At 36.4% G+C, this 144,179-nt stretch overlaps 2 protein-coding genes, 3 long non-coding RNA genes and 3 other non-coding genes across 29 annotated transcripts; all 8 read left to right on the top strand.

Annotated features, from left to right (window-relative positions):
• Positions 1-53,334: 53,334 nt before the first annotated feature.
• On the top strand, positions 53,335-55,247 carry LOC147557000 (uncharacterized). Its single transcript, XR_015234997.1, has 3 exons — positions 53,335-53,452; positions 54,199-54,267; positions 54,975-55,247. It is a non-coding gene; the product is annotated as an uncharacterized LOC147557000 (long non-coding RNA).
• Positions 55,248-56,748: 1,501 nt separating this feature from the next.
• On the top strand, positions 56,749-56,825 carry LOC147556999 (small nucleolar RNA R12). The gene has a single exon (XR_015235467.1). It is a non-coding gene; the product is annotated as a small nucleolar RNA R12 (small nucleolar RNA).
• A 254-nt stretch (positions 56,826-57,079) lies between these two features.
• LOC147556998 (small nucleolar RNA SNORD24) lies at positions 57,080-57,170 on the top strand. The gene has a single exon (XR_015235470.1). It is a non-coding gene; the product is annotated as a small nucleolar RNA SNORD24 (small nucleolar RNA).
• Positions 57,171-57,452: 282 nt separating this feature from the next.
• Positions 57,453-57,525, top strand: LOC147556997 (small nucleolar RNA R12). Its single transcript, XR_015235543.1, has one exon. It is a non-coding gene; the product is annotated as a small nucleolar RNA R12 (small nucleolar RNA).
• A 3,722-nt stretch (positions 57,526-61,247) lies between these two features.
• Positions 61,248-70,539, top strand: LOC147556996 (uncharacterized). Of its 22 annotated transcripts, XR_015233750.1 has the most exons (11): positions 61,279-61,595; positions 62,271-64,578; positions 64,828-64,897; positions 65,031-65,096; positions 65,644-65,735; positions 66,348-66,400; positions 68,111-68,179; positions 68,873-68,921; positions 69,053-69,170; positions 69,399-69,537; positions 70,291-70,539. It is a non-coding gene; the product is annotated as an uncharacterized LOC147556996 (long non-coding RNA). The 22 variants fall into 22 exon arrangements; XR_015233751.1 differs by having other exon boundaries at positions 64,828-64,889; positions 69,053-69,537; XR_015233745.1 differs by having other exon boundaries at positions 61,280-61,595; positions 69,053-70,539.
• A 315-nt stretch (positions 70,540-70,854) lies between these two features.
• Positions 70,855-99,934, top strand: LOC147556995 (uncharacterized). Its single transcript, XM_086658034.1, has 25 exons — positions 70,855-72,158; positions 72,236-73,188; positions 74,725-74,844; positions 74,986-75,759; positions 75,869-76,076; positions 76,648-78,893; positions 79,043-79,511; positions 80,424-80,501; positions 81,672-81,729; positions 81,813-82,034; positions 82,119-82,162; positions 84,447-84,533; positions 86,643-86,740; positions 86,870-88,587; positions 88,766-91,550; positions 91,683-91,731; positions 92,380-92,431; positions 93,064-93,388; positions 93,905-93,984; positions 94,086-94,805; positions 94,913-94,972; positions 97,663-97,699; positions 98,395-98,582; positions 99,082-99,135; positions 99,229-99,934. Exons 20-24 carry the CDS (start codon positions 94,800-94,802, stop codon positions 99,103-99,105), a joined length of 315 nt encoding a protein of 104 aa, XP_086514160.1. The 5' UTR covers positions 70,855-72,158; positions 72,236-73,188; positions 74,725-74,844; positions 74,986-75,759; positions 75,869-76,076; positions 76,648-78,893; positions 79,043-79,511; positions 80,424-80,501; positions 81,672-81,729; positions 81,813-82,034; positions 82,119-82,162; positions 84,447-84,533; positions 86,643-86,740; positions 86,870-88,587; positions 88,766-91,550; positions 91,683-91,731; positions 92,380-92,431; positions 93,064-93,388; positions 93,905-93,984; positions 94,086-94,799; the 3' UTR covers positions 99,106-99,135; positions 99,229-99,934.
• A 6,849-nt stretch (positions 99,935-106,783) lies between these two features.
• On the top strand, positions 106,784-107,299 carry LOC147556994 (uncharacterized). Its single transcript, XR_015233735.1, has 2 exons — positions 106,784-106,986; positions 107,112-107,299. It is a non-coding gene; the product is annotated as an uncharacterized LOC147556994 (long non-coding RNA).
• A 6,693-nt stretch (positions 107,300-113,992) lies between these two features.
• On the top strand, positions 113,993-143,303 carry LOC147556993 (uncharacterized). Its single transcript, XM_086658033.1, has 20 exons — positions 113,993-114,684; positions 115,548-118,851; positions 119,016-119,110; positions 119,807-119,908; positions 120,009-121,164; positions 122,020-122,859; positions 122,958-123,011; positions 123,120-123,156; positions 123,288-123,349; positions 123,541-125,161; positions 125,789-126,407; positions 127,233-127,358; positions 127,439-130,891; positions 132,413-133,844; positions 134,034-135,540; positions 136,043-136,164; positions 136,429-136,520; positions 137,940-138,193; positions 141,209-142,994; positions 143,118-143,303. The coding sequence occupies exons 6-9, from the start codon at positions 122,641-122,643 to the stop codon at positions 123,305-123,307; spliced, it is 330 nt and encodes a 109-aa protein (XP_086514159.1). The 5' UTR covers positions 113,993-114,684; positions 115,548-118,851; positions 119,016-119,110; positions 119,807-119,908; positions 120,009-121,164; positions 122,020-122,640; the 3' UTR covers positions 123,308-123,349; positions 123,541-125,161; positions 125,789-126,407; positions 127,233-127,358; positions 127,439-130,891; positions 132,413-133,844; positions 134,034-135,540; positions 136,043-136,164; positions 136,429-136,520; positions 137,940-138,193; positions 141,209-142,994; positions 143,118-143,303.
• The last annotated feature ends 876 nt before the right edge of the window (positions 143,304-144,179 follow it).

Here is a 144,179-nt window from a genome sequence, read left to right as displayed (position 1 = left end):
TGGAGCGAAAATATAACCAGTTTCAGGGAAAAAAGCCTCGTTAGTACTAGTCCTTTTAAATTGCAAGGGCTTGTTGTTAAAAATTTTGACTTGTTTGTGTAGACTTCTTTTTGTTCATTTTTTATAGCTGTAAGATAAGGTAGATCAGATAACTTACCTTGTCAGATTTGCAGTTGCTCGTAAGTAATAAAGGGAAGATTGTTATGCGCATGTGCATTTTTCTTCATGTTCGTGATGAATAAATAACTGGCATGTGTATAAAACTACAATTACATGTTATCCAGAATATAAGTGTCGAAGTGCTTGATACCTCTATACTGAGGTGATGGCTTCAAAGGATGGATATTGTGGAAAATAATCAAATGGGAATTCTCTGTTGCCGATTTTGTGCGTATTCATCATGTCTCTCTATTTTTTTTCATTTGATCTTGTATATTGAACTCAGTTTATATTACTATCGTTAATCTACGCTATCTAGAACGACATTTTTTAATAAAAATGTCTATACCTGGTGATTTAATTGATAAATTTTCCTTCTGTAATTACTTTAAGTTTTAACAATGCAATAAATACTTTCATCGTGATAAAAAATTGTATATGACAGGATAATGTAGATTTTATCGACACTTTTAAGAAAACTATTTCAGGTTCGTGGACAAAGGGAGCAAGGGGTTGGATATGAAATAAAGTCATTGTTAAGCCTAATGAAGAAGACTTAGATAAAACCTCTCTCTTTGTGAAGATTTTTCAACAATTCCCTTCCCTTTGTTTGGTGTCGTAATCAACAATGCCTCACCAAAAATTCTCTGTCTAAAAACTTGGGTGTCGATGATGAAGAAGAAGTAGTAGAAGAAGAAGACCAAACTTAGAGTTTATGTAAAAAAGAAGGAGGAGTTAAAATAAAGGGATATTTAGTGTTTGAGTCAAAGAAAAGTACCGACATTAGCAATTGGGTCAAAAGTTTTCCCGTTATAGATTCTAGGTCACAGACTAACCACTGACCCAGTTGACTAAAGACAGTCGTTAACAACCGTTAGTTTGCGACCCAAATACTAATGTTGGTACTTTACGTTGACCCTAACACTAAATTTTTCAAAGTAAATTGTAATGTCAAAATAAAAACGTGTTGATCAATCTATCAAAAGTATAATGTAATTCAAAAAAATAAAGGTTCATTGCACTTAATATGCCGATCTTATCGGGAACATATTTTATTCTGCATTTAATGTATGTCATCAATTCGTTGCGTCTTTCTGGTGCAAAAATCGTTGTACCTTTGTCTCGAAATATGAGATTCTTTTCCATACCAACTTTCTAGATCATTTTCTCTTTGTTCTCCTGACACTTATCTTTCGTATCGTGGAACTCCCTATACTTTCCAAAATATTTTTACAAATATCAAATGGACTTAATTTTCTTCCCGAGTGTTTAATACAGTTGTCCTCTAGGAATCTCATCGGTCTTATGACTATTTGCTTGATACACTGAAGGGGTTTATGCTAATCAGTAGATCCGAGTGACCGTTGTTAACACCCATGAAACCCACCTATGTTTCACTAATTTCTCTTAAGAACGTCCATGTTAACTTCCATTGATTAAAAGGTAAAGTTAACGTTAGGGTCAATGAAAAAGTACCGTCATTAGCATTTGGGTCACAAACTAACGGTGGTTAACGACCATCTCTAGTCAACTGGGTCAACGGTTAGTCTATGACCCAAACCCTATAACGGATAAACTCTTGACCCAAATACTAGTGTCGCTACTTTTTTTTACCCTAACGCTAAATATCCCTAAAATAAAACATCTAAATCTAAGAGGACTTGAGTGAAAACAGTAGAGAGTTGTCCCCTTAAAAATTGTTGTCCATATAAATTTTTTATTTTTTCTAGTTATCCACATAAAATAGTTGTCCATATAAGAAAAACAGTTGCCCACGTATGGGCCACCTTCTTTTTTTTCCTCTCTTTATGTTTCCCGCTTCATCTTAATTTGTCACTGTGTTTTTTTTCTCTCACTGATTTTATCTCACTCGCTTATCTCTATCTCATTCGCCTACCTCTATCTCACCATTTCCCCTCTCTCATACGATTCCGGAACCCCCTTCATTTGAGGCGAAGGGGACCTCGAGGAGGAGAAACAATCCTCGAGTGATTTGTGGTGACCAGCAACAAAAAAAATTCATGGCCGACCATCCACAAAGTGTTTCGTGGTCGTTAGACCACGAATTTTTTTTTAGCGGCCCGACCTCAAAAGTTTCCTAGTCAATCAACCACGAAACCGTCGAGGAAGGTTTTGCCAGAAGCCTTCCTAGAGGACTGGTTCCGGCGAGGGGAACACTTCTGTTTACCGAAATTGTGAGCTGAAAAGAGGGGGAGAAAGAGATAGACAGATAGAGATCGAAAGAGAAACATTGGGGATTGACAGAGAGTAGAAGAACGAGAAAGAGAGATATAATCGAAAGAGGAACATTAGGAGATTAAAGGAAAACAGTGAGAGATTGGGAGAGAGTAGAAGAACGAGAAAGAGACAATGAGGAGTCGAGAGAGAAAGAGAGAATGAAAGAGAGAGAGAGAGAGAGAGAGAGAGAGATGAAAATTAAGGACACAGTTTGACAAGTAAATTTTCCGACTAAAAGAAAATATATCCCATAAATGAATGCAAAAAAGAAGTAGAAAAAAAGGTCCGTGTTTCAGGGGAATAAAAAATATTCTGGGAAAAAAGGTGGAAAGCTAAAAAGACAAGTCACCAAACGCACCTTATCTCCCTCTTCTCTCCCTTCATTGTCTTTATCTTCTCACTCTCTTTCTAAGTTTTGACAAAGGGAATGGTCTTTTCGCTGGAACCATGAAAAAAAAGAATAGAAAGAAAGAGGAGAAAAAAGAGGGATAAAGAGAGGGAGAGAGAGATGAAGAAAGAGAGCGCGAGAGATGATCGAAGTTGTTGTCGCGGGAATTAATGGTTGTCGGAATTGATGGTGGTAAGAAGGAAGACGGAGGAAGAAGAAAATAATAACATAAATAGTGGGTAGTGCTTGGAGGAAATAAAAAAATGTGTTTCCATAAAAAAAAAAATTCCTAGAAAATATTCTTATTTCCCCAAAACTTCCACAAAAAAAAGGTCCTATGGTGATTAGGTGTGAGCAACGGTCAGTTTTTTCGGTTTTGGTTCGAGCCAAAGCCGAACCAATAAGTGGCGGTCTGGCTAAATGGTCGGTCGAAGTCGAGCCGAATGATCGGCCGACCGACATAATTTGACTCGGTTGAGTTCGGTTGATCGGTTTAACCGAACATAATTTAGATACAATTGTTAAGTAATGTTATTCTTTTCATTGCATATACTGAAAATAAAAATTAAGAATCTATCGTACTTTTCCACCATTGCATATACCGAAAATAAAAATTAAAAATTCATCGTACTTTTCTACCATGACAGAAAAAAGAACTAGAAGTTCTAATGAAATGACTACAATTTTAAGTTACTAACTAAGAATAGGTTGTAGTAGATAGAAAACCTTTCAATCAAGTTGAATAGGTTGTGGTTGATGATGCCGACAACAACAACTAAGAAAGAGGACAGACAATTATATGGAAGACTTTGATTAGGGATTTTCTAAATTTTTTTCTTTTTTAGTTTAACATTTTCTAACTTTATAAAATTATTATTAACTTTACAAAATTATTATTCATTTTTCCTTAGGGTTCGGTTGGTTTGTGCGGTTTTTAGAAACTCAAGTCGAGGCCAAACCAGACAGATTTGGGTTGTTCAGTTTTGTGGCCGGACCAAGTCGAACGATGATGGGCTCGACCCAAAAATTGATCGATGCGGTTCGACTTGGTTTGGTTGGGCCAATTCGATTTTTGCTCACCCCTAATAGTAATTATCCTTGGGATTTTTGAGTCAACAGTCCAAAATCTGGGGGGTAAACCCAAAAAAAATCCACTCTTGCCAAAAAATTAGTTGCAGGTCCAAATGTCAGTTTTTTTTTTTATTCCCCTCTTGCCCTTGGACGGGACATGCTGACGTTTTCCTGGAAAAAAAAACTGACTGGTAAATAAAATAATTTACCAGTACACGAAAAATTCAAAGTTTCAAAATTTTTTGAAAATTCAAAATTTTTTGAAAATTTGAAACGAAATTTCAAATTCCCGCCCATCAAATTATCTCTTCCCGGTAAATAAAATAATTTCCCGTACAAAAAAAAATTCCAATTTTCAAATTTTTTTGAAAATTTTAAATTCTCGCCCATCAAAACTGTCTAGTACAGAAAAAAATTTCCAGTAAATAAAATAATTTCCCGGTCACAAATTTTTTTTTTCGAAGTTTTGAAATTTTCAAACGAAATTTCAAATTCCTGCCCAAATTTTCAATTTTTTTTACGAAATTTCAAATTCCCTCCCAGCAAAAATGTCTAGTACAGAAAAAAATTTCCAGTAAATAAAATAATTTCCCGAAAAAAATTTCGTTTCTCGGGAATTTTTCGGTGGCAGTTCCGTAAATTTCTGAACAGTACAGATTCTGATGGACGGGTTGTCAGATTACTTTTCAGAAAAAAATCATTTCCCGAGAATTTTCGATGGCAAATTTGTAATTTTTCGATGGCATGAACGGTAAATACTTTATTTTCTAAGGGCCCTTTACGTAATTTTGACCCCGAAACTGACACATTGGACCTCCCTTTCAGTTTTAGGCAACTTTGGGTGGGATTTTCATTTTGGCCCCCTTTTTGGACCAATGGCCCAACCCCTCTTATCCTTCTTGTGTCCCATATATCATTACATCTTTCAGTCCACCGCTTCATCAGATTCGTCTAAAATTATAGCCGTTGAAGTGCCTTTGCGTTCTAATCTCCCCCTCTCTTGATTAACAATCACTTCTAACCCTCGAAATGGAGAACGGATATCGAACATTCCTCAGTCCTTTCTTGAAGAGATTGATTAGGTTTGTAAGTTTTGCTTTCTCGATTAGAGATTTGACGATTCATGGCTTCGATTTTGTGGTAATCTAGGGTTTGCTGATTCGCTCGAAATGGAGAATGGATATCGAGCATTCCTTGTTTGCCAGTGAGAAGAAGAAAAGGGATGGACTTCCTCAGTCCTTTCTTGAAGAGATCGATTAGGTTTGTAAGTTTTGCTTTCGATTAGATTTGACGATTCATGGCTTCGATTTTGTAGGGTTTGCTGATTCAGTGGTGTCTGAAAGCTATTGAGTTTGTGGTAATCTAGGGTTTCGTTACCTCTGGTTTGTTTTTCTTTTTCGTCTCAAGCATCTAAAACCCTAGATTTAGATGCTTCTACAGATTTAATTCCATGATTATTTTGATTTGGTTCTCAATTGGATTCTTTGATCAGTCATTGCATAATAGGGTTGGATTTTTTTGTCTTTTTAGTAGTTTTATGAAGTTATTTTGCTTTTATTGTTTGGGGAAGTTAGGTCTTTTTAGATCTTCAGTCCAGTCTTTTTAGATTTAGATCTTCAGTCCCCCATTTCTTCATATTAGTCAAAACTAAAACCCTTAGCCCTCACAAATAAAATGAATCTTACCTTATATATCCTTGGCCCCCTCTCTCACTCTCCCCTTAACTGATCTGTCTAGGGTTGTGTTCTTCCTGATTTTTTGGTATGTGTTGCAGGCTTCTTTCAAGTTATTAACCATTATTTGATTAGATGGTTCCTCACTGTTTGTGTTTATATTAATATAGGTTGTCTGGTTAGTTTTATTTTGTATTTCTTGGTTTATGTTTTTAAGCATCTATCAGTTTCCTTTCAGTTTGGTTATTGAGGCCTGACGTTTCGTGAAACGAGGGTTCAATATGTGTTCTTGATGGAATGCTTTCTGCAGATTTGATGTCTATGCAATTTAGGAAATTGAGATTGTCATTTTCAATTCCTAATGCGTTGTTCATCTTGGGAGGGTTTTTTTGGTCCTTTACCCCACTTCTTTGATTTTTATCTTTTTTGTGAAACTCTGAATGAATTGTAATATTTTTTACTTTTTGATTTTTATCCTGTTAGACGAAGTTTAGTTGAGGGGGTCCTAATTTATTGGTAGTATTTTTAAAGGCTTTAGAGATACTGCTGGCGATCTTATTATGTATATGTGAATGACTTGATGCACATCTGAATGGTTTTGCTGATGCTTTAGATCACCAAAGTTTTTATTAATCTGATTACTCTTTGGGGAGTCCACATATTCATAATCTCGCAGTTCAACCCTGTTGTTCTTAGAGCGTTGAGGGAAACATGAACATCAATCTGTTGCAACTGTGAATTTGACGCTATAGAAACTATACATAATAAAATATTTAACTTCTTTGTTTGTAACAAGATACTTGAACCAAAAGTTTAATCGTAGAACTGTTTTGAATTGACTGTTGTTCTCTGAAGTTGGTGTGAGGACTAAAGTTCTGAATTTGGTATGCACAGTTCCATGTTGTTTGGTGATTGGGGGTGTGCCTGAAACGTATTTGCGTTTGAAACAATGTTGATTTCGTGATCTAACTGGTTTGTTTGGTATTTATTTGCATCTCGAGCATCTAGAAGTTTTGGTTCTGATTTGGCTCTTAATTTTGTTCTTTGATTTGGGACTCAGGGTTGGATTTCCATCTTCATCGGTTTATTGATCCAGTTGTTGTGTAGGGAAAACACACTTTGTAATTCTTCCCATTGAGCAGCTCCTATTTGTGTTCTCCAATAAAGTTTCGGGGAAAAGGTAAGATCACTTTGTGATGTATCAGATATGTTGCTAGTGGATCTCTGGACATGATTATGGTTTTTTGTTACTATTAATGTGGAATCTATTCTCTCATTGCGGCTTTCCTCAAAAGCTTAGTATCCTAATTGATTTTTTTAGGTTTATTCGGTAAAGTTGTTATTGTTGCGTAACTGTCGGACATCATCTTGGTCAAGGTTAACCTTTCGAATTTATCAAAATTGGTGATGAGAAAAACTTTTCTTCTTTCTAGCAGTAATTCTTTTATTGATGAGATTTCAACCAAGAGTAGAAAACTTTGACAACAGTTTTGTATAGATTGTTGTCATCTCCACTTGGTAGCAAGCTTCTTCTTGATGGGATTTCAGGTTGTTCAAATGTTCTCATTGGTTAGTTCTTGACCAAAAAAGTAAATCTTTAAGTGAAGGGAGTTTATATTAAACTGCACTATTGATTTTATTTAGTTTTGCGTTACTAATGGTTGATATGCAATTGAAATGTTTTTATGATGTTGTAGAGAAGTCACTGTCTTTGCAAGGGAAATTGGGGTTTCTTGGTTGATACGCAATTGAAATGTTTTTATGATGTTGTAAAGAAGTCACTGTCTTTGTAAGGGAAATTGGGGTTTCTTGTTTTGACTGAAGGAGTTGTCTAGGTTAGCGTTTTCTTTTGGTTTATTGCATGGCATGATTTAAGAATCTTTCTATACCTTTTCATTTCCTTAGTCGTCTGGTCCTCATATGCATTATTTAGTAGTTTTTAGGACGACTGGTGTCTTCTGGAAACATCTTCTTAGAAATGATTTCTGCTTGGAGGTGCACTACAAACCTCTAATAGTCTTCTTTTCTATTAGTTATGACTTCATCTGGTAAAGGCGTTTTCTATCTTTTAACTTGCTACCTCCATTAATTTCCTTATTAGAGGAGTAACAATTAAAGTAAGCATTATTTTGATTTTTGTAGGGATCTTTGAATTGGACTTACTTTAAGGAGATGTGATTTGGTTCTAACTTGTGGGGGTTTTCCTATTTTAGTATTTTACATAGAATCCTTTTCATAAAAAAAAAACATAGAATCCACAATTCGTCCCTATTGTCTTATTACTTTACATGAAAATATAGTATCCATAGATCAACTATCTTAGTTTTTCTCATACCCATCAGACAAAAACAGAACTATTAAATTTCATTTCTGGTTCCAAGTGTGCCATATTTTATGATTCGTGTTGTATCCACCGTAACTTATGCGCTTCTTTTGTAATTCCTTCACTCTGTTGTAGGGATTAGAGTTACATTACGGGGGGTAGTTGTCTTGAAGTACTCTTCAGAAGTTCATTGTAATCCCTTCGTGTTAGGATGTGGACTATGGAAGTGTTTTTTAAATTTCTTAGTGTTTTGGGACCTTATTTTTTGGCTTTGCTTTTTGTTTTTCCCAGGGACTCTTGTGGTTGAAGATTTATCGGCTTCAGAGACTATTTAAGATGTCTGTGATCTGATTTGGCTCATGTACAGCGAGAGTGAACCACTTCTCTCAACTCGCAGTGTTTGGTTGGTGGCTTTATTATAAGTTCCCCTAAATGGTTTCTCGTTGGGCATTTTTGATTTTCCCTTCTTCAATATTGACTATTGAGTTTTATGCTAATAGTAGGTTTACACTCTATCTAGGTTTTCTGTTTGCTTATTTGCTCTGAATTGTTACAGTGTGCATGGTGATTTTGTTGTTCCTCTACTTAGGCATTATTCCTTATAGATTCAGCAGAATGTGCTGCTAATTTATTTAACCAAAAATAAGTATTCACTTGGCTGTGTGCACGAAGATGTGATTTGGTTCTCTCTTTTGGGGGTTTTACAATTTTATGGAGATACCATAATGTTCCCTTTTGTCTCAATCCTTTCCATGAAAATGTAGTATCTATAGATCAACTGTCCTAGTTTTTCTCATGCCAGGTCAGACAAATACAGAACCATTAAATTTCTTTTCTGGTTCCGATTGTGCCATATTTTAAGATTCTTGTTGTATCCATCCTAACATGTGCGCTTCTTCTTTTGTAATTCCTTCACTTTTTTGTAGGGATGCTTGCAAGCGTATTTGCTCTTTGACTAATCTAGGGTTTAGATCTATATCCAAATGAAACTTGCCCCCATGGATCTCCATTATCTCACCATTATCTCATGGATCAGCACTCTAGCATACCATAAGTTGTTGAAGTTCCTAGTATCTTCATGGATCTCCATTATCTCACCAGCACTCTAGCGTATTTTCTCTTGTACTCTCTGTTAGAGTTTTTGTTGTTCCCCTTTCGTTTTATCTTTCTACTCTCTCCGTTTCTTCCTTCCTCTGTTAGGGTTTTTTTGTTCCTTATTTTTCCATTTTCGTTGCAGGAACTTTCGCTGTCCAGGCGATGCTTGCAAGCGTATTTGCTCTTTGACTAATCTAGGGTTTCGTGGTTAATTTGGTTTCGTTGTTTTCTGTTTGCGTTTCCAACATCTAGATTTCATTCTTTTATCGTTTCTCTGATTAGGGTAGTAGAATATGGGTTGAATTTCGTTCTTGATCATTTGATTGCTTCTGCAGATTCCATAGTTATTCAATTTTGGAGATTTCCATTGTCAATTGGATTCAACTACGAAAGGGATTCAAGTTTGTATTTGATATAAAAGGGGGTTATTTTTTCATGAATAGTTAGTTTTTAATGGCTTTAGAGAATGATTCTGATGCCAATCTTTTCATGTCTATGGTGGTGGTTTCACATTAGAATCACCTTCAATACCTGCTCTAGTGGTGGTTTCAACCAATAACAGTTTATTGATTTGATTGCTCTTCCAATTGAGCCCAGTTGCATAGGTTGGGAGGAAGCTTTCGGCAAACAGTAAGATCAGCTGTGTTAATGTATTTGGATATGTCAGGTATACAAACATAAACATAATCTACTTTTTCTGGTACTGTTAATCTGAGAACTTTATTTGCTTTGAATTATTCTTTACAAAAGTTTAGGTATCTGTTTCTGTTACTTTGGTTTCCATAGGTTGCATAAAGCTCTCCCATATCGTTGGTTGATCCTTCTGCATCAGGGTTCACCTATTTATGTTAATAACTTTTAATCTATTGATTGGTCCAGCTGTCCATGTGTTTCTCATGCCCCACGGGAAAACGTTACTAATATATATTCTTGGTTTTTTCTATTGAGCCATTATTTTTTAATCTTGCAACACTTTTCCACTCCGTGCAGTCTTCCATTATGTTATTTTTTGGTTTGGAGGACGAGTTGGTGTTTTCTTAACTTGCTTCTTTGATTTTTATCCATGTTAAAGGAATAATAATTTGTGCATGCGAAATTCATTTAATTTTCCAAGGGAAATCTACAAATTGATTTGGATGTCCCCTAGGGGGTTTTCTGTTTTCATCATTAAGGGAACCAAATACCCAAAGACCCAACTATCCGTGTTTTTCTCAAGCCCCTTAGGGAAACAGTGAACTATTAAGTTTTACTTTCATTCCTTAACATGTGATGAGCTCCTTTTCTTTTTCAATTTGAGGAATATTGGTGTTTAGAGGAGACGATAATTTCTTTTCTTTGAATTTCCGTTCAAATTTGCCTCTTTGGGTTCCCTCCTTTCCAATTACTAATGCATTTTTATTTGGAAGGGGGTTTCGTCAATTGCCTTTTCAAACTTTTCCTTGTAAGAGGGGTAGTTATATAAGCATGAAAAGTTCATTTGTTATATAAGCAAGGACACATTACGTTGTTATATAAGCAAGGACATTTCCTCGAACAGTTTGATGCAATTTCTCTAACGGTATGTTGTAAAGATACCGCGGCAATACAAAAATTCAATGCACTTAAAGATAAAAAAGACAAAGAAAACAAAAGTTTTCAGACCAATTTTAAGGAAGAAATTTGAGCACCACACTTTTTATGATGAGAACACTTCCATGCCGCAACAGTCGCCAAATCCTAAAAGTAAGGTGAAGGGATTTTAATACGCTAGCAAAGATGGACGAATTATAAACTAAGCTTTCACAAAAGCAAAAAGTAGAAAACCCCCTTACGATTAAACAACCTCAGCTTAAATCCGGGTCCTAGAATATCAAATGCCAGTGGTCATCTGAACGATCATAAACCAAAAACAAAAACTTACTCCGAAGGAACAAGGACAAAACTGCCTTCTTCAAAAGAAGAACCTTACCAGTTCTCCAAGAGTTAAATCCTAATCACCGTGGGAATATGAGGAAGGGAGGTTTAGAAGAGGAAGGAAACTGAAAGTAATGAAAAGAAATTAAGCTTTTAGGGGGTCAATCAAAACATTACTGCTGACAAAATTGGCGTGACCAGGTACGGAATGCTAAAACCTCCAACGGAGTCCCTAGAATAAGGCGAAAGAAATTGCATGTACTCAATAGTCAAATAAAGAACCTATGAACTAAAGAACCAAGTTAGCACATAAAACCTTCTTTACAACAACAAATCGCTTCTCCAAGTAGATCCCATCATCTGTAAATAAGTAATACAGCTCAGAGATCAAAATTAATTTATCCCCTCGAAATGTGGAAAAAGTAACTAGACTGAGCGGAAGAAAAGAGAAACTGATAAGACAATATTTATACAACCAATCAAAAAAGTAAGCAGATTTTAGGGTGAGAGTTAAAGTATTACTCTTTCCTACATCAGCACATCGTCGGGTTTTGACAAACTAACACTCCATAACGTTTGTCCCTGTAATAAGGTGAAGATATACCTACACAAAAAGATATACCCATTCAAATAATCAACTTGATAGAGAAAAACCCTTCAGACTCTAGAAGTATTCAATCCATACAATCCACCAAGATGAAGCAAGACCAAGACACTTAAAGAAAACACACCTAATAACTACAACACATAAAAGTTAAGGGTATACCCAAATGAAACTTCGGAAGCAAACTTTATGCAAAAAAAAACTTCAGAAACAAACCTGTTACCTGAATGAAACTTGAGACAAAACTGATTTCTCTCCATAAACCTCAGTTTACCTAAAATACCAGCAATTAAGAGAAGGGTCTGGACACAACATGTTAGGGAATGAAAATAGAGCAAATTTGTCAATATATGCAAGCTAGAAACTAAAAAGCAAAAAATGTAAGTGATATTGTACGACACAAGAGGATGAAGGGAATCAGATTTTTGAATATGACAGATTCCTGAAAGTATTTGGATCGGTGAAGGTACTAACACCCTAAGAGAAGAATTTATTATAAAAAAATATTTGTATTTGAATCCAATGGCAATCGAAATATCAAAAACTGAAGATTATTTGCAGAAGCAATCAACTTATCAAGAACGAAAATCCAAGCCGTATTATACTACGACTAATCAGACAAAGATTAAAGAATCAAATCTAGATGTTTAAAACGCAAAGAAAAAACAACAACACAAAATTAACTACGAAACCCTAGATTAGTCGAAAACAAAAACCATGGAAGAACGCCCATATAGTACAGGAAGCATATAATAGATATCGCTCACTGGAAGGTAATTTCAATTGAAACATCCAAGTAAACAAGAAAACCACTCACCAAACATTATAATGTCCTCTTGGAATGAACTTCCATGCTTCTACAGTTAAATGATAGTGTTTTGCCTAGGCACAAGAGGAAGACAAGAACCAGATTTTTAAATATGACAGACACCTAAAAATATTAGGGTAGGTAATTAGGTTATAACACTCTCAACACCCTTGAGAGGAAACCAGATTGTGTCTCGTTGCATATCCCTAGAGATGTCAAGTGATATGGCATGTGTTAACTAATACTTCTCCAACATGGATAAAAATTCAAAGAAGCAAGTTCAAAACCCCCTTCATATAACTTGACAATGTTAACCACAATCTTCCTAGCAAACCAATAGACTATGGCAGAATAGGACTAACAATTCCATCAAGAAGATCCCTGATAAAAAGAAAGAAAATAAATTATTTATGTCAATTCAAGAGACCACCTAATGAATAAACCGAAAGAGGAAAGTTCAATGAAAAAGACTCAGTTAACAGAAAACAAAAGCACCCAGTTCTCAAATAGAACACCATAACGACTTCACTGAAATGAATTCACTGGTTTCACCGTTTCTATGCGTTGATTAGGATTTAGCACTTGACGATTTGGTATGGTTCTTCTTCTGAAGGGAGTTTTCTATCCTTGGTTTTTTTTTTGTTTTGAATTGTTCAGCGTGTGCCTCGAACCCTTGACCTCTAAGGTGGAAGATTATACCTCTTACCACTCTAACCAAGGGTTGTTGCCTTTCTATCCTTGGTTGCTCCATGGGAGTAAGTTTTTGTTGTTTCATTATGTTAGTTCCGCAACTACTAGGTGCCGTTGGATGTAACGGTGCTATTTGTGTGACTTTGCGAGATTCAGATGATCACTGGTGTTTGGTATTCAAGGAGTTGGATTTAAGTTGAGTCTGCTAAATAGTAAGGGGCTTTCTACTGGAGTTGCTTTTCTGAAAGTTTAGTTTGAAATGCGTCCATTTTTGCTACCGTATTCAAAATTCCTTCACGTTACTTTTAGGATTTGGCTCCTATAGCGGGACAAAAGTGTTGTCCTGATAAAAAGTTTAGTTGTAACATTGCTTCCTTAACTTGTGTTTCAAGCTTTTATTTCCTTCTCAATTGATGTTTTCCAGGGACTTGCAACTTGGCCCAACTCCAATAAAACGCGATCTAGTTTCCTATGAAGGGGTTTGTCCTGATTTATCATGTCTATCGTGTAAACAGTACGCTATTAAGTTTTCTCTTCGGTTTCTAGCATGCTTTATTTTCAGCATATTTCTCCATATTTGCATTCCTTAACATGTGATGAACTTCTTTTCATTTTCAATTTGAGAATGATTGGACTTCAGAGGAGGTTTTCTTTTGTTAGAAGAGATCTTCGTGACGAGTTCCATTTCAAATTTGCATCTTCAGGTTTCGTCCTTCCCAATTACTAATTGGTTGTTTATTGAAGGGTGTTTCTGTCTCTTACCTTGATTTTTCTTCAGGTAAAGCACATTCATATTCATCCTATTGAGCCTTTCCGGTATGGTCTCCAAGGTAGATACCAGGGAAACCGCACGCTCACTTTGTTGATGTATTTGGATGTCGCTATAGAAACTTTTGAAATTGATTAGTTCTTCTGTAACTGTAAATCTAGAATTTGTTATCGCCTTCGGTTTTTCTTCACTGATTTGTAGGTATCCTCTCCGGATTTGTTCGTATTAGTCGATATAGTTGCTTTGGCATAAACTTAGAACATCATTTTGGTGATTGGAAGGATAATTCCTTTTGTTTGATATCTTTATAATGATCTATAACCACCAAATTCTGATTAATAGGTTGCTGTTTTGGGTATAGTTGCTTTGGCATTACTTTAAGCCATCATTTTGGTCATTGGAAGGTTAAGTTTCGATTTGCTAATATCCATAGCAAACAGTTATAGATACTCGGATTAAGGGCTTAACTTTGAGAATGGTTTGAATTGATTGTTGTTTTCTTCTGTTTGTGTCCTACTTCTTGTTAATAAGATATCAGGTTGTTGCTTTTCTTTTTCTTGGGAGGCTTGCGGGACCAAAATGAAAATCTTTACGTGTATAATAGCTTATGCAATGCATTCCAATTTCCTTAGGTCATTGTTACTAATCTAATATGCATTTTTAAAAGTTTTATGATGTTATACAGGGAAGTTGGTGTCTTCGTGAGGAAGTTGAGCTCTCTGCTTAACGATGATTTCTTCTAATAAAAAATCGGTAACTGTGTTTCCATTTTCTTTCGCATGCCTCTTTGTGATGCAATAGTTATTCCTCTTCATCCTGTTTTTCCATGGACGGTGGCTTTTTAATCTACCTGCTTTCTTTCTTTTTGTGGCCTTTATTGTCCCCTTATAAGTAATTATTTCACTTTATTGTTTGGTAGGAGGAAGGGCCGCAGAGGTCAGCTATGAGGATATAACTGGGATGTAGCCGAAGGGGTGTTTCTTAACTTGCTTCTTTAAGTTTTGTCCTTGTTGGCAGGGCCGGCCCTGAGGCCAAAGCAGGCAAAGCCTCGCTTCGAGCCCCAGGGGTCAAAGGGCCTCCCGAGAAGTTGCAAAATTGGAGGAAAGGGGGCCCTCGACTTTGTTTATATATTTAGATAAAAATTCTAGAAGTAACAAATATTCTACTTTAGCTTAGTTGGTTGATGAAAATTTTGACTTTCTTTTAAAGTGTTAATAGTTTTGAATCTAAAGTTTTCTCCTCTTTAAGACCATACCACCATTACCCACCCCTCCCCCGCACTATAACTAAACAACCACCACTACCCCACCGTCACGATTACTAAACATACACCACCACTGCCACCACACCTTTTCACGATTACTAAACATACCCCAATCGACATTATCACCTTCAGCCATCAGATTACTACACCACCAAAATGAAAGAAAGAAGAAGGCGGAAATTTTTTGCTCTCTAACTTCATCTACTTTAAGAACCATTACTTGTTAGTTTTATTTTCTAATTTCTGATATTTTTGTTCAAGAAAAAAGAAACCAACCATACTCATTGAGTTGCTCACTTGCTCGTGGAACCACTGAATCGAACATTCGACTAAGGACAGACTGGTGCTTTCTCCCAACCTGAGTCAATTTTCGAGTCGCTCGGTCAGATCGAACATAAATGCATAGTTATGGACATAAGTTCCATGCTTAAACCCCACATTAAGTGTAAGAAAAATGTAGAATATTCTGGCGTAGGGAAAAATTGCGAACCGCATGTGGGCCACATTCTCAAAAACTCGCTTTGGGCCTCTGAAATCTCAGGACCGACCCTGCTTGTTGGAGGAAATGAGGAATAATAGTTGCCACATGCAATTTGATTCTGGAAGAGGGATTTCCCTCTCTCTCTCTCTCTCCCCCTCCCTCTTTGTGTTTTCAATTTTTATTCTTGTTAGAGATGTTTTTGTAGAAGCATGACAAGTTCATTTCTTTTTTCCCAGCAATGTGAGAGTTGTACTTATTTCAAGGAAATGCAGGTTTTCCTATCCTCTACTGTCGTGTACAAGTCTTCTTCCTAATTGTTGCTTTATGAAGGTGTTAGTTATGTTAGTCTTCTTCCTTATTGTGTTTTTCTTTTTCTCAGGCAACTTTGTCATGGGACGTCTAGTCTTATTCTGCCATGTTGATGTTAGATCTTTCCATACTAGGGTATTTCTTATTAGTTATAAGTATTGATTTAATTTTATTCGGTTGCTAGGATGATTGGTGTCAACTTTGCCATGTTAATTGTGTGAAGGGGGCTTTCTGAACTTGCTTCTTTGATTTTTGTCCTTGTTAGAGAAACTATAATAAACAGAAGCAAAATCAATTTATATTTTCCAGGGATTTGCAACTTGGACCAACTCAAGATGACGCGGTATAGTTTCCTCTGAAGGGTTTTTCCTTATTTATCTTGTTGCATATGTATTCGTTGTATGAGGGTGTCAATATACCTAATTACCTATCTAAATAGTTTTCAGGAATATGTGATATTCAAAAATCTAGTTTCCATCTTTCACCTATGGCCTTCTTCGGTGGTATAACAGTACTAAATTTCTTTTGTTCTCTTGTAGTTTGTAGTTAGCATAAACATTGAGGAATATTCTCTAACAGATTGTTCCTAACATGCCACATGGACCCTTTCTTTATTGTCTTCTCTAGGAACAAGTTGGTGTACTCGTGTATGTAGGAGTTAATTTATCTTCTTAAATGGGGTTCCCGTCTCAAGTTCAATGCGGACGAAAGGAGTTCATTGTCTTAACTTCCATCTGGAGAATACTTCTAAATTTTTTCTGTCCTGTAGTTGCTTAGTTTGTGTACATGTCTTGGACTTCATCTTGGTCGTTGCTTTATAGGGTTTGGATACATGTGCAGAATTCTTGGTTCTCTGAAGAGGGTTTTGAATTTGTAGTTGATTATTGAGAGGTGTATTTGTTTTGTGTAGGCTTTTTACTGGTTCTGGCAATTGGGATTCTTCCGCATATCAGCATGACAGCATTATGGTGTGTTAGCTAATAAAAATCGGCTAATCTCCTGGTGCAAACTAGTAACTCTTGAACTCCCTCCCTAAATTATGTTTTCTTGTTTAATTGGTTTTTTAGATGAAAGTTAACTTCTTGTGGGGGATATTTGTTCTATGCTTCCTGTGCTATGACAGCGCCATTCCATTGTTAAATCTAGGGTTTCGTAGTTAATTTAGTTTTGTTGTTTTTGGTGCGTGTTTTGAACATCTAGATTTGATTCTTTTATTGTTTCTCTGATTAGGTGTAGTTTAATATTGGTTGGATTTTCGTTCTTGGTCAGTTGATTACTTTTGCGAATTCCATAGTCATTCAATTTTGGGAATTTTGAGTGTTACTGGATTCAATCACAATTAGGGTTCAAGTTTGTATCTGATAATGAAGGGGTTATTGGAGACAATTGCTTTTTAATGACCTTATAAATTGATCCCGACGTGGATCTTTTTATCTCTTTGTGTGTGATAACATCAAAGGATTACTTTCAGTGCTTGCTGTGATGGTAGTCATGATTCATATTTTTTCAATTTAGCCCCAGCTGCTTTGATTTTCATCCTTTTGTGATTTTTATACAAACAAGAATAAAATCATTTGATGCCCCTAGGGATTTGCAACGCGGTCTATTTTTCTTTTTAGAGGGTTCTCTTAATTTACATTGTTTTGTAAAATTCTTCCTTTAGGGTGTTGAGGGTGTTATTACCTAAACTTTAGTAACCTTGCACATTCGAGCATTAATTTAGAATATGCTCTTCTTGCCTTGGGGTTTTCTTGACGGGTACATAGGTCTCCTCTCTGGATTTGTTTGGGTTAACCGGTATAGCTGCTTGTCATAACTCTAGAACATCATCTTTGTCAGCAGATTGTTTATCTTCTCGTTTGGTGTCTTTCTAGTGATCTATAACCACCACATTCCCTTAAAGCCTGCTGATTTTATAAAAAAAACATTCTGATTAATGGATTGCTTTTATGGGTATAAACGCGTTGGCATAACTTTAAAAACATCAGCTTGGTCATTTGAAGGATTATTTGTAACAAACAATGATTTATCGATGAGATACTTTAATCTAGGGTTGAACTTTGAGAATGGTTTGAATTGATTGTTGTTTTCTCCAGTTGGAATCCTGCTTTTTGTCAATAAGATCTTAGTTTGTTGATTTTCTTTTTCGAGGTATCATTGAATCGGACCTGCTCCAACGAGTTGTCATCCAGGCTTATCAGGGATTTGTTTTTGATGGAATGCTTGGTCCTATTCAGCCATAGTCTATTGGTTTGCTTGGAGGATTGTGGTTAACACTGCCAAGTTAACTGCATTAAGGGGGCTTCGAAACTTGCTACTTTGATTTTTATCCATGTTGGAAACGTTATAATTTATGCACCCTTAATAAGTGGAAACCCCCTGGGGGTCACAAGTTTGCAACGAGACTTGACATGGTTTCCTCTCTAGAGTGTTGAGACTTGAGAGTATTATTACCTAATTACCTACCCTAATATTTTCAGGAATTTGTCATATTCAAAAATCTTGTTCTTGTGCCTAGGAAAAATGCTATCATTTAGATTTCTCTTCTTTAGCTATGTTTATAACTAGGAAACTTCAAATGAAGAGATTATTTCAAGTTTAACCTATCTTGTTCTTGTGCCTAGGAAAAATGCTATCTTGTTCTTGTGGCCTTTATTGTCCCCTTAATCTACCTGCGTGAAATCTCTAAAAGTTGAGATCTCTCTTCTTTAGCTATGTGTATAACTAGAAAACTTCATTTGAATTGCATATTTGGCGAGTCAAGAGGGTTAGATTATTGTCATGAGTCGAGGGAAAAAGCATGAGATTTTGATAGACGCATCATGGCAGGCTTTATTCTAGAATCAGACTTCTTTTAAGATGGTTATTTGTTATCGTTCATGTCTATAGGTAAGAAACTTAGATTGGCAATAAAGGGTTGAGCATTTAAGTAAAAATGTTCACCCCTGCTTCAAAATACCTTGTTTTCTTTTATGACTTTGATTTGTGTATTGAGGCAAGTGGTTTGCAGCAGATTTACTGATTACCATGTTGAAGAGATCATTTCAAGTTTAAGCTTTCGTGAAGATGTTACATAGTCTCTTTGGTTTGTCCTTTAACAACTGATATTAGATTGCTTGTTTTTAAGGTTGTTTTGTCACAGAATTTGAACGATATCCTACTCAAGGATTTCATTTCTTTTTCTTGTTTAGCGTGTTTATATTCCATATATATGATGAATATGAGGCTTCTGAAAAATGCCATTTGGGTATTGTGTTTGTGGAACTGACTTTCTCATTGTTTACAAATGTAAACAACAAATGAGTTAGTTAGCTAAATCCACGATGAACTCAATTTTTGTATAATAGGGTAGTTTTACATCTTGTAGGTTCGTGAATTATGGTGAGTTCCGAGTTAGTTTCGGTATTTCTTCCTTATTAAGTTTCAGTCTCCTGAGCGAAGTAGTACATGTATCTGTTCACGATGAAGCCCACCAACATATATGGCGGCAGGTGCATGCATGTTACTGTACTTGTTTGTATGTTTCCTTGTAATTGTTCTTGGATGAGGTGCATGCATGTGTGTATTGTTGCACTGCTTGTTTGTGTATTTTCTCGCCGATATGACCATTACAAATGTTTGGCTGCCTCCAACATTTGTTCTTAATTTTTTTTGTTGTTGTATAGACTCACTCCATTATTTTTTTCGTTCAAACATGAGTTCTTTCACTCATACATGCAATCAAAAGTCTGTTGCCTTTCCTAATCGTAAAATCCTACAAGGAAATTGATTGGACTGCGTAGCTTTGAAATCATCTTTTAGTGATTTACTGTGTAGCACAGTAGCATTGGAATCCCCTTATGTTGATCGACCGCATGAATTTGACATCCAATTGATTTTTATTGTTATTCGTATTCTTTAAGCATGTTAACGAATCTGAATGTCATCTTTTATTGATTTCATATTGGGAACTGAAATCTGTTTTTTCACTTTTTTCTTGAAGCGTGTATGTGTTGTTATTGAATGTCACTGGTTGTATAAACTTTTCACACTGCCTTCGTTGTTATGGAAACTAAGAACATGTTATTTTATTCATGTAACTAAAAATTTGCCGAATCCTATCCTACAACTTCTCTAAAGTGAGTTATTTATGTATGTGTAACCAGTGTTCTCTTACTAATGTAAATGTAAACTCACGCACTCAACGCTTACAAGAAAGTCGCAGAAACTGTGGTTTGATTGATCGTGACTACTGATTGGAAAGGTAAAAGAGTTGTTTTTGTGCTTACATCTCGCTTTTTCCTTGTCCCGTCGAATCATTAACAACTCGTGTGTTTGTTGTCTGGGGCTTGTGACAGGGTGATACTAATGGAATCTCGATTGGAAGGTTTGCGAGAACCACCAGTAGGCACTTGTGAAGGTAACTAAGAGATATCTGTTAAGGAGATTCTTTTCATGTTTCGTTAAGATTGAACATGTTATTCTAGCATTGTATTCTAATAATTGACATTAGAATATGTTGGGAAGAATATGTGCTTGTATCTATATTTCTTGATATGGATTTTTCTAATTTTAAATGTCACTTTCTCATCAAAAGCCTTAACTCGCGCATCAAGATTTAATGTACAAAAAGTTAGTCTGACCAGGTATGCTTCTAGATTTACTCCAGTTTATTATTTGCATTTTTCTCGTCTGCTTGCTAATATCACATCCTTACTTTTTATTTTCTTTGTCTCGTGTGAAAATGGGTACATTGGTGGTTGCTTGAGGGTACGGTTGAGCTATTTAAAGGTAAGTAGGAAAGTATAAAGTATAAACCATGACCTTGTGAACCTTCAGTGTGAGAACAACTGCCTATATGGCAGTAGTTATTTTCCATTTATTCTATATCAAAATTTCCTTAATTCAGGATAAAACTAGCACACGTTGCTCCCATATTGCCTAATTATCCATGTTTGATGATGATCAACAAATTGTTATCATATTACCTATATGAGAAACTGAAAATATTACGAGTGCTACTTTTATTCCTCGAGGTACATAAAATTCATGCGGATTTTGTTCGCCAGATGCACCTTTTGTCAAAAGTACGCGAAAACATAATTTATTAAATTTGAAGTAGTTCCATCGACATTGAAGCACTAATTATTGAGTTATTGGTTGTGGGTGTGAGGAAGATGTTCTGTTTGATGAAGAAAACTTGGATAGCAAGTACAATGATATAATCCTAGATAATGCAGTTGTCTTGAGGTATCCTTATTTGATCCCTGAAACCTTATGTTTTCCATTTTAGGGTTCAAACTTCTTCCATTATGCTTTCTTATGGACTCCTAAGGACCCAAACTCACTTGCTTTTTCAGCTCCCGGACCTTCCATACTTGTACAATGCTAAGGATACGATATGGTAAAAAATAAATCTCTTTGTTTGGAATTGAAACTAAAGCTTAATTTCTGTGAACTTTTCCGTAGTCCGTACTTTATCTTCATATTTGCATTTTAACTTAATATATAAGGACAAGTAGAGGAGAAAGTGATGAAATTGAAGAAGCAGTTTTATGTTCACTTTCAAAACGACATCAACTTCTCATCTAATGATTTTCTCCGATCTTTAGTAAATTCAAGCATTCCGCAGGTATGTGGCTTCTTTTGTTGGTGACTCTTTATGAGTTCCAATCTTTATGATTTTTTCGACTCTCCACGTGGGCTTTCTGCTTTTGTACTGTCGATCTTGATGTTAGTTCTCTCCAAACCAGAATGGTCCACTTTTGGATAAGTGAGAGAGCAAAGCAGAATGGGCCAAGTTTCCAAATCTATATAACAAATGACATAGGTTTTGGTGCCATGTCATAACTTTGGTTTATAAATCTCAGTCGTCCAATTTTCTTTGGTAAATCATGACCCTTCTTTTAAAGAGTCTTTGAAAAGATAGATATTAAACCGTCAAAATAACTACCCACTCCCTATAAACTCTCTGACTATTTTTTTTTCTTTCCTCTTTTCTCCCTTCAAACAACTCACTATAATCTCGGTCATTATTTTTAATATATTTTTATTACTTCAATATTTGTATAAGACCAAAATATTTGATAATTTTGTATAACATAAATATAGAAATTTCCGTGCCCTACGGGCACGAACTATACCCTAGTAAATGTATAAGTAGTGTGGATTAAGTAGACAAGATTAGCTGTAAAAAGGTGGTTAATGTAATTAAGTATTACATTTAGTTATAGGCAAGAAACGGAGAGCAACTCGGTTATCATGGACGAAATTTGGTGAGCAAAGCTTAAAGATTGCAACAGACTCCTCATTAGGAGTCTTTATTTTGATGAATGCAGATAACACACCTCCTTGGCACCTTAACCGGATAGTATGAGAGATCCGAGCACTATGGATACCTTTCGAAAATGAAACCAGCTTCGGGTTTTATTGAGTTGCTACCAAATTCACTTCCCGCTGAACTTCCAGTGATTGTGCGAGATGATAAGAGAGGGCTAATTAGAGTAAAACATAACTAAATAGAACGTAAAATTTCCTTTTGTTAGCTTTGCATTACTTTTTGAATTTATTAGATTTTTTGTAATGCGCCGGGCCCTTTAAACCGTTCACAAATTCAAATGAAAAGGATGAGGAGGCGTCAAGAATCTGCAACGTACACCTCAAAATTTATGATGTTAGAGGGAAATAGGCTAAGGTCATTTCCACAGGCACTCTATTGGCTTGAGTTGCTCTTTATCTTTGTGTTTTGTAGCTTTTCTAATGTTTTATAGTAACTGCAACGACGAGTAATAAGGAAATTAAGTTGTGGAGCAAAGGAGGATGCGCATTAAGTAACTTTCTCTGGCCGAGGACGGGAACCAGGTATGTAGCGAGTGTATCTGGACTTCTTTTAAGATGGTCATCTATTGTGCTTTTGGAGGTAAGAAACTTATATTGTTTTTTTTAAATAAGATTCCATTAAAGCATAATTGTTCAGACATACAAAGTAAGGAACAACTACATTGAAAAGCATAGGGGCACTATTATAGCAAATAGTCAAAAGTGGGGGACAAATTCCGACTGAGCCAAATAATAATGAGCCACCAGATTGCAACTTCTAGGGCAGTATTTGACCGACACGTTAAATGATCGCAGCCGTTCTCGTAAGTTGTTTAATGTTGTTGATATGCACCAGGGTATGGAAGCATCGACCTGTGTGATGTATCCCACCATGAGATCTGAGTCTCCCTCTAAGATAAATCTTTCCAACCCTCAATCTGCTGCCAAACTCACTCCCATTTGAAAGGCCAAAGGACTCCTCCACATGCAGGTAGACCAAAGGACTCCTACCCCATTTGAAGTTCACTGTAAATAGGGGAAACGGCTTCAATCTTGTCTGATTTCGACCCTATAACTCTCCCATATGATTACGAGCTACAGCAGCTGTCGATAGATTGCATCAAGTGGAGGAGGAGTCCTTTGGTCTACCTGCATGTGGAGGTTAGAAGTAGATAGTAATGGAGCTTGAGTAAGATTTACCTCATTTTGAATTAGCCACCAACACCTATTCAGATCGATTGCAGTTTGGTTGAAAATGAGATCATTTCTGGTCTTCACCACCTCCAAAGCAGATGAGTATAAATAACCCAAATATTATCCATTTAATTCATATGATTGAACATGTTATCTAGGTTAACTATTGGATTCAGGTCAAAATCGATTATAGTTTGAAATAGGTGATAGGTGGACTCCGACTCCCCAGAGTTGCACATTTTACAAACTTGTTGAACAGAATCATTGTGTTTTCCTAAATTCTCTAAAATGGGGAGACCATTATGAATCAATTTCCAGATGAACAAAATAGCCCTAGGGTTCATGGTGGACTGCTTCCAAAGTTTTGACCACTGGAAATCACTTATACTCTGGTTAAGTCTGACTCTAATAGACGTTAAAACGATTTAGGGGAAACCCCGATTCAATTGGTGTCCAGATGAGTCTGTCAGAAGAAAGGTAAGTAGGTAAAATTATGTTCTGAATTGCCCTACATGTTTCAGGAGTACAAAGACTATGAATGAATGGGATGTTCCAAGTCTGTTGGTTTGGAAGGAGGAGGTTGGAGGTTGCCCTACTGAAGTTGACTAGTTGCCTTGAAAAAGAACAGTAACTATTCATAATATTATGGATAGCTTGGAGGTTGTCTTGAGTGGCTTTTCCAAACAGAATGAGGTCGTCAGCGAACAGCAAATGCGAGATTGTGGGACTAACATTGTTGATCTAGTAACCTTTGTAAGAACCCTGTAACTCATCATAAGAAATAAGGAGAGATAAAGCTTGTGTGACTAGGAGAAAAAGGTAGGGTGACAGTGGACACCCTTGCCTTAGACTCCGAGTCGCCGCAAAATCCCCGTAGAGACTACCGTTGATCTGAATGTTATAGTCAGGGGTAGTAATACATGAAAGAATGAGCTCTAACAAAGGGCTGAAAAACTTGTGGCGATCAGGACTTGTTTTAGGAAGTCCTAATTAACTCGGTCGTAGGTTTTGGCCATGTCGATTTTTAAAGAGAAAGTCTCCTTTCGGGCTGTAGCTTGTTTCATAGAATGTAGAAGTTCCTGAGTAATTACAATATTGTCTAGGATTTGTCTACTCAGGACGAATGCATTTTGGGACCAATCTTCTAGGTAGGGACAAATTGTGTTCGCAACTATTTTAGTGATAAATTTTATAAATCGAGTTGCAAAGGGCAATAGGCCGAAATTTTGAGGTCGTGTTAAGAGGTCTCACCTTAGGGATCAATGCAATGGTGGTCAAGTTGATATATAGTAGGGTAAATAGTACCTGTATGGAAAGCGGATTGAATATACCTGATTAGGTCTGGGCTAATTGTTTCCCAATTATGTTGGTAGAAGAAACATGGGAGTCCATCCGGGCCCGGACTTTTGATCGATCCCATCTCCATAACCACTTCTTTAATCTCCTCTCTTGTGGGGATCCTAAACATATGACCTGGATTATCAGTTGAAATCACTTTATGAATAGGATCACTTATATTCTGGTTTAAAATAAGTCTAACTCTAATAGACGTTAAAAAGATTTAAGGAAAATTTCCCCGAATCAATTGATGTCCATATGAGTCTGTCAAAAGAAAGATAAGTAAGTAAAATTATGTTCTGAATTGCTCTAGGAGTAAAGAGACTATGAATCAATGGGATGTTCCAAGGCTGTTAGTTTGGAAGGAGGATGTCTCTAATGAAGTCGTTAACCCCTTTGACTCTATTGTAGAAGGATCCTTGAGTGTCATTCCATTTATTTTGTAATACCGTATGGTATTGATCATGTTTTGACCAGAACACTTCGAATTTGTTAATCGTTTGCACTGTGTGTCCTTCTGTCTTTAGTTTAAGCAATATCAGAGAATGATCCCTATTATATCTTGGGAGGTGGAAAAGACCAGCATCAAGAAATTGTAGAATCTAGGAATAATTGCACAAGGCTTTGTCCAGTATTTCTCTTGTTAAGTGATCGTATGATCTGTAGTTGGTCCATGTATAAGCAGTACTATTGAACCCAAATCCATCAATCCCGCCTTGTGTAATTATTCCATGTTAGCAAAAGGTATAGATATAGAACGACCCCATTTTCCATGTTAGATGTAACGTTATTTAGGTCTCCTATACAGCAAATCGGATTAGTAATAGCGTTAATCACGGTAAATAAATTGGGCCGGAAAATTGCCCTCTCTCTGATTCTAGGAGGACCGTAAATATATAAAAGGTCCCATTCTCGGGAACCATCAGGAACTTTAACAGGTACATGAATAAGATTACTGGAAGAAAAGTTAATAGTAATATTAAAATCTGAGTTCTATAAAAGTAAAACCCCACCACTTCTCCCTTACATGTGTCGGACATAACTCGAAAATAATATAAGATCTATTTAATATTACCATTAGACAGTTACAAGAGATATTCTGAATATATTATACTAAATATTATAGATCTTCACATATCTTGAAATATTTTGAATTCTTTTTTATCGTCGGATCTCGTCTTTCTATCTGTTACGTGCATACATGTGTTACACACGTATACTATGTCTGGAACTCATCTTGACTGCTGGATTTCTTATTCTTGATCCGTCTTATATTACGTATCCCATTACTACTGCTAGTTGTTGGCCACCCCCTCCTTCTTTTACTATAAAATCCTAAAATGATCTTCTTCAATTTTCTCTAGCCACCTTCATATACTCTCTTCAATTTCTTTTTATTTGTAATTTCTAAATCTACATTCTATTTCTATCATATTTTCTTCTCCCATTTCTTTTCTACAACGTATTTATCTTCATTTTCATTGGTGGGCAATACGCTGACAACCGTTTTTCTTATATGGACAACTATTTTCGGGCTCGATGCGAGTCGACTATGCTTGACTTAGTTGACTTTGATTTAATAAGGGGACAACTCCATAAAGTCTTAAATACTAATAATTAGTAACTTGTGGACTACTAACAAAAATAATTGTTAAAGATTCAAAACCTAAACTATCTTCTTCTTCATCTTCTTCCTTCTTCTTAGACTTATTCTTCTTTCTTCACTTCTACTAAAAGTAAACTGTAGTTTCTACCATTTTTTTTTATCAAACCCTAGATGGATGAAGAAGACAAAATCTCTTCTTAGTCTTATTCTTCTTTCTTCACTTCTACTAAAAGTAAACTGTAGTTTCTACCATATTTTTTTATCAAACCCTAAATCGATGAAGAAGAGAAAACCCTCAATCTGCACCTGAAGAAGTTTTTCCGGACGTTTCTATAATAGGTATTAATGACATGGATGAGGTAAAACAGAACATAACTTGCGACGAAAATCTGGCAAAATCAGACAATTTTTCCAGATTTTCGTAGCAACTTAGCTTCTGTTATGCCATATTTTCGCAGAAAACCGACGAAAATATTGCATAACAGAAGCTAAGTTGCGACAAAAATCTGACAAGTTTTCTGATTATGCCAGATTTTCTTCGCAAGCGATGTTTTGTTATGCCATATATTTGCACAACCCCAATTACCATATTCATCTTCCTTTTCACCATCGTTTTCAGAGTCGGAACCAACAGATCCATCTTCGTCTTCCACATCTTCTCTGATTTTCTCTCCCATCAGTACCATCTTCTTCTTCATGGTTGATTTTAGAGTTTTAGGGTTCTAATCTTCGTCTTTGGGAAGATTCTATAACAACTCCCTTGCCTTTGTGTGACGCCATAACCGCCAATGCTTCTCCAAGGAATTTCTCTCTCTAGAAATTTGGGTGATGATGAAGAACAAGTAATAGAAGAGATGAGGGCTAACTCACCTAGGATTTATGGAGAAAGAGGGAGGTCATCAAATAATACATCTGATTCTAAGAGGACTTGAGTGAAAATAATAGAGAGTTGTCCCCTTATAAACTGATGTCCATATAAAAATTTAATTTTTTTGCGTTGTCCATATAAGATAGTTGTCCATATAAGAAAAACAGTTATCCGCGTATTGACCACCTTTTCTTTTTTAATCTACTTTCTCTCATTAACCAAAGATCTAACACTTGAAATTTGAACCATAATTTAGATTATACTTGGAGAACATTTGGGCAAGGATTTCTTTTCTTTGTCTCATTTATTTCCATGTATTTTGTTTTATCAATATGTCTTAAAATTCAAGAGTTATTTTTTTTTTGCCCGCTACTTTGTGACCAGCTTACTTTTTAGCCCCTTATTTTTCGTAAATTCAAAATTGGCCCCTGATATTAACTCTCTTATACTTGGTAGCGTAACATTCCATTGTTACCTCTCTTATACTTTTAGGTGTTGCTTGTGTTTGTTTCAAAAGAAAACAAACAGTTGCCATTGGCATTTCTCCATTTCTAAACATAACTGTAAATCCTGAGAAGAAGTATTTCATAGTTTAACATCAAATGATAATGAGATTTGAGTTGGAATTTCAAGCTCAAGTTGATCCCCTTTTTTAATAATGCTTACCTTTATTTTTCTTATAAACCCAATCTCAAACAAGTTTTTTTCTTTTTCTTATTTTCTTTTTCAACCTAATCAAGGGGTTTTAGATCCTGCCATTAATTTTCAGTATGATAATATATTATTCATGGTGGTTTAACCTCCATGGGTTTTAAGAACTGCCTATATTTGTGAAATTAGATGGACTTCTAAAGGAGATGAAAATGTGACCTTCTAAAGGAGATAAAGAAATAGGGTTTTATTTTTTGGAAAAAGAAGAAATGATTAATAGGTGGTTGATTTAGCAACCTTGAAAAGAGAAGTAGTGCACGCTGACCCACGTAAGGGTAATTTTGGAAGAGAACTATTGACTCTAACAGAAACTGGACGGAGTTAGAAAAATGGGGGCCAATTTTGAATTTACAAAAAATAGGGGGCCAAAAAGGAAGCTGGTCACAAACTAGGGGGGCTAAAAAGGAAATAACTTAAAATTCAATGAGTATCTAATCTTGTATCTAAGGTTGTAAACGAAACCCATACTTGGTCTTATTGGAATATGTTATTAATTAATTAAATCCTTTTATTGAGCTTTAGTGTCTATTAATTGTCATTCAATGTATATTTTATGATCTTGTCATTGTCCATGCTTCATAATTAGATATCTTATGCTTTCGCTAAGTTGTTATATGGAATATGGTTGTTAGATGGTGAATGATAGTTAAAAGAGTATATAGTCTTTAAATGTTAGTCAATTAGAAATACATGATTATGAAATGTGTTAATCAAGAATATCTTCCAAAATCTAAATAGTTCATAATGTTAGATTTTGAGTTTTATGGAAGAAAAAAATGATTACTTAATTAAGTGCATTTTTAGGAAGTCTATTTATGTGGTGGAATAAAAAACCTTAGATTTCTTTCCTATCTTAATTTCATCCTTCATTAATTTATTATTGTTTTCTTATTAAATTATTTTCCAAACAAAACCAAAATTAATAAATGGGGTGTTAATTTGAGATTTAAAGATCCCGTATACTTGCGAGAATAGACCCATTTTGGGCCTATCACCAACAGTCACCCTACATTGATCATTCTTTATAAATTTGTAGCTTTTTTTCATACTGATAAAGTAATGACCAAGAGCCTCTCAAGGCTTGAACCCCACCCTCAAGAGGCTTGAACCCCACCCTCAAACTCTTGACCGACGTGGGTGAAAACTAGACCCCGTGCAGATGCCTTCGTTACTTTTCATTTAAGGTAACAACTATAAGTCCAGTGTTACTTCACTCACATTCAGCATCATCATCAATGGTAATTTGGTAAACAATATGGGGAGTTCAAATCATCTAGAGATTTAAGATAAGGGTGTCCACTGTCACCTTATCTCTACATTTTGGTCTCTCAGTCTCTTTGTTTATTGATTGAAAAGTTGCGAGATTATATTACAAATGTTTAATATTTTATTTACCTAATTTAAGCAACTTCAAAAGTATGTTATATATAAGAATGTTGTTGGAGTAAAAAAAATTTATATATAATTATGGCTTACACACTTCTCTAATTTCTTACAGATTTTAACAATCAAATCAACTAATGAATTACAAAGCAATCCCTCTGTATTGATCATCATTATCAACAACACCTTACACACCAAAAAAAAAGTACAATGTCTTTGCAGTATCATCATCCTCTTCATACACACAAAACTTTAGATCGATCTTCCCAATATCATCATATACACAAAAAAGAAAATAAAAATTTTATTAGATCGATCTAGTACAAAAAATTTTAGATATAACAACGATGATCTGTAAGATAGAGAAATGTAGAAACAAAAATAAGCTAAAATTAAAAAGAGATCATATTTACAAGATGAAGAAATTTATTGGATCAGATCTTCCTAATATCATTATCATCCTCATACACTAAAATTTATGCAACCGAAATAAGCTACACTTTAATCCTCAATCTTCTAAAAACGAAATTTATAGTGCAAATCTGTCACAAAACTTCCAGATTTGTTCAAGAAAAAATCCAAATCTGTTCAAGAAAAAAACCCAAATCTGTTCAAGAAAAAAATCCAAATCTGTTCAAGAAATACTTCATGTGATTTTGATGTCACATCGTGCAGATCTGTTCTTAAAACCCCATTAATGTTTGCTTCATTGATTTGTAAATAAAATTTTAGAGGGGAAACAAAAATTTCGCAAATTTTAGAGAGAGAGGAAGAGATGGTGAAGAAAATATGAAAAGAAAAATAAGAGATGGAAAGTTTGTCACTTTATGTACGATGCAAGGGTTAATGATGAAGAACAAAAAAAAGGAAAAGTACAGTTGGAAAGTACTTTTCGTGACAAAAGGACATGTACCTTATTTCGTTCTATGTTGGGGGTTGATCTTATTAGCGGGCCAATTTTTTGACCTTAACCCACTTTTTACAATATAAAAAAGTCAATATGACCAACTACATTTGACTAGTACGGAGCTCAACACTTTTTTAATTTCTTGAAGAATATCTTTGGTCCTATATTGGTGACAAATATTTGAGGAAGATTTCCAGAGCAAAAAATGATAGATGAGTGAAAGAGGGAAATTTTCAGAGGGAGGGATGCGAGATAAACTTTCTTAGAAGAGAGTGATTAAAGAAATAAGTTCGATAAGTTTCAAAGAGGGAGGAGCATTAGAAATCCAACTTATAGGGGAGGTGTGGGATCCTGTTTTGACACCATAAAGGGCTCTCATCTTCTTCAGTTAGCACCGTACAACCTTTTAAGTTTCAATTACACATTACAAAGTTTAGTTACACAATTATAATTAGCAGCACTACAAACTAAATTCGATCACTCGCTGATTTTAGTTAGCACATTACAAACCAAATTCCATAACTCCCTGTTTTAATTAGCACATGAAAAACCCTAGTTTCACAATTTTCAATTAGCAAATTAAGGTGTTATTTAAAGTGACGAGGGATAAAATTGGCCAGCGCTTTGGGGAAAGCAAAATAGTTTCTGGGGTGTGAAGACTTGGTCAAAAATTGGTCAATTTTATTTTGTAAGTTGTTATAGGGAAATAAAAATAAAAAATCCTCCACCTCACCTCTCTCTCTCCACCTTATCTCTCTCTCTCCCCACCTCACCTCTCTCTCTCTCCCCACCACTCTTTCTGTCTTCTTCGATCAAGTCGCCCGCCGGAAAATTTTCAGGCCAGCGACCTGGAAAGATAAAAAAAAAGATCACTCTCTCTAGAAACTCCGGCGAAGTGGTTTTCCTTCGCCGGAGTCTCTAGAAAATTTTTTTTATATCTTTCCAACTCACAAACAGTAGAGAAACTATTGTAATTTTATTGAATAAATTAAACAACTATATTAAGGTTTTATATAGTTTTAGGGTTTCTAAACCTAATCAAATTCGAATAACAATTTTTAAATAACTAACTTGCATAATCGTAAAAACAATGAAAACTTACTAACTAAGAGTGAAAATAATATCCTCAAGGAAAAATTAATTAATTTATAAATGAAAGACATTCTAAATAAGAAATACTCAGATATAATCCCAAAAGTTTTCTTAAAAATATAAAATTACTAAATATACTGATTCTCCACTAATTTAAAATCTATATAAAAGTAAAATAAAAGGAAACATAATGACTGGGACAAACGTCATTAATTTCTTAATAAAAAATATTTTCTAGAGACCTTTAATTTTGCAATAGTCCTTTCTATTAATTTTGGCATTTTAAAGGTTCAAATCACATCTCTTATACAAACGATCGATACCAATTTCAGACTAAATCTCCACCACCCAATTCTTGCATACCATACCCACATTAATATCAATTTTCATTAATGCTTATTTTCAGTTTTGTTCTCTACACTTCCTCTCTCTATTAAAATCCTGAATTTTTTACTTTCTTTGTAACTGATGGGAACCAATTCGTACACGAAAGTTGCATCTTACGATCTCATTAGTCATGAAATTGCCCCTCAAATCAATCTTTCCACAAACCTTCGTTTAAAAGTGAAGAAATTAATAAGATTTGTATGATTACTTTTCCCTCATCTTCTAAATATTGTTGTTTTTGGATTTGTGGCTCTTTGGCTTTCCTGAATTGCATCAGGTACTCCTTTCTATCTTGATCCAGCATCAAGCTTATAGTTTATAGATTGATTGATTTGATTTGCTTGGTTATTTGATGGTATTAGGTTTTTTTTCAGTTTTCGTAATCACTCGGATTTTATTAATATTTTGTCTATAATAAGACTCTTTTTTATATGTTTATCTTATTGGGGTTATGTCTATAATTACCTTAGTATAATGGATGACCGGAGTTTATCTTTTTTTTTATAGACTTTGGCTCCTTTGCTTACTTCGATTAAAATGATTGGGTTCCTTGTGTTCAATTTGGAATCACATTTGATCTGGCATTGGCTCTCTCTAATGCTCATGTTGATCATTATGGGTTTTTTGTATTTTACACTTCTAGTAACAGTTGAAGTATCTTCAGGAGGGATTATAAGGTACATTCTACTTTATAATTATCAAACTGATACTCAACCTAAAAATTATTTTTCTTAAACTTGTAGTTTAGGGTTTTCCTTTTGCATTTGATATTGAGTTCCGAAGCACAACAAGCTACAATTTCAGAAAAAGTAATCAACCAGGAAAAGTGCTCCTAAAGTTTTAAGCAATCAATTAAGCGTTTTTCGTTTTGGTGTAATACTTGGACACGGTTCATTTTGTCGAGTCAGTTTTACTTCATTTTAAAAAAAATTATTTTAGATAGTTTTTTACATATTATTTAAATGACTACTAATTTCTTTTTCTACTTCATGAAATACTATATATGACCTTTGCCTCCGACACATACACTTCCGTCGAGCACTTTACGTGTGTGTGCACGAATATCTTGTAGTGATAAAGTTAGAAAAAAGCAGAGTGGACGGAAGAAATAGAAGATCATGACACAAAAATCATGCTAGAGAAATCAGTGAGATAAAGGGGAGAGAGGAAGAGAAAAAAGATCTCTTGATAAAACCCTTCGAACTTAGCTTCTAATTTAAATACACCACTACTCTTTTGTTTCCTTTTTTAAAATTAAAAGCTAATATTTGAACCGCTTTACACTTTATAATGGCCGCGACTTTGGGAAATAAAGAAAAATCTTGGAGGAATAAATCTTCTAGAAAATCCATGTTTATTTGCAAAATCTCTAGAGCATATTTTCTTGTGGGGGATACAGATAATGGGTTACTTCTAAACCCTTGGAAGGAGTAGGGAGTACAAGAAAGCTCGAGATTATCTTTACATTGGCATTTTGGAATATTCATTATGTCTTGAAAAAATGGATACTAATAATTTTAGAGGTAGGTAACTAAAATCACATAAAAGCTTAGGGTCAATAAATATATAAAGTGATAATCTTAATTTTTCAGAGTACTACTGACATAGTAGTATGATTACGTAGTATTGTGACGAAATCAAGTAAACCAAGAAAATCAACACATATTCAAGACACTTTCAACACATAGTTTATTTGAAGTATCACATATGTGGGTTCAATTAACAATCTTAAATTTTCAGGTTTGTATATGCATTTGGATGTGATGAGCTTCTTGAAACTAAACGTGTTCATTTGTCCCTGTAAAAGAAAACTGCAACTACTGATTCCGAGTGAAAGATTTAATCAAGGTAAGTCGTCATCAAACTCTTATTATGTAAATGTTTGGGATATTAGAAATACCACTAGTGGATATGAATTAGTTTTTATGTTTGATTTTTTGTAAATAGTGTTGTGTTGACCAAAATCCACACCAGGGCCCTCGACACCAAAAGCGCCCATTAAGACGTCGAGCCCAGCGCAACACTCTCGGGCCCAGCCCAGAAGTCTCTTAATGGGACCTCGTCGCCTAGACCCTAAAACTCGTGTCCAGCCCAACCACGTGCAAAGAGTCTCCACGTGCACAGAACTCCACACGCCTGAGTCTCCACACGTCTGGCGCTTGACACGTCTAGATCTCCATGCACCACGTGTTAAAGATCATTTGACGATGAGATCCTCGACATGTCACATATGCCCATAATGACATAGATCTCAAGCTTGGTCAACGTAACCTCAGAGACAATTATCCCCCATCAATGACATGCATAACATGGTAACGTCTCACATAAATGTGAGACCATGCGCATGCACAATCAGAGTAGTTGCCAGAGAACATGCACAACCGTTGTGCATGTACAGCTAGTGTACACGTCACCATATCCCAGGTATCTTGCCATGCACTTACTCCGTAACGGTCAGCATTTACTCCTCCCAACGGATCATTCCTCACGCCTATATAAAGAGGAGCTCTTTCACTTCAGGGAAAAGAGGAGAAAAAAGGACATCGAATACAGAGCAAAGCAACCCATACTACTTCTTCTTCTCCACTCGGCCTCTGTTCTTCGATTATTCTCGAGACGTTTGCATACAAGTTCACCTGGTTCTGGTCGTGGACACTATTAGACGCCTCAAGGGTGTTAAAGCTTATCTTTGCTCGACGCTTCCTGCTCGACGCTTCCGGCTCGACGCTTCCTGCTCGACGCTTCCGGCTCGACGCTTCCTGCTCGACGCTTCCAGACGTCTTCGAGGAGATCACAACCTTCTTCTTGCTCGACGCTACTGGTAACATCTACTCTCATACTTCTGATCATTCCACTCCCGTAGATTCGAACTCCGGTCATTCTACGAGCCTAGCCACTCTCCGATTACACATCAACGGTTATACCCTCGGCTTTTCATTTATTATCCATTGTAATACTTTGCTGACTTGACCGTCGGAGGGCCCTTGGCAGGCACCATCCCGGTGTCCCCCCAAGCCTTCACGGGTTTGTTCGTGTCTGTTCACCTTCTTTTGCAGGTTTCTTTCACACGTTGCTGTTGCCCATCAATCAATAACTCGACGTTTGGAATTCCAGAAGACGTTCACGCTTCCGACCTTCTGACTTCCGACCCGTAGACTTTTCACCGTCTACAGTTTGGCGCCCACCGTGGGGCCTCAGCAACTAACAACGAAGACAATCAGCCAAATGGAAGAGAACATGACATCTGCTCCTCTTGACGTTTCTGCTCAACTTGCTCTACTTAACGCCCAAATGCGAGAGAACGCTGAACGTGTCAAGGCGTTAGAGGAAGAAAATCAACTGGTCAGAGCAGAGAACCAGTTACTCCAAGAAAAAATTACGGAAATTTCTATGACGACTCCAGGGGGCTCCAGAATTCGCACCTCAACCAATGCTAGACCATCTTCTACAAACATAGAAGGAGCAGGCCCCTCGAGTCAAGAAGTTCCTGTAACAGCTGGAGGATCGACTCCAGTCCCTACCGCTACTCCTGTCACACCATTACGTGTCTCCCAGCACACGCATCAAACTCTTCCAACTACTACCCCCTTTTACTCTTCTCTCCCATATACTTTACCTACTGTGTATCCTATGACAAACAGATCAACTCAAGTTAATGTGTCTTCTGATTCACTTCCGTTTGCGTTTACAGGTACTCCTCTAGAACAGGCAATGGAAAAGAAATTGGCAGAGATGGAAGCATTGATTACGCGTATTCCAGGAATGCCCACTCCTTTCAAAAAGAGTCTTCCTCACAGTTACGCTGACTCGCCCTTCGTCGATGCTATTGCGTTGGTGGAGATGCCAAAGAAGTTTTCTTTCCCGAACATGAAGATGTATGATGGTACATCTGACCCAGATGACCACATTGCCTCTTACAAACAGAGGATGTTCACAGCAGCTATTCCAAGAGACCTACGTGAAGCCTGCATGTGCAAAAGTTTTGGGTCTAGTCTCATTGGACCAGCATTGCAGTGGTACACAAACCTCCCAAATAACTCGATTGCGTCGTTTGCCCAGTTGACGGACACTTTTGTCGAACAATTCGCCAGCAGCAAAAAGTTGGAGAAACTTTCAGGTGACTTGTACCGAGTCCACCAAAGAAGAGGAGAACCACTACGTGACTACGTGGGAAGATTTAACAGGGAGAAGGTATCTATCCCTTATTGTAACCAGGAAACTGCTGTAGACGCCTTCAGAAAAGGTCTTCTACCAGATGGAGAGCTTTACAAAGAACTCACAAAGTTCAACTGCACTACGATGGAAGACGTGTTGGCAAGGGCGTGGGTAGAAATTCGTTGGGAAGAAGACGAAGCCCACCGGAACAGGTCATACTCGTATGAAGGAAGAAACAGTGATCGACGTTCTAGACAGTCCGACAGAAAGACCGATCGTCGACATGCAGAACCATATCCAACATCCAAAGGACCCCTGTCCCGAGAGAACAGGAAACCATTCAACACCCCCTCTGGACGTCCAAGTGATAAGAATCAAGCGCCTGTTCGCTCCAAAATTCCGGAATACAATCTCAACATTGAACCTGTCGAAGTAGTTGCTGTAATGAAAGGAATGGGCAATGTAGTAAGATGGCCCGCCAAGACAAAAACTCCTAGTGATAAGAGAGACAATACCAAGTGGTGTGAGTTCCACGCTGACCACGGGCACATGACCGCTGATTGCATAGCCCTTCGACTAGAAGTAGCTGAACTCTTGAAGAGAGGTCACCTCACTGACCTATTGACAGATAAAGGGAAAAATACTATAGCCCAAAGAGATGTTCATCCAAAGGAACCAGAGGAACCAACTCCAACAAAAACATGTTTGGTTATCACAGGAGGATCAGAAGTAAGCGGAGTCAGTCATTCAGCCGCCAAAAGAAGTGCACGTGTAGCAGCCAACCCAGACGCTCACTCATCTAAAACATCTTCACCTGTCTTCACAGACCAAGTTCTCAGCTTCCCAGACAATGAAGCATCAGGGCTCGTCAACCCTCATCATGACGCTCTCGTTATCTCACTTACTATTTCTAATGTTCTTGTTAAAAGAATACTTGTCGATAATGGTTCGTCTACTAACGTGTTGTTTTTACATGCATTGCGAGGAATGGGACTGGAAGAAACGAGTATATGTCGCCGACCCACCATTCTCATCAGTTTCAGCGGCGAACAAAAGTACACGCTCGGCGAAATTTCTTTACCTGTATTTGCAGGTGGAATCAACATGAGTACAACTTTCGTAGTACTCGACAGTCCCTCTGCCTACAACATCATACTTGGACGTCCTTGGATCCACAACATGAGGGCAGTCCCATCAACCTTCCACCAAGTTATAAGGTTCCCTACTCCGTGGGGGGTGCGTGAAGTCAAAGGCGAACAGAGCACGTCTCGAAACTGCTACAAAAACACCTTGAAGACGCCCAAAGCTCCTTTATAGCAATTACAGACAGAACAACTACTCCATAGTGACCCAGACAAGCCAACTATGGAGGAGTTGGATGAAGTACAGATTCACCCAGAGCTACCGGATCATAAAATACAGATCGGTTCAAGACTAAATCCTACGCTCAGAGAAAAGCTAGTAAAATTCCTCACGCTTCACCATGACTGCTTCGCATGGTCACACGCTGACATGATAGGTATTGATCCTCAAATCATAGTTCACAAATTGCAGGTCGACCCAAGTTTTTCTCCTGTCAGGCAAAAAAGGAGGAAGTTTGCTCCAGAGAGAAATAGAGTTATCAATGAAGAAGTTCAGAAATTGATCGATATCGGATCAGTACGCGAAGTCAACTATCCTGACTGGCTCGCTAATGTAGTAGTGGTAAGAAAGAAGAATGGTAAGTGGAGAGTCTGCATCGATTTCACCGACCTCAACAAAGCATGTCCGAAAGATTCTTTTCCATTGCCACATATTGACATGCTGGTTGACGCTACCTCTGGCCATGAACTTTTGAGTTTCATGGACGCCTTCTCCGGATACAACCAAATCTTGATGCATCCTGAAGATCAAGAGAAGACGGCTTTTGTGACGGAACGAGGTATCTTCTGTTATAAGGTGATGCCCTTTGGGTTAAAGAATGCAGGAGCCACTTATCAAAGACTCGTCAACAGAATGTTTGCCGAAATGCTAGGTGATACCATGGAAGTATATATTGACGACATGTTAGTCAAGTCTTTGGAGGCTGAACAACATTTGGATCATCTCCGCCAGGCCTTCGACGTCCTTAAAAGGTATAACATGAAACTAAACCCTGCTAAATGTTCATTTGGTGTTTCCTCTGGAAAATTCTTAGGTTACATGGTGACACAAAGAGGAATCGAAGCCAATCCAGAACAGATACAAGCAGTCATGAACATTCCATCTCCCACTTGCATAAAGGACGTACAGAAGTTAGCAGGGAGAGTCGCCGCACTTAGTCGCTTCATATCAAAATCTTCTGAAAAGTGCTACCTTTTCTTCGCCACCCTACGCAAGTCAAAAAACTTTGAGTGGACGCCAGCATGCGAAGACGCACTTCAACAACTCAAAGCGTACCTGACCTCTCCACCTCTACTCTCAAAACCAAAAGAAGGTGAGAAACTTTATGTTTACTTGGCTGTTGCAGAAACGGCAGTAAGCGCCGTGCTAGTACGAGAGGAAGATAAAAAACAACTTCCAGTTTACTATGTGAGCAAGTCGCTTCTAGACGCAGAGACGCGTTATAGCCAGTTGGAGAAGCTTGCACTTGCACTGGTCCACGCTGCTCGTAAACTCAGACCTTACTTCCAATGTCACTCGATGGTAGTGGTTACAGAATTCCCGCTGAAGAACATTCTCCATAAACCAGAACTCTCTGGACGCCTTACCAAATGGGCAGTGGAGCTGAGTGAGTATGACATTTCATACCAACCAAGGACCGCCATCAAATCACAGGTATTAGCGGATTTCCTTGTTGATTTTTCACCTAACATACTAATGCAGGCAGAGAAAGAGTTGTTGTGTTTAACCGACAAAAGCGAACAGAAGTGGAACCTATCAGTAGATGGTTCAAGCAACATGAATGGTGTAGGGTTGGGGATAGCTCTGACTTCTCCCGAAGGAGATCTAGTACAACGGGCTATCCGTTGTGCGTTCAAAGCAACAAACAATGAAGCTGAGTACGAGGCACTTATAGCTGGACTTACACTTGCAAAAGAAATGGGAGTCCAGAGAGTAGACGTTAAGTCAGACTCCCAACTCATTGTCAACCAATTACAGGGAACATATCAAGCACGTGACGCCAAAATGACCGCATACCTTGCTCATGTAAAAGAGTTACAAACTTCCTTCAAAGAAATGAACATAACACAGATACCTCGTCTAGAGAATGGACACGCTGATGCGCTCGCTAACCTCGGTTCTTCAATTCAAACAAAGGTAACTCAAAATATTCCTCTAGTTTTGCTCGAGTGGCCAGCAGTATGGAAAAATCCTACTTCAGAGGTAGCCGCTACGGATCAAACCGATAGCTGGATGAATCCCTTGATTCGATACTTGGAGAATGACGAGTTACCAGAAGACAAAGGAGAAGCGAGAAAGATTCGTGCTAAAGCTGCCCGATACACCATCCTAGATGGACAACTACTCAAGAGGTCATACTCAGGACCTTATCTCAAGTGTATCACCCCACAAGAAGCCAGGTACGTCCTCACTGAATTACATGCAGGAGAATGTGGGAATCATTCCGGAGGACGCAGTCTAACAGCTAGAGTACTCACTGCCGGGTACTATTGGCCAACTATGAGGTCAGATTGCATTGACTTCGTAAAAAAGTGTGATAGTTGTCAGCGCTTCGCACCCACATCTCATCTCCCCCCAGAACGTCTCAACTCAATACTATCTCCTTGGCCATTCATGAAATGGGGGATGGACATAGTAGGAAAACTTCCTACAGCACCTGGACAACGGGTGTACATGTTAGCTGTGACGGACTACTTCACCAAATGGATTGAAGCAGAAGCATTCCACCAAGTCCGTGATAGAGAGGTAAAAAGTTTTATTTGGAAGAATGTCATTTGCAGGTTTGGCGTTCCAAAAGAAATTGTGACCGACAACGGTTCGCAATTCATTAGTTTCGACTTTCAAGATTTTTGCAAAGAATGGGGGATCAAACTAAACTTCTCAACTCCGAGATACCCCCAAGCAAATGGACAAGCTGAATCTTCCAACAAAACAATCATGAACACAATAAAGAAACGATTGAAGAAAGCCAAAGGCGCCTGGGCAGATGAACTACCAGGAGTCTTATGGGCGTACAGAACCACTGTTCGAACTCCAACAGGAGAAACTCCTTTCTCACTCGCTTATGGCTCAGAAGCCGTCATACCAGCAGAAGCAGGACTTCCTTCTACCCGTTACCAATGGACAGAAGAAGAAAGTAACTGGCAACAACTCAATCACAATCTCGACACGCTCGATGAAATTCGTGATATGGCAGCCATTAGAAATGCAGCTTACCAACAGAAAGTCACGTCATTACAACAGAAACATACGAGCTCGAACGTTTAAAGTAGGAGATTGGGTACTTCAAAAGGTGTTCCAGAACACCAAAGAAAGCGGCGCTGGAAAACTTGCACCTACTTGGGAGGGCCCGTATCAGATCACTAAAGTGGTAGGACAAGGCGCGTATAAAATTCAAGCACAAGATGGACGTGACATAAACAACAGTTGGAATGTCGTGCATCTCAAACTGTATCATTTCTAAACTCTATTGTTACTTCTTTGTTTTCTCTCCTACTTGTACATGTACTGACTTAGGCATCGGAGAGTCGGTGGGATTTCCACCGACTATAGCCCCTCAACGGAAATTGTGCAGGTAAAAACATCTTCACACCAGTACACGTTTCACGCTCACAAGAACATGTCGAGAGGAAATGGGAAGTAGTTTTCGCACTCTAAACTCAAATATTCCATCTTTCGCTTCTCTTTTAGTACTTGACTAACTTGAGCGTCGGAGGGTCAATGGCTATGCCATTGACCACTTGTTTCTTCCCCCACAGGAAATCGAAGACACCTCTTGCCGAAGGTTAACACAGCCTAAGTCCAGCACAAAGTCCAGTACTACACTTAGGCTGGGGGGAGCACACTCATGATGTATTTTCACAGGACAAAGAGATGTGGGAAAGAACAAGCATGAACGAAGAAGCAATAAAATGCACGTAAAGACGTATGAAGAAGCAACAGTTGAAGAAGAAATAAAATGCACGTAAAGACGTATGAAGAAGCAACAGTTGAAGAAGAAATAAAATGCACATACAGACATGTGAAGAAGCAACATTGCACGTAAAGACATATGAAGAAGCAACAGATGACGAACCAATAAAAACGCATGAAAAGACAACACAAACCAAGTGTGAATGTACAACAAACTCAACTACAAGACAATCCGTTTGTCTGTCTACATTCGCAAGCATCAACAAAGTGGCAACCCGATTGCTCATTTTCTTTACATGTACTTAGCAACCCGATTGCTCATCTGTTTTACATGTACTCGGCAACCCGATTGCTACCCTTCCTATAAAAGGGTTACATACGACAACCCGATTGTCTTGTACTCATACTAGTGTACGAAATCTTCACACGTATCAATAAAGAATTTCCTGAGGTATTAATTCACTTAAAATCTAAGTCTCTTACTTCTACTTGTCTTTTTACATGCACAAAATACTTGCACAGATTCGGCATGCTCCACATCTATAAAACATAAGTCAACACGACTTATAAAAGGCAACCCGCTTGCTCATACAAAGAACGTTCACACCTTGTGTGCACAGTATAAGCGTAAACAAAATACCATTCAGAATATAACAAGTGAGAATCAACGTCTCACCAAGTTCGAGTTGAAATACTTAAAAAGAATGGGGCAAAAACACACCCATTCACGAAGTCTATCAAACTAGTACTGAAACAAAAATAGACAAGCAAAGAAGGAAATAGAGTCCACGACTCAAAAGACATCTCTAGTCAGAGCAAGAATCCAAGCTGTAATCAACATCCTTCAGGGCCTCATAACGCTCAATCTCTCCTTCGAGGTCCCATCCTGTATGCTCGTTTGCAACGTACTGTTTCATCATCTCGCCTCGAGCTACTGCCACAGTATTGTAAGTCATCTCTTTAAGCACTCCCGCACACTTCTTATGCGAGATCTTCAGCTTGGAGTACTTGGCCTCTAACTCCTCATAGCGCCCTTGCATGGATCTCTCCGACTCTGCGTGGCGACTACTCTCCGCTTCGATCTGCGCGTTCAAAGAACTAATATGCTTCTGGGCGTAGTTCGCATTCATCATCGCCTACAACAAATAATATAGATATTAACACATGCAAGTCGGGAAGCCGATGATGTAGCAGACGTCTGATCTAACAAACCTGGTAACCACTAAGCGCCGTCTGCTCCAACGCCTTCTGAACACCTATCTTCCTAAGATAGGCCTTATCACTCTCAGAAGTTAAGGAGCTAGAAACACGTCGAAGGGAAGATGGATCTTCGAACACCGACATCGAGGAGGAAAAATCCACGTGCATCGCTCCAGAATCTACCTCATGCGTATTAACTCTCGAGGAAGAGGGCCCAATACCAGAAGTAGGGGGATGAACGAGCACACGCTCGGGAGACGTTTCGACCCTCGGCTTCTTCGTTGGAATTTTCTTCTTGGAGGCCACCTCCTTAGCTGATGGTACCTTCAGACTCTGTCTTGGAGCCATGTTTCCACCTGTAAGAAACAAAGGAAACAGCTGAAGAAAACATCTACACACACGGAGGAAACAGGTAAAAGTCAAACGCATGGAGAAAGCTGATGAACGCAAAAAGCAGAACACGTACCCTGTGCACGTCTAGGACCTGCGGACTCAATCCCTCTGAAAACCAACCTTCTCCAACTCCTCCTCAATGCGGGCTCCTCCCAGAAATTCTGGAGCCTGACTATCTGATCACTACGAGAAAATCCGTGCAAATTCCTGTCTGCTAATTCTACATTACACAGAGCATATGTCAGAGTAAAACACGTGGAGCAAAACATGTGAAACAAAACATGTGAAACAAAACATGTGGAGCAAAACACGTGAAACAAAACACGTGGAGCAAAACATGTGAAGCAAAACACGTGAAACAAAACATGTGAAACAAAACATGTGGAGCAAAACACGTGAAACAAAACACGTGGAGCAAAACATGTGAAACAAAACATGTGGAGCAAAACACGTGAAACAAAACACGTGGAGCAAAACATGTGAAGCAAAACACGTGAAACAAAACACGTGGAGCAAAACACGTGGAGCAAAACATGTGAAACAAAACATGTGGAGCAAAACACGTGAAACAAAACACGTGGAGCAAAACACGTGGAACAAAACATGTGAAACGTGTGAAACATGTGAAACGTGTGAAACATGTGAAACGTGTGAAGACGAAGACGGACATGTGAAACAAAACACGTGGAGCAAAACATGTGAAACAAAACACGTGGAGCAAAACATGTGAAACAAAACACGTGGAACAAAACATGTGAAACGTGTGAAACGTGTGAAACGTGTGAAACGTGTGAAACATGTGAAGACGAAGACGGACATGTGAAACGTGTGAAACATGTGAAGACGAACATGTGAAACATGTGAAGACGAACATGTGAAACATGTGAAGACGAACATGTGAAACATGTGAAGACGAACATGTGAAACATGTGAAGACGAACATGTGAAACATGTGAAGACGAACATGTGAAACATGTGAAGACGAACATGTGAAACATGTGAAGACGAACATGTGAAACATGTGAAGACGAACATGTGAAACATGTGAAGACGAACATGTGAAACATGTGAAGACGAACATGTGAAACATGTGAAGACGAACATGTGAAACATGTGAAGACGAACATGTGAAACATGTGAAGACGAACATGTGAAACATGTGAAGACGAACTGATCATACAAACAACACTCACTAGCATCCCGCCATTTGAACGGAACATTCCCGTACTCGCGTGGAGTAAACACACCATCCCTCTTTACAAAACAAGAGCACGTACAGACGAACCACATTAACTTGAGGTATTTTCTATACTACTTAAAGGTTGAATAATTTTTTCTCATTTATGAACAGATATACGCCAGGCATCATACACGCATCCTCCTTATGAGTACGTGTACACCTCTATGCGCATTACAAAGTCTATGCGTACACTTACGTGTACTCCAAGTTTACGCGTACACCTACGTGTACTCCAAGTCTACGTGTACATGTACGCGCATTACCAGTCTACTTGTACACCTACATGTACTCCAAGTTCACGTGTGCACCTACGTGTACTACAAGTTTACATGTTCACATGCATAAGAAAAGTAGTATACATGTCAAGATCTACAAGTCTTAGTATCAACAAACATATTAAGCGAAAAGACAAACACGAAATAACGGGTTCATGGGCATCCACATGTCGCAACTTTACAAGTCGCCAAATTCAAAGAACTTTCTGCGCCAAGGAATAACAGAGGAGACACCCTGCGTGCTCTAACAATTACAATTCTACACCATAGCAGAAAACAATCTCCCATGCATCCGGACGCGATCGACTCAGATGCCACTCGGCGCGAACGATGCCACTCGGCGCGGACGACGCCGCGCCATGAGACAACGAGGTTCGGCCCCGTGCCACCAACGAAGTGAAGTCCTCCACGCTGCCAGAAAGCGTGGACGTATCCTCCATGCGGCCATGCAACGTGGAGACGTCCCCCACGCTGTCCGGCAGCGTGGAAACGCCCCCCACGCTGTCCGGCAGCGTGGAAACGCCCCCCACGCTGTCCGGCAGCGTGGCGCCCAAGCTGTCCGGCAGCGCAAAAATACCCTCCACACTACCCAACAGTATGGAGAAGTCTTCAATCCCAGTTCGTCGCACAGAGGACCCACACCGCGTTCGCTAACTCCGAGCAAAGTTCCTGATTGACCCGCACAAAGCAGTTCCATATTGTTATCTGAGCCCATGCGACTAACACGGGATCTATCCGACTTACGAGGCCACCTCTTCGGATACGCATCTACTCTCTAAGAAAATAAAATATTTACTTAGAGAGTGGGGGACAAACTGTGTTGACCAAAATCCACACCAGGGCCCTCGACACCAAAAGCGCCCATTAAGACGTCGAGCCCAACGCAACACTCTCGGGCCCAGCCCAGAAGTCTCTTAATGGGACCTCGTCGCCTAGACCCTAAAACTCGTGTCCAGCCCAACCACGTGCAAAGAGTCTCCACGTGCACAGAACTCCACACGCCTGAGTCTCCACACGTCTGGCGCTTGACACGTCTAGATCTCCATGCACCACGTGTTAAAGATCATTTGACGATGAGATCCTCGACATGTCACATATGCCCATAATGACATAGATCTCAAGCTTGGTCAACGTAACCTCAGAGACAATTATCCCCCATCAATGACATGCATAATATGGTAACGTCTCACATAAATGTGAGACCATGCGCATGCACAATCAGAGTAGTTGCCAGAGAACATGCACAACCGTTGTGCATGTACAGCTAGTGTACACGTCACCATATCCCAGGTATCTTGCCATGCACTTACTCCGTAACGGTCAGCATTTACTCCTCCCAACGGATCATTCCTCACGCCTATATAAAGAGGAGCTCTTTCACTTCAGGGAAAAGAGGAGAAAAAAGGACATCGAATACAGAGCAAAGCAACCCATACTACTTCTTCTTCTCCACTCGGCCTCTGTTCTTCGATTATTCTCGAGACGTTTGCATACAAGTTCACCTGGTTCTGGTCGTGGACACTATTAGACGCCTCAAGGGTGTTAAAGCTTATCTTTGCTCGACGCTTCCTGCTCGACGCTTCCGGCTCGACGCTTCCTGCTCGACGCTTCCGGCTCGACGCTTCCAGACGTCTTCGAGGAGATCACAACCTTCTTCTTGCTCGACGCTACTGGTAACATCTACTCTCATACTTCTGATCATTCCACTCCCGTAGATTCGAACTCCGGTCATTCTACGAGCCTAGCCACTCTCCGATTACACATCAACGGTTATACCCTCGGCTTTTCATTTATTATCCATTGTAATACTTTGCTGACTTGACCGTCGGAGGGCCCTTGGCAGGCACCATCCCGGTGTCCCCCCAAGCCTTCACGGGTTTGTTCGTGTCTGTTCACCTTCTTTTGCAGGTTTCTTTCACACGTTGCTGTTGCCCATCAATCAATAACTCGACGTTTGGAATTCCAGAAGACGTTCACGCTTCCGACCTTCTGACTTCCGACCCGTAGACTTTTCACCGTCTACAAGTGTTGAAGTGGTTGAATCCGAGCTTGAGTTAAATCTTTTTGACGTGAAGATACAAATGGATTCGTTGGTTTGAGTTAAATCTATCCGTAGATAATAAATTTTGAAGGATATCAAAGTAAATTAAGTGTATAATGTTTGTATGCTTCGATTCCACTTAAGTACTGGCATTAAGATGGATTCATAAAGATAAATCTTATGTTTACCCATTAAACCTTTTAGGATTTGATTACTGAATAGTGTGATTTGCACTTAATTTGATGTTTAATTATCTCAATGCGACATGTTGGAAATTGAACAATTTTGTTCTTACCGATGTACCTCGACAAGTTATAATTTTTTGTAAATTTTATTATATTTTTGTGATTAATAATAAAATGTTATAAATTAAGTGGTGAATATATGGACAACCAAATATCTTATGTGGACAACTATTTGCGGGTCCGATGCGAGTCAACTATGATTGACTTAGCTGACTTTGATTTAATAAGGGACAGATATCTCCCGCTCATCATCTCTTCTTGTCGGAAGTTCTCCGTGGTAAAGTTATTGTCGGTGGTAGGTAAAGGAGATTTCCTTCGACCAAAGATGCAATCCGAGTAATTTGTCGGATAGGACAATTGATGAAGGAAATCATCAAGTCTGGATGATTTAGGGGTCGTAGTGGTTAGCTAGAAACCAACTACAATCGTCGAACAACTATGTAATTCGCGGCTAACTTCGACCGGATCCTACAACGGGTTACACCAAAGAATGACGATTTGATCGGATGATATGACTAGAGGGATGAGACATATAATCATGGGAGAGTCCCATATATATGTCCCAAAGGTCTAAAAAAAGTTTAGGCAAAGATAGTGCAAAAGGCCCAAAAAATAAGGAATTTGGGTCGGGCACCAAAAGGCATGTTTTGGGGCCCATAAAAGGGCCGCCCAGATCTGCCCAAGAAGGGCTTCATATGACCGGCCATGCTAGGGTAATCAAGAAATAGAAACTACTTTCTCTTTTTATGAAACCCTTAATCTTATTCAAAATGGACTTTTTGGGAAACATAATTAGGGTTGGAGTCTAACTTAAGGTTCTATATAATGACTATTAGGACTTGAATAAGGTGCGGAAGAATTCTCAAGGAGTTTTCTTCTCTACAACATCAAGTAGAGAAAGAAAGAGAGATGATTCTCAAACTATCTATCTAGTCAAAAGAAGAAGTGTTCTTCATCAAACCACCATTGGAGTTCTGGCTAGCAACAAGAAGGGAGATCATGTTGATCATTCGGGTGCCTTGAGTAGAGGAGCAACAATTGGAGCTCTTGGTCTTCACATTCGATTGGAAATGTTCGAGAGAAAATTTAACGATTAAGGTAATCTCTAACTCTTTATTCATTATTAGTTTATGCATGAGATCTTGGGATACAAGTGTTAGACATGTTAGATTTCTGAGATTCCACTACCAACACTAGGAGACACTATAACCCAACAGTAGGAAAGACCGGAAATGTTAGGAGGTATTTGATAAAGTAGTTGATTCAAATGTTCAACGTTCTTCTAATGGAGATGAATGATCTTGTGTTAATGGACTACAAGGTTTGAAAATTCGGAATGAAAATATAATGATGAGAGAGAAAGTGGTAACTTATCTTAGTTGAAGCTTTGATCTATATTAACCTTATGTTCCTTGTATCAATTACTGTGTTTTAGCCTTTTAGGTTTTAAAATTTGGGTTTTCAATTTTAGGGTTTTTATTAATCCTCAATGTAATGTGACATTTCTGTATATGAATAAATGGTCTTCAGAACACTCAAATCTTTTGGAAAATCGAGGTTAAGGAGAGACTCTTCTTAATGGAAGGAGAAATAACTGATTTGAAGATGAGATTACTGTTCTCGGAAGTTCGTGGGAATCGACGACAAGATGAAATAAACCCATTAAGCTTCTGAGAGTGAGGGAATTGGGGATGGTTGTTCAGATAAGAGACTCGTAGATGGTGACTAAAAATTCAATTTTTTAGGTCACTTCAATCTCTGATTTGTAAGTCTATTGTCTTTACATTTCTAGAGATTATCTTTTCATCTCTTTCACATGTTCCTTTACATGATCACCTTTTATGATGATACTCGGGTTTGGTTATCTAGTTCGTACTTTCTTCAGTTACCATCTAATAAGCTGGTGTGGAAATAAGGGTTATTTCCCTAATGGCCCCCAACTTTGTGACCAGCTTCCCGCCTTGCCCCCTACTTTACGAGAAATCCCCATATGGCCCCCTTCCGTTATAACACCGTTACTCTCTTTCCTCCATCTCTTTTTCTCTCTCTGCCATGTAACGCCACATCATCTGTTACGCCACCTCATCACCTTCTCCGGCAGAGGTCGCCGGCCGGCGACCTTCAAACTAAAAAAAAAAAAAAAAAAATTTCTTCTTCTTCCTCTCTCTCTCCTTTTTTCTCTCTCCTATTTTCTCTCTCTTCTTCTTCTTCTTCTTCTTCTCCCTCTCTCTCTTTCTTCTTCTCCCTCTCTCTCTTTCTTCTTCTTCTCTCTCTCTCTCTCTCTCTCTTCTTCTTCTCTCTCTCTCTCTTCTTCTTCCTCTCTCTCTCTCTCTCGTCTTCTTCCTCTCTCTCTCTCTCATCTTCTTCCTCTCTCTCTTTCTCTAAGATGGTCGGCGAAGGGTTCCCCCCTTCGCCGACCATTTTAGAGAGAGAGAGAGTGAAAAGAAAGGGGAAGAGAGAGAGAGAGAGGAAGAAGATGAGAGAGAGAGGGAGGAAGAACTAGAAGAAGAAGAAGAAGAAGAGAGAGAAACAGGAGAGAGAGAGAGAGAGGAAGAAGAAGAAGAGAAAAAAAAATATTTTTTTAGTTTGAAGGTTGCCGGCCGGAAATTTGGCCGGCCGGCGACCTCTGCCGGAGAAGGTGATGAGGTGGCGTGACATGGGAGAGAGAGAAAAAGAGATGGAGGAGAGAGAGAGTAACGGTGTTATAACGGAAGGGGGCCATATGGGTATTTCTTGTAAAGTAGGGGGCCAGGCGGGAAGTTGGTCACAAAGTTGGGGGCCATTAGGGAAATAACCCTAGAAATAAAGTTTCTATCTCTAAATATTCTCGTCTTCTCCATTTCTTCTGTTAATCATACCTTTCCCCCCTTTCAATTTCCCCTACTGCAAACTGGGTCGTTGATGATTTTGAAACTTCATTGGATCTTCAGGCGGATGAGGAGGCAAAGGAATTTGTTGAGTTAAAAACGAGAAAGAGATGATAAGAGGGAGAGAGTTGACCCCTTATTAAACCAAAGTCAATTAAGTCTGACATAATTAAATTGCATTGGCCCTGAAAATAGGTGTCCACATAAGATATTTGACAGTCCACACGGCCACCTAAATTTAAGGTGTTCACCCACTTCATTTGGATGCTAAACTATGGTGGCCAATACGTGGACAACCAATTTTCTTATATGGACAACTATTTTTGGGTCCGGTGTGAATCAAGTATGTTGGACTTTAATTTAATAAGGGAACAACTCTATAAAGACTTGAATACCAACATTACTTAAACTAATGACCACTTAAAAATAGAAAACCTAGAAAAATGAAGAGAGATAAACAAAGAGTGTGTCCTTCACCAACTTCTCTCTCTACCTATCTGTCAATCTAGAGAGAAAGAAAGAGAAAGAAGGGTAAGTGATTCGAACGAGGAATCTTAGCAACTTCGTTCTCCATCCTTCTCACTTTATCACTCTAGAAAAAAAAAAACCAAAAACAGTGAAACCCTTAAAAAGCTATTAAAGACCTATAAGAAATCTTTCTTCCCCATCTCTTCTTTTGCCTGCTTGATTGAGTCTAGGTTAAACTAAAACCCAACTCTTGTTCCTTGATTTTGTCCCCAAACCCTTTTCACAGAGATGGTAGATGAATTATGGTTCTCCTCCTTCGGAATGGCCCATACCCTTCTGAGTATTTTGAGAAGTTCTTTTGGAGGTGTCAATACAGTTAGTAAGGTACTTCAAACGAGCTTTATATTGCGTGGGTAATTTTGGAGTCGTCACGCCTTGTGGTTGAATCTACAACATACCAAATCATACGATAGAAACGTGAATAGTCACGAAGTTATTGAAAGTTGTGTGTGTTTTGTGTTGAGAATGTAATTGTAGATAATCCGCTCTAAAGTAGTAGTAGTAATAATAGTACCCCCAAATTGAAAGAAACACCAGCGTAGTAAATTAAGATGGTTATAAATTAGTTAGAATAAATATTGTATACTGACTAGTAATAGTTCACATCCATAGGAGCGATAGACTATTGAATAAGATCTGAGGAAGGCAGGGGAAGATTATTAATTAATTAGTGGATTGGTTACCTCTTCCGGAATGAAATTGGTAGAAGGAGAGTGATGAGTGAGGAAGAAGTAGAAGAAGACTAAAGTCTAGAGTTTATGGAAAAAATCAAGGAGGGGTCAAAATAAAATTTCTATATCATTAAGGACTTTAGTGAAAAATAATAGAGTGTTGTCCTCTTAAAAACTGTTATCCACATAAAAAAAAAAATTTAATTTTCCTAGTTGTCCACATAAAATAATTGTCAACACTTGGTTGCCCAAACGGTTAAAGTGTTAGACATATAATCTAAAGGTCCTTGGAGGTCCCGGGTTCGATCCCCATAGGAGGTGGAATCTCTGGATTATTGAATTTGGGATTATTAGGGCATAAATAATGTAGATGAGCTTTAGGCCATAGTTTAGTTGGGTTTTAGGCTACATCGAAGTTAACTTCCAAAAAACAAAACATTAATTCCTATTTGACCCCCTACTTTGTGACCAACTTCTTTTATGGCCTCTACTTTTTGTAGATTCAAATATGGCCAATTTTTTGATGTAAATGTCCTAACTACCATTCTTATAAATATTTTTTAAAAATAAAATTAAAAATAAAACAGGAATTCCACCTCACTTCCATCTCCACCACACATCTCCCTCCACGTTATCTTTCTCTCTCCATCTCACCTCTCTCTCCAACTCACCTCTCTCTCTCTCTCTCTCCAACTCGCCACTCTCTTCTCCGACGAAGGTCGCCGATCGAAAAATTTTCCGGCTGGCGACCTTCTGCAAAAAAAATTTCCCTCATCTCTCTCTCCTAGTCACCTATCTCTTCTCTAACGAAGGTCGTCGGCCGGAAATTTTCCGGCCAACGACCTTCAAGCATAAAAAAATAAAAATAAATCATTCATCTCTCTCTCTAAACACTCCGGCGAAGGGGTTTCCCTTCGCCGGGGATCAGGTCTATTCTGCAACATACCAGATCGGTATGTTCTTCAACAGACCAGATCCGTCTGTTCTTCAACAGAACAGATCCATCAGTTCTTCAACAAATCTGTTCTGGTTTGTTGAAGAAAAGACCAGATCGGTCTGTTCCTCAACAGACCTATTCTGGTCTGTTATTCAACAAACCAAAATAGATCTGTTGAAGAACAAACCGATCTGGTCTGTTCTTCAACAAACCTGATCTCCGGCGAAGGGAAAACCCCTTCGCAAGAGTGTTTAGAGAGAGAGAGAGATGAGTGATTTTTCTTTTTTTATGTTTGAAGGTCGTCGGGCAGAAAATTTTCCCGCCGATGACCTTCTTCGAAGAAGAGACAGGTGACCAGGAGAGAGAGATGAGAGAAATTTTTTTTTTAAGAAGGTCGCCGACCAGAAAATTTTCCAGCCGACGACCTTCGTCGGAGAAGAGATAGGTGACTAGGAAAGAGAGATGTGAGAATTTTTTTTTGAAGAAGGTCGCCGGTCGGAAAATTTTCTGGTCGGCGACCTTCGTCGGAGAAGAGAGTGGTGAGTTGGAGAGAGATAGAGAGGTGAGTTGGAGAGAGAGAGAGAAAGATGACGTGGAGGGATTTGTGTGGTGGAAATGGAAGTGAGGTGGAATTCATGTTTTATTTTTAATTTTATTTTAAAAAAATATTTATAAGAAGGGTAGTTAGGACATTTCCATCAAAAAGGGGGGTCATATTTGAATTTATAGAAAGTAGGGGGCTATAAAGGAATCTGGTCACAAAGTAGGGGCCAAATAGGAATTAACTCAAAAAAAAAAACTACAATATTTCTATTTGAGATTCCCTAAATTTTAAGCTGGACACTAGGGTTTCCTTTCACGGCTATAAGTAGAACACCGACCATCTCATCTTCCATCAAACCAATCAACTCGTAGACTAACAAAGTGTTAGGGTTTCGGCAGAGGGGAAAATGAATAATGAAAATTTATGGTGGAAGATCTCTCTAACAATCCCGGCCTTTGGTAATCAATCTGATTGAGTTTCTTTAGTTTTTCTGATTACTTATTTTATTTTTAACATTTGAATCTTTTTTTCATTCTTTTATGTTTATGAGATAAAATGCCTAATTATTGCAATTTTTTCTGTTGATTTAAGATGCAAAAAAGAATCTATCGTTAGGCAATATAAAATTTTCCTTTAGCTCTGATTATCCTTTTTTTTCATATGGGGGAATTACTGAAACCCCCACCTTTTCAATATGCACATTACTGAAACCCCCACCTTTCATTTATAATTACAAAAAGGGATATTTCCCTAATGGCCCCCTACTTTGTGACCAGCTTCCCGCCTGGCCCCCTACTTTACGAAAAATACCCATATGACCCCCTTCCGTTATAACACCGTCACTCTCTCTCCTCCATCATGTTTTCTCTCTCTGCCAAGTCACGCCACATCACCTTTTAAGCCACCTCATCATCTTCTCCGGCATGGGTCGCCGGCCGGCGACCTTCAAATTTTTTTTTCTCTCTCTAAAAAAAAAAAAAAATTTCTTTTTGTTCTCACCTCTCACTCTCTAAACTCCGGCGAAGGGGTTTCCCTTCGCCAGAGTTCGATCTGTTCAAGAACAGACCGTGAAGGTCTGTTCTTGAGCAGATCGAGTCTGTTCAAGAACAGATCAGTCTGTTCAAGAACAGATCCGTCTGTTCTTGAACAGACTCGAACTCCGGCGAAGGGTTTCCCTTCGCCGGAGTTTAGAGAGAGAGTGAGAGGTGAGCAAAAAAAAAAAATTTTTTTTTTTAGAGAGAGAAAAAAAAATTTGAAGGTCGCCGGCCGGCGACCCATGCCGGAGAAGATGATGTGGTGGCTTAAAAGGTGATGTGGCGTGACTTGGCAGAGAGAGTGACGGTGTTATAACGGAAGGGGGCCATATGGGTATTTTTCGTAAAGTAGGGGGCCAGGCGGGAAGCTGGTCACAAAGTAGGGGGCCATTAGGGAAATAACCCTTACAAAAATCCCCACCTTTTTGAAAAATTTCGTCAGATTTAACAGCATGGGGCCGTTAGTGATGTGCATTGACCGAAAAGCCCATTTGTTAACAAGCCCACCCTTTATGAATGCAAAAAACTGGGCGCCTTCGAGAAAACACGTGGGGGCAAATAACCTGATCTATCTTCTCCCACCAAGCACGGGAGAACCACCATACCGAGCTCCCTGACCGAAGGTTCTCTCTATCTATCTCTCTCTTGTAATCCATTGAAGGTTCTCTCTCTCTCCCGGTACCGAGCACCTCCCATCCATTGAAGCTCCCTGACCGAAGGTACTCTCTCTAGGGTTTGGTTTTATGGTTTAATTTTTAGTTTGGGTTATGTTAATTGTTAGGGTTTCTGATTGTTAGGGTTTCTTATTATTAGTTTTAGGGATTGTTAGGGTTTCTGATTGTTAGGGATTGTTGGGTTACGGTGGTTATCAATTCATTTACAATGGAACCCAACTTGTACGAATGATATGTTAATTGATTAAGATTGTTAGGGATTGTTAATTCATTAAGATTCTTATTATTAGTTTTAGGGATTGTTAGTTCATATCAATTCATTAGGAATTGTTAGGGATTGTTAATTCATTAAAATTCTTATCAATTCATTTACAATGGAACCCAACTTGTACGAATGATATGCTAATTCATTAAGATTCTTATTATTAGTTTTAGGGATTGTTAGGGTTTCTGATTGTTAGGGATTGTGAAGAAATAAGTTTTTATGTTAGAGAAATCATTAAGATTAATCAATGGAACCCAACTTGTACGAATGATATGTTAATTCATTGAATGCCATGAAGTTGTTGAATCTTGAGACTGGTAGTTCTTACCAATTATCTCTATTAAGCTGTTTGACTTCCATTTATCTGCTATGGTGTTCTTTTATTATCTCGTAGAGGGTCTATTAGCAGAACATGTTAATGAATAGGATTTTGGAGGAATGAGTTATATGTGCTAGTTACATGTTATTGTTTATTTTAAATGATGTTGATGGACGGTACTATCTCTGACAAAGTTCACTTGTCCAGGAACATAGTGTCTACCATCAACTTAGATTACAAGTTGGATTAAATTTTGGGAGCAAAAACCGAGCAGAGGTAAGACTTCTTGTGCTTGATCAAGTTACGGTTACTCGAAGTATGAATCTCGTTGGCTAACCCACTGTCTTTATCAAGCTCTTAATCTTGGAATCAAGTAAATACTTTCTCTCTCTTTGAATATCCAGCTTCCATGTGATTAGTGATGGCATTTAACATCTAAAGTTTTAGTTTTGAGCCAGTAATTAGGATTTCACTATGAAAGTTTTGAATTAGATATATATGTTTTCAATAACTGATATACAATTAGCAAATCCAATGACATCTAACCTAGCAAAAAAGTTTTCAGGACTAGGGTTTAGTTGGGTATCAATTTTTATTAATTAGAATTGGATTATGTGTTGGTAAATCATAGATTTTCACTGAAATTTGTTAAAGTTCTGAATTTGATATGCAATGCTTCAACAGTTGATATACAATAATTATTTCAGATCATGAACTCGTAGTTTGGACGTACTTTACATCTGGTACGAATGGATCCAAAACTAGCCTGAGTTGGACATTGTTTCGAGTCGCACAAAAACCAAACATTTTGAAATATGACTCGAGCTAATCCGGACCTAGCTCGTGTTAGATTTCGAAACTCAAATTTTATTTTGGCCTAATCCAGTTTGGAGTTAGATTTCAGTTATGAAGTACAACAAAAACTACGAAGTCGTGGGGCTCTGTATATGTAATCTGAAGAGATGTTATTATTATGTTTACAGGTAGCACCATACAAGAGGGTTAGAAGAGTGGCATTTGTTTCTGCAATCCCCAAAAATCCATCAGGAAAGATACAAGGAAGGATCTCATTAAACTTGCAACTTCTAAGCTCTAAACAAACTTCCTCTTATAAAGATTTGAGGATGTTAAATCTTATCAGCTTTTGGCAGTTCAATCTAAGGTTTCTCTGTATTGGAATATTTAAGTTATAATGTAAATGAAGATGTTGAATAATGTTTGCGGTAATATAATGCTATAAATTATACATGATTTTATATGTAGAGCTCTAGCTAAATGTAACTACTTTTCGTTGCTACTCCATAATCAGCTTTGTATATCTCCTTGCTTTTGTCATCCCGAGTCCAATCGTTACATTTTTTTGTGTGAGACAACCGGGTAGACCAAAGACATAAAATGAAATTACAAGTAGACATTAAAACTTAAATTTAAAACCTAAAAGACATAACTACCACAATAAGAACTACAACTACTAAAAGACATAAAATGAAATTACAAGTAGACATTAAAACTTAAATTTAAAACCTAAAAGACATAACTACCACAATAGACATTAAAACCTAAATTTAAGTTTTTGTGCAACTCCTTCGCATATATCATCTAATGTGATATCTAATTTGGACTTGTTTTTCTTCGATATAACATCGGACAACCAGAGAAATTTGTCACATTCTAAACATTTCAAAAATGGAATACCATCGTTGGGAACTTTCTGTGAAATCAACATCTTCATCTTACCTTTACATCCTTTTTTCTCACATGGATATAAATTCCAAGGACAATGCTTGAGAAAGTGGTTTTGTTCTCCACAACCATGACAAACACTTTGAAATATCGATTTTTTTGACGAAGACGACAAAGTAACTTTTTTGATTTCATTCTTGAACCACCAAAATCCACCGCATTCGAGAAATTGGCAAGTAAGAAATTTTTCCCCAAATGAATTAGGTTTGCCGGATACCATCATTTTCCTAATTCCATTGCAATTGTCATTTGTGCATCTAGAATACATCTATGAACAGTCTAACACCGAATGTCCTTGTTGATCGCAAAGTTGACAAATAACCTAAACATAGTGAATAATGAAAAATCAGTAATTATATAAATCAATCAAAAGAACTAAAGTAAAAAAACTACGTACCTCTTGTGATCTTGCATTTTGATACACATTTGATGAACTTGAAGAAGCCATTAAATAACTAAAGTAAATCTTGTTGATGGAAGGGGTGAAGTTTATATTGTGGTCTCAAACTTGGGTTTAAATAGAAAAAAAATTGCATAAAAATGAACAAAAAGCAGTCAAAAAGTGGTCAAAAGGTGGGGGTTTTAGTAAGTGTATTTAGAAAAGGTAGGGGTTTCAATAAGAGGCCAAGTCTGTTTAGAAAAAGTGGGGGTTTCAGTAAGTGTATTAGAAAAGGTGGGGGTTTTAGTATGTTTATTATGAAAAGGTAGGGTTTTAGTAAGAGGGGTAACAAAGTAATATTTAAAAGTATAAAGTTAAATCTAACATAATTTTCAAAAAGGTGGGGGGTTTTTGTAATTATAAATGAAAGGTGGGGGTTTCAGTAATCTGCATTATGAAAAGGTGGGGGGTTTCAGTAATTGCCCCCCTTTTCATATCTTTTGATCAAATTATTAGGATCTTTCGGTGACAAGGTAGGGAAATTTTTGAGCTATTTCATCATTTTCCATTTTGCCTAGTGATTTAGGTCATTTTTTAGGGTTGATTAAATTAATGGGATGATTTATGAAAGAATGATGTAGAATGATGGAAAAAACAGATGGATTCCCTATGATTTATATAATGATTACATAATCAGCTACTTCTGACTCATCATTCAAATCTCCTCATATCTTATAAATCAGCTACTTCTGAGTCAGATTTTGAGTTGTCTGACTCAAATGCATACATACTCTGCCTAATTGAAGTCATCATTTTTTAGACAAGTCTAACATCACTAGTCAAACAAATAATATCATTCTGGTATCTTGTTCGAGTCAATTAAGTTGTTGAGTCAGTTTTCTGATCTAAGTTGGGTTTTGTGAGTGTTTTGTCATCATATTTGGATGAAATTGAAAGTATAGTGTTGGCCAGTGATGTAAGGATAATATTTGCTACTCTTGATGGGATCTTAAAAAACCCTAGTTGATGATCTTTATCCACCAAGATCTCTGAGGCTTAACAATGTTCAAATTCATCCTTTTCTTTTCCATTGGTAATATTTTGATGAAATAGTATGCATTAATTGCCAATTCATTTTACTAATATTACATGTTCTTGCTGTTAAATAAGATGCAGCACAGTATTTACCCTTAGGCAACACAAAATCCTTCCTTTACTCTGATATTAGGGGACGACGTCGGAACTTTTTTATTCTATTTCATCTTCTTATAGATTTTGGTCACTTTTCGTCTTCTTATAGGGTTGATTAAGTTGAGGGGACGATCTATGAACTAATGATGTAGAGTGATGGAAAAACAGATGGATTCCCTATGATATACATAATGATTGCATATCAGCTACTTCTGACTTATCATTCAGATTTCCCCACATCTTATAATCAGCTACTTCTGAGTCAGATACTGAGTTTGGTCTTTCGAGTCAAACAAATGCAAATATTCTGGCTTCCCGCATGAATTAGTTTAAGTTGTTGAGGCAGATTTCTGATTTACCTTGGGTTTTAAGAGTGTTCTGTCATCATGGATGAATTTTTTTTGTTGATCAAATCATCATGGTTGAATTTGAAAGTACAATATATAGACCAGTGATAGAAGGATGGTATTAGTACTCTTGATGGGGCATAAAAATAGACCCTATTTGAGGATCTTTATCCACCAAGATCTCTAAGGCTCACAACTTTTTGATGATATTTGTTCTTTGCCGTTTACTGGTTGATTTTTAGTTCTATAAGCAAGCAGGAATGAAAAGGATATTTATAAATTTTCTATGGCAATTATATTAGTTTTACTAATAAGAAAAAAAAGGGAGATTTTATACGCAATGACCAAACTTGTTAAAGACAATCTCGCTAAAGACAAGCCCGAATTTGGTTAGAGGCAATGTATGGGTAGGAGGCAATGCCCTAACCACGGTTTGAACTAACGGCGTAATTGATGTTTTGAGGTCCATCATTAAGTCAAAAGTCTTTGACTTAACCCCTCCCCAAATTCAAGAAAGAGATATCGTTCTACGCTGTTCGTCGATTTCTTCTTCTTCTTCAAATCTCTCTCTCAAAATTGGCCCTACTTAACTTGCGTTCACTAAGTTCGGAGTTGAGGCAATCGTCAATTTATAGATGTTAACAAAAACTAAGTTCTGGTGGGCTAGTACCGATAGAGGCAGTGATAATCGGTGTGGCCACACCGGTGGAGGCGATGCAAATCAGTACAACCTCACTGATTTCAATAACAGAAAGCAAGTATGTCAAAATCGGTCTGGTCTCACCGTATTGTACACACGAACTCGGTCGAACAAGAACGACTTTGAGGTCGACGTCAATTTACTCCCTCAAACACGAATTGAGGTATTAAGGGAATGATCACATACCGCTTTAGAAATAAAATTTTGGGCAGAAATCGTTTTGGTGTAGTCTTTTGGCGTATGTATCCCCAATATTTTTGAAACTTTCTTCATCCATGGTGGTTTCTAACAAATATGGTATCACTTGCACTTAGAGTTTCAGGAGACGAACACAATAGGTGGTGCGTTTCGAAGGTCGTCAGTAACTGGTGACTTTGATATTTTCGGTGAGATGAATTTAGGGTATAGGGATTCGGGTTTGACATCTAGGGCTTGATTTAGTTTCTTATTTGAAGAGAGAGAAAAAGATAACTTGGGTGAAGATAACCCTAAAAACTTGATTATCGTAGGCATTGCCTTTAAAGAAATATGGTCATATTGAATGACCAAGTCATAAGTGGAAATACATTGCCTATAATAAGTTTAGCCATTGCCTATAAAATTTCCCTAAAAAATTGTATTAATTAGTACTACTTTAAAAAGGTTGCTGATTTGGAGAAATAAGAAAATTATCTGGAGTGCAAAGACTTTATAAAAAACTGGTCAAAGTTGACCAATATATTTTCTAATTGTCATGGGGGATAAAATTGTGTTCGCAATTTCTTCTACATGTCGGCAAGGGTCGTCGGTACGACTGGCTGTCCCGAGTCAAGTTCCTTTGTCTCGTGCTTGATGATGTCGTCCCGAGCTATGCCTTAGGCGTCCCGTGCTGCTATGCTTCAAGTCCAACCAGATCTAAATCTCGTGCTCTCTTCGTGTTGGCCAAAGCTTTGGCCGTCCTCTCCTTTTCTCTTCCTCTCTAGCACCAATCCTCTAGTAAACACCCTAGCCTCCTCTCTTCTCCACAACCCTCTAGCGAGCTTAGGTGTCGTTTGACAACCAAAAGTAGAATTATTTTTGCTTGTAGTAGAAGTTCTTTTGCTTTAAAAAAGTTTCAAAAGTATATTTGGCAAAAATGTTACTTACAAGTAAAAAAACTCAAAAAGTTAATTTTTGTAACTCAATTTACTTTTGATAATTTTATTTTTCTTTCTCATAGAGATACTTGATTTTATTTTTCCATCTCAATTTGTCACTGTTTTTTTTCTCTCTCTCATTGATTCTATCTCATACGCCTATCTCTATCTCACCATTTTCCCTCTCTCATACAATTCAGGAACCCCCTTCGTCTGAGGCGAAGGGGACCTCGAGGAGGGGTAACCATCCTCGAGTGATTCGTGGTGACCAACAACAAAAAAAATTCATGGCCGCCATCCACGAAGTGTTTCGTGGTCGTTGACCACGAAATTTTTTTAACGGCCCGACCTCGAAAGTTTCATGGTCAATCAACCACGAAACCTTCGAGGAAGGTTTCGCCAGAAGCCCTCCTCGAGGACTGGTTCCGGTGAGAAGAATACTTTTGTTCGCCGAAATTGTGGGCTGGAAAGAGGGAGAGAAAGAGATAGACAGATAGAGATCGAAAGAGAAATATTGGAAGATTGGCAGAGAGTAGGAGAATGACAAAGAGAGATATAATCGAAAGGGAACATTAGGAGATTGAAGGAAAACAGTGAGAGATTGGGAGAGAGTAAAAGAACGAGAGAGAGACAGTGGGGAGTCGAGAGAGAAAGAGAGAATGAAAGAGAGAGAGAGAGAGATGAAGGTTAAGGACAAAGTTTGACAACTAATTTTTTCGACGAAAAGAAAATATATCCCATAAATGAACGCAAAAAAGAAGCTGAAAAAAAGGTTGATGTTTCAGGGGAATAAAAAATATTCTGGGAAAAAGGTGGAAGCTAAAAAGACAAGTCATCAAACACACCTTATCTCCCTCCTCTCTACCTTCATTGTCTCTATCTTCTCACTCTCTCTCTAAGTTTTGGCAAAGGGAATGGTCTTTTCGCTGGAACCATGAAAAAAAATAGAAAGAAAGAGAAGAAGAGAAGATAAAAAAGAGAGATGAAGAGAGAGAGAAAGATGGATGAAGAAAGAGAGGGCGAGAGATAACTGAAGTTGTTGTGACGGGAATTAATGGTCGTCGGAATTGATGGTGGTGAGAAGGAAGACAGAGGAAGAAGAAAATAATAACATAAGAAGTGGGTAGTGCTTGGAGGAAACAAAAAAAAAGTGTTTCCATCCAAAATTTTTTCCCTAGAAAATATCCTTATTCCCCAAAACATCCACAAAAAAGTCCTATGGTGACAAGGGGTGAGCAACAGTCAGTTTTTTCAGTTTTGGTTCGAGCTGAAGCCGAACCAATAAGTGGCGGTCTGGCTAAATGGTCAGCCGAAGTCGAGCCGATCATTCGACCGACCGACATAGTTCGATTCGGTTGAGTTCGGTTAATCGGTTTAACCGAACATATTTTAGATAAAATTGTTAAGTAATGTTATTCTTTTCATTGCATATACCGACAATAAAAATTAAGAATTCATTGTACTTTTCCACCATTGCATATACCGAAAATAAAAATTAAAAATTCATCGTACTTTTCTACCATGACAAAAAAAGAAGTAGAAGTGCTAATGAAATGCCTACAATTTTAAGTTCCTTAGGGTTCGGTTGGTTTGGGCGGTTTTTAGAAACTAAAGTCGAGACCAAACCAGACCGATTTGGGTTGTTCAGTTTTTCGGCCGGACCGAGTCAAACGATGATGGGCTCGACCCAAAAATTGATGGGTGCGATTCGACTTGGTTTGGTTTTTGCTCATCTGTCCCATAAATCATTACATCTTTCAGTCCACCGCTTCATCAGATTAGTCTAAAATTATAGCCGTTGAAGTGCCTTTGCGTTCTAATCTCCCCCTCTCTTGATTAACAAATCACTTCTAACCCTCGAAATGGAGAATGGATATCGAGCATTCCTTGTTTGCCAGTGAGAAGAAGAAAAGGGATGGACTTCCTCAGTCCTTTCTTGAAGAGATTGATTAGGTTTGTAAGTTTTGCTTTCGATTAGAGCTTTGACGATTCATGGCTTCGATTTTGTGGTAATCTAGGGTTTGCTGATTCGCTCGAAATGGAGAATGGATATCGAGCATTCCTTGTTTGCCAGTGAGAAGAAGAAAAGGGATGGACTTCCTCAGTCCTTTCTTGAAGAGATTGATTAGGTTTGTAAGTTTTGCTTTCGATTAGATTTGACGATTCATGGCTTCGATTTTGTGGTAATCTAGGGTTTGCTGATTCGGTGGTGTCTGAAAGCTATTTGAGTTTGTGGTAATCTAGGGTTTCGTTACCTCTGGTTTGTTTTTCTTCTCAAGCATCTAAAACTCTAGATTTAGATTCTTTGATCAGGCATTGCATAATAGGGTTGGATTTTTTGGTCTTTTTAGTAGTTTTATGAATTTATTTTGCTTTTATTGTTTGGGGAAGTTAGGTCTTTTTAGATCTTCAGTCCAGTCTTTTTAGATTTAGATCTTCAGTCCCCCATTTCTTCATATTAGTCAAAACTAAAACCCTTAGCCCTCACAAATAAAATGAATCTTACCTTATATATCCTTGGCCCCCTCTCTCACTCTCCCCTTAACTGATCTGTCTAGGGTTGTGTTCTTCCTGATTTTTTGGTATGTGTTGCAGGCTTCTTTCAAGTTATTAACCATTATTTGATTAGCTGGTTCCTCACTGTTTGTGTTTATATTAATATAGGTTGTCTGGTTGGTTTTATTTTGTATTTCTTGGTTTATGTTTTTAAGCATCTATCAGTTTCCTTTCAATTTGGTTATTGAGGCCTGACATTTCGTGAAACGAGGGTTCAATATGTGTTCTTGATGGAATGCTTTCTGCAGATTTGATGTCTATGCAATTTAGGAAATTGAGATTGTCAATGATTCCATTTGAAATCTAATTTGACTGTAAGTATGATATTGAGTGGAAATTGAGTGGTGGTGCTTGAAATAGGTTAGTAATCTAGGGTTTCTCAATCAATCAATCAATTCTGTTTGGTTTTTGGCTTGCATCTAAAAAGTTTTGATTTCGATTTGGTTCTCAGTTTAATTGTTTCTTTGATTGTGCAGGAAAAAATATAGGTTGGATTGTAGTACTTGATCAGTTGGTTTCTTATGCAGATTCAATATCTACTTAACGAATTAAAAGTAATTAATTCGTTGGGAATTACTTTTAATGGATTTAAAGATGATTCTGATGCCAATCCCACATCATGATCATCTTAAATACTTTCTCCACTGTGGTCTATGCCAGTAAAGGTATTGATCCTGCATTAGATGACTTTGTGATATACTAGATTAGTTGGTGTAGAAACTTAAACCTGATTTAGTTTTATGTTACTGTATTCTGGAATCTAGTTTTCTGTTACTCTATTCTGGAATCTATTGTTCACGTTCTTCTTTAAGTAGGTCCTTTACATCACATTATTTCGAGGACATGTCTGCTTTCGATGTCCAGCACTCTTTGATCCTTGCTACTCTAAGACCATGGGTTATGCTAAAAAGTTACTTGGCCTGTCCGGATGGTGTTTTCTATTTGAATTTCCTTATGTGTTTTTGTTGATTCTTTCTAAATTTGTACTAAGTCCACTTTTGAATGTACAAAACTTCTTTAGCTTATTTTCAGGGATATGCATTAAGTTCTAGCTGTTCATACTCAGTCCATCACTTGGAGCGGGAAGGAGGAACACTTGGGAGTTCCCACGGCCAGCTATTTCTAACAGTAGGCATATAGTTTCGTTCAACTACTTGTGGGGTAGACAATGTGGAGAGTCTGCTATCTATATCCGACATATGTTGAGCCCACGGAATCACAATTTCCTGATTATTGACACAACAAATGAAAGACCCCTGAGTTTTATGCTTTTATCTTGGTCCTTTCTGTTTGCATGTGATTAGGCAGTTGGTGCATGGTCACTTTTTGTCCTCTCTACTTGGGTATTATTTTTTTTTTTGAAAGTTAGAATGAATATATATAGAATAAAGAGAAATATGTACAAGGGAGAGGGAGGCTTATATGTGATGTTTCACGACATCCAGGCCTCCCAATTAACTACTACATCTATATAAGAAACATTCTTAAATTTTTCAATTCTCCTAACCCAAGAATAAATGACACCCTTAACATCCTCAATGTCCACGACTGAATTTAGGTTCTTTTCCTTGAAGATCTTGTTGTTTCTGTCATACCAGATACTCCATACAATCGCGGCTGGGACTAATTGCCAGACCTCCCTTCTATGCTTCCTCTTGGACAGACCGTCCCACTGAGTTATCATATTATTGATGGACTCAGGATGGCACCACTGGGTTGCCATCAACTTAGCAAAATAATTCCAGATACTTGGGCATTATCTTTTAGTTGTGTTCCTTCTTTTTTATGTGCTGCTAATTTATTTGACAGAGGACATTATCTTTTAATTGTGTTCCTTCTCTTTATGTGATATTATAACATAAGATTTGCAGCTGGATAAATTTTGAGATGATAACAGCTATATTCCACATAGATAACTCTCTCAGAATAGAAGGTCTGTCATGTTGGTAGCCATTACTTTGCTTGGTAAATCGTTCTGGTATGAGAGAATTTGCTGGATACTACAACTAGATTGCCTGGATGTTACGAGGATAAAATTTTATCTTTTTTTTTTTCACTTTTCCAGTTCCATGTCTAGATGAAGTAAATGTGTAAAAGTATTGATGGTCTTATCTTTGATGTAGGTTATGAGGATAAAATTCTATCTTTTCTTTTTTCTCTTTTCAAGTGCCATGTCTAGATGAAGTAAATGTGTAAAAATATTGATGGTTTTATCTTGATGTAGGATATGCGGAACTTCCCAATTCGATGGGAGAAAATTCAACTTTTCAGTGCTGGGTGGATGGGTTTGAACTGATATCATTTCCTTGGCTTGGTCTACATTTTTTTCAGCAATTTACATGGATCCAAAGTTGCTGGGTTCAAGGTTCCAAGTTCTTCAGTTCTCGTTCCCGTCATTTTGTCTTTCAAAGGTGTGTTAGAAGTTTTGCTTTCTCAGAAACTCCATCATGTTGATAGGATATGTGCAATTTCAAGTCGAACGGACAAAAATCAGCTTTCTAGTGCTGGGTCGATTGGTCGGAAGACTCTGAACTGGACTCATTTCCTTCATCATGTGTAAGTTAAGTATTTGCAGTCCTATTGCAGATCCATGAGTAGTGAATCCATGGTTCCTAAGTTCTTTACCGTTTGTTTCCTTCATTTATTTTGCTTTTATTATTTGGGGAAGGTAGGTCAAAACTAAAACCTTTATCCCTCACAAACAAAATGAATCTTGCATTATAAATCCTTGGCCCCTCTCTCTGTCTCCCCTTAACTGATCTATCTATGGTTGTGTTCTTCCTGATTTTTTGGTATCTGTTGCAGGCTTCTTTCAAGTTATTGAAGCTTTAGCTGGTTCCTCGCTGTTTGTGTTTATATTAATATAGGTTGTCAGGTTCATTTCATTTTGTGTTTCTTGATTTATGTTCTTAAGCATCTATTAGTTTCCTTTCAATTTGATTATTTAGGTCGGACGTTTCGTAAAACGAGGGGTTCAATTTATGTTCTTGATTGAATGCTTTCTGCAGATTTGATATCTATGCCATTTTGGAAATTGAGATTGTCAATGATGCCACTTTAAATCTAATTCAACTGTAAGTATGATATCAAAAGGGGGTTCTTCATTGGTTGTTCTTTATAATGCCTTCAGATAAGATTTTTTATTCTGCCCATGTTCATTTCATGAAGCCAATTTACTTCAAATTCGGAATCCTCAATTAAGTAGCTGCTATGTTTTGAGTGTTCACCCTGATCCTTGGTATCTGAGTGGTATTTATAATTTAAAAATCTATACGTTTCTTCGATAAAACTTTCTGTTTATAAGGTGTTTCCCGAAACTGTTTTGCTTAGGGCTTTGTCTCTTCCACCTTTAAGATGGAGTTTCCTATAATAGCTTGTTCCATGAAAAATGTTTTGCTTAGGCTACGTCTCTTCCACCTTTAATATGTAAGTGCCTTTAGGCTTTAACTGTGTTCTGGGTATGGGTGGCCGCTATTCACATTCAGACATTCACCGACGGGGTTTGAAGCAGGATCTTTATTTAAGGGTTTTCATGAGAGTTTAGTTTTCTCTTTGTGCAATCTTTTTTCCTAATCGTAATATGTAATTCCTGAAGTGTTACCGGTGATGTCTGCTTTGCAGATTCAGTCACTTGTTCCGGTTGTTGACTGACTGGGAATTATAATGAACTCTGACTCGGTCTCCTTGAAGGGAGTTTCTATTTCAAGTTGGTGGTGAGGAAGTTTAGCGATAGATTTTTATTTGATAGTACCATTTCTTTCATCCTATTTGTGTAGAGTATGAGTTATTGGGTTGTTAGATATCAATACTCTGTTCATCATGCAATTGTGTAGAATATGAGTTATAGAGTTGGTAGGTTTCCTCTAAATATCTTTTAGTGTTCTGAGACATTATTTTGGCTTTGTTGTTTTGCTTTTCAAGGGACTTATTATTTGCATGAAGGTTTGATTCGGTTTCTCCAGGAAAGGGGGTCTTCTGTTCTAACTTGCATTTATGTTCTTTCTCGAGCATACCTCTCGTTAACAGTAGGCATATAGTTTCATTCAACTATTTGTAGGACAATGTGGACAGTCTGCTATCTATATCCGGTATATGTTGAGTGGACAGAACTACTTTCCTGAATCGTAGTGGAGAGAATCACAATTTGATGACTTTTGACACAAAATAACGCCGGAGTTTTATGCTTCATCTTGTGTAAATTAAGTATTTGCAGTCCTATTGCAGATCCATGAGTAGTAAATCCATGGTTCCTAAGTTGTTGACCTTTCGTGTCCTTCATTTTTTGACTTTTAAAGATATGTTAGAAGATTTGCTTGCTATTGTAGGAGCTCCATCATGCTGGTGCAAACTGCTTGATAGATTTTTCGTTTCAATTTCGGTTTGTATTACTAACTCTTAAGTTTGCTTTCGAAATCGTACTTGATCTTATTTTCGCTGTGGCAGTATGTTGCTCCTTGCTAAAAATATAATCTAGTGCTAATTGTTTGCAACATAAGCGCTAACACTTCGAGTTTTTTGCTTGTCGGTCTTATAGTCTTATTGTTAGCCAGCTATGACTGTCTCACTTATCTTGCCTCCAAACTCATTTCTGCTTCTGTAGTTGTTTCACTTGTGGTCAATGTGTGTGTGTGAAGTTATGAGTTGTGTCATGTCCTGAGATGCGACATATTATATTGGATATTGTTTGGTGCGATGTATTAATAGTTGTTTCAATTGTGGTCAACGTGTCTATGTGAAGTTATATGAGTTGTGTCAAGTCGTGAGGTGGTGCCACACTCACAACTGATCAATGTTTTTAACTATGCTGAAGCCAAGTTCTATATTTGAAGTTTTTATCGTGATTTTGATAACACTGTTTAAAAGTTTTTATCGTGATTTGCTTCTCATTTCTTTTCTCTGATCAGGCATTGCATAGTAGGTTTGGATTTTTCTCTTGATTGATTGATTTGCCTCTCGAAATTTTATATGGAAGCAATCATGAAAAAATTTGGATTGCCACTTGGTTCAACTACACATAGGACTTGAGTTTTTATTTCATTGGTAATTACTTTTAATAGATTTAAAGATGATACTGCCGGTAATCTTATCATGCCTATGTGCAGGATAAGATCCGCATATGGATCATCTTAAATACTTGCTCTACTGAACCCTGCTTATTGATTTTTTATCCGATTGTATTTCAAGGAATGAGTACAGTTTCGAGATTTCCTTAATAAACCATGCTTGAATGTTTGAAAAAACGGTTGAGGTGTACTCCTGGAGACGCGCCTCGAAGCATACGTATTTTAAGCCATTATCGATGGTTGTGTTTTTCGAATCCAATAACCTCTTTAGAAGTTTTGGTTTTCCTTTTCATTTTCACTGTTATTTTCGAGTTGTTTGGCAATACTTCAGACCTTTATACTATGGTAATAAAGTAGAAAAACTTGTAATCCTATGTTGTTACATAATTGATGTCATCTTCATTAGCCATATTTTTACGTACTTTATGCATGATTCTCTGCCTTGGGTTTTTTCTTATAGAAGCTTAGGTATCCTTGTTGAGTTTTTTAAAATATATAATTAACTGGTACAGTTGCTATGGGGTAGTTGTTAACAGGAAAGGATAATCTTTATATAAATGGAGTTCATAGCATATGTATTATTGAATAGTACTGTGTTACTAATGATTGATATAAAATGTAAAAAGTTCTAGGTATGATGTTCTATAGTCAACTCGGGTGTCTATGGAAGGAAAACTGAGCTTCTTCTTTTGCCTAAAGGGGGGTTTTTGCTTGAGGACGATCTATTTGAATGAAATATTGGTAGAATTTGTTCCAGTCTCTTTCTCAGAGATCTATGTCATGAATAACTTGTGGTTCATTGGGAAGGCGGTGGCTTTTAAACCTATCTGCATTTCTTCCTTTTGTGGTCTTTTTGGTAGTTTTGTGAATTTATTTTGCTTTATTGTTTGGCAATTCATCCTATTCGTCAAAATTGCTTTGTGAATTTATTTTGCTTTATTGCTCTTGGCCCGCACTCTCTCTGTCTCCCCTTTTCTGATTTATCTAGGTTTGTGTTCTTCCTGACTTTTCGGTATCTGTTGCAGGCCTTTTCATATTATTGAAGCTTTGGGTGATTAGCTGGTTGTTCGTGGTTTGCGTTTTTATTCATCTAGGTTGTTGGTCGATTTTCTATTGTTTTTCTTAGTTTGGCGTTTTTAAGCATCTACCAGTTTCCTTTCAATTTGATTATTGGTAGTTTAGGCGTGACGTTTCATGAAACGGGGTTTCAAATTATGTTTTTGATTAAATGCTTCTGCAGATTTGATATCTGTCAATGATTCCATTTGAAATCTAATTCAACTGTAAGAAGAGGCGTTCTTCATTGATTGTTTTTTATAATGACTTCAGATATGATTCCGATGCCAATCTTATTGTGCAAATATGCACGATGCGGTCCACATTTGAATCATCTCGTGTAATGGATTTATTGTGCATTTAAACCAATAACGCTTTATTTCTCAGATTAGTATTCTGAAATCAGCCCAGATTTTCTCAAAGAAGGCCTCGAGGGAAAGTAAGATCACTCTGTTGGTGTATCAAATCATTCGGTATAGGAACTATACATGATTTAGTTTTTACTTCTTGTTAATTTGGAATTGCTTCTAACTTGTGGGTTGTATATAGAAGCTGCACTTTCTCCTTTGAATTTGGGGGTATTAGCTTGTGTAGTTATTTACCACAGTATTAACAGCCTAAAGTTTACTGTCCATCTACCAGTTGTTTTGTTGATGATATATTTGAAGCATGTGTTACAATTTGAGAATGGTTTTGACTTGATTGTTGTTCTCTGAATTTGGTGTGAACAGTTCAAGCTATTCAAGCTTTTGCTGATTGATTGGTGGTGCTTAAAAAGCGGTTTGTTTTTTTAGTAATCTATGGTTTCTCAATCAATCTAATCTATTCAGTTTCTTTTTTCGGCTTGCATCTCAAGCATCTAAAAAGTTTGATTTCGATCTGGTTCTAAGTTGAATTTTTTCTTTGGTTAGGGAGAAAAGAATATATGGGTTGGATATTAGTACTTGATCAGTTGGTGGCTTATGCAGATTCGACTACACGTCGCCCTTGAGTTTATATTTGAGATTGAAGGGGGTTACTAATTCATTGGTAATTACTTCTAATGGATTTTTTGAAACTACTTCTATGGATTTAAAGATGATTCTGATGCCATACCGCATCATGATCATCTTAAATACTTCTGATTTGGCATTACATCTTGGTCATTATAACATTAATCGTTTCGATTTGCTATCCTAAAAACGTTTTGTATGACATCTTGGTTGCATTTGGTCTAGTGTCCTTTCACGATTTACCAATATTTCTCCTTTCTAGCAGTCATCAATTACTGATGCGACATTTCAGCTAAGAGTTAATACTCATTGATAATTACTTTGGAGTTAGAGATTATTCTGATGTCGATCTCACATCAGGATCATCTTAAATACTGGCCTCACTGCGGGTTTAGCTAGTAAAGGTATTGACCTTAAACCTGATCTAGTTTTCTGTTAAGCTTATTTGGATTCACCTTCAATTTTTCTTCTTTCTAGCAGTCATCAATTATTGATGAGATATTTCTGCTAAGAGTTAATATTTTCAAAGTTGTTTTAAATTGACTGATGTTCTCTTCAGTTGGTGGTGCTTCTTGTCGACAGAATTTCAGTCTGTGTAGATTTCATGGGGTAGTTGTTGCAATCCAATATGGGAAACCTTTACATGAGAGGAGTCTATATCTAATGCATTGCAGTATTTTTAGTTCTTTGTTAGTAATGGAATACGCATAGTATAAAGTCTCACTATGTTCTTTAGGATAATAGGTGTGCTTTCGTTTCAGTTCTTTTTCTTTTCTTCTCTCGAGCGTGACCTTTTAAAATGAAAAGTGGATGGTGGCTTTAAACCTTCGGCTTTTTAGTTGTCCAAGTATATATTTTGCTTGATTGTTTAGTAAGAGGGGTGGAGTCAATGGAGTTCTATAGGCTGTATTCGTATGGGTCTTTCTTTACTTGCTTTTTTTTTTTTTATCCGTGTACTAATTATGTTTTGCAGTATTCTTTATTTAATCATTGAATAACATGATCACAGTCTCACAGACACTTGGTGATTGGAAATTGATTCTGGAAGTTGAAATATTAGTCTGACCTCTTCATGCCAGAAGTGTAACAGTGGATAGCGCATACTTGGTTTCTATTTTCTTCCACTCAATCTGGTTTCTTTTTCCTCATTTCGGCAGGTATGGGAATCATCTTGGCTGTTGTCTGTTTCGGATGATAGGATCTACCTGGAGAAGCGATTACGTTTTTATTGTTGTAGAGTTTTATATGCGAACCTGGGTACTTCAGTTTTATATCTTAAGTTCATTGTTTCTTTATTCAAATATTTAATATACCTCCCCCAATATTGTAGGGATTTGTTATGGAAGTGTTAGCTACCGATACTTGGTTATTTCTTGATTTACAAAAAAGTAACAGTCTTATTCCCCGTACAAACTTATAGTTTGATTAGATTTATTTCTCTTTCTGCTCAATTATATTAGATTGTCTCTCTCCGTTTTGGAGAGATCAACCTTTGGCTAGACTATTTTCTTGGATCCCAGATGATAAGGATTTAATTCATGGAGAACTAGTTGGTTCTTCTCTTGAAGGGAGTTATTGCATGGGAGAAACATTCTCTTGGTTCCGAGTGGTATTTATAATTTAAAAACTACTCTGCTTTCTTCAAAAAATCTTTCTGCTTATTACTTGATTCCTGGAAGTTTGTTAACATTTTTACTCTTAATCCTTAAAGCCCACCCAAAGATTACAGCTTTTATATCGTCCGCATCTAAACTCTGCGTACGGATTTCGACTCTTCGAACCCCCCGCCCTTTCGGTTGGAAGAACAATGGATGCGTGACTCGGATTTCTTGGTTAATGTGGAGTTGTGGTGGAACGAGGCTCCCCTAGGGCATTCTCCTAGTAATTCCTTTTGGAGGAAGCTACATTATGTCAAGAACAAGCTCAAAGTCTGGTCTAGGGAGAAGTATAACAAGTTCCAAAGAGAGTTCTCTAAGCTGCAAGCCAATATTCACACTTTAGACACGAAGGAGGAGTCTCACACCTTGTCTGATGAAGAATTCTTGGCCCGAAAGGAAATGAAGGTTAAGTTGGAGAAGCTTATGGGGCTCGAGGAAGTCAGCCTCAGGCAGAAGTCGAGGGCTACTTGGCTAAAGGCCGGTGATAAGAACACGGCTTATTTCCATAGGATTGTGAAGTGCAGAGCGCGTCAAAACAGAATAAGTATTATTATTCAAGAGAATGGGTCGATTATTTCGGAAGAGAATATAATGAAGGAAGCGGTGGAGTATTCGATCTTTGTTCCTAGATGATATGGTTTTTGCCTAGAGAGCGACTTCATTTTTATTTTCAAAGTGGTTCTCTATCTAAACATGGGGATTTAAATTCATTTTCTTCGCTATTAAGATATTGAGTGGTAAAAATTTCTCTCCTTATCATTAGGGATTTGTTGTGGAATCCTTACCTCAATCATTTCGTGATTTGGGAGAAAGATCAAAATTTGGCAGTATTATTTCCTATCCGAACCCTCAGGATTTAAATACTTGCAGAAGAGGTTTGGTTTGTCTGTTGTGAAGGGAGGGTGTTTTCTATACTAGCTTGTTCCCTGAGAGAGATTGTTTGCTTATGTTATGTCTCTTCTACCTTTAAGATTTGATTGCATGTAACTGTGTTCAGGTATGGGTGGCCGCCATTTCAGACATTCCCCGACGGTTGGTAACCTTGAACGGGGCTTAAAGGGGGATCTCTAGTTAAGGGGCTTTCATGGAAGTTTATTTTAGTCTTTCTGCAATCTTTTTCCTATTCGTAATACAAAATTCCTGAACCTTACTTTTAAGAATATGTGGTATGGACCTGGAAGGGTTAGCGTGTCACACGTTTTGTCACGGAAAAAATAACTTGCTTTGCATTTCTTGCAGTGGTGGTAGAACTTGTCTTGCTGGATTATCTTTGTTTACTGGAGGATTAGGTTTCCATGATGGGAGCGCTTTGGTTTCTTCGAAGGGTTTCTTTCTTATATAAACTTGCAGTTACATTCCGTACAGAGGTAATTTCTTCAAACTATTTGTTCACATTTACTTTACATTATGTTCACAATGTGGACCGGTGATATCTGCTGTGCAGATTCTGTCACTCTTCCGGTTGTTGGAGGACAAGGAATTCTGACTTGAGTCTCTCCCGAAGGAGTTTTTATTTCAAGTTGCTAGTGAGGAAGTTTATTGATAGATTTTTATTGTAGTACAAATATTTTTTTTCCTGCCTGATGTTTAGGGGTATGAGCTACAGGTTGGTAGATATCAATTCTGAGTTCAATATCTGACGTGGGGAGGGGAAAATATGGAGTTACGAGTCTTGCTTGCCACCTATTTCTGTGTTCATATTTGTTTTTTGACTTGCTCAACCTTGTTGGGGTTTCTTTTAAATTTCTTAGTGTGCTGGATCCTTATTTTTCTTTTGTTGTTTTTTTTCCGAAGGATTCTTTATTGCTTGACGATTTGGTTTGGTTTCTTGGAGTACGTCATTTGAGATGTCTGCGATCCATATTTCGCTCATGTCAATTGTGAGTGAAGCAACTTTCTTACGCGGTAGTGTTTGGTCACGTTATCCTAAGTTTCCTTAGTGGTTCCTCATCGGCAATTCTTCATTTTCTCGTCTTCAGTTTTGAGTTTTATGCTAATCACAGTTTTGCACTTTAGGTTTTCTGTTTGCTCATTTTCTCCGAATAGGTAATTTGTTATAATGTACATGATGATTTTTGTTATTCTCTCTATTTTGGTTGTGTTCCTTCGTTTCTAAAAGATGTTGGATTGGTTTTACAAAATGGAAAATCTTTCTTGTCGGGGTTGGTGGAACTTGCTTGATGTTGCTATTATATTCCCTGGTTGTCATCAGGATATAGTTTTTTTTAATCTTTTTCAGTTTTAAAGTGTCGTGTCTAGGTTATCTACATCTGTAAAATCGTTGATGGTTTTATCTTGATGTAGGATAGGTGGACTTCCAAGTCCAACGGAACAACTTTCTGGTGCTTGCTGGACGGGTCAGAAGATTTCGAACTGAACTAATTTCCTTTATAATGTGTAAGTCAAGTATTTTCAGTCCTATTCCAGATCCATGAGTAAAATCCGTAGTGCCAAAGTTCTTTACCTTTTCCTTTATTTTCCAACTTTTAAAGGTAATTTAGAAGGCATGTTATCTTAGGAGCGCTATCATGTTTATGCAAACTGTTCCGTAGGTTTTTCATTTTCAACTTCGGTTGGTATACTTACTAACTTGGGAGGTTAGCTTTCGCAATTCTACTTCATCTTATTTTAGCTGTGTCTTATGTTGCTCCTTGCCTAAGACATAATCTAGTGTTATTTGTATGTAACATGAGCTCTAACGCTTGAGTAGTTGTTGGCTTGTTGCTTGTATAGTCTTATTGTTAGCTAGGAATGACCATCTCACCTTCTAATCTTGTCTCCAAATTCTTTTCTTCTTCGATTGTGAATCAATTCAGTTATTCAGTTATTGCCTACTACTAATTTATATTGGATATTAAGATTTTACGTGACATATTAATAGCTGTTTCAATTCTACTTCATCTGATTTTAGATGTGCCATTTGGTTGTTCCTTGCACAACATATAATAGTGAGTTAGTAATATCTGGAGGTTCGTTTAGAATCCACCTTTTTTAAATTTCAGGGGCCAACTTCCAGATAGTGTTTGCCAACTGAAAGGTGCCGAAATGTGATGTTATCAAATACGCCCTATTGGAACTGTAGATCTTCACTCTACTACTTCGTGTTGTTCGTTAAATAAGCCTCAGCGGAACTGCTATTAAATACGCTGAAATTGTTTTATTGTTTGTTTCAAGGACGGCTTTTGTCTAGATGAAGCATTTTCTGGGAAGAGATTTTTGTGTGTCAAGCTCCATTTAAAGTTGCGTCTAAAATTCTGTCATTTTCAATTCCTAATGCGTTGTTGATCTTGGGAGGGTTTTTTTGGTCTTTTACCCCACTTCTTTGATTTTTATCTTTTTTGTGAAACTCTGAATGAATTGTAATATTTTTTACTTTTTGATTTTTATCCTGTTAAACGAAGTTTAGTTGAGGCTTTAGAGATACTGCTGCCGATCTTATTATGTATATGTGAATGACTTGATGCACATCTGAATGGGATGCTTTGGACCACCGAAGTTTTTATTAATCTGATTACTCTTTGGGGAGTCCACATATTCATAATCTCGCAGTTCAACCTTGTTGTTATTAGAGCCTTGAGGGAAACATCAACATCAATCTGTTGCAAGTGTGAATTTGACGCTATAGAAACTATACATAATAAAATATTTAACTTCTTGGTTTGTAACAAGATACTTGAACCAAAAGTTTAATCGTACAACTGTTTTGAATTGACTGTTGTTCTCTGAAGTTGGTGTGAGGACTAAAGTTCTGAATTTGGTATGAACAGTTCCATGTTGTTTGGTGATTGGTGGTGTGCCTGAAACATATTTGCATTTGAAACAATGTTGATTTCGTGATCTAACTGGTTTGTTTGGTATTTGTTTGCATCTCGAGCATCTAGAAGTTTTGGTTCTGATTTGGCTCTTAATTTTGTTCTTTGATTTGGAACTCAGGGTTGGATTTGCATCTTCATCGGTTTATTGATCCAGTTGTTGTGTAGGGAAAACACACTTTGAAATTCTTCCCATTGAGCAGCTCCTATTTGTGTTCTCCAATAAAGTTTCGGGGAAAAGGTAAGATCACTTTGTGATGTATCAGATATGTTGCTAGTGGATCTCTGGACATGATTATGGTTTTCTGTTACTATTAATGTGGAATCTATTCTCTCATTGCGGCTTTCCTCAAAAGCTTAGTATCCTAATTGATTTTTGTAGGTTTATTCGGTAAAGTTGTTATTGTTGCGTAACTGTAGGACATCATCTTGGTCAAGGTTAACCTTTCAAATTTATCAAAGTTGTAGTATTACCTTTTTTTGGTTTATTGCATGGCATGATTTAAGAATCTTTCTATACCTTTTCATTTCCTTAGTCGTCTGGTCCTCATATGTGTTATTTAGTAGTTTTCAGGACGACTTGTGTCTTCTGGAAACATCTTCTTAGAAATGATTTCTGCTTGGAGGTGCACTCCAGACCTCTACTAGTCTTCTTTTCTATTAGTTATGACTTCATCTGGTAAAGGCGCTTTCTATCTTTTAACTTGCTACCTCCATTAATTTCCTTATTAGAGGAGTAACAATTAAAGTTAGCATTATTTTGATTTTTGTAGGGATCTTTGAATTGGACTTACTTTAAGGAGATGTGATTTGGTTCTAACTTGTGGGGTTTTTCCTATTTTAGTATTTTACATAGAATCCTTTTCATAAAAAAAAACATAGAATCCACAATTCGTCCCTATTGTCTTATTACTTTACATGAAAATATAGTATCCATAGATCAACTGTCTTAGTTTTTCTCATACCCATCAGACAAAAACAGAACTATTAAATTTCATTTCTGGTTCCAAGTGTGCCATATTTTATGATTCGTGTTGTATCCACCTTAACTTATGCGCTTCTTTTGTAATTCCTTCACTCTGTTGTAGGGATAGAAGTTATATTACGTGGGGTAGTTGTCTTGAAGTACTCTTCAGAAGTTCATTGAATATACATAGTATAGCATGAAGTACCCTTCGTGTTACGATGTGGACTGTGGAAGTGTTTTTTAAATTTCTTAGTGTTTTGGGACCTTATTTTTTGGCTTTGCTTTTTGTTTTTCCCAGGGACTCTTGTGGTTGAAGATTTATCGGCTTCAGAGACTATTTAAGGTGTCTGTGATCTGATTTGGCTCATGTACAGCGAGAGTGAACCACTTCTCTCAACTCGCAGTGTTTGGTTGGTGGCTTTATTATAAGTTCCCCTAAATGGTTCCTCGTTGGGCATTTTTGATTTTCCCTTCTTCAGTATTGACTATTGAGTTTTATGCTAATAGTAGGTTTACACTCTATTAAGGTTTTCTGTTTGCTTATTTGCTCTGAATTGTTACAGTGTGCATGGTGATTTTGTTGTTCCTCTACTTAGGCATTATTCCTTATAGATTCAGCAGAATGTGCTCCTAATTTATTTAACCAAAAATAAGTATTCTCTTGGCTTTGTGCACGATAAGATCCAATTGTTGTTTAGGAAACTGTACACTTTCAAATTCTTCCCAATGAGCTCTAATTTGTGTTTTCTAATAAGATGACCCTGTGATGCATCGGAGATGTTGGTTTTGGAACTTGAACTTGATCATCATTTTCTGTTACTGTTAACGTGGAACCTATTTGCTCCTTTGGGCTTTTCTCGAAAGCTTAGGTATTCATGTTGAGTTTTTTTAGTTTTAATGGGTACAGTTGCGGTTCTGTAATTGTAGGACATCATATTGGCCAAGATTGATCCTTTCCAATCTATCAAAATCTGTAATGAGAGAAACTTTTTTTTTTAGCGTTCATTGTTTTACCGCTGAGATATTTCAACCAAAAGTAGAATTCTGAGAATGGTTATGTATTGTTGTTATCTGCAGTTGCCAGCAAGCTTCTTTTTTATGGGATTTCAGTCTGTTCAATTTTTTTCTTGGAGTTGTTCGTGACCGAAAAGGTAAATATTTAAGTGAGGGGAGATTATATTCACAGCATTATAGATTTTATTTAGTTATGTGTTACTAATGGTTCATACGTGACGTAAACGACGTTGTAGAGATGTCACTGTCTTTGTATGGGGTTTCTTGTTTTGACTAAAGGGGTTTTATAGGTTTGCATTTTCTTTACAGCGTTCTCTTTCCCATATTATACTTCCATAAAACTCTTCTCTAGTGTCGGTTTATTCTTCTATATGAAGGTTTAACTAACTATGTCAAGTAACATTTAATACTTCTCAATAATATGCAACATCCAAAGTCCTGTCCGTGTTGTTTGCATGTCTCTCGAGAAAATAGTACTAGTAATATTGCATGCCATTTGTAAGAGTCTTTCTAAACCATTTCCTTTCCTTTCTTATGTGGTCCTCCTGTGTAATACATGTTGGTTTCCAAGACTGGTCTTGTGGAAGCCTGTTCTTGGAAGTGATATCTGTTTTGAGTCGCACTCCAGATTTCTTCTAATATTCTTTCCTTTTCATTTAGTTATGACATTATCTTTGAAGGTGTTTTGTGTCTCTAACTTGCTACTTTAATGTTTTCCTTATCAGAGGAATAATAGTTGAAACATGCACTCATTTTATTTTTGCGGGGATCTTCGAATTGGACTTTAAGGAGATGTCATTCGATTCTCTCTTGTGGGGGTTTTCATACTTTACGTAGAATCCACAATTGTTTCCTATTGTCTATTTATTTCTTCTTTCCATGAAATAAGTAATAGATCAACTGTCCTAGTGTTTCTCATGCGCATCAGAAAAATAGAACTATTAAATTTCTTTTCTGGTTCCGACTTCCTAGCATCCCATATTTTAAGATTCTTGTTATATCGACACTAACATTTGCGGTTCTTCTTGTGTAGTTCCTCCACTCTGTTATAACAGTGAAGAAATTACACATGGGTTCTTATCTTGAAGGGAATTTTTTGTAACAGCTTGCTGCATTTATGTGTGGGTTATGCTTGTTCCAACTTCAAGATGCAGTTGGAGTTATCAGTGTTACTTGGGTATTCCTTCTGTCCAGTTTCAGATGCTCACAGGCAATCGGTATTCTAGGACTTGGATGTACGCTAATCCGCTTTTGTGTTGTAAAGGGGGTTTTCTACTAAAGTTTCTTTAATGGCAGCTGAGTTTACTCTTTTGCTATTTATTATCTGTTCATATTATTTTTTAGGGCTTCGCGCCTGGCGCATGGAAGTTTGCTCACAACATTTCAATTTCTTCCTGAGAAACCCTAATCCTGTTAGCTTGTTCCTTTGCATTGCTTGAAGTGGTGTGAAAACTATCATTCTGTATTATCTTCTTTTACTAGGAGGAGCGCAGCAATTCCTTCTTGCAGGGGGTTTTCTAGCCCAACTTCTTGTACATTTCCATGTTTTTATAGGGGAATATCTATGAAAACATTTTGCTTACAGTTACACCAAACTGTTTCCAGACCATGCGGATGTCTGCTTTCCATACGCAGGACTCTTTGATCCTTGGTCGATAACATGCGACATCCAAAGACCGGCTCTTCGTGTTATTTGCTTTTGCTCTCTGAAAAGTAGTAGTACTGCCTGCCTATCCTTTGGTTATTGCATGGCATATTTTAAGAATCTTTTTATACCTTTTCATTTTCTAGGTTGTCTGGTCCTCCTGAGTATTATTTGTAAGTTTCTACGATGGCTGGTGTCTTGTCGAAGCTTCTTCATAATAATGATTTCTGTTTGGAGGTGCATGACCTTTAATATTTTTTGAAAACTTTGAACAGGCCTCTGATATGCTTTTCTTTTCAATTAGTTATGACTTCTCTGGCAATGAGTTTTCTGTCTTTATTAGTTTTCCACAGTGATTAGGATTTAATACATGACGAACTGGTACGGTTCTTATTTTGAAGGGAGTTTTCTACCTGAACCTGTATATTTCAACATGGATTAGAAATTTGTTTTGTCCAGTTGGTAGCACACTTCTACAGGATAATATGCATTGCATTATAGGTTTTTATGAAGACTATCTTTCTTGAAGACTATCTTTCTTGATATCTTTTCTGCAGCATGGAATTTGGTTGACATAGTTTCATGGTTTCTTCTCGAAGAAGGTTTGCTTTACGATTTCAGTTTTCTCTATCTACTCTCTTCGACTCTTCCTTCATTTGTCAAGGTATTTGCTTACTTTTCCTCTTTCATTCTCTCTTGTACTCTCTGTTAGAGTTTTTGTTGTACCCTTTTCGTTTTATCTTTCTACTCTCTCCGTTTCTTCCTTCCTCTGTTAGGGTATTTTTTTTCCTTATTTTTCCATTTTCGTTGCAGGAACCTTCGCTGTCCAGGCGATGCTTGCAAGCGTATTTGCTCTTTGACTAATCTAGGGTTTCGTAGTTAATTTGGTTTCCTTGTTTTCTGTTTGCATTTCCAACATCTAGATTTCATTCTTTCATCATTTCTCTGATTAGGGTAGTACAATATGGGTTGGATTTCGTTCTTGATCATTTGATTGCTTCTGCAGATTCCGTAGTTATTCAATTTTGGAGATTTCCATCGTCAATTGGATTCAACTACGAAAGGGATTCAAGTTTGTATTTGATATGAAAGGGGGTTATTTTTTCATTAATAATTAGTTTTTAATGGCTTTAGAGAATGATTCTGATGCCAATCTTTCTTATGTCTATGGTGGTGGTGGTTTCACATCAGAATCACCTTCAATACTTGCTCTAGTGGTGGTTTCAACCAATAACAGTTTATTGATTTGATTGCTCTACAGGGGGGAAATTCTTCTGATTGAGCCCCAGCTATGTTGTAAAAGGCGACGCCAAGGCGCGCCTAAGCGCCCAAAGCGACAGGTTGCCAAAGGTGTCGCCTTTTTTTGAGGCGAGAACAACAGGTTTCCCCTGGTGGCGCCTTCAGACGCTTAGGCGAGCGCCTTTAAGCGCCCCAGGGGAAGCGAGAGGCGGCCCAAGTCGAGATAGGGTAGTGCCCACAGAATTTTTTTAATTTTAGGCTTTTGCCCAAACGGACAGACCATCTAAATCGACTTTCCTAATCTGTTTCTCTCTCTAACTTGCCCTAAACGAACAAAATCTCCATGACCGAGAGTTCTTCATCAATCTTCATCTTCTTCTCCACTAAACTAAGTTGATTTCATCATTAGGTAACTCGGTTTCTACCCTCTTCTTCTTTTCCTTCTTCTAGTTTCTATTTCTTCTCTCTACCAAACAGTCAAAACTCGATTTCCCACTTTTTTTTTTTGCTGTTCTTTAGTGATTTTCAGCAACTCTTTTTTTGTTTTTCACTTATTCTTAACTTGTTTGTTTACTCTTGACTTGTTTACTTACTTTTAACTTGTTTACTTACTATTAACTTGAAAAAAAAAACTTGCATACTTGTTTACTGTTGTAGACAATAGTTTTCAGCAAGGTAGCAACTCTTTCATACTTCCATACATTCATACTTTCATACTCTCATACTCTTTTTTGTTGCTAAAAACAGAGTACACTTCATACTTAATACTTTCATACTCTTTCATAATTCATACTTTGAGTGTTTATTTAGTTATTTTTATGTTGGTAATTAGGTATGTATGTATTACTTAAATATATACTATTTGTCGCCTCAGCTCGCCTCAGCTCGCCTAAGCTCGCCAAGGCGAGGGGATGAGTCTGTCGCCTCGCCTCGCCTCACGCCCAAAACAACATAGAGCCCCAGTTGCATAGCTTGGGAGGAAGCTTTCGGCAAACAGTAAGATCAGCTGTGTTGATGTATTTGGATATGTCAGGTATACAAACTTAAACATAATCTACTTTTTCTGGTACTGTTAATCTGAGAACTTTTTTTGCTTAGGATTTTTCTTTAGAAAAGTTTAGGTATCTGTTTGTATTAATGCTTGGATCAAGGTTTTAACATTGAGAATCATTTGAATTGATTGTTGTTTATATTAATTCAAAGTTTCAAAAAAAAAAAAAATTGATTGTTGTTTTCTCTAGTTGGTTACCTGCTTCTTGTCAACAAGATATCAGTCTATTAATTTTCTTTTTCGTGGGAGGGTTCTGGGATCCAAAATGTAAATCTTTACGTGGAGTGTAGCTTGTGCAATCCTTCCAATTTTCTTAGTTCATTGTTACTAATCTAATATCCATTGTTAAAAGTTTCACGATGTTATAGAGGAAAGTTGATGTCTACGGGAGGAAGATTGGGCTCTCTTTTTGTACGAACTCCGAAGGGGGTTTTCTATTTCACATCGGTTCCACAATGTCCATTCTTTATCATTCGTCGTTTGTAACTGTATGAGGTTGTAACAATGAATTTACTTAACACTTTTTCAGGAGCCTAAAATACTCAAAACTATTCTCGCATCCTAATGGTGATCTATTTAAGGGCTAGGTTCTTTTTATTTTTTGAAAAAGGGTTTATCTAATTGAACTTTCTTCTTTAAGTTTTTTTTTTCTTTTTTTTCTTTTTTCACATCTTCTTGAATTGATTTACGTATTTGTTTTTGTTCTCTTTCTCATGCATCTATGTGATGGGATCATGGGACGACTAGTCTTATTCTGCCATGTTAATGTCAGAGAGGCGAAGGGATAAAAAGCCATTCTAGTTTGTTTCTTTTTACGGTGTTTTCAATAGTTATAAGTACTCATTTGATTCTTATTGGTTTGCTAGGATGATTGGGGCCAACTTTGTCAAATCACCTGTGTGAAGGGTTTTTTTTAACTTGCTTCTGTGTTTTTTGGCCTTTTTAGAGAAACTATAATTAATGGAAGCAAAATCAAATTGATGTTTTCCAGGGATTTGCAACTTGGGCCAATTCTAAATAGACATGACCTAGTTTTCGCTCGTTCTGGTTACTTTTTCCTCATTTCTAGGGGATTAATAAATCTTGTTCTCTTAGTTCATAGGTTATTTATTTGACTATTGAGTACATGCAATTTCTTTCTTCTTATTCTAGGGACTGCATTGGAGGTTGTACTAGGTACCTGTTTGCAATCGATTTAGGAAACAGTAAGGTTTGATTGACCCCTAAAAACTGAACTTTTTTTATTAGTTTCACTTTTGTTCTTCTTTTGAACTCCCTTCCTCATTTTTGCAGCGTTATTAGGCTTTAACCCTTGAAGAACCGGCATGGTTCTTTCTTGAAGGAAGTTTTCTGTTGCTAAATTTTTATTTTTAGGTTATGTTCGTTGCGACAGCTACAAGATGCAGTTGGCTTTAACAGTGCTATTTTGCGTGATTTTGCTGGTCCAGGTTCAGATGATCGCTCACATTTGGTATATTAGGACTTCGATTTAAGCTGACTTGTTCAACTCAAGAGGTTTTCTACTTTTTGTTCTCCTTAAAGCTTAGTTTACAATTTGTCGATTTTTCCTACTGTCTTACAAATTTCTTCACCTACTAGGATTTGGCGCCTGTAGCGGTATGGAAGCACTCTCCTGTTAGCAGGTGTAGTGTTCGAATGAGTTGTTTCCAATTAGTAATGAGTTGTTTATGGAAGGGTGTTTTCTCTCTCTTAACTTGCTTTTTCAATTTTTTTTCACTGTTATAGGGGTAGTCATTGAATCCAAGGAATGAAAAATCGACATATTTCGGTCGAAATCGCCGAAATATGTCGGTTTTTCAGATGAGGGAAACGAAAAGTAGCTTACAGAAGTTTCTTGTAGATTTTCGGTCGAAATATTCGATGTTTCGATCTAGATTCCGAAATATTCGAAATTTGGCCATGAAAGCAGACCTTCATCCTTTCTTCTCCATCTTTTGGTAGATTTCTTCTCGATTTCTTGTTGATTTCATTTCTATTTCATCGTTTTTAATCTTCTCCATGAAAACCCCATGAAATTACAGCTAGGTTCGAAGATTTCATATGAAACCCTAGAGAGAGAAAGTGGCGGCCAGAGGAAAAAAGAAGGTGACCAATACGCGGACAACCGTTTTTCTTATATGGACAACTATCTTATGTGGACAACGCAAAAAAATTAAATTTTTATATGGACATCAGTTTCTAAGGGGACAACTCTCTATTATTTTCACTCAAGTCCTCTTAGAATCAGATGTATTATTTGATGACCTCTCTCTTTCTCCATAAACCCTAGGTTAGTTTAGTCTTCATCTCTTCTATTACTTGTTCTTCATCATCACCCAAATTTCTAGAGAGAGAAACTCCTTGGAGAAGCATTGGTGGTTATGGCATCAAACAAAGGCAAAGGAGTTGTTGTAGAATCTCCCCAAAGACAAAGGTTAGAACCCTAAAACTCTAAAACTAACCATTAAGAAGAAGATGGTACTGATGGCAGAGAAAATTAGAGAAGATGTGGAAGAAGATGAATCTGTTGGTTCCGACTCTGAAAACGATGGTGAAGAGGAAGATGAATCTGGTAATTCGGGTTGTGCAAAAATATGGCATAACAGAACATCACTTGCGACGAAAATCTGGCATAATCAAAAAATTTGCCAGATTTTCGTCGCAACTTAGCTTCTGTTATGCAATATTTTCGTCGGTTTTCTCCGAAAATATGGCATAACAGAAGCTAAGTTGCTACGAAAATCTGAAAAATTGTCTGATTTTGTCAGATTTTCGTCGCAAGTTATGTTCTGTTTTACCTCATCAATGTCACTAATGTCTATTATAGAAACGCCCGGAAAAACTTCTTCAGGTGCAGATTGAGGGATTTTGTCTTCTTCATCCATCTAGGGTTTGATAAAAAAAAAATGGTAGAAACTACAGTTTACTTTTAGTAGAAGTGAAGAAAGAAGAATAAGACTAAGAAGAGATTTTGTCTTCTTCATCCATCTAGGGTTTGATAAAAAAGATGGTAGAAACTACAGTTTACTTTTAGTAGAAGTGAAGAAAGAAGAATAAGACTAAGAAGAAGGAAGAAGATGAAGAAGAAGACAGTTTAGGTTTTCAATCTTTAACTATTATTTTTGTTAGTAGTCCACAAGTTACTAATTATTAGTATTTAAGACTTTATGGCGTTGTCCCCTTATTAAATCAAAGTCAAGTAAGTCAAGCATAGTTGACTCGCATCGGGCCCGAATATAGTTGTCCATATAAGAAAAACGGTTGTCCGCGTATTGGCCACCAAAAAGAAACTCTGTTCTTCAAACCCTAATCAATTAGGGAAGTTTTAAGGGCGCCCCCGTAATTGTAAAAGGCACCTCTCACAAGGCAGACGTCTTTGACATTTACAGAGGGCGCCTTTATAACTTTCCTTTGTAGTTATTTTCCCTTCAAGTCTTTTAATGTTATAGATTTGTCATTTGACCCTGACCTAACTATGTGATTGCAATTTACACCTCAAACCTACTGATTGTGTAACAAATTCGTTACTTTTTTTTCATTTTTGCCCCTCATATCAACTATTTTCAACCATAATAGTACTATAACTATAACAATGTTCTCTTTAGGCTTCATGAGGGATAAAGAATATTAGTATATACAATACCAATATATTTCTATCATTTTTGTGGTTTTGTAAAACTTCCACACAGACCGAAACGTTTCCACGAAACGTTTCCACTTTTGGGTCGACCGAAATTTCCAGCGAAACCGAAGTTTCATTCCTTGATTGAATCATGAAAAGGTCATTTGTTTTGATTTTCATTTTGAGCATCTAAATTTGGTTAGCTTTTATATTTGATATAGGACAGTGTTATTAGTTCACTGATATTTACTTTTTAATGACTTTAGAGATTGTTCTGATGCCGATCTTATCATGACTATATGCAGGAGAAAATCTACATCCGGATGAACTTGCGTGCTTGCTAAGCTGGTGGTTTAAACCAGCAACAGTTTATTAATCTGTTTTTTCTTCAGGTAAAGCACATTTATAATCATTCATTCATTCTATTGAGCCTTTGCTATGTGGTCTCCAACGTAGATTTCGGGGAAACCGCAAGGTCACTTTGTTGATGTAGATTTCGGGATATGTCAATATAGAAACTTTTGACATTTACTAGTCTCTCTGTAACTGTTAATCTAGAATCTGTTCTCGCCTTCGGTTATTCTTCACAGATACGTAGGTATACTCTCTAGATTTGTTCATGCTAGTCTATATAGTTGCTTTGACATAACTTTAGAACATCATCTTGGTGAGCGGAAGGTTTATCCTTTAGTTTAATATCTTGATAATGATCTATGACCACCAAATTCTGATAAGGATTGTTTTTTTGGGTATATTTTCTTTGGCATAACTTTAAGCCATTGTCATTGGAAGGTCTATCATTTCGATTTGCGAGTATCTGTAACACGAAGTTATTTATTGATACTCCTATTAAGGGTTTAACTTTAAGAATGGTTTGAATTGATTGTTGTTTTCAACAGTTGGTCAGTTGGTTCTTGCTTCTTGTCAACAAGATCTTAGTTTGTTGATTTTCTATTTCGTGGGAAGGTTTCGGGACCAAAAATGAAAATTCTTCCATGGGGTGTAAGCTTATGCATTGAATTCTAATTTTCTTAAATCATTGTTACTAATCTGATATGCATTATTAGAAGTTTCATGGTGTAATATAGGAAAGTTGGTGTCTTCGGAGGAAGATTGGTCTCTTTTGTTTTTTTCCAGGGGTCTTCGAATTGGACCGACTCCAACGAGATGTGATTCAGTTTGCTCTCAAAGAGGTTTTCCTCTTCTGCATATATCATAAAACTCTTTACTTATCTAGGGTTGACGTTATTATGTTAATAACATAGAATTTATAGAATAATCCAAGCAATGTGCGATATCCATAGGTAGGTCGTCTGTGTTTTTCTCCTCCCCTAGGAAAACATTGCTGGTTTCTAGTGTGCAATATATAAAGAATCTTGGTATTTTTATTTCCCGATTTTTGGGGTCCTCCATTGCGTTAGTGTTGGTTTTCTTGAAGGAGATCTTCCTGTCGAATTTCCATTCGATTTGCCTTTTTTACTTACTAATGCATTGTTTATTTGGAAGGAGGTTTGCTGTCACATGTTTTTTCAATCTTTTCCTTGTTAGAGGGGTAGTCATAGAAGCATGAAAAGTTCATTTGTTTTTTCACTGGGATGTGAGAACTGGACTTATTCCAGAGAGACATTACAGTGTTAATGAACTAACTGGGTATTCCGATCCTTTATTGTCCAAAAGAAGCGTTCTTCCTTATCGTTTCTTTATGAAGGTGTTAGTTTGTAAATAGACAAATGTGGGTTTTAATCCCTTTTGCCATTAGCTCTGGGTTTTAATCCCTTTTCCCATTAGCTGTGGGTTTTAATCCCACAAAAGGACCAAGAGGGAGCTGTGGGTTTTTATCCATTTTGCCATTTGCTAGTCCATTTGGAAAGCTAGAAAGGATAGTAATTTTAATGATTTAGCCCATAGTCTTATAATAGAAGCGGAAGATATCCTAGGTCTCCTATTCCACTGGAGTCGAAATATTGGTTGAGCTCATAATTTGTTCTATTTTGATTTCATTTCTAGTTGAGATTATATCATGAAGTAACACATCTTCATCTGTGATTCCACCAATTCTTTTGTACATTCTCCTTTCTCTAATTAATTCAAACTTTTCAAAAAAAAAAAAGTCATGTAAATAGGCATAATGAATCTACTTAATACTTTTCACAAAGGGTGATCAATTTCAGGGCTAGGCTCTTTTGTTTTGTGGAAAGGGTGTTACCTGATTGAACTTTCCATATTTCAGTTTCTCTTTTCTTTCTTCATATCTTCTTGAATTGGTATATTTGTGCTTTTCGTTCTTTTTCTCAGGCATCTCTTTGTTGGGGAGGCAATTCTTAATTTGCAATGTAAAATGTCGGAGAGGCGATGCGTATTCCTTTATTTTTAGGGCCTTTTCTATTGTTATAATTACTCATTTGATTCTATTGTCGGAGAAGCGCTTTTTGAACTTCTTTTATTTTGTGGCAACAGAACTCTCTCTAGGGAGTAATAACCTTATTTGTTTCTTTATGAAGGTGAATTTATTGAATACTTTTCTGGGAACTTGCAGTCTCTAAAGCATTCTCGGGGTTTTCCATTTTGGAGGAGTGGGTTCTTTTATTTTCTGTGACAGGTTTTGTTGACTGATCTTTCTGTTTTCAGTTTCCTTTTCTTTCGTCTGCAGCGAGCTATATTATAAGATTCTTGCTATATCTTGTAATTACCTAACATGTGATGAACTCCTTTTTGGTTTTGTTTCCAGGTTGACAGGTGTTATAGGGACACATTAATTTGTTTTCTTAGAAGAGATTTTGTTGTCTGAGGTCCAAGCCAGTTTGATTCTAGGGTTTAGTTCTTTTCAATTACGAAGAGGTTTCTTCTAATGGAAGCAGGTTTTCTCCCTCACTCTCTCTTTGCTTTTTCAGTTTTTGTACTTGTGAGAGATGTGTCGTAGAAGCATGAAAAGTTCATTTCTATTTTTCACAGGGATGTGAGAATTGTGCTTATTCTAGGGAGACATTACATTGTTTGTGAAATGCAGGGTGAAAGCTGATCTCTATTGTCCTATTAAATAATGAATCTAGTTGATACTATTTCAGGAGCCTACAATACTAAAAAGTACTGGCGTCCCAATGGTGATACTAGGTTATTTTATTTTTGAAAGGGGGTTATCTAATTGAACTTTTTTCTTTCAGTTTTGTTTCTTTCTTCATATCTTCTTGAAGTGATTGATACTTTGTTTTTTGTTTTTGTTTTGGTTCTTAGCCTGATTCTGAAATGTTAATGTTAAGAGGCGATGGGTTAAAAAGCCATTCTAGTTCGTCTCGTTCTAGGGTGTTTTCAATAGTTATATGTACTCACTTTACTCTATTGGTTAGGAAGACGGGGGTCAACTTTGTCAAGTTAACCATGATTAACGGGAAGCGAAATCAATTTATTTCTGAACTTGCTTCTTTGATTTTTGTTTTTGCTAGAGAAATTATGATTAATGGAGGCCAAATCAATTGATTTTCCAGGGATTTACAACTTGGACCTCCTCAAAGGGTACGCGATCTAGTTTCCTCTAAAGGGAGTTTTCCTGATTTACTTAATTACATAAGTATTCTCTTAATTGCTGCTATGAGTTGTTAACACCTCATTACCTATCCAAATATTCTTCAAGAATCTCCAATATTCAAAAATGTGGTCCCCGTTTTGCCTATATGCGCGAATACTCTACTGAATTTTGAAACATTGTTTCATGTCCATCTGGCAACAATACGATATTAAATTTCCTTCACAATTTCTAATATGCTCTATTAAGAACCTTGCTCTATCTTACGAGTTATGACTCGCTAACATGTGAATTCCTCCTTTGTGTTTGTTGGTTTCAAGGACGACCGGCGTTTTGAGTCGACTTCAATTACATCTCTTTGAGTGGATTCGCCTTAGAGAGGATTTGTCTGTTGAATTTTGTTAGGATTTGCCTCTATGATTCTGTCCTTTATAATCACCAATGAGTTGTTTATCTTTGAAGGGTGGTTCTCGTCTTTTAACTTTCTTCTTTGATTTTTAACCATGTTAGGTGGAGTAATTATTGAAGAATGCAAAGTCCATCTGTTTTTTGCCAGGGATGTGAGAACTTGTCTTTCTCCAGGGAGGCATTACCTTGTTTTGTGAATTGAGGGGGGTTTTCCTATCTTTTGTTGTTGTATAGTTTTCTTCCTTATTTGTGGTTTATGAAGGTGTTAGTTACGCAAATATAGAAACGGTGAAACCAGTGAATTCATTCTATTTGAGAACTGGGTTCTTTTGTTTTCTGTTAACTGAGTCTTTTTCATTGAACTTTCCTCTTTCGGTTTATTCATTAGGTGGTCTCTTGAATTGACAGAAATAATTTACTTTCGTTCTTTTTATCAGGGATCTTCGTGATGGAATGGTTAGTCCTATTCTGCCATAGTCTATTGGTTTGCTAGGAAGGTCAACATTGTCAAGTTATATGTAAGAAGGGGGCTTTTGAACTTGCTTCTTTGATTTTTTATCCATGTTGGAGAAGTTTTAGTTAACACATGCCATATCACTTGACGTCTCCAGGGATATGCAACGAGAAACAATCTGGTTTCCTCTCATGGGTATCTTTTCAAATGAAAATAACTTCCGTTTCCATTTTATTTTTCAGGGTCTGTGGCGGAACATTTGTTCATATTCTACATGTATTTTCATGGGAAGACGGTGGCTTATTGTAAAACCTTCCTTTGTTCTTTATCTTTGTGATCGGTTTTTCGGTAGTTCAATTGTTCTTTGCCAGTATTTATTGTTTGGTAGGTGGACTGGGTTCAACTACGATGGGGTCTCTCGTAACTTGCTTCCTTAACTTCTTTTTTTCTTAAATTATTTTTTTGAGAATTCGACCACGATATACGTTAGTCGTTACAAGACATTGATACATCATGAAGATGTGATAAACACGATAACCGCCAAGTTAAACCATTAATGACAGAGGTTTAAAGCCCAACAACATGTATACCAGACTTAGCCATCAAGGTTCAGAGGATCATTTCTTCCCGGTTGCTAAAGTCATTTGGAATTCTGTGATTCCTCCTAGAGTTAGTTTTGGGGTTTGGGCTGCTGTGCCGGGCAAAATTCCAACCCTCAATAACCTCAGGAGACATGGGATGATCTTGCCTAGTAGATGTATCTGTTGCAAGGAGCAGGAGGAGTCGTCTGATCACTTGTTCATCCATTATAAGGAGGCAACCAATCTCTGGTTATTTTTCCTAAATCAAGCTGAGATTCATGTATGTTTGCCTTCCTCTCTGCACATGCTGTTGGAGCAATGGAGCAATTTGGCCACTAAGGGTATCAAGAAAGAGTTGTGCAATCTTATTCCTAATGCAATTGTATGGTCTGTTTGGAAGTTTAGGAACTCCTGCACCTTTAAGGAGTCTGCTAGGCCCACTAGGATTGAAATCGAAGATGTTCTAGGACTTTTGTTTCACTGGTCTAGGACCATGCCTTGGGTTAGCAGTTTCACTTGTTTGGATTTCATACTGAATTCGAAGGAGATTGTGTCGTAACTTGTTCCCTCACAATCTTTTTCCAATTCCTTTGTATTCTTTTTCTCTCAATAAAGATTTATTGAGACTGTTGAAAGAAAAAACCCAACAACATGAAAGAGGCCTAAAGCCCGACAAATTTATTACATTATTATACCCTTACTAACCCAAGTTCTATAAACCATAGACTCCACCTCCTCTGGGAATCGAACCTGGGACCTCCAGGGTTTTGGAGTTTATGTCAAGACTTTCAACCACTTGGGCAAGCAAGTGTCGACTCTTTAATTTCTATTCGCGTTAGAGTAATAATAATTGAAGCATGCGAAATTCTTATGTTTTTTCCAGGGTCTTTGAATTGGACTTACTCTAAGGAGTTGTAATTCGGTTTGCTCTCAAGGGGTTTTCCTGGTTTCAATATATTTCATAAAACCTTCGGATATTGTTGGCTAATCCTTCTTCATCAAGGTTTACCTATTTAGAGTGTGCAAAAATTCGTTTGGTTTTCCTAGGATCTTCGAATTGGATGTTCGAAGATAAGATAATATTAGCCTTTTTCACTTTGCTACAATAATAGAGATTAAAGTGTTTAAGAAATAAGAACTATAAATATTGTTACTTCATGTGTTGCATAAACTTAGATGATGCTTGTAAGTTCTATTCTTTCTATAGATGCGTTCGCCTTGAGGCAAAAACATGCTGCTTCGCCTTTAGGCGCGTAGTGTACTCTACCAAATTTTGAATCATTGTTCTCATGTATCAGGCTACAATACACCATTAATCTCCCTTCACAGTTTCTAATATGCGCTATTAAAAATGTTGTTGTATCTTATGAGTTATGACTCGCTATCGTGTGATTTCATACTTTGTGATTGTTGGTTTAAAGGATGACTGGTGTCTTGAGTCGACTTTAATTATATTTCCTAGAGAGGATTTCCCTGTTGAATTTCTTAGGAATGCCTATATGATTTTGTCCTTTATAATCATTACCAATTAGTTGTTTATTTATTTTTATTTTTTTTGAGAAATCGACTACGATTTGCGTTAGTCGCTACAAGGCATTGATACATCGTTAAGATGTGATAAGCACGATAACCGCCTATGTTAAACCGATAATTACAACATCTACTTTATTTAGTGCCTAAATTACTTGGGATAAATCTTGGTGATAAACTGCTTCCACTGAGACTCGATCCCAAGACCTCATGGACTTAAGAGGGATGTCCTACTACACCGAAGGGTGGTGGACAATTGGTTGTTTATCTTGGAAGGGGGTTCCAGTCTTTTAACTTTCTTCTTTGATTTTTTAACCAGGTTGGTGGAGTAATTATTGAAGCATGGAAAGTCCATCCGTTTTTTGCCCAGGAATTTGAAAACTGGTCTTTCTCTAGGGAGGCATTATCTTGTTTTGTGAATTGAGGGGGTTTTTCCTATCTGATGTCGTTCTATAGAGTCTTCTTCCTTACTGGTGGTTTATGAAGGTGTTAGTTATGCAAATGTAGAAAAGGTAAAACCAGTGAATACATTTTGAGGAATCTGCCGGACCTCTCATGTTGTAGTAGTGTTCTATTTTTTTTTTTTTTGAAAATTATGTTGAATATATAAAAAGAAAAATAGGAACTGTACGTAGTGGTGTTCTATTTGAAAACTGTGTTCTTATGTCTTCTCATGAACTGGTTCTTTTTCATTGAACTTTCTTCTTTCAGTTTCTTCATTAGGTGGTTTACTTGAATTGACGGACATTATTTATTTCGTTCTCTTTATGAGGGATCTTCGTGATGGAATGGTTAGTCCTGTTGCTAAGAAGATTGTGGTCAACATTGTCAAGTTAACTGCGAGAAGGGGGCTTCCGAACTTGCTCCTTTGATTTTGTTGGAGAAGTTACCATTAACACGCATGCCATATTTTCAGGTATCAGTGACATTTAAAAATCTGGTTCGTGTTCCTCTTATGCTAGGAGAAACACTATCATTTAACTATAGAAGCATGAATGCATGATAGTTTTCATTCCAGGGAGACATTACATTGTTTTGTGAAATGCAGGGTTTTTCCGTCCTGTAGAAGTCTTCATAGCTATTGCTACTTTATGAAGGTTGGTTATGTAAACGTAGAAACAAGGAATCTACTTAATACTTTTTCAGGAGCCTACAATACTCAAAAGTACTCTTGTGTCCCAATCATGATCCACTTGAGGGCCATGTTCTTTTTATTTGTGAAAAGGGGGTTATCTAATTAAACTTCTTTCGGTTTCTTTTCTTTCTTCTTATTTGTCGTTGTTCTCTTCTGGGACATCTTTGTGATGGGACGACTAGTCTTATTCTGCCATGTTAATATTAGAGAGGCGATGGGTTAGAAAGTTATTCTAGTATGTTTCATTTTAGGGTGTTTTTAATAGTTATAAGTACTCATAGAGCCTGGTGTTCCTCATTAGAGCCATTCGAATTTGCCTCTGATCCTTTTCAAGCACTGATGCGTCCATCTTAGGAAGCGGGTGTTCTAGTTCTTAACTTAATTCTTTGATTTTTATCCATGTTAAAGGATTAATAATTAGAGCAAGTGAAATTCGTTTGATTTTCGCAGTGATCTATAGAATGGTCTTACTCCAAGAGATGTTATTTGGCTATCTACCGGGGGGTTTTCCTATTTTGCATCAGTTCCTTAATGTTCATTCTGTCACTTTTCGTTTATAACTCTGTATGAGGGTGTACCTCTAACATCAAATGTATTTAATACGTTTCAGGAGTATCCCATACCCAAAGACCGGCTTTCCATGCGTTTCTTATGTGCCCGGGGTAAACATTACATTGTTAAATTTATTTTTTAGTTTCTAGCTTGTTACATTGTGAAAATCTCGCTCTATCTTTTCATTGTCTAACATGTGATGAACTGATTTTTATCCGTTTCGAGGACTGGTGTTATAGGGAGACGTTTATTTGATTTCTCATAAGGGATTTTCCTGTCTAAGGTCTAAGCCCATTTGCCTCTGAAGTTTCGTCCCTTTCTACTTCTAATGAGCTCTTTATATTGGGAGGGGGTCTTCCGCTCTTTGCTTTTTCAATTTTTATACTCGGTAGAGGTGTGTTTGTAAAAGCATGAAAAGTTAATTTATTTTTTGGCAGGGATGATAGGATTGGACTTATTCCACGAAGAGATTACATTGTTTTGTGAAATGCCCTATCCTCTATCGTCCTATAGAAGTCTTCTTCCTTATTGTTCCTTTATGAAGTTGCTAGTTATGTTTATATAGAAAAATGTATCCATTCAATACATTTTCAGGAGCCACAATACTCAAAAGTACTCTCGCGCCCCAATGGTGATATTCATTTATTTGAGGGCCAGGTCCTTTTTTTTGTGAGAAGGGGGTTATCTTATTGAACTTTCTTCTTGAATTGATGTACACATTTGTTTTTGTTCTCTTTCTCAGGCATCTCTGTGATGGGACGGGTAATTGTATTCTACCTTGTTAATGTATGAGAAGCAATGGGTTAAAAAGGTGTTCTATTTCGTTTCGTTTTAGGGTGTTTTCAATAGTTATGAGTACTCATTTGATTTATTGGTTTGGTAGAATGATTAGGGTCAGCTTTGTCAAGTTAACTTCCCGTCGCTTCTTTGATTTTTGTCTTTGTTAGAGAAACTATAATTAACTGAAGCAAAATCAATTCTCGTTTTTCAGGGATTTGCTACTTGGACCAACTCCAAGGAGAGGCTATCCAAATATTATCTGGTTACATTAGCACTCTCTGTACGAGGTTACCTATCCAAATATTTTCAAGAATCTGCGATATTTAAAACTCTTGTTCCGTCTTTCGCTTATGGTTTTCTTGTTAAGTTGGTTGTTTCAATGGAAGTTATCTTCCAGTGGGGGATATTTGTTCCATACTTCCTGTACTATGACAGTGCCATTCCACTGTTTTTCTTTCGACTAATCTAGGGTTTCGTAGATAATATGGTTTTATTGTTTTTGGTTCGCGTTTCGAACATCTAGATTTGATTCTTCAATCGTTTCTCTGATTAGCATAGTATAACATGGGTTGGATTTTGACATTTTCATTCTTGATCAGTTGATTGCTTCTGCAAATTCGGTAGATATTCAATTAGGGAATTTTCGATTGCTTCTGCAACTACAAATAGTTGTCAAGTTTGTATTTGATATTGAAGGGGTTATTAGTTCATCGATAATTACTTTTTAATGACTTTAGAAAATGAATTTTCTCTAGCAATTTGTTTCCTAACATGTCGCTTAAGCCTTTCTTTATTGTTTGTAGTCCAGGACGATGCTGGTGTATTGTGGACTTAATTTATCTTCTTAAAAGGGGTTCCCGTCTCAAGTTTAATGAGGATGAAGGTAGTGGTTTTTCTGTCTTTGTAGTTGCTTATTTATATTTGGTGTGCATGTCTTGGACTTCATCGTAGTCGTAGCTTTATATGGTTTGGATATATGTGCAGAAGTCTGGCTTCTCTGAAGCGGGTTTTCAATTTCAAGTTGATTATTTAGAGGGGTTAATTCTTGCGAAGGCTTCTTTCTGGTCCAATCGTTGACCAATTGGGATTTCTTCACTTATCGTCGGAACAGCATTATGGGGTGTTGGCAATTAAAAGTCAGATAATCTACTGGTGGAAACTAGTAACACTTGAACTCTTGAATATGGTTTTCTTGTTAAGTTGGTTGTTTCAATGGAAGTTATCTTCCAGTGGGGGATATCTGTTCCATACTTCCTGTACTATGACAGTGCCATTCCACTGTTTTTCTTTCGACTAATCTAGGGTTTCGTAGATAATATGGTTTCGAACATCTAGATTTGATTCTTCAATCGTTTCTCTGATTAGCGTAGTATAACATGGGTTGGATTTTGACATTTTCATTCTTGATCAGTTGATTGCTTCTGCAAATTCGGTAGATATTCAATTAGGGAATTTTCGATTGCTTCTGCAACTACAAATAGTTGTCAAGTTTGTATTTGATATTGAAGGGGTTATTAGTTCATCGATAATTACTTTTTAATGACTTAAGAAAATGAATATGATGCCGAAAACAGTTTATTGGTTCAATTGCTCTTCAAAGGGGAAGCATAGGTTCATATTCTTCCAATTAAGCCCCAGGTGTGGCTTCTAGGGAAGCTTTCGGCGAACTGTAGGATCATCTGTGTCGATGTATCAGAAATGTCGGTATAGAAACTTAAACTTTATCTAGTTTTTCAGTTACTCTATCTGAAATCTGTTGTTCATTGGGTGTTTCTTAACAGAAGCTTAGGTATCCGTTCGTGGTGTAACAGGTACGGCTGCTTCTGCGTAACTTCAGGATATCTTGGTCATCTGGATATTTCAACCAGGAGGTAAAATTTGAGGATGTCTTTGAAGTGATTGTTGTTTCTCTAATCAGTAGCACAGTTCTTGGAACTAAAAACGCAAATGTTTACGTGCAGGGAGTCTAGCATATGCAATGCATTACAGGTTTTCCTAGTTTATTGTTAATACAGAAACATGCAATATAACTTGTTTCACAATCTTCTACAGGGAAGTCAGTGTCTTTGTTACGCCGAATAATGGGCTTTGTTCATTCGTCTAACGGGGATTGTCTAGTTTAGTGCCTTCCTGTCAGTTCGTAGTGGGATCTTTGTAAATGAAAAATTGGTAGCTTTTGTTCTCGATTTCTTGCTAAGTTGTCTTTCTGGTGGAATATTTATTCCTATTCATCCTGCATTCCAATGGGGAAGGCGTTGGTTTTTTATATGCCTTCCTACGGTATTTATAATTGTGGTCGGGTCTTTTTAGCTTGTCAATTGTGAGCTGTTGTTGCTGATGTATTTGAAGGAGTGTCTCTTATTAACTTTTATCCTTGTTAGAGGAATAATAATTTAGTCATGCAAAATTCATTTGTTTTCCCCTGGGATTTTTGAATTGGCTTACTCAAAGAACACGTGATTTGGTTTGCTCTCAAGTGTAGATTGGAAAGAACTCTTCCCTGTCGTTTTTATCCTTCTAAAGGAGGGTTTGCCGCTTTATCTCGGTAACGTTTAATTTATTTAATACTTTCAGGAATATGAGTTGACGATGTAATCTTTAGCGTCTAGTCTGCTCTCTTCATTGTACTATACCACCTTTTTTCATATATTAATTCAGTCTTTTCAAAAAAAATGTACTAGTTAACTTAAGAAAATAAAACAGTGAATCTACTATAGTACCTAAGTATCGGTATTCTTGTTTCAAGTAGTGTTCTATTTGAGGACTGGGTTCTTTTGTTTTTTGTGAAGGGGGTTTTCTGATTGAACTTACCTCTTTCAGTTTCTTATTTTTTCTTCATGAGGTCTTCTTCAATTGAAAGACATAATTCATGTTCTTTCTCCTTCTCAGGGATCTTCGTGATAGGATGGTCAGTCCTATTCTTCCATAATTTATTGGTTTGCTAGGACAATTGTGGTCATCTTCGTCAAGTTAACTGTGTGAAGAGGCTTCTGAACTGCTAGTTTCTTTGATTGTTATCCTCGGTGGAAAGTTATAATTAAAGCATGCAAAAATCAATTGATGTCCCCAGAGATTTGCAACTAGACGCCATCTAGTTTCTATTTTAGGGGGTTTTCCTGATTTATATTGTTATATGAAAGTCTTCTCTGAGGGTGTTATTACCTATGCATAAATTGAGGAATTTGCTCTAATGCCCATTTGCTAACATTTTTTGAGGACCATTTAATTAATTGCGGCTATTTTAGAACAACTGAGGTTTACTTGACAGAGGGAAGTTGGTTTATCTCAAGCTTCGTTCAGGTTTTGTTGCCCCAGTTTCATTTCGGTATACTTCAGAACTTTTTTGTGCTGTAGTTGTTAGGTGTCTTTTCTTTATGTGTCTTGGACTTGCTTCATCATGGTCGATTGTCTTGTAGGGTTTTTCTATTTGAAGCTGATTATGTAGAGTGGTATTTGTTTCTTGTGTAGGTTTTTATCACGTTCGAATGTTGACCAAATAGGTAGTCCTTCAAGTTTCATACAGGGATAACGTTACGGAGTGTTAGTTTCTAAAATTTGGATGATCTTTTGATGTAGAAAAGGGTGACATTTGAACTCCCACTCTAAAATCTACTTTGTTTTGTTGATTGGCTGTGTTAATATTGTCTCTTCAGTTTCTCTTTTCTTCCGCTTCGTTTGGTTACATTTCCACATTTCGAGGGGGATAAATTAATCTTGATTTCTTAGTTGTATTACTTATCTACAGATGATAGGATCTACTCTGAGAAGCGATCTGATTGTTAAGGAGGTTTTATATCCTATCTTGGTTCTTTAGTTCATAGGTTCTCTATTTGACTATTGAGTACATGCAATTTTTTTCTCCTTATTCCAGGGGCTCAGTTGGAGGTTTTAGCACTCCGTACCTGCTCGCAACAGTTCAGGAAACAGTTACGTTTTGATTGACCCCTAAAAACTTAACCCTTTTGTAGTTTCACGTAGTTTCACTTTTGGTCTTCCTCTGAACCTCCCTTCCTCATTTTCCCATGGTAATTGAGATTTAACCCTTGAAGAACTGGTGTGGTACTTCTTTTCGAGGGAGATTTCTGTCTTTGTTCCGTGGCAGTATGTTTTTGTGTTTAGGTTATGTTTGTTCTGACGACTACAAGATCTAGTTGGATATAACGATGCTATTTGCATGATTTTGCTGGTCGAAATTCTGATGATCGCTGGCATTCGGTATACTAGGAGTTGGATCTAAGCTGAGCCTTTTAATCTCAAGGGGGTTTTCTACTTCTTGCTCTGCCGAAAGTTTAGTTTACAATGCGTCCGATTTTCCCGCCGTGTTTAAAATTCCTTGACCTTTTTAGATTTGGCGCCTTTTGTAGTATCGAAGCGCTCTCCTGTCAAAAAGTTTTGTGTTCGAATTTCTTCCTTAAATTGGTGTGGAACTTATGCTTTCTTTGGTTTTCTATCCTACAGGTTAATTGAATTTCTTGTACTGCCGCAAAGAGGATCTTTCTAGATTTGCTTTCGGTATCGTGGAATTAGGTTGACATAGTTTCATGGTTTCTTCTTGAAGCAGGTTTACTACACCCAACATATAGAAGTTTCTTATTTTTGTAAGACGATATCTTTACGGCATTTCATTTGTGATTGCCTTCAAATATTTGAGGAAATTTCAGTGGAAGTTTGCTATCCAGCACTCGTCTTGATCTTCCATTTTCTAGGACTATGCATTTCACTGAAAAATCACTTGGTCTTTCTGAGGATGTCCTTATTTTGAATTGTTTGTGTAGCGGTTTGGTAATTCTCACTTCATTTTTAGGGTTTGCATTACAGTAGTTGCTGCTGTCCATACTTAACCAACTGAAGTGATTGTTCTTACTGCATTCTTTGCTTTCCAGAGGATTTTAGTTGGAGATTTAAGTTTTAACTTGCTTCCTCTTTTATTTTATCTTTGTTTGTCTTTTAAAGGTGCTAGAGGGGTTTTTGTTTCTTGTGGATGAGGTTCCTTCGGGTTGATAAGGGCCCGTTTGACCTAGTACTGTAATACAACTTATTTGCTCAGAAATTCTTTTTCATCTTATCCGAGACCTACGCTATTTGTCGAATGGTCCTTGCTTTAGATGTACTTCGCTGCCATTGCAAGGGAATGCTTCATGGTGGTTAATATTTTTGTGTACTGCGTACCATCACTTGTAGTTACGCTGCTACGTTTATCTCGTGCTATTTATCTGGCTCCATCTGTGCTTCTTCTCTGGATCAGTTAGTTTTCTCTGTTTTCAGTGGTTACTTTATACTGTCAGTGGTGCAGGTCATACACCAATGGAGCAGGATCAGACAAAAAAACATAAGAAGGATATGTGGAAGCTCATTCCAAGTGCAATAGTATGGTCTGTTTGGAAGTTCGGAAATAACAGGACATTCAAAGAGTGTAATGAGAATAGCTTGCTAGAGGTCGAGGACATTCAAAGCCTCCTATTTGGATTTTATTTTGAACTGGTATGAGCTAATGAAGTAACATATAAACTTCCTAGTAACATGTAAACTTCCTAGCCAATTCCCAAGTTTTTGTACAGACCTTCTTTTTAATTATTAATTCAAATCTTAAAAAAAAAAAAAAAAAAAATGAGCCTCAGCTGTGTGGTTTCCGACGACGCTTTTGTGGAAAACAGTAAGATCACTATGTTGATGTCAGATATGTATGGCTCTTTTTGCATAACTTTGTGGCATTCTGGTCATTCTAAGGTTTATTGTGTTTTTGATATCTTTATTATGCCTCACAACTCTACATTGTGATTTAAGGATCTTGCTTTATCTTTTCATTCCTTAACATGTGATGAACTCCATTTTTTGCCTGGTGTTATGAGGAGACGTTAATTTGTCTTATAAGAATATATTTTCCTGTCTGAGGTCCAAGTCAATTTGCCTCTAAACAACTCTCTTGTTCTACATATCTTCTCGAATTGATGAACTTTTTTTTTTTTGTTCTTTTTCTCAGGCATTTTTGCGACGGGGCGACTAGTCTTATTCGGGCCATGTTAAAGTTAGAGAGGTGATGGGTTAAAGTACTCATTTGATTATTTGATTTTCATTCTTGTGAGAAAAAACTATAATTAACGAAAGCAAATCAACTGATGTTTTCCAGAGGTTTATTCGGAGCTTCATAACCGTGAAGCATATGGACCGGTCTCACTTACAAGATGATGCACTTCTATTTTGACAGTTTTCAGTATCTTCTGTAATTTTACAGCCTGCTTCAAACACAGGTGAATAACCAATTGGCGGTAGGTCACAGATTTCCGGTTTACCCCTGAAAGCGTCAATGACATCTTCTCTGAGTTCTCCATTATTTGGTTGTGGGATTGGTCATGTGGGTAGTTCTTGTGTTGGTTGATAAATAATCCCCAAATTTTTGATAATCTCGGTTCCTTAATCAAGATTGACAGTCTACGTCATATTAAACCCTGTGATTGCTTATGGGTCCACAGTCCACTCATGTTCAGTTGTCACACACCCTGTATGAAACTTGATCGAAAAATCATCCCCATTTACCAGATTCAACGGAAAAGGTTGATTACTTCTCTCCCTCTAATGGACAAAATCTCTCGGCGCGTTTCTTTTCCTTCTTCGGTACTGAAGGTTTTCGTTACAACCTCCATTATGACCTTAATTTGGAATTTCCATAGGAGTTTCATTATTCTTTGAGTAACAGTTTTAGGGATTTTCTTATTTGTCGTTGTTAATTCGTTCTAAACCTGATTCTGATCATGTTATTGGAAGACAAAGCTACTATAATATGGAAATTTGGAAACTATCTATCCTTATACATAGAAGTCTCATTTTGTGTTTTAGGCAAGGAATTTATAGAGAAAACTTGGAAAACCCCAATAACAATTAAGGGTAGTTTTTCCACTATAATTCAGTTATGAGAAGTCCAGGAAGAAAATGAAAGAAGAAAGAAAAAACAGAGGCAAGAAGCTTCATGTAGCAAACAAGGTGAAAATATTTTACTTCTTCTCATTCTTGAATTTCTTCGGTTCTCTAATGTCGGGGATGCTACCAATGCGGGAAAGGGGAAACAAGTCTATAGGGATTTTGAGTTAGGACCTCAACCAAATGGGTTAATGTATTCTTAGGGTATCGATTTGATCTAATTAGGTTTGCAATTGTCTCTTGATGCAGGAAGGTGGGGAGATTATCCATTGCTCAAATGCTGATCGTGAGTTTACAAGAACAAGAAGTTCTTCCCTCTTCTTCGACCAAAAAAAAATTAAGGGCATCAGGGACGCCTTGCCAAACGTCAGGTAATTGTTCTATCTTTCTTTTTCTTAATGTTTGGTGTTTCTAATAAGCTGGTTTTGTGTTACTTCTTAGAGTATCAGTTTTGCCTTCAATAGAAAATTAGTTATTGATAGTCTAAGCATGAGATTTACTTTGGATGGTTTGTTGGCCTTGAATAATTTATGTTGAAATTCACCATTAGTGTTCAATAAGACGATTGCTTGCATGGCATTTTCTCGTGTCTAAATGTGGGTAGATGGAAATAGGAAAAATTACTAGTAAAGGAAGTGTTAAGTTGCTTGAAGTAATGGTTGTTCCAATGCCTAACTGGACACTGAGAACTGGTTTAGGTTAATATATGATAGAGTAGATCACATTATTTGAATCAATTAGACATTGAATTTTTGTGAAAGATGCGAAGGTAAATGAGTAAGACAGACGAGCTCATAGATCAGTCAGGATCTCTAAGAACCCAATCTTTGGTGTATTGTAAGGAGGAAATATACATTTTACTTTTGTATCATCAATTAATTTGAGTACGGGACATTTCGTTATGAAGTATTAAAACATTAGGCAGGTAGAAAGCCATATATATTATTTGACCTGTTTGGCACCAATATGATCTGTGTTCTTGAAATAGTACGAGCAGATCCCGCTGCCTGTATGTGCGTGTTTGTGTGTGTGTCAGCTTGTCCGAGCCAATAGCCAATATTATTGTGACATTGCGCGATAAATTATGCAGGTATAAGAACTTTTATAACCAACACCAATGAGGAAATTGAACAGATGTACTTACTTATTTACGTAATAACATGGGGTGATAAATTCCGAACTGATTCATAGGTTCCCTTAGTTGGATCCGAAGAAGCCTCAAAGACCACTAGGCTCCAACTTAAACGGTTTTCAGACAATACAAATAAATAATAAGATATTACACACTAAATGAACAATAGAGAAGAACTATTTATGATTTTCTCATCAATCACTACAGTTTGATTTGTTCATTGAGTATGTAATATGATCTCCGCCACGAATAATTTGATGTGTCAAGTCTCCGGGTATTAAAAATTACTACAATATTTTGAACATTACTGTGATTCATATCTTTCTGTTTATCTATATAATACGTTTTCATATTTGGAAGCATACATTTCAGTTAAATTTGAAGGGTAAAATACATGTATCAATACTACCCAAAAGCGCAAAATACATGTATCAATACAAAAGTGCACCACATCCGCACTATATATGTCCATGGTTTAAGTAGGGAAAGATTAAAAGAACTGTTTCTTGACATTATGGCAGACTAATCAACGATAATCAAGAAGTTCGAATATCTGTGCATTTTCTTAAGGACATTAGTACATAGACAATCTAAATTTGGTTTTCCTAACAAATAGAATATTGTAATAATGGGGAGATGGGTGAAAGGCCCAGTATAAAAAATACATTGGGTTTAGTGCCCAAATTTAATTACAAATAGGCAATAAATCCATTTCCCTTAATCCATGTTTATCCTCGTGCAAATACACAAATTCATCAATAATGTGTTGATTGTTTAGTGAAGTTGTAGATATGTGTAGGAATAGATTTATTTTTTACGTAATATAAATTAAGTTGCATGAAATTAAACAGTAAAAGGCGTAGGGTTATTTACATTTTTTCTAATACATTGTGATGCAAAAATGATTTGTTTGTATTGGGCTTATGATGTTATTAAGACCCAAAATTTCTATAGCAAACAAGTTTGGTTTTTTTTTAACCAGCTTTCTAGCCTATGTTTCTAGATTGTATGCGTGCACAGTTTTACTCGAATATCTTTTGAATTATCTACTTAATTGTAAATAATAACTATGTTTAACCATCCCATTTACATGTTTCTCCTGCTCGAGTGGATCTCCAAATTTATGTTCATCTTTTGAGTCGTTATTGGCTTTAGTCATTTTCTTTTTATTTAACTTCATTCTCTCTCATTTACTAATACTCTTGAATTTCTTATGTTCTCTAATGTCAAGGATGCTACCAAGGCTGGAAAGGAGAAACGAGTTTGTAGGAATTTCGAGTTAGGACTTCAACCAAATAGGTAATGTATTCTTAGGGTATCGATCTGATCTAGTTAGGTTTTCAGTTGTCTTTTGATGCAGTAAGGTGGTGAGATTATCAATTGCTCAAATACTGATTGTCATTTTACAAGAACAATAAGTTCTTGCCTCTTGTTCTTTGACCAAAAAGGATTAAGGCTACCAGGAGACGCCTTGCCAAAGGTCAGGTAATTGTTCTATCTTTCTTTTTCTTAATGTGTGGTGTTTCTAATAATAAGCTGGTTTTGTTTTACTTCTTAGAGTATCAGTTTCGTCTGCAATACATAATTAGTTATTGATAGTCTAATTCTAACATGAGATTCACTTCGGATGCTTTGTTGGCCTTGAATAATTTATCTTGAAATTCACCATTAGTGTTCTATCGGTGATTGCTTCAACGGCTTTGTGTTTTGTCTATGTTTTCAACGTGGGCAGATTGGAGTAGTGGTTCTTCCAATGCCTAACTTGACACTGAGAACTAGTTTAGGTTAATATACGATAGAGGATCACATCATATGAATCAATTAATTATTGAATTTAAGTGAAATATGCCAAGACAAATGAGTAAGACAAGGAGCTCATAGATCAGTCGGGATCTCTAAGAGCCCAAATCCTTTGTGTATTGTAAGGAGGAAATACAATTTACTTTGTTATCTTCAGATTGTTTGAGTACGGTACATATAGTTATGAAGTATTAAAACAATACGCCCGCAGAAAACCATATTACTTGACTTCTTTGGCACCAATATTACCCATGTTTTTGTTTCGGACAGGATATTGATTTGTGCCAAATAAATGCAAAAAAAAAATGATGTGTTTAAGACACAAGTTATGAAAAAAAATGATATGTTAAGCAATATTGTGATTCAGATATTTCCCAGTGGAGGTGGAATCCATGGTTTATTGAAGTTGAGTTATTGAAGGTTGTTTAGATGGTCTTTAGGACACTGTTTTAGATGGCCTTTAGGACACTAGTTTAGATGGGTTTTAGGTCCGGTAGTTTAGAATGTTTAATTTGGCGCGGTTATATCACTTCTTAATGAACAACAGAGAAGAACTATTTATGATTTTCTCATCGATCACTACAAGTTGATTTGTCCATTTAGCATGTACTGTGATCTCCATCTCCGAATAAATTGATGTGATAATTAGTAACTATCCTTAACAAGCCCGTTTAAATGTTTCTCTCGCTCGAGTAATGCTCTACATTTATGTTCATCTTCTTAGTCGTTGCTAGCTTTATTCATTTTCTATTTATAATGTGTTTAGTTGACGGAATCATGAATCTGCGGATTCATCAATTCAAGTAATATTTTTTAAATTGTTTGACAACTAATAAGAATCCTATGATTTATTATTATTTGAGTATTTTTTAACACTTCTTTAAAAAAATATTAAAGAAACATTATTCTCGCAACTCGTTTCATTCGAGAATCCTCCGTTTTCTTCATAATTTTTTTTCCCGAAATTATTTTTTTTGGTAACTGAGATTTCATGAAACTTTCTCTTTCACGAAATTTTTTTTTCTTCCGAAAGCAGATTTTTTTCGAAAATCGTTTTTCTTGGAAAAAACATAATTCGAGAAAAACGGTCTTCATGAAGCAAAAAAGTTTTTAGGAAATTTCAGTTATCGGAAAAATGGTTTTCGCGAAAAAAAAAAGAAATAAAAATATAAGGGGTTTGGACAAAAAATAGTTTTCAAGGAAAAATCTGTTTTCAGGAAAAATAGGATTTTGGAAAAAAAAAATTGGAGAAGAATTGGTTTTCTGAGGAAAAAACTGTTGTCGGAAAAATCGGGTTTGGAGAAAAAACGATTTTATTCGATTTTTTGAAGGAAAAAATGATTTTCGGGAAAGAAAAACTATTTTTGAAGAAAAAAAATGGTTTTCGGGAAAAAACATATTTTAAAAATAATTGTTTTGTAGAAGGAAATATATTTTTGTTGATTTTAAGATTTTAGACTCCTAGGATTCTTGGTAGCCAAATAGACTAAGGGTTGGGTGTGTTTTTGTCCAATATAAATTTTGGAATCAGGAATTCTTAAGATTTTAGAGTCCTAGGATTCTTGGTAGCCAAATAGACTAATGGTGTGTTTGGATGGAAAATCATGAATCCGCGGATTCATGAGTCCTTGGGATTCATGATTCCACGGATTCATGAATCCAAGTAATATTTTTTGGCTTGTTTGGCAACTAAGAATCCTATGATTTATTATTATTTGAGTATTTTTAAACGTCTTTTGAAAAAATATGATTTTTTAAAAACTTAATGATTTTGAAAAAACATAATGATTTTGAAAAAAAATAATGATTTTGTAGAAGAAAATATTTTTTTGTTGATTTTAAGTTTGAAATTTAGGTTCATTAATCCAAAATCCTAGCAAATCCTAGGGGGTAGGGTGGGATTTTGGTCCAATACAAATTTTGGAATTAGAAAATCCTTAGGATTCAAGAGTCCTAGGATTCTTGGTAGCCAAACAGACCAAGAATTCATGATTCCTACCAAATTCCACTTTTGATAGGAATCCTACTTAGGAATCCTGCAACCAAACACACCATAAGGATTTTTTATTCCTATCAAATCTCTCTTTTGATAGGAATCCTACTTATGAATCATGCGACCAAACACACCATTATTTAACTTCATTCTCTCGCATTTACTAATACTCTTACTATCTTTTTTTTTGTGACATCTAATCTTTGAAAACATGATCAGGGAAGAAAAATGAAAATTTCCCGTTTTGTTCTTAGGATCAATCCGCTATTATCATTTTCTCTTATCTATAAACGAGAATTTGGTCTATCTCAGAGGCAATGTTGTCACGAAATCGGTGTGTTGATCTTCATCCATTGAGATTTTTTCTTTCACCAATAAGGGGTTTATAAAATGAAATAGCAGATGAATTAGAGATATTAGAACTGAAATCCTTTTCTTTTATAAAATGGCAGGTGAATTAGAAAGATTAGAACTAAATTCTTTTCTTTTATAAAATGGCAGATGAATTAGAGAGATTAAAACTTAAATCTTTTCTCTTATATGTTTGAGAATGATGTAGGTCTCAGTTTAGTTGAAATAATGATGAAAAAAGAACAAGAAGGTTCTCTTCTGATAACTGTTTGAGAGTAATGGAGGGAGACAAAGAAGAAAATCTTCTTCATTTATATGTTTGAGAGTGATAAAGGTTGTAGTTTTTTTTTAATCGTTCAGCATGTGTTTCGAACCCTTGACCATTAAGGTGGAAGATTATACCTTTTACCAATCCAACCAAGGGTTGTTGGCGGTAGAGGTTGTAGTTTAGTTCTAGTAATGGTGAAAAGAGTTTTTTATGGCATGTGTTTTGGGAAAGAAGCAAAGTTTCCGGGGCAATAAGTTTTGGGTGGAAACAAATTCTTTTTGTAAATGACTTAGTATATAAATGAAAAAAGAAAACCTAAAATCATTTTATCCATCTCCCGACCTTTTCTCTTCCTATTCCCAAATTCCAAATCCTAGATCTAGAGTTGAGCGGCTGAAGAACCCTAAATCCCTAATCTTTTAGTCTTTAAGTTTTAAGCCTATCTTCAAGATTTCATCCTTCAAGTTCAACCCACTTTAACCTTTCGGCTTCAACCCTGATCTTCAACCCTCAAGTCTTCAACCGTTCGATCAACTCGGTAAGATATACTCATCTTCTCTTCTTTTTGTTCGATCTACTCATCTTGAGATCTAAACTCAGTAAGAAATTGTCTTTGGATCTCTATTGTCTTCTTTGTTTATCTTTATTTTAACTTCGAATCTCTATTATCTTTTTTCTGTTTATTTTTATTTTAACTTCTAATCTATATGTTCTTCTCTGTTTCTTGAATTTTAACTTCGAATCTCTTTTTTCTTAGATTCAACTTATTTTCTTCTATGTTTTTGTTGCGATAATCATGACGATACATCATAAGATCTGAAGATCATGATCATGCATCTTCTCATCTACAAATTTGTTGATCTGAAGATTCTGAACTTGGTAAGCACTTACCCTTTTTGTTAATATGTTTAAATCATTATTATTATTATTTTTTGTTTAAATCATCATTGTTATTTTGTTTTTTTTTTTAAGTCATTCTTACTTGATTTTTTTGTTTTTCAGGATACAATTATCTTATGCAACATGCTCTCATTTTTGCTGACTTTCTCGACTTGAATATTAACTTCAACCGTTCGATCAACTCGGTAAGATATACTCATCTTCTCTTCTTTTTGTTCGATCTACTCATCTTGAGATCTAAACTCAGTAAGAAATTGTCTTTGGATCTCTATTGTCTTCTTTGTTTATCTTTATTTTAACTTCGAATCTCTATTATCTTTTTTCTGTTTATTTTTATTTTAACTTCTAATCTATATTTTCTTCTCTGTTTCTTGAATTTTAACTTCGAATCTCTTTTTTCTTAGATTCAACTTATTTTCTTCTATGTTTTTGTTGCGATAATCATGACGATACATCATACGATCTCAAGATCATGATCATGCATCTTCTCATCTACAAATTTGTTGATCTGAAGATTCTGAACTTGGTAAGCACTTACCCTTTTTGTTAATATGTTTAAATCATTATTATTATTATTTTTTGTCTAAATCATCATTGTTATTTTGTTTTTTTTTTTTTAAGTCATTCTTACTTGATTTTTTTGTTTTTCAGGATACAATTATCTTATGCAACATGCTCTCATTTTTGCTGACTTTCTCGATTTGAATATTAACTTTTGTAATTTTCTAATTCATTTAGAGATTAAGTAGTAATCTTATAACTGTAATTATGTAAATTTGATACTTCAAACATAAAATTTTACTTTATCAACATGATTACCTTCATAAAAAAGTCTTTATAATTTTTTGTTTTACACGGTCATAACAGGTCATTCTCTAGATTGGGGTTACAACAAATTCAAACGTGATATTTCTCGATGCATTTCTAAATGATGTAGTGCAAAATTTCAATTTTTCTTATATCTCGTAAAATCAAGGCCGCAGCTTTGGTAATAAAGAAAATTCTCCGGGGAATAAACACTTTTCTTAAAACTAGTAAAATAAGATTGACTTTTATGTTTCTTTTTATTGCTAAGGGGCTTGTAATTTTAGAAGATGCTATAAAAAAAAGCTCCTCCATCTCATCACCTCTCACTACCACCTCATCTTCACGCCATCTCATCATCTTCTCCGGCGAAAGCCGTCAACCGGTCAATTCTCCAGCCGACGACCTTCAAACATCTAATTGTGTTTTAGTAATTCCATTTCATTAGTTAATTTAGGATTGATTAGGTTAAGACTGTTTATTGGTGATTTTAGACCTCTACTATATTACTTGGGTTGCATTGTTATTTATTGATATAGATGATTCTCTGAGTTTAGATAACTCACCTAAATTACAGTAAGCATCAAGTGTTAATTTGGGCTTGTTTTGTGTTTCGAGTTACATGTGGGTATGATCTCATAAGTTCATAGAAGTGTACGTTATCTTATTAAGTCGGACCGAGTATCCATGATCCTCTTGGGATTGAATTTCGGTATAATTAATTTTGGACTCAGTGTTTCTTTACTATTTGGTGAATTATGCTTAGTTCTTAACACTTGATGCTTCTTTACTATTTGGTGAATTTCGGTAGAATTAATTTTGGACTCAATGTTCCTTTCTCTATCCTCTGTTCGTGAAACCTCTCTCTCTAGATCTGTTCTAGAGAGAGAGGAAAGGAAAAAAAATATATGGAGAGAGGGGAGAGAGAAAAAAACTTTATTTTTAATTTCTTTTTTATGTTTGAAGATCGCCGGCCGGAAAATTGGCCGGCCGGCGACTTTCACCGGAGAAGATGATGAGGTGGCAAGAAGATGAAGTCGCAGAGAGAACAGATGAGATGGAGGAGAACTTTCAAAAAAAATTTACTCCCTCCGTCCCATTTTGTTTGTAGTTTTGGGGAATTCAATTTATTAGTAAATGATATTTATTGTTGACAAATATAAAGACTTTCTCTAAACTACCCTTATTTAATATACAGTATTTCAATAAATACAACATTGGTAGAAGCGTAGAACCAATTAGAGCCTTTGAATGGTATTCAAACTAAAGGATAGTCTTGGAAGTTTCATCATTTTAATAATTAAATGAATGTTATAAAAGGAAAGTGACCAAACATTTTGGGACATCCATAAAAGGAATAACAACCAAACAAAATGGGACGGAGGGAGTATTTTGTATTCCCCATAAAAATTTATTCCCCAGAGAACTTTCAAAAAAATCTGGATTCCCTCGAAAATTTATTTCCCGGGGAATTTTCTTTATTCCCCAAAGTCGCGGCCAAAATCAAATGCAAATGGTTATGTACGTATCTACTTCCAAGGTACTGAATGTTTCTCACCAAGATTCTATTTTAAATGTATGCTTGTGTCATGTTGTAACAGTTAGATGTTAAAACCAAGGTTTGAAAATACGTTTTTACGCCTCGAGGCGGTCTGCTCCCCACGAGGTGAGGCGGTGCCTCGAGGCACACCTCGAAGCGTAAAATACGAAAAAGATAAATTGTTAAAGATACTGAAATAAACTATGTTAAAACATATAATAACAAGTTTTCTACCTTACTACCATAGTATAAACTCTGAAATGTTGCCAAACAACTCAAAAATAACAATGAAAAGCAAAACACAAAATTCTAAAGAGTTCTTCTAAAACAATAAACGCAATGCATTAATAAATCTTTCTCATCAACCAAGGATCTGATTATCTTCTACGTCATCACTACTTCCATCGTCATCACATCTAACAGCTTGTTCATCTTCTTCATGTGATAGCAAATCTTCCCAATCATCTTCGTCATCTAACAACTGCATAGGTTGTTTTTCTTTCCCTATTTTGAAGAGAAAATATTAAAAGAACATATAAGTTTCTTTCTTAGAACAATAATTGTTTGTAATAATAATTACAATACCATTAAAAAGTTGTCGATTACCAGTATTTTTCTTTCCTCTTTTACTAGATTCTCCCCTACATGTAGTATTTTCCCTTCTTTTCCTTACTAGTTGTGGTATTTCTTCATCGGATTCCGCAACCTCCCTCTGAAGAGTGGTGATATCCAACTCATGAAGATTTTCCTATCAATTAGTATTACTTGTATCAACTCCCACTCCAACGTTCGATCCAACAACCCATTCATCGTCACTATCAATTTCATCAACAACTAATGTATCATCCACATTCTTTTCTTGTCTTATCCTCTTTGTTAGTTGTTTTATCCTTAGCTTCTTGTTGTACATGACGAAAACTAAAGCATTTAGCTTCGCTGTACCCAATCTATTCCTTCTCTTTGTATGAATCTAAAATTACATAAACTTACACATTAATAGTTTGTTGTTAACACCTGAGTAAAGGGACGACCAAATAGTTCTCGTTTGCCTTCATACTTGTCGAGACTCTCATGAGCTTTAATTCTCTCTTGTTCATTTGGAATGAGTTTATCCATACAATTGTAAAGTCCACTCATGACTTCACCATTACTCGAGAAATTTGACTCATATCGAAACTGGGGATTTAGAAAATATGCCGCGGCATGCAGATCGCGATGCATTTGGTAATCCCATTTATCATCAATAATATCCCATATTTCCTTGTACTTCGGTAACTCATTTTCAAAATTTTTTGCAATATCTTCTTTGGCCTTGTCCATAACTCCATATATAAAACCCATAGCTGGCATTTTTTCTGAATCAACCAATCTCAACACACCAACTAAAGGTTTGGTAGCCTTCAGTGAATATATTAAACTTGGCCAGAAAGTGTTGTCTCTCAATATTATTTTTTTGACAGCTTTTCCTTCCTCTTTTTTCGCCCGTGAACAATTGTTCCACTTACTGGAACTAAACATCTCTTCCAACAGCGACTTACTTTGCAACATACTTTGTAGAGTGAGATTTGCCATAGCAAATCGTGTTGGAGCGGGCCGAATCAACTCTCTCTTTAAGGTTTTTCTCATTAAAGTAAGCACCCAACCATGACTATATATGAAGTTACTCACTTGTTTTGCTTTCCGATAAGCATTTGCAAGTTGAGGTAACTTATATATCTTCTCATGTATTAAGTCGATACAATGGGCAGCACACGGAGTCCAATATAAACCCTTTCTCTTTACCATTAATTTTTCTCCTGCTTTTTTTGTAAGCGGCTGCATTATCTGTTACAACTTGAACAACATGCTCTTCTCCTACCTCTTCAACAATCTCATCTGGAAGCTTATATATCATGTCAGCATCTTACTTCTCAATGATGACTGGCCAAACATTTGATTCTTAAAAAAACTTCCTCCATATTATTTACTCAAGTTAAATCAGACTTTATTGAATTGTATACATTTTGAACGACATTATCAAACTCACTTCTATTTTTACATCTGACATGTCAAATGTAATTGATTCATTAGTTAGGGATTGGGCAAGTCATAGTGTCTAATTTGTTCTACAATTCTAATGTTATATTTAATGAAATACTCTAAATTAAATGAGGATAGTTTAGGAAAATATTATCATTGTTCAACAATAAAGAAGGTTTATACAATAAGTTGAATTCTCCAAAAGGTCAAACAAAGTGGGATGAAATGAGTATAACATTTGTTGTCAATTGTTCAATTTGCAAAATTGAAAAATGTATGCTATTTAATAAATGAAGAAAAATATTATACGATGCAAGTATGATATGATATAATTAATAAAAACATATAATATGTCGAAAATGAGTTGTGCAGTTGTGCCTATGACCATAATATTTCGAAGCCCCAACAAGTTATTTAGGTTAAGATGACGAGCAAGCTCGACGCAATAAATGCAGGCCATCGCTTATCGATCCCTTTCATAACTGTGTTGTGGTCTAGAATTAAGTTGCCATGGTCCCTGCTCAAACCCACATCAAACGCATTCTCTGTGGAATCTGGACCAGGTCAAGCGGGGTCTAGAAATTGAAAAGATGACTGAGGGAAACTTGTAAGAGATGAAGAAGAATAATGTTATACTTTATTTGAAATCAAATAAATGTACAACAACAAACAACCATGAATAGGTGATAGAAAATGGCAGGAGAAAAAATATAAGTCAGAAATTGGTCTCTAAAATTTGAATCCCTACACTATGTAATATCTAAAATGAAAAATCGAAATCTTGTTACTATGTAATGGACCTATAATATTTTGGCATGGCCGCGACTTTGGGGAATAAAGAAAAATCTCTGGGGCATATAGAATTAGTCAAATGACTTAGGGGGCATATTCATTTTTTAGTCCAAAAATTCATTTAATTGATCTTTGCCCATAAATTTTCATCTTCTCTCTTATTCTCTCTCCTGCTCATCCTCTCTCTCCTGTCCATTCTTTCTCTCACAAAAACAGAATGATAGTAATTAAAAAAAAAAAATTATATCAAACCTTACTAGAAGAATATGTGAGTGTGGTTCAATATCAAGCCCCTGTTATGAAGATGATTTGGTAAGGTGGCCAATACGTGGACAACCGTTTTTCTTATATGGACAACTATCTTATGTGGACAACGCAAAAAAATTAATTTTTTATATGGACATCAGTTTCTAAGGGGACAACTCTCTATTATTTTCATTCAAGTCCTCTTAGAATCAGATGTATTATTTGATGACCTCTCTCTTTCTCCATAAACCCTAGGTTAGTTTAGTCTTCATCTCTTCTATTACTTGTTCTTCATCATCACCCAAATTTCTAGAGAGAGAAACTCCTTGGAGAAGCAGTGGTGGTTATGGCATCAAACAAAGGCAAGGGAGTTGTTGTAGAATCTCCCCAAAGACAAAGGTTAGAACCCTAAAACTCTAAAACCAACCATTAAGAAGAAGATAGTACTGATGGCAGAGAAAATTAGAGAAGATGTGGAAGACGAAGATGGATCTGTTGGTTCCGACTCTGAAAACGATGGTGAAGAGGAAGATGAATCTGGTAAGTCGGATTGTGCAAAAATATGGCATAATAGAACATTACTTGCGACGAAAATCTGACATAATCAGAAAACTTGCCAGATTTTCGTCGCAACTTAGCTTCTGTTATGCAATATTTTCGTCGGTTTTCTCCGAAAATACGGCATAACAGAAGCTAAGTTGCTACGAAAATCTGGAAAATTGTCCGATTTTGCCAGATTTTCGTCGCAAGTTATGTTATGTTTTACCTCATCAATGTCATTAATGCTTATTATAGAAACGCCCGGAAAAACTTCTTCAGGTGCAGATTGAGGGATTTTGTCTTCTTCATCCATCTAGGGTTTGATAAAAAAAAATGGTAGAAACTACAGTTTACTTTTAGTAGAAGTGAAGAAAGAAGAATAAGACTAAGAAGAGATTTTGTCTTCTTCATCCATCTAGGGTTTGATAAAAAAAAAAAATAGTAGAAACTACAGTTTACTTTTAGTAGAAGTGAAGAAAGAAGAATAAGACTAAGAAGAAGGAAGAAGATGAAGAAGAAGAAGACAGTTTAGGTTTTCAATCTTTAACTATTATTTTTGTTAGTAGTCCACACGTTACTACTTATTAGTATTTAAGACTTTATGGAGTTGTCCCCTTATTAAATCAAAGTCAACTAAGTCAAGCATAGTTGACTCGCATCGGACCCGAAAATAGTTGTCCATATAAGGAAAACGGTTGTCCGCGTATTGGCCACCTTTGGTAAACATTAGTAGTAACTGCTTTTCTCTATTATGAAGATCATTCTAGGGGTTTGCATGTTTTCCCAACCCTAAAATCAGCTATCTACTGTTCACGTTTTAGTTTTTCCATTGTATAAATTCCTTCATCAAACTTCTTGGTAAATTTGATTGATTTAGGTCCTAAAGATTAAGTATCAAATTATATGATGGGTGTTTTTTGGGTTTGAAACGAGTGAGAGATACAAACGACATAGAGAAAGAGGGAGAAAATTATCTATTGTTCTAAGCGCCTAAGTGGTTAAGACATAAACCAACATGACCGCCTAAGTTAAACTTATAATGAAAGAGGCCTAAACCCAACATCATAAAAGAGGTCTCTTCTAGGGATCGAACCCGAGACCTCGGGGATTATTGGAATTTATGTTAACACGTTGAACCACTTGGGAACCAAGTGTTGACGACTTGGGTTATTAAAAGTATAAATAATGTAATAAATTTGTTGGGCTTTAGACTTTTTTCGTGTTGTTGGACTTTAAACCTTTTTTTTATAAGTTTAACTTAGGCGATTATCGTGCTTATCACACTTTCATGATGTATCAATGTCTTGTAACGACTAACGTATATAGTAGTTGATTTCTAAAAATAAAAATAAAAATAAAAAATACTCCCGAAGTCCTATGAAGTGTCTTAAGTGTGTGAAATTGGTTTTTTTTGTTGAACTTTGAAATTGGGGGTTTTAGTTTCTGAAGTTGTTTCTTACCACGTTCTATTCAAACCCAACGGTCGAAACAAATCCCCTAAACCAGACAAAATAAAAGAAACGAGTTCACGACCTCCTTCCTCTTCAGTTTTCTCTTTCTACTCTTTCCGTCTTTTCCTTCTTCTGTTAAGGTATTTGTTCTTCCTTCCGTTTTCTCTTTCTACTATCTGTTAGGGCTTTTTTTGTTTTACTTCCGATTTCTCTTTCTACTCTCTTCTTCTCTTCCTTCCTCTCTTATGGTTTTTGTTCTTCCTTATTTTTCCGTTTTCCTGGCAGGAACTTCCGCTGTCCAGACGATGCTGCAAGCAGTTTGCTTTTTGACTAATCTAGGGTTTCGTGGCTAATTTGGTTTCTCTATTTTTTGTTTTCTTTCAAACATCTAAATTTCATTCTCTGATCGTTTCTCTGATTAGGGTAGTATAGTATGGGTTGGATTTCGTTCTTGATCAGTTGATTGCTTCTGCAGATTCCATAGTTAGTCAATTTGGGAGATCTGGATTCAACTACAAAAGGGATTCAAGTTTGTATTTGATATATGGAATGGGGTTATTTCTTCATTAATAATTACTTTTTAATGGCTTGAGAGAATGACTCTGATGCCGATCTTATCATGTCTATGTGCATGATAAGATCCACATCAGGATCACCTTCAATACTTGCCCTGGTGGTGGTTTCAACCAATAACAGTTTATTGATTTGATTGCTCTTCAGGGGGAAATTCTTCCAATTGAGCCTAGTTGCATCGCTTGGGAGAAAGATTTCTGGCAAACAGTGAGATCAGCCGTGTTAATGCATTTGGATTTGTCGGTATAGAAACTTAAACGTAATCTACTTTTTCTGTTTCTGTTAATTTTGAAACTTTTTTTCTTTACAGAAGTTTAGGTATCTGTTAATTTTGATAACTTTTAATCTATTGATTGGTTCAGTTTTCTATGTGTTTCTCATGCCCTCGGCAAAACATTACTAATATATAGTTTTGGTTTTTTCTAGTGTGCCATTATTTTAGAATCCTGCAATACTTTTCCATTCCGTGCAGTCCTCCATTATTTTTGCTGTTTCGAGGACGAGTGGGTGTTTTCTTAACTTGTTTCTTTGATTTTTATCCATGTTAAAGGAATAATAATTTGTTTTTGCAAAATTCATTTGATTTTGCAAGGGAAATCTACCAATTTGATACTCCCAGGAGATATTATTTGGCTTTTTCCCAGGGGGGTTTCCTGTTTTCATCATTTGTGGAACCAAATACCCAAAGACCCAACTGTCCGTGCTTTTCTCAAGCCCTTTGGGGAAACAGTAAACTATTAGGTTTTACTTTCATCCCTTAACATGTGATGAACTCCTTTTCCAAGGACACATTACGTAGTTTTGTGAAACGGCTATTTGAACTTGCTTCTTTGATTTTGTGAGAATAGGACTTTCTCCAGGGAGGAATAACCTTGTTTTGAAAATTGAGTTTTTTTTTTTAATCTCCTATTGTTCTGTTGAAGTTCTCTGCCATATTGTTGGTTTATGAAGGTGTTAGTTATACAAATATAGAAATGGTGAATTAATTGAATACTTTTTCGAGATCCTGTAGTACCTACTCTCGTGTCGTCGTGGTTTCCATTTTTGTGGACTGGGTTCTTTTACTTTCTGTGCAGGGGTTTTGTTGATTGAACTGCTTTCAGTTTCTTTTTCTTTCTTTAGGTGGTCTGCTTGATCCTGTATGTTACAACCTGGAGTTAAAAGTTGATAATGTCTTTGAAGTTATTGTTGTTTTTTCCAGTTGGTAGCACACTTCTACTGGGAAATATGCAATGCGTTAGAGGTTTTTCAGTTCATTGTCAATACTGAAATATCAAATATGCAATATGCAATATGATAAGTTTCACAATGTTCTACAGTAGTACAGGGAAGTCAATTTCAAGCGGATTATTTAGACGGTATTTGGTTTTTGTGTAGGTTTTTATCACATTCGAATGTTTACCAATAATTATTCCTTCACTTTTCTATGGAGTACATGCAATTCCTTTCTCTTTCTTTTTGGAAGTCTTTGCACTCTGTATCTGGTCGTAATCTGATTTAGGAAGCGGTGCTATTTGTGTGAGTTTGCTTGTCCAGATTCAGATGATCACTGGTATTGTATATTTTAGGACTCGGGTTGAGCTGAGCGCCGTTCAACCGTAAGGGGGTTTTCTACTTGTGTTGCTTTTCTCAAAACTTAGTTTTCAATGCATTCATTTTTGCTAACGTATTAAAAATTCCTTCACTTTACTCTAGGGATTTGGTGCCTGTTGCGGAACGGAAGTGCTCTCCTAATAAAAAGTTGAGTGGTTGGATTTCTTCCTTATCATTTGTTTGAAACTTTTATTTCCTTTTCAATTGATGTTTCCTAGGATATGCAGCTCGGTCCAACTCCAAGAAGATACGATCTAGTTTCCTCTGAAGGTTTATTTTTTCTGACTTATCATGTCTTTTGGGTAAACAGTACTCTATTATGTTCTCTTTCAGTTTGTAGCGTGCATCGTGCTTCATTTTAAGAATATCTCCATATTTGCATTCCTTAACTTGTGGTGAACTCTTTTTGTTTTTCGATTTTGAGGATGATTGGTGTTCAGAGGAAGTGTTAATTTCTTTTCTTAGAAGAGATCTTCCTGTCGAGTTCCATTCAAATTTGCATCGTCTGGTTTCTTCGCTTCCAATTACTATTGAGTTGTTTATGAAGGGTATTTTCTGTCTATTAACTTGCTTTTTCAATAAATTTTAATTGTTAGAGGGATAGTTATAGAAGCATGAAAAGTTTTTTTTTTTTGAAAATTAGATTGAATATATTAGGAGAAAAAAAACTATTTACAGATAGGAGGGATACAATGGGCAATGTCTCACATCATCCATGTATCCCAATGCATAACTATATCACAGTAGGATACATTCTTAAATTTATCTATTCTCCTAATCCAAGCGAAGATTGTGCCCTTCACATCTTCAATGTCCACTAAAGAAATAAGGTTCTTCTCTTTAAAAATCTTGTTATTCCTGTCGTTCCATATGCTCCATATGATTGCAGAGAAGCATGAAAAGTTCATTTCTTTTTTATTTGCATTTTGAGCATCTAAATGTGGCTCGCTTTTATATTTGATATTGGAGGGTGTTATTAGTTCATTGGTATTGCACGATAAGATCCACATGCGCATGATCTTGCGTAATTGTTATTCTGGTGGTTTAAACCAGCAACAGTTTATTGATATGATTTTTCTTCAGGTAAAGCACATTCGTATTCATTCTATTGAGCCTTTGCTGTGTGGTCTCCAAGGAAGATTTCAGGGGAACTGCAAGATCACTTTGTTTATGTATTTGGATATTTCGGTACAGAAACTTTTGACATTAACTAGTTTTTCTGTTACTGTCAATCTAGAATCTGTTCTCTCCTTTGGTTGTTCTTCACAGATAAGCAGGTAACGTCTCTGGATTTGTTCGTGCTAGTCGATATGTTTGCTTTGACATGACCTTAAAAAATCATCTTGGTGAGGGGAAGGTTTATCTTTTTGTTTGATATCTTTATAATGATCTATAACCACCAAATTCTGATTAATGGATTGCTGTTTTGGGTATATGCTTTGGCATAACTCTGAGCTATCATCTTGGCCATTGAAGGTTTATTGATTCGACTTACTGTGATTTATTGATACTTGGATTAAGGTTTTAACATTGAGAATCGTTTGAATTGATTTTTGTTTTCTCCAGTTGGTTACATGCTTCTTGTTAACAAGATATCAGTCTGTTGATTTTCTTTTTCGTGGGGGGTTTTGGGACCAAAAATGAAAATCTTTACATGGAGTGTAGTTTGTGCAATCCTTCCAATTTTCTTAGTTCGTCGTTACTAATCTAATATGCGTTGTTAAAAGTTTCACGATGTTTTATATGAAAGTTGGTGGCTTCGGGAGGAAGAATGGGCTCTCTTCTTTTGTCTAAAGGGGGTTTTCTACTTCACATTGGTTCCACAATGTCCATTCTTTGTCATTTGCCGTTTATAACTTTGTATGAGGTTGTACCTCTCTATATTAATAACATCAAATTTATTTAATACCTTTCAGGAGTACCTCATTCCCAAAGACCGGCTTTCCGTACCTTTCTCATGTACCTGGGGGAAACCGTAGACTATTAAATTTTGTTTTCAGTTTTCAACGTGCTTTATTTTAAAAATCTTGCTCTATCTTTTCATTCCTAACATGTCATGAACTCCTTTTTGGTTTCAAGGATGACAGGTCATAAGGGGAGACATTAATTTGATTTGTCATAAGAGATTTTCCTGTTCGGAGTCCAACCTGATTTGCATCTAAAAGTTCCATCTTTGCTTTTTCAATTTTTATACTTGTTAGAGATGTGTTTATATTGGAAGGGGTTATCTAATTGAACTTTCTTCTTAGTTTATTTTTTCTTTCTTCACCTCTTCTTGAATTGATTTACGTACTTGTTTATGTTCTCTTTCTCAGGCTTCTATGTGATGGGATCTATGGATCATGGGACGGCTAGTCTTATTCTGCCATGTTAATGTCAGAGAGGCGAAGGGATAAAAAGCCATTCCAGTTCGTTTCTTTTTACGGTGTTTTCAATAGTTATAAGTACTCATTTGGTTCTTATTTGTTTACTAGCATGTTTGGGGTCAACTTTGTCAAATCACCTGCGTGAAGGGTCATTTTTTGAACTTGCTTCTTTGATTTTTGTACTTGTTAGAGAAACTATAAATATAATTAGTGGAAGCAAAATCAATTGATGTTTTCCTGGGATTTGCAACTTGGTCCAACTCCAAGGAGACACGACCTAGTTTTCGCTTGGTCTGGTTACTTTTTCCTCGTTTCTAGGGGATTAATAAATCTTGATCCTTTAGTTCATAGGTTATTTATTTGACTATTGAGTACATGAAGTTTCAATTGATTCTTCGTATTCTAGGGGCTGCGTTGGAGGTATTAACACTCCGTACCTGGTTGCAATTGATTCAGGAAACAATAAGGTTTGATTGAACCCTAAAAACTTAGCTTTTTTTTTTGTTAGTTTCACTTTCGTTCTTTTGAACTCCCTTCCTCATTTTCGCACGGTTATTAGGCTTCAACCCTTGAAGAACCGGCATGGTTCTTTTTTGACGGAAGTTTTCTGTTGCTAAATTTTTGTTTTTAGGTTATGTTCGTTGCGACGACTACAAGATGCAGTTGGATTAACAGTGGTATTTGCATGATTTTTCTGGTCCAGATTCAGATGATCGCCGGCATTTGGTATACTAGGACTTGGATTTAAGCTTACTTGTTCAATCTCAAGGGGTTTTCTACTTTTTGTTCTTCTGAAAGCTTTGTTTATAATTTTGCCATTTTTCCTACCATATAAAAATTCCTTCACCTCCTAGGATTTAGCACCTGTCGCGGGATGGAAGCTCTCTCATGTTAAAAGCTGTAGTGTTCGAATTCTTCCCCATAATTTGCCTGGAACTTTTGCTTTATTTGGGTTATTTATACTATAGCATTGGATTTCTTGTATTTCCATGAAGACTATCTTTCTTGACATAGTTTGATGGTTTCTTCTTGAAGAAGGTTTTCTACACCCAATTTGTAGAAGTTTCTTATCCATTGTAGGCGATATCTTTACGCCATTTGTTTGCAATTGCATTAAATTATTCAACAAAATGTCAGCAGAAGTTTATCCAGCACTCATCTTGATCTTCCATATTCTCGGACTACGGATTGTGCTGGAAAATCACTCGTTCTTTCTTGGGGGAGTCCTTATTCCTGCTTATTAGTTGCCGGATCTTTTGCTGATTGAGCGGTGCCTGAAAGTAGTTTGCGTTATACTGGTCTACGGTTTTGCGGTTGATTTACTATAGTTTTTTATTTGCATTTCGAGCATCTAAATTACGTGCTTAATTGTATCTGATTAGTGGTTGGATTTTGTTCTTAATCGGTTGATTGCTTATGCAGATTTGCTAGTTATTCATTTTGGAAATCTCAATTGTCACTGGATTCAGCTACACATCTAATTCGATCTTATATTTGATAGCGGAAGAATTTATTTGTTCAGTGGTATTCACTTTTCAGTTTCTAGCATGATATATGATAAGAATCTTGCTCTATCTTTTAATTACCTATCATGTGATGAACTCCTTTTTGTTTTGGTTTCCAGGTTGACTGGTGTTATAAGGAGATGTTAATTTGTTTTCTTAGAAGAGATTTTGCTGTCTGAGGTCCAAGCCGATTTGATTCTAATGTTCTGTTAAGGAGGTTGGTTATATTGGAAGGGGGATTTCTCTCTCTCTCTCTCTCTCTCTCTCTCTCTCTCTATCTCTCTCTCTCTCTTTCTGTTTTCAATTTTTATACTTGTTAAAGATGTGTTTGCAGAAGCTTGAAAAGTTCTTTTCTTCTTTCCCAGTGATGTGAGTTGTACTTATTTTAGGTAGACATTCCATTGTTTTCCAATCCTCTATTGTCCTGTAGATGTCTTCTTCCTTATTATAGGTATTAGTTATGTAAATATAGAAACAATGAATACTTAATAATTTTTCAGAAGCCTAGAATACTCAAAAGTACACTTGCAGTCTCGTGTCCCAATGATGATCTATTTGAGGGTTATCTTATTGAGCGTTCTTCTTTCAGTTTCTTTTCTTTCTTCATATCTTTTTGAATTGATGTACATACTTGTTTTTGTTCTTTTTTCTTAGGCATCTTTGTGATGGTGCGGCTAGTCTTATTCTTCCATGTTGATGTTAGAGAGGCGATGGGTTAAAAAGCCAGTCTAGATCGTTCCATTCTAGGGGTTTTTCAATAGTTATTAGTATTGATTTGATTCTATTGGTTTGCTAGGATGATTGGTGAAATAACCTTTGAACCCCCTCTCCAAATTATGTTTTTCTTGTTTACTTGGTTGTTGCAATGGAAGTTTATCTTCCTGTGGGGGATATTTGTTCTATGCTTCCTGTGCTATGACATTCCATTGTTTTTCTTTTCGGCTAATCTAGGTTTCGTAGTTAATTTAGTTTTGTTGTTTTTGGTTTGCATTTTGATCTATTTTTGGTTCTTTTGTCGTTTCTCTGAATAAACGCAGTTTAATATGGCTTGGATTTTCGTTCTTGATCAATTGATTGCTTCTGCAAATTCGATAGTTGTTAAGTTTCCGAAATTTTAATTGTCATTTGATTCAATTACAAATAGGGTTCAAGTTTGTATTTGATGTTGAAGGGGCTAACTTCATTGATAATGACTTGTTAATGACTTCATAGAATAATTTCGATACTGGTTGTTTAAAGCAATAACGGTTTATTGATTCGATTGCTCTTCAGGAGGTAAGCACTGATTCATATTTTTTCAATTGAGCCCCAGCTTTTCGAGTTTTATCCTTGTTCGTTTTTTATACGGACAAGGAGAATATCATTTGTCCCTAGGGAATTGCAACAAGACGCGATCTAGTTTTCTTTTTAGGGGGGTTATCCTGATTTACATTGTTATGTAAAATTCTTCGCTTAGGGTGTCAAGGATGTTTTTAAATACCTTCACATAGTTTCAGTAACCTGTCACACCGAAGATCTGTTCATCTAGAATCTGTTCTCGCCTTGGGGTTTTCTTCACGGATACGTAAGTATCCTGGATTTGTTTGTGCTAATCGGTATAGCTGCTTGACGTAACTTTACGACATCTCTTGGTCAGCAGAAGATTTATCCTTTTGTTTGGTGTCTTTCTAATAATCTATAACCACCATATTCTGATTAATGGATTGCTTTTATGGGTATAGTTGCTTTGGCATATAACTTTGAAACATCAGCTCGGTCATATTCTGATTAATGGATTGCTTTTATGGGTATGGTTGCTTTGGCATAACTTTGAAACATCAGCTCGGTCATTTGAAGGTTTATCGTTTTAATCTACCAATATCTGTAACAAACAATGATTCATCAATGAGATGCTTCAATCAAGGGCTGAGTTCTGAGATGGTTTGAATTGATTGTTGTTTTCTCCAGTTGGTATCCTGCTTCTTGTCAACAAGATCCCAGTCTGTTGATTTTCTTTTTCGAGGGAGGGGTTCGAAACCAAAAATGAAAATCTTGACGAGAAGGGAGTGTAGCTTATGCAACGCATTTATTATTTTAGTTCATTATTACATATGTAATATGCACTATTTAAAGTTTAATGATGTTATACAGGAAAGTTGGTGTCTTCGGGAGGAAGATTTGGCTTTCTTCTTTCGTCTAAAGGGGGTTGTCTAGTTTCGGTTAACTGTTTCTTTGATTTTTTTTTTGCTTCCTGTCGAGGGATGATCTGTTCAAATAAAAAAGTTTGTAACCTTGTTTCCATTTTCTTTCTCAGGAATCTTTGTGATGGAATAGCTATTCCTCTTCCTGTATTTTAATGGGGAAGGCAGTGGCTTTTAAACCTACTTGCGTTCTTTCTTTTTGTGCTTTTTATAGTACTTATAAGTATTTATTTCACTTCATTGTTTGGTAGGAGAAAGGGGTCAGCTATGTGGATGTAACTGGAATGTAGCAGAAGGGGTCTCTCTTAACTTGGTTCTTTAACTTTTATCCTCGTTAGAGAAGATGTGAAATAATAGTTGACACATGAAAAATTCATTTGTTTTTTTTCAAGGGATGTTCGAATTGGACCTACTCCAGTGAGATGCTATTCAGTTTGCTCTGAAGAAGGTTTTCCTATTTTGCATATATTTCATAAAACTCTTCCTTATCGTTGATTTATTCTTCTCTATGAGGGTTTACGTATTTATGTCATATTGTCAATAACATTTAATTTATTTAATACTTTGAGGAATGTGCGATATTGTGCGATTTTCTCCTCCCCAGGGAAACATCATGGTTTCTATTGTGCGATATTTGAAGCGACTTGCAATAAACCATCAGTCCCCAACATGTGCAGTCCTCCATTGTGTTATGTGTTGGTTCCGAGGGCTAGTGGATATCGAGTTGAGACTTCTTCGAAAAACATTTATGCTTGGCGATCCATTCGAATTTTCCTCCAATCGTTTTCAAGTACTTATTGGATGGGGTTTTTCTCTCTTTGTTTTTTCAATTTCTACACATGTTAGAAATGTGTTTGTAGAAGCATGAAAAGTTCATTTTTTTTGCAGGGATGTGAGAATTGTACTTATTCGAGGGAGACATTACATGTTGTGAAATGCAGGGTTCTCTTATCCTCTACTGTCCTACAGAAGTCTTCTTCCTTATTGTTGCTTTATGAAGATATTGGTTATGTAATATTGAAACAATGAATCTGCTTAGTGTTTTTTCAGGAGCCTGCAGTACTCAAAAGTACTCCCGCGTCCAAAGGTGATCTAAGGGCTAACTTCTTTTTATTTCCGAGAAGGGGATCATCGAACGGAACTTTCTTCTTTCAGTTTCTTTTCTTTATTCATTCTTCTTGAATTGATGTATATATTTGTTTTTGTTCTTTTTCTCAGGCATCTTTGTGACGGGATGATATCCCCTTCCTGTTAATCGTATCTTCTCTGAATCAGTTCGTGTAGGTTATGAAATCTTTCTTCTTTCAGTTTCTTTTCTTTATTCATACCTTAATTGATGTAAATATTCTTTTTTGTTCTTTTTTCTGAGGCATCTTTGTGACGGACGGTACCTGTTTGTGTTAATGGTATCTTGTCTGAATTTGTTTGTCTAGATTATGAAATCTTGGTCATCCGATTGTTTTTTTTGTAGGTTTGATATCTCTTAAAATTCTTTATAGCGCCAAATTGTGATTATGGTCATTCAAAGGTTTAGTTCTTTGGGTAGTAATAAGTTTCACAATGTTCTACATTGAACTCCGTGTATGCATCTAAAGGGGGTTGTTTTGTTCAGCGTTTTCCTCTCAGCCGTTTTATGCTTCATCACTTCAGGGGTATCTTTTCAAATGAAAATAACTTCCGTTTCCATTTTATTTTTCAGGGTCTGTGGCGGAACATTTGGTCATATTTTACATGTATTTTTATGGGAAGACAGTGGCTTATTGTAAAACCTTCCTTTGTTCTCTATCTTTGTGATCGGATTTTCAGTAGTTCAATTGTTCTTTGCCATTATTTATTGTTTGGTAGGTGGACTGGGTTCAACTACGATGGGGTCTCTCGTAACTTGCTTCCTTAACTTCTTTTTTTCTTAAATTATTTTTGAGAATTCGACTACGATATACGTCACGTTAACCGCCTAAGTTAAACCATTAATGACAGAAGCCTAAAGCCCAACATGTATTCCAGACTTAGCCATCAAGATTCAGAGGATCATTTCTTTCTGGTTGCTAGAGTCATTTGGAATTCTGTGTTTCCTCCTCTCAAGGGTGTTGTGGGTGTTAGTACCTAATTAACTACCCTTATATTTTCAGGTATCAGTGACATTTAAAAATCTGGTTCTCAAGGGTGTTGTGGGTGTTAGTACCTAATTAACCACCCTTGTATTTTCAGGTATCAGTGACATTTAAAAATCTGGTTCGTGTTCGTCTTATGCTAGGAGAAACACTATCATTTAACTATAGAAGCATGAACGCATGATAGTTTTCATTCCAGGGAGACATTTCATTGTTTTGTGAAATGCAGGGGTTTTCTGTTCTGCAGAAGTCTTCTTAGTTATTGCTACTTTATGAAGGTTAGTTATGTAAATGTAGAAACAAGGAATCTACTTAATACTTTTTCAGGAGCCTACAATACTCAAAGTAGTTTTGCGTCCCAATCATGATCCACTTGAGGGCCATGTTCTTTTTATCTGTGAAAAGTGGGTATCTAATTAAACTTTCTTCTTTCGCTTTCTTTTCTTTCTTCTTGTTTGTCGTTGTTCTCTTCTGGGACATCTTTGTGATGGGACGGCTACTCTTATTCTGCCATGTTAATATTAGAGAGGCGATGGCTTAGAAAGTTATTCTAGCATGTTCCATTTTAGGGTGTTTTTAATAGTTCTAAGTACTCATTTGATTCTATTGGTTTTCTAGGATTATTGGGGCTTATCTGGAATGCTTTTTACCAGGGACTCATAGAGCCTGGTGTTCCTTATTAGAGCCATTCGAATTTGCCTCTGATCCTTTTCAAGCACTAATGCGTCCATCTTAGGAAGCGGGTGTTCTAGTTCTTAACTTAATTCTTTGATTTTTATCCATGGTAAAGGATTAATAATTAGAGCAAGTGAAATTTGTTTGATTTTCCCAGTGATCTACAGAATGGTCTTACTCCAAGAGATGTTATTTGGCTATCTCCCGGGGGGTTTTCCTATTTTGCATCAGTTCCGCCTTTCCATGCGTTTCAGAAGTATTCCATACCCAAAGACCGCCTTTCCATGCGTTTCTCATGTGCCTTGGGTAAACATTTACACTGTTTAATTTATTTTTTAGTTTCTAGCTTGTTATATTGTGAGAATTTCGCTCTATCTTTTCATTGTCTAACATGTGATGAACTTATTTTTGTCCGTTTCGAGGACTGGTCTTATAGGGAGACGTTTATTTGATTTCTCATAAGAGATTTTCCAGTCTAAGATCCAAACCTATTTGCCTCTGAAGTTTCGTCCTTTTCTACTTCTAATGAGCTCTTTATATTGGGAGAGGGTCTTCTCGCTCTTTGCGTTTTTAATTTTTATACTCGGTAGAGGTGTGTTTGTAAAAGCATGAGAAGTTAATTTATTTTTTGGCAGGGATGATAGGATTGCACTTATTCCACGAAGACATTACATTGTTTTGTGAAATGCCCTATCCTCTATCGTCCTATAGAAGTCTTCTTCCTTATTGTTCCTTTATGAAGCTGCTAGTTATGTTTATATAGAAAAAATGTATCCATTCAATACATTTTCAGGAGCCACAATACTCAAAAGTACTCTCGCGCCCCTATGGTGATTATTTGAGGGCCAGGTCCTTTTTTTGTGTGAAAAGGGGGTTATCTTATTGAACTTTCTTCTTGTTGATGTACACATTTGTTTTTGTTCTCTTTCTCAGGCATCTCTGTGATGGGACGGGTAATTGTATTCTACATTGTTAATGTATGAGAAGCAATGGGTTATAAAGGTGTTCTATTTCGTTTCGTTTTAGGGTGTTTTCAATAGTTATAAGTACTCATTTGGTTTATTGGTTTGGTAGAATGATTAGGGCCAGCTTTGTCAAGTTAACTATGTGAGGCTTCCCGAAGTCGCTTCTTTGATTTTTGCCTTTGTTAGAGAAACTATAATTAACTGAAGCAAAATCAATTCTCGTTTTTCAGGGATTTGCTACTTGGACCAACTCCAAGGAGAGGTTATCCAAATATTATCTGGTTACATTAGTACGCTCTGTATGAGGTTACCTATCCAAATATTTTCAAGAATCTGCGATATTTAAAACTCTTGTTCCGTGTTTCACTTATGGCCTTCCATGGGAGAACAGTACCATTTAAATTTCTTTTGATCTCTTTTAGTTTGTCGCTAGCATAAATGTTGCAGAATTTTCTCTAACAATTTGTTTCCTAACATGTCGCTTAACCGTTTCTTTATTGTTTGTAATCCCGGACGATGTTGGTGTATTGTGGACTTAATTTATCTTCTTAAAAGGGGTTCCCATCTCAAGTTTAATGAGGATGAAGGTAGTGGTTTTTCTTTAGTTTCATTTGGAGAATACCTCAATTTTTTTGTGTCTTTGTAGTTGCTTATTTGTATTTGGTGTGCATGTCTTGGACTTCATCGTAGTCGGTAGCTTTATATGGTTTGGATATATGTGCAGAAGTCTGGCTTCTCTGAAGCGGGTTTTCAATTTCAAGTTGATTATTTAAAGAGGTGAATTCTTTGCGAAGGCTTCTTTCTGGTCCAATCGTTGACCAATTGGGATTTCTTCACTTATCGTCGGAACAGCATTATGGGGTGTTAGCAATTAAAAGTCAGATAATCTACTGGTGGAAACTAGTAACACTTGAACTCCTGAATATGGGTTTCTTGTTAAGTTGGTTATTTCAATGGAAGTTATCTTCCAGTGGGGGATATTTGTACCATACTTCCTGTACTATGACAGTGCCATTCCACTGTTTTTCTTTCGCCTAATAGGGTTTCGTAGTTAATATGGTTTTATTGTTTTTGGTTCGCGTTTCGAACATCTAGATTTGATTCTTCAATCGTTTCTCTGATTAGCGTAGTATAACATGGGTTGGATTTTGACATTTTCAATCTTGATCAGTTGATTGCTTCTGCAAATTCGGTAGATATTCAATTAGGGAATTTTCGATTGCTTCTGCAACTACGAATAGTTGTCAAGTTTGTATTGGATATTGAAGGGGTTATTAGTTCATCGATAATTACTTTTTAATGACTTAAGAAAATGAATATGATGCCGAAATTATCATGTTCATGTGCATGATAAGATCCATATGATTATCACCTTTAGTACTTGTTGTGCTGGTGGTCTAAACCAAAAACAGTTTATTGGTTCAATTGCTCTTCACAGGGGAAGCATAGGTTCATATTCTTCCAATTGAGCCCCAGGTGTGGCCTCTAGGGAAGCTTTCGGCGAACTTTAGGATCATCTGTGTCGATGTATCAGAAATGTGGGTATAGAAACTTAAACATTATCTAGTTTTTCAGTTACTCTATCTAAATCTATTGTTGATTGGGTGTTTCTTTACAGAAGCTTAGGTATCCGTTCGTGGTGCAACGGGTATGGCTGCTTCTGCGTAACTTCAGGATATCTTGGTCATCTGGATATTTCAACCAGGAGGTAAAATTTGAGAATGTCTTTGAAGTGATTGTTGTTTCTGTAATTGGTAGCACAGTTCTTGGAACTAAAAACGCAAATGTTTACGTGCAGGGAGTCTAGCATATGCAATGCATTATAGGTTTTCCTAGTTTATTTTTAATACTGAAATATGCAATATAACTTGTTTCACAATCTTCTACAGGAAAAACAGTGTCTTTGTTACGCCGAATAGTGGGCTTTGTTCATTCGTCTAACGGGGGTTGTCTAGTTTAGTGCCTTCCTGTCAGTTCGTGGGGGGGATCTTTGTAAATGAAAAATTGGTAGCTTTTGTTCCCGATTTCTTGCTAAGTTGTTTTTCTGATGGAATATTTATTCCTATTCATCCTGCATTCCAATGGGGAAGGCGTTGGTTTTTGATATGCCTTCCTACGGTATTTATAATTGTGGTCGGGTCTTTTTAGCTTGTCAATTGAAGGAGTGTATCCTATTAACTTTTATCCTTGTTAGAGGAATAATAATTTAGTCATGCAAAATTCATTTGTTTTTCCCCTGGGATTTTTGAATTGGCTTACTCGAAGGGGACGTGATTTGGTTTGCTCTCAAGGGCTTTTCCTGTTACCCGTAGATTGGATAGAACTCTTCCCTGTCGTTTTTATCCTTCTAAAGGAGGGTTTGCCGCTTTATCTCGGTAACGTTTAATCTATTTAATACTTTCAGGAATATGCAATATCTGTGAATCAGCTGTACATGTGTGTCTCCTGCCCCTGAGGAAAACAACACTAATAAATTACATTTCTGGTATCTAGTGTGCCATATTGTAGGAATCTTGCTACATCATTTCACTCCCTAACATGTATAATCATGCATTGTGTTATTTTCTTATTTTGAGGATGAGTGAGTGTCTAGTGGAGATGTTATCTTGGAAGTGCGCAAAATTCATTTGATATCCCAAGGATGTGAGAATTGGACTCTCTCGAGGGAGGCATTACCTTGTTTTGTGATTGTAGAGGGTTCTCCTATCTTCTATTGTTCTATAGTCTTCTTCCTTATTGGTGTTTTTCAATGGTGCTAGTTAACTCTGTAAAACAAGATGAGGGTGCAAGCAAGATGTGGAATTTCTTTCTGAACTCTGTAAGAGCTTCATGGTGTCAGCCAAGAAATATTTCTCAAACTTTTGAGCAATGGGGCAGACGACAGAAGCAGCTCTAGGAAAGAGGTCTGAGATCTCATCCTCTTTGCCTTAATATGGTCTATCTGGACAGATAGAAATGAGAAAACTTTCAAGGGCAATGGTGATTCCAATAGCCTCGAGGTGGTTTTAGCTCTATTGTTTCATTGGAGTAGGAATTCTAGTTGGGCAAAAGGGAAGTCGTTCTATGACTTTACCTCTAAATGGGATGAGTTGACGATGTAATCTTTAGCGTCTAGTCTGCTCTCTTCATTGTACTATACCACCTTTTTTCATATATTAATTCAAACTTTTCAAAAAAAAAAATGTATTAGTTAACTTAAGAAAATAAAACAGTGAATCTACTATAGTACCTAAGTATCAGTATTCTTGTTTCAAGTGGTGTTCTATTTGAGGACTGAGTTCTTTTGTTTCTTGTGAAGGGGGTTTTCTGATTGAACTTACCTCTTTCAGTTTCTTATTTTTTCTTCATGAAGTCTTCTTCAATTGAAAGACATAATTCATGTTCTTTCTCCTTCTCAGGGATTTTCGAGATAAGATGGTCAGTCCTATTCTTCCATAATTTATTGGTTTGCTAGGACAATTGTGGTCATCTTCGTCAAGTTAACTGTGTGAAGAGGCTTCTGAACTGCTAGTTTTTTTGATTGTTATCCTCGGTGGAGAAGTTATAATTAACGCATGCAAAAATCAATTTAGGGGGTTTTCCTGATTTATATTGTTATATGGAAGTCTTCTCTAAGGGTGTCATTACCTAATTACCTATCCAATATTTCAGGAACAATATCACTTAAGTTTCTTACGTTTTTTAGTTTCTAGCTTGCATAAATTGAGGAGTTTGCTCTAATGTCCATTCGCTAACATGTTGGATATAACGATGCTATTTGCGTGATTTTGCTGGTCGAAAATCTGATGATCGCTGGCATTTGGTATACTAGGACTTGGATTTAAGCTGAGCCTGTTTGATCTCAAGGGGGTTTTCTACTTCTTGCTCCGCCGAAAGTTTAGTTTACAATTCGTCCGATTTTCCCACAGTGTTTAAAATTCCTTGACCTTTTTAGATTTTGCGCCTGTTGTAGTATGGAAGTGCTCTCCTGTTAAAAAGTATTGTGTTCAAATTTTTTCCTTAAATTGGTGTGGAACTTTTGCTTTCTTTGGTTTTTTATCCTACAAGTTAATTGAATTTCTTGTATTGCCGCAAAGAGGATCTTTCTAGATTTTCTTTCTGTATCGTGGATTTAGGTTGACATAGTTTCATGGTTTCTTCTTGAAGCAGGTTTACTACACCCAACACGTAGAAGCTTCTTATTTTTGTAAGACGATATCTTTACGGCATTTCATTTGCGATTGCCTTCAAATATTTGAGGAAATTTCAGTGGAAGTTTGCTATCCAGCACTCGTCTTGATCTTCCATTTTCTAGGACTATGCATTTCACTGAAAAATCACTTGGTCTTTCTGAGGATGTCCTTATTTTGAATTGTTTGTGTAGCAGTTTGGTAATTCTCACTTCATTTTTAGGGTTTGCATTACAGTAGTTGCTGCTGTCCATACTTAACCAACTGAAGTGATTGTTCTTACTGCATTCTTTGCTTTCCAGAGGATTTTAGTTGGAGATTTAAGTTTTAACTTGCTTCCTCTTTTATTTTATCTTTGTTTGTCTTTTGAAGGTGCTAGAGGGTTTTTTGTTTCTTGTGGTTGAGAGATTCCTTCGGGTTGATAAGGGCCCGTTTGACCTAGTACTGTAATACAACTTATTTGCTCAGAAATTCTTTTTCATCTTATCTGAGACCTATGCTATTTGTCGAATGGTCCTTGCTTTAGATGTACTTCGCTGCCGTTGCAAGGGAAGGCTTAATGGTGGTTAATATTTTTGCGTACTGCGTACCATCAGTTGTAGTTACGCTGCTATGTTTATCTCGTGCTATTTATCTGGCTCCATCTGTGCTTCTTCTCTGGATCAGTTAGTTTTCTCTGATTTCAGTGGTTACTTTATACTGTCAGTAGTGCAGGTCATACACCAATGGAGCAGGATCAGACAAAAAAACATAAGAAGGATTTGTGGAAGCTCATTCCAAGTGCAATAGTGTGGTCTGTTTGGAAGTTCGGAAATAACAGGACATTCAAAGAGTGTAATGAGAATAGCTTGCTAGAGGTCGTGGACATTCAAAGCCTCCTATTTGGATTTTATTTTGAACTGGTATGAGCTAATGAAGTAACATATAAACTTCCCAGTAACATGTAAACTTCCTAGCCAATTTCCAAGTTTTTGTACACACCTTCCTTTTCATTATTAATTCAAATCTTAAAAAAAAACGTGAGCCTGGGCTGTGTGGTTTCCGACGACGCTTTCGTGGAAAACACTAAGATTACTATGTTGATGTCAGATATGTATGGCTCTTTTTGCGTAACTTTGTGACACTCTGGTCGTTCTAAGGTTTATCGTGTTGGTTTGATATCTTTAAAATGCCTCACAACTCTACATTGTGATTGAAGTGATCGTTGTTTTCTTTTGTTGGTAGCACACTTCCTGTCAATAAGGTCTAAGTCTGTAGATTGTTTTCATGGGAAGCTTTTGAAACCAAAAGCGGAAATCTTTACCTGAAGGGAGTCTAGCTTATGCAATGCACTATAGATTGGACTGACACCGACGAGATTCATCCGAAGGGGTCTTTCTTACCTTGCTTCTTTAACTTTTATCCTTGTTAGAGGAAATGAGGAGTAATAGTTGACACATGCAAAATTCATTTGTTTCATTCCAGGCATCCTCAAATTGGACTGACTCCAACGAGATGTGATTCAGTTTAGTCTCAATGAGGTTTTCCTATTTTGCATATATATCATTAAACTCTTCCTTATCATTGATTTATCCTTCTCAATGAGGGCTTACGTATTCATACCGATCGCATTTAACTTTATTTGATACTTCAAAGAATATGCAATATCCATACGTCAGTTGTATGGTTTCTAGTGTGCCATATTTAAAGGATCTTGGTATATACTTTCATTCCCAACATGTGCAGTCCTCCATTCTGTTATTTGTTGGTTTCGAGGACGAGTGTGTAAGTTGAGAGATTCTCTTTGTAGAAATTTGCTGCTAGGAGATCCACTTGAATTTACCTGCAATCTATAAGTATTAATGAGTTTATCTAGAAAGTGGGTGTTGTACCCTTTAACTTGCTTCTGTTATTCTTATTTATGTTGAAGGATGAGTAATTAGATCATGCGGAATACGTATGACTTTCCTAGGAATCTAGAAATTGGACTAACTCCCAGGAGATGTTATTTGGTTCGGTCCCAAGGGGGTTTCCTATTTTTCATCGATCCCACGATGTTCTTCTTTGTGATTGAACGTGTATAACTCTATGTGAGGGTATACTCTCTAGATACACAACATCAAATGTATTTAATACATTACAAGAGTATCCCCTACCCAAAGACCGACTTTCCATGTTTTTCTGATGTCCCTGGGGAAAACAATACACTATTAAATTTTCTTTCCAGTTTTTAGCATGCTATATTTTAAAGATCTTGCTTTATCTTTTCATTCCTTAACATGTGATGAACTCCATTTTTTGCCTGGTGTTATGAGGAGACGTTAATTTGTTTTATAAGAATATATTTTCCTGTCTGAGGTCCAAGTCAATTTGCCTCTAAAGATCTCTCTTGTTCTACATATCTTCTTGAATTGATGAACTTTTTTTTTTGTTCTTTTTCTCAGGCATCTTTGCGACGGGGCGGCTAGTCTTATTCGGGCCATGTTAAAGTTAGAGAGGCGATGGGTTAAAGTACTCATTTGATTATTTGATTGTCATCCTTGCTAGAAAAAACTATAATTAACGGAAGCAAATCAACTGATGTTTTGCAGAGGTTTGCACCTTGGACCAACTCTTAGAAGACGCGATCTAGTTTAGTATCAATACCTAATTATGTATCCAAATAGTTCTCAGAAATCTGCGATTTTCAAAAATTAGTTTCTTTCTTTCGCCTGTGTCCTTCTTCGGGAGAATAGTACCATTTAAATTTTTTTTGTTCTCTAACAATTTGGTCGCTAACCTGTCGGGTGGACCTTTTCTTTGGTGTTGGTATTCTAGGACAACATTGGTGTATAGAGGAGGCAATTTATCTTTTTAAATGGGGCTCCCATCTCAAGTTCAATGTGCACAAAGCAGTTTTTTATCTAGATTTCATTTGGAGAATACCTATAAAGTTTTTCTTTCTTGTAGTTGTTTTGTTGTATTTGGTGTACATGTGTTGTACTTCATCTTGGTTGGTTGCTTTGTAGGGTTTGGACACTTACTGCAGAGTCGATAATTATTCAAACCAATCACATCAGGATCGCCATCAATACTTGCTGTGCTGGTTGTTTAAACCAATCATAGTTTATTGATTGGATTTTCAGGGGGGAGCGTAGATTTATATTCTTCTAATTAAGCCCCAGCTGTGTGGCTTCCAAGGAAGCTTTCGAGTGAACAGTAAGATCGGCTGTGTCGATGTATCAGACGTGTCGGTATAGAAATTAAACATATTTAGTTTTTCAGTTTGTTTATCTGGAACCTATTCTCGATTCGTTTTTTCTTTACAGACGCTTAGGCGTCGGTTCGTGTTAATGGGTATGGGCGTATGGCTGCTCTCGCGTAACTTCAGGACATCTAGTTTTTCAGTCTGTTTTTCTGGAATCTATTCTCGATTGTTTTTTTCTTTACAGATGCTTAGGCATCGGTTCGTGTTAATGGGTAGGGGCGTATGGCTGCTCTCGTGTAACTTTTGGACATCTTGGTCATCTGTATATTTCAACCTGGATTTCAACTTTGAGAATGTCTTGGAAGTACTTGTTGTTTCTCTAGTTGGCGCCAAACTTATTGGCGTTAAAAACGGAAATCTTTACGTGCAGGGAGTCTAGCTCTTGTAATGCATTATTCGTATGTTAGTTCATTGTTAATACTGAAATATACAATACGATAATTATAACAATGTTCTAAAGGGAATTAAATTTCTTTATAATGAGGAAGATTGAGCTTTGTTCATTCCTCTAATGGGGGTTGTCTAGTTTAACGCTTTCCTCTCATTTCTTACTTCTTCAGGGGATCTTTTACATTACAACTTGGTAACTTCTGATGGAATATCTATTCCTATTCCTCTCGCATTCCAAGGTGAAGGCACTGGATTTTGATATGCGTTCATGCGATGTTTATATTTGTAATTAGGTCTTTTTAGCTGGTCAACTCTGAGGTGTTTATTGTGATGTATCTGAAGGGGTCTGTCTTAACTTGCTTTAGCTTTTATTCATGTTGGAGGAATAATAGAAGAAGCATGCAAACTTAATTTGTTTTTTTTCCCAGGGATCTATGAATTGGCCTTACTCCAAGGAGACGTGATTTGATTTGCTCTCAAGGGGGTTTTCCTGTTTTCCATAGATTGCATTGGACTCTTCCTTGTTGTTTGTATATCCTTCTCTATGAGGGTTTACCTATTTTTTTTGGCTTTTAGGACGAGTGATTTTCTAAAGGAGACCTCTTTGACGAGCTGCCATATTGAATTTGCCTCTAAATTTAATCCTTTTAAATTCCTGATGAGTTCATCTTGGAAGGGGGTGTTCTATTTCTTAACTCGCTTCTTTAAGTTTTATCCATGTTAAAGGAATATGATAGTGTGCAAAGTTCATTTGATTTCCCAGGGATGTGAGAATTGGAGTCTCTTTAGGGAGGCATTACCTTGTTTTGTGAAATGAGGGGGTTTTCCTATCTTCTATTGTTCTGTAGAGTCTTGTTCCTTATGTGGTTTATGAAGGTGTTAGTTATGCGCTAGTTTCTTCTTCAAGGGGGTATTCTAGACCAACTCGTAGAAGTTACATTTACTATAGGGGATACAAACATTTTGTTTATAGTTGCATCAAATTATTTCCAGGATATGTTAGTGGGACGTCTGCAGTCCATATCCAACATTCTGGCTGGATCCTACTTATTTCTTTAAGAGTCATATGGCGATTGTAGCTCTCCATACTTAGTTCATTACCTGAAGTGGGAAAGTGAAAACCTTTTGAGTTCACATGCTCCTCAGATCTCTGGGTTTGCTTAAAATCTTTTTGGGCTTTCCTACTCATTCCTTTGACAGTTTGAAATACTATTATGGTTGCATTGGTTGTTTTAGAGGATTGTAACTACTATTGTGCATATGCAGGCTTGTTTTTTTCTAGCAGGAAAAGGATCTGTTGTTCTTGAGTTTTCTGTCCTCTTTTTGAAGATGTACTGATTGGTTGTCAGTTTTAGTGGATTTGCGGTTTAATGACTATCGAGTATTTGCAGGCTGGTTTCTGCTCCAGTTTTGGCTGACTCATTAATATTAACTTGTGTTCTTTACCCTTGTTTCCTTCGTGGTTTCATTTTTACCTCTTGGAGGTGCTAGTTGATTTGTTATTGAGGCTGTGAGACAATTTGCTTGATGAGGGTTTGCTTTAGGAATCCGTCCTCATCTTATCTTAGTGATGTGCTGTCTCTCTTAAATGCTCCTAGTGTTGGACATATTCTTGTACTTTTTTTCCATGGAATACTTCATGGGACTAGTTTTTGTTTGTATCATAACATGCTTTATTTTCGAGTTTGTTACTCCTGGAGTTAGCTATTACCTTCAGGGACATATGCGTCTTTTCTTTGTGTTGGGATTATATACCATGCTGGTTCTTCAGTACGAGCTTGGTATAACTAAGCCGTTTGATATTACCTCTCTGACAACCAATTTTAACTCTGCAGATACCAAGCAATGAACTTGTGGTTGTTGGTCCCAATCCTGGAAGGAGGGAATGATTCAGTTGTTTGCCTGTGTTATTTTATTGGTCCAATCATTTTGAAGGTATATTCTGCTTTTGATTAAGTACTATCGTTTCTCAATGGTTTCCTGTATATGCACACTTGCTGAGTTTAAGGTGACAGTAGCTATTCTCATCTTATTACGGGTCCTGGGAGTAGTAGTCCTTCGTGCAGTGAGCATTCACCTGGTATGATCAGTATATTGGAGTTTCATCTCTCTGCTTTTCTGCTGATTGTTTGAAGTTGAACTATTGATGTTGACATTTCTCTTTCTTGATGTTTTATTGCGTTTAGTATAGGTTACATCGAGAATTAGTGTACGCCTTGTGCGCGTCGAGGCACACGCCTCAAGGTCACTTTTTGGGAGCAAATCTCCTCGAGGGCCTTGTGGCAGGAAAGAGATTTTTTAAACATCGGCGTTTTCAGATTGTTATTGCTGCGAGCATGTATTTGCAATTCAGATGATTATGTTCTAGTTCAATTGTTGGAGTTTGCCTTTTGGATTCTATATGTTCTCATCTTCCTGTTCCTTGATTTTGCGTCAGGCTACTTGGCCCTTGCCTTAGATCCGTTACTGTTGCATGCGAGGAACAGGGGCTGATTGCTGGTTAATATAGAAGATTCCACCAAGACACTCAAATTAAATGTCGAAATGTGGAAACCTAAGGTGGTTAATTTGTATTTGCAAGTACCATCCTCCAACTTCTAATTTCCAATCATCTTTCAAGCAAATATTCTCACATTAAAATATTTCTAATTTGTCACTTTTTATATGTTTTTTTTGCATCTGTTGTTTTCTTCATTAAGAACAAGTAATGCAATTTCAAAATATTTCGGCCGAAATGACTGGATCTTTTCAATTTCAATGCCTATCGAAATTCCATTCCTTGTTTAGTAATACTTTCTCGTAATTGTGCATGATCCTTATCAGACTATTCGGAGTTTTTGTGAGCAGAGGTCATTGTCGAAGAAGGGGGTGCTGGAATTCTGCATTAAACTGAAGTTACTTCTGGGATAGTTTTGGTAATGTTTTAAATTTTATTTCTCCAATCGTTTTTTCAGTTTTTATATGTCGTTCTTTAAAAGTTAACATTTCCGTTATAAATCCTTCCTGCCTCTGTAGTGAAGTGTCAGGATCTCTAAGAACCCAATCTTTGGTGTATTGTAAGGAGGAAATATACATTTTACTTTTGTATCATCAATTAAGTTGAGCACGGGACATGTAGTTATGAAGTATTAAAACAATAGGCAGGTAGAAAACCATATTATTTTACCTGTTTGGCACGAATAGCCAATATTATTGTGACATTGCGCGATAAATTATGCAGGTATAAGAACTTATAACCAACACCAATGAGGAAATTGAACAGATGGACATATTTACGTAATAACATGGGGTGATAAATTCCGAACTGATTCATAGGTTCCCTTGGTTGGATCGGGAGAAGCCTCAAAGACCACTAGGCTCCAACTTAAATGGTTTTCAGACAGAATACTGATTTGTGCCAACTAAATACAAATAAATAATAAGACATTACACACTAAATGCAATAGAGAAGAACTATTTATGATTTTCTCATCAATCACTACAGTTTGATTTGTTCATTTAGTATGTAATATGATCTCCGCCACGAATAATTTGATGTGTCAAGTCTCCTGGTATTAAAAATTACTACAATATTTTGAACATTACTGTGATTCATATCTTTGTGTTTATCTATATAATACGTTATCATATTTGGAAGCATACATTTCAGTTAAATTTGAAGGGAAATACATAGACAATCTAAATTTGGTTTTCCTAACAAATAGAATATTGTAATAATGGGGAGATGGGTGAAAGGCCCAGTATAAAAAATACATTGGGTTTAATGCCCAAATTTAATTACAAATAGGCAATAAATCCATTTCCCTTAATCCATGTTTATCCTCGTGCAAATACACAAATTCATCAATAATGTATTGTTTAGTGAAGTTGTAGATATGTGTAGGAATAGATTTATTTTTTACGTAATATAAATTAAGTTGCATGAAATTAAACAGTAAAAGGCGTAGGGTTATTTACATTTTTTCTAATACATTGTGATGCAAAAATGATTTGTTTGTATTGGGCTTATGATGTTATTAAGACCCACAATTTAGGCCTTAGATCCAAAATTTCTATAGAAAACAAGTTTGGTTTTTTTTAACCAGCTTTCTAGCCTATGTTTCTAGATTGTATGCGTGCGCAGTTTTACTCGAATATCTTTTGAATTATCTACTTAATTGTAAATAATAACTATGTTTAACCATCCCATTTACATGTTTCTCCTGCTCTAGTGGTGCTCCAAATTTATGTTCATCTTTTGAGTCGTTATTGGCTTTAGTCATTTTCTTTTTATTTAACTTCATTCTCTCTCATTTACTAATACTCTTGAATTTCTTATGTTCTCTAATGTCAAGGATGCTACCAAGGCTGGCAAGGAGAAACGAGTTTGTAGGAATTTCGAGTTAGGACTTCAACCAAATAGGTAATGTATTCTTAGGGTATCGATCTGATCTAGTTAGGTTTTCAGTTGTCTTTTGATGCAGTAAGGTGGTGAGATTATCAATTGCTCAAATACTGATTGTCATTTTACAAGAACAATAAGTTCTTGCCTCTTGTTCTTTGACCAAAAAGGATTAAGGCTACCAGGAGACGCCTTGCCAAAGGTCAGGTAATTGTTCTATCTTTCTTTTTCTTAATGTGTGGTGTTTCTAATAATAAGCTGGTTTTGTTTTACTTCTTAGAGTATCAGTTTCGTCTGCAATACATAATTAGTTATTGATAGTCTAATATTAACATGAGATTCACTTCGGATGCTTTGTTGGCCTTGAATAATTTATCTTGAAATTCACCATTAGTGTTCTATCGGTGATTGCTTCAACGGCTTTGTGTTTTGTCTATGTTTTCAACGTGGGCAGATTGGAATAGGAAAAATTACCGTTGAAGGAAGTGTTAAGTTGCTTGAAGTAGTGGTTCTTCCAATGCCTAACTTGACACTGAGAACTAGTTTAGGTTAATATACGATAGAGGATCACATCATACGAATCAATTAGACATTGAATTTAAGTGAAATATGCCAAGACAAATGAGTAAGACAAGGAGCTCATAGATCAGTCGGGATCTCTAAGAGCCCAAATCCTTTGTGTATTGTAAGGAGGAAATACAATTTACTTTGGTATCTTCAGATTGTTTGAGTACGGTACATATAGTTATGAAGTATTAAAACAATACGCCCGCAGAAAACCATGGTTTATTGAAGTTGAGTTATCGAAGGTTGTTTGATGGGCTTTAAGCCACTAGTTTAGATGGTCTTTAGGACACTGGTTTAGATGGCCTTTAGGACACTAGTTTAGATGGGTTTTAGGTCCGGTAGTTTAGAATGTTTAATTTGGCGCGGTTATATCACATCTTAATGAACAACAAAGAAGAACTATTTATGATTTTCTCATCGATCACTACAACTTGATTTGTCCATTTAGCATGTACTGTGATTTTCTCGCTCGAGTAATGCTCTACATTTATGTTCATCTTCTTAGTCATTGCTAGCTTTATTCATTTTCTATTTATAGTGTGTTTAGTTGACGGAATCATGAATCTGCGGATTCATCAATTCAAGTAATATTTTTTAGATTGTTTGACAACTAATAAGAATCCTATGATTTATTATTATTTGAGTATTTTTTAACACTTCTTTAAAAAGATATTGAAGAAACATTATTCTCGCAACTCGTTTCATTCGAGAATCCTCCGTTTTCTTCATAATTTTTTTTCCCGAAATTATTTTTTTTGGTAACTGAGATTTCATGAAACTTTTTCTTTCACGAAAATATTTTTTTTATTTTTTTTTTCTTCCGAAAGCCGGTTTTTTTCGAAAATCGTTTTTTTGGAAAAAACATAATTCGGGAAAAACGGTCTTCATGAAGCAAAAAATTTTTTAAGAAATTTCAGTTATTGGAAAAATGGTTTTCGCGAAAAAAAAAAAAATAAAAAAATAGGGGGTTTGGACAAAAAATAGTTTTCAAGAAAAATCTGTTTTCAGGAAAAATCGGATTTCGGAAAAAAAAAATATATATATTTGGAGAAGAATTGGTTTTTGAGGGAAAAACTGTTGTTGGAAAAATCGGGTTTGGAGAAACAAAGATTTTATTCGATTTTTTGAAGGAAAAAATGATTTTCGGGAAAAAAAAAACTATTTTTGAAGAGAAAAAACGATTTTCGGAAAAAACATAATTTAAAAATAATTGTTTTGTAGAAGGAAATATATTTTTGTTGATTTTAAGTTTGAAATCTAGGTTTATTAATCAAAACTCTTAGCAAATCCTAAAGGGTAGGGTGTGTTTTTGTCCAATATAAACTTTGGAATCAGGAATTCTTAAGATTTAAGAGTCTTAGGGTAGCCAAATAGACCAAGGATTCTTGATTCCTACCAAATCCCTCTTTTGATAGGAATCCTACTTATGAATCATGCGACCAAACACACCATTATTTAACTTCATTCTCTCGCATTTACTAAGACTCTTACTATCTTTGTCTTGGTGACATCTAATCTTTGAAAACAGGTTCAGGGAAGAAAAATGAAAATTTCCCATTTTGTTCGTAGGATTAATCCGCTATTATCATTTTCTCTTATCTATAAACGAGAATTTGGTCTATCTCAGAGGCAATGTTGTCACGAAATCGGTGTGTTGATCTTCATCCATTGAGATTTTTTCTTTCATCAATAACAATAAGGGGTTTATAAAGGCCGCGGCTTTGGGGAATAAAGAAAATTCTCCGGGGAATAAATTTTTATGGGGAATACGGAATACATTTTTTTGAAAGTTCTCCTCCATCTCATTTGTTCTCTCTGCCACTTCATCTTCTCAACACCTCATCATCTTCTCCAACGAAATTAGCCGTCCGGCGACCTTCAAACATAAAAAAAAAAAAAAAAAAAAAAAAAAAAAATTTAATTTTCTCTCTCTCTCTCTAAATATTTTTTTTTCTTTTCTCTCTCCAACTTTACTTTTTAGAGAGAGAAAATGTCTGGAACAGCAGCTTCTTTGTGTTCAACAACCCAAATTAATGGATTTGGTAGTGGTTGTGGTGGTCTTAAGCTTCAAAAACTCACTCTTTCTTCTCCTCCCTCTTCGTTTAACTTCACAAGGTCGGATTTTTATTAATCTTCATTACTTACTGTCTTTTTTATTTGAGTTTGTTTTGATGGATTCTTTGGCTTATTGAGTAATTTAGGAGGATACAGTGAAACCCTTTTCGAGAAAATTTAATGGGTTTTGAAGAATTTGTAGAATTTCATGTTTGTTATTGAAGATTTCATGTTTGGGTGTGATCAAATATGATCTTCAAAATTGTGTCTTTAATGTTTGTGTTAATGTCTAGCTGAGTTTTAAACAATCAACTTGAATACCTTTGTGGAAATATAATTTGATTACCATTTCATGGTGTCTTGTTCATTGAATTAACTAAAGTTTGGAAGTCCCCTAGTACTAGTTAGTTGTTAGAGTATATATCAACCCGTGTCTAGTAAAACCCACTCACCCGAAAATACTTGATTATATTGTCTTTGTGAGATCATTGATTCAAGATCAGTTTGTATACTTATATGATAAAGAATCCGTGAATTGTGGGTTAAGTTGGATGAAGTTTGTACTTCCACTCTGATGTTTTTTTCCATTTCTAAATTCAGGAGAACATCGCAAACTGCAATCAAGGCTCCCGTGTCGATAAGTTTTCAAAAAGTGATATTATCGTTTCTCCGTCTATTCTGTCAGCCAATTTTGCGAAGTTAGGCGCGCAGGTTTGACTCAAACTGCCATTAGCTCTAAGATGACATTATTTCAATCAGGTTTTTCAATTGCAGAAATTTAGTCTGTTTAAGTAAAATTCTGAAACCAATATATGGTTAAAGTCTTAAAGATGATGAACTGTGTCAACTATTCATGGGTGACCAATTTTGTAGTATTAATTTTTCTAGGTAAAAGCAGTTGAATTGGCTGGTTGTGATTGGATTCATGTTGATGTCATGGATGGCTGTGATTGGATTCATGTTGGTATTTTCTAGAGAGAGAGAAAAAAAAATTTAGAGCGAGAGAGAAAATAAAAAAAATTATGTTTGAAGGTCGCCGGCCGGAAAATTGGTCGGCCGGCGACTTTCGCCGGAGAAGATGATGAGGTGTCGAGAAGATGAAGTGGTAGAGAGAGGTGATGAGATGGAGGAGCTTTTTTTTTATAGCATCTTCTAAAATTAGAAGCCCCTTAGCAATAAAAAGAAACATAAAAAGTCAATCTTATTTGACTAGTTTTAAGAAAAGTCTTTATTCCCCGGAGAATTTTCTTTATTCCCCAAAGCCGCGGCCTTTATAAAATGAAATAGCAGATGAATTAGAGAGATTAGAACTGAAATCCTTTTCTTTTATAAAATGGCAGGTAAATTAGAAAAATTAGAACTAAATTCTTTTCTTTTATAAAATGGCAGATGAATTAGAGAGATTAAAACTTAAATCTTTTCTCTTATATGTTTGAGAATGATGTAGGTCTCTGTTTAGTTGAAATAATGATGAAAAAAGAACAAGAAGGTTCTCTTTTGTTAACTGTTTGAGAGTAATGGAGGGAGACAAAGAAGAAGAAGATCTTCTTCATTTATATGTTTGAGAGTGATAAAGGTTGTAGTTTTTTTTAATCGCTCAGCATGTGCTTCGTACCCTTGACCATTAAGGTGGAAGATTATACCTTTTACCACTCCAACCAAGGGTTGTTGGCGGTAAAGGTTGTAGTTTAGTTCCAGTAATGGTGAAAAGAGTTTTTTATGGCCTGTGTTTTGGGAAAGAAGCAAAGTTTCCGGGGCTATAAGTTTTGGGTGCAAACAAATTTTTTTTGTAAATGACTTAGTATATAAATGAAAAAAGAAAACATAAAATCATTTTATCCATCTCCCGACCTCTTCTCTTCCTATTCCCAAATTCCAAATCCTAGATCTAGAGTTGAGCGGCTGAAGAACCCTAAATCCCTAATCTTTAGTTTTTAAGTATTAAACTTATCTTCAAGATTTCATCCTTCAAGTTCAACCCACTTTAACCTTTAGGCTTCAACCCTGATCTTCAACCCTCAAATCTTCAACCGTTCGATCAACTCGGTAAGATATACTCATCTTCTTTGCTCGATCTACTCATCTTGAGATCTAAACTCAGGAAGAAATTTTCTTTGGATCTCTATTATCTTCTTTGTTTATCTCTATTTTAACTTCGAATCTCTATTATCTTTTTTCTGTTTATTTTTATTTTAACTTCTAAACTATATTTTCTTCTCTGTTTCTTGAATTTTAACTTCGAATCTCTATTTTCTTCTCTTTTTTCTTATATTCAACTTATTTTCTTCTATGTTTTTGTTGCGATAATCATGACGATACATCATACGATCTCAAGATCATGCATCTTCTCATCTACAAATTTGTTGATCTGAAGATTCTGGACTTGGTAAGCACCTACCCTTTTTGTTAATTTGTTTAAATCATTATTATTATTATTTTTTGTTTAAATCATCATTGTTATTTTGTTTTTTTTTTTAAGTCATTCTTACTTGATTTTTTTGTTTTTCAGGATACAACTGTCATTATCTTATGCAACATGCTCTCATTTTTGCTGACTTTCTCGATTTGAATATTAACTTTTGTAATTTTCTAATTCATTTAGAGATTAAGTAGTAATTTTATAACTGTAATTATGTAAATTTGATACTTCGAACATAAAATTTTACTTTATCAACATGATTACCTTCATAAAAAAGTCTTTATAATTTTTTGTTTTACACGGTCACAACAGGTCATTCTCTAGATTGGGGTAACAACAAATTCAAACGTGATATTCCTCAATGCATTCTAGATGATGTAGAGCAAAATTTCAATTTTTCTTACATCTCGAAAAATCAAAGCCGCGGCTTTGGGGAATAAAGAAAATTCTCTGGGGAATAAAGACGTTTCTTAAAACTAGTCAAATAAGATTGACTTTTATGTTTCTTTTTATTGCTAAGGGGCTTGTAATTTTAGAAGATGCTATAAAAAAAGCTCCTCCATCTCATCACCTCTCTCTACCACCTCATCTTTACGCCATCTCATCATCTTCTCTGGCGAAGGTCGCCGACCGGTCAATTCTCCGGCCGACGACCTTCAAACATCTAATTGTGTTTTAGTAATTCCATTTCATTAGTTAATGTAGGACTGATTAGGTTAAGACTGTTTATTGATGATTTTAGACCTCTACTATATTACTTGGGTTGCATTGTTATCTATTGATATAGATGATTCCTTGTTCCCAGAAGATGGAAATCTGAGTTTAGATAACTCACCTAAATTACAGTAAGCATCAAGTTTTAATTTGGGCTTGTTTTGTGTTTCGAGTTACATGTGGGTATGATTTCATAAGTTCATAGAAGTGTACGTTATCTTATTAAGTCGGACCGAGTAACTATGATCCTCTTGGGATTGAATTTCGGTAGAATTAATTTTGGACTCAGTGTTTCTTTACTATTTGGTGAATTATGCTTAGTTCTTAACACTTGATGCTTCTTTACTATTTGGTGAATTTCGGTAGAATTAATTTTGGACTCAATGTTCCTTTCTCTCTCCTCTATACATTAAACCTCTCTCTCTAGATCTGTTCTAG

This window comes from Eschscholzia californica, unplaced genomic scaffold (assembly GCF_041429995.1).
Source record: "Eschscholzia californica isolate CP2 unplaced genomic scaffold, dmEscCali1.0.p SCAF_2, whole genome shotgun sequence".
NCBI classification, from domain to species: domain Eukaryota; kingdom Viridiplantae; phylum Streptophyta; class Magnoliopsida; order Ranunculales; family Papaveraceae; genus Eschscholzia; species Eschscholzia californica.
The sequence above is the reverse complement of the archived record's forward strand: the minus strand, read 5'-3'. Positions and strand labels throughout refer to the sequence as shown.

Coding starts and splice junctions, on each gene's coding strand:
- LOC147556993 (XM_086658033.1), top strand. CDS start 122,641: ATGTGCGATATTGTGCGATTTTCTCCTCCCCAGGGAAACATCATGGTT. Junction 123,012..123,119: donor TACATGTTGTGAAATGCAGG/GTTCTCTTATCC, acceptor GTGTTTTTTCAG/GAGCCTGCAGTACTCAAAAG. Junction 123,157..123,287: donor AAGTACTCCCGCGTCCAAAG/GTGATCTAAGGG, acceptor TCTTTTTCTCAG/GCATCTTTGTGACGGGATGA.
- LOC147556995 (XM_086658034.1), top strand. Junction 94,973..97,662: donor CTGGATATTTCAACCAGGAG/GTAAAATTTGAG, acceptor TTCTTGAAGCAG/GTTTACTACACCCAACATAT. Junction 98,583..99,081: donor TTGGATTTTATTTTGAACTG/GTATGAGCTAAT, acceptor TCTTTTTCTCAG/GCATTTTTGCGACGGGGCGA.